The sequence below is a fragment of the Mixophyes fleayi genome, chromosome 3 (assembly GCF_038048845.1).
Source record: "Mixophyes fleayi isolate aMixFle1 chromosome 3, aMixFle1.hap1, whole genome shotgun sequence".
In the NCBI taxonomy this organism is placed as follows: domain Eukaryota; kingdom Metazoa; phylum Chordata; class Amphibia; order Anura; family Limnodynastidae; genus Mixophyes; species Mixophyes fleayi.
This window is the reverse complement of record NC_134404.1, coordinates 291470279-291614457: the sequence shown is the minus strand read 5'-3', so window position 1 is coordinate 291614457 and position 144179 is coordinate 291470279. Positions and strand designations below refer to the sequence as shown.

At 41.1% G+C, this 144179-nt stretch overlaps 1 long non-coding RNA gene across 2 annotated transcripts; it reads left to right on the top strand.

The window, feature by feature from the left end:
• The first annotated feature begins 46210 nt into the window (after positions 1-46210).
• Positions 46211-120783, top strand: LOC142142979 (uncharacterized). Of its 2 annotated transcripts, XR_012689433.1 has the most exons (7): positions 46211-46280; positions 46578-46640; positions 63213-63285; positions 108899-109014; positions 109501-109571; positions 119497-119606; positions 120269-120783. It is a non-coding gene; the product is annotated as an uncharacterized LOC142142979 (long non-coding RNA). The 2 variants fall into 2 exon arrangements; XR_012689432.1 differs by lacking the exon at positions 109501-109571.
• Positions 120784-144179: the final 23396 nt, after the last annotated feature.

Below are 144179 nucleotides of genomic sequence, written 5' to 3'. Positions count from 1 at the left end.
AAATATGAAATGTTTGTTCAAAATTCTCTTAAAATAATAATGATACATTATTTATTAAAGATACCTGGGGGTAAATGTATCAAGCTGAGAGTTTTCCGGCGGGTTTGAAAAACCAATCAGATTCTAGCTATCATTTATTTAGTACATTCTACAAAATGACAGCTAGAATCTGATTGGTTGCTATAGGCAACATCTCCACTTTTCAAACCTGCCGGAAAACTCTCAGCTTGATACATTTACCCACTGATCTGTAACACTAGTGAAATATTGAAAAGAAATTGGTGATAAAGTGATGAAATTTGCAATAGAAAATGTGGATTAAAAACAGCATATCATACTGCAATGCTGTGTGTTGCCTTTATTTCTTATTTATATATTATCTTGATTCCAAGTATGTTAATATGTTAATATCTGTTAATATTTAAATTATAAGTCTCCCTTAGATATTTTGAGCTTTGTTTCAATTATATTTTTATATGGTGCTAGTCTGTGATGTACTCTCTATTTCTACCAGTTTAACAATCCACTCTAATAGGACCAGAATTCAACCATAGTTCTAGTACTTAACTATTTCCAAGTACTAATAATTGAGAATATATCTATAGATTAATGATTCATGTCTCTGAATATCAGTAGGTCTTTTAGTTTCCACAGTTCGTTAGTTAATATGAGGGCTCACAAATCATTAGGTCTTCAGTTAATATTGTCTCTTCATTTCTGATGTGCTAACTTGTGAAGCACTTTCTGGGCAATAGTTTATGTCACCGATAATTACAGTTCACAGGGCTGAGAATTATCCAGTCATTTAACTGCTATGGATAGATTGCTTAACCTTCAGCCACATCCAACCATAATATTTCTATTTTGACCCTCCTGCAGATTAATGACCGATTCTAACATGTTACCCAGTACTATATATTGAGGGTGATATTAATAAAATACATAAAATGACATAAAACAGAAGTTAAAGATGGCCTTGCCCAAATGAGTTTATAAGAGGTGTGATACATAAAGTAGCAGAATAACATTCGTAGCTGTTCAGTGTGCAGAGTGTGTGGCACAGTTAAGCTGCATGCAGTTGGATAATGAGGGTGATCACAGAAACAAGTTTCTGCCCTCTCTAAACCAATGATTATAAATGTGTGCATGCTGCTGTGAACAGGCAAACAAACATGAAGATGATGCTGGTCCGACAGATTTAAATATTTTAAATACATGTAATACAAGGCACTGTTGGTGAATTCCTTGAAAAACCTATACTAAAAAAACCTATACTAAAAATTATACTAAGTAGAAAGCCAGAGCCGTAACTTAGAATGCTAGCGCCTGGGGCGAGAAAGACAAATGCCGCCCCCTTAGCACTCAATTTGAACCAAATGAACGTAAAATATTCCTCAATTACGCCCCCCTTCAACGTTGCGTCCTGGGCAATCGCCCGTGTCGCACAGCCCTAGTTACGGCCCCGTAGAAAGCCTTTTATTGTCTAGCAACTGACTTACAGTATTTCAGATCACTTGGAAGATTTCTAGCTCAAATATTCATGTTTCTAGCTGTACACTTTATTGTTTCTTTATTGTGTCTGTAGATCTGACTGATCCTAATGGTTTACTGTAGATGGCAGCATCATCCCACAGTTTTAAATAGCTACATTACATCAGCTACATCACATATCTATTCTTTAAATGATAAGTAATTAGGATATTATTTTTATTAGCTATGAGCATACTGTTGAATTATCTGTACCCCTTTATTATTAGTGGTATTTTTTTTTTAGTTTTTTTCAGATGCATTAGGCTCACAGGTTTTAACTTTTTGTTTCTTACTCCACCAAAGAGATTTTTTTTAATTACCCCTAATACTCCTCTGGTGGCTATACTTATACTAATATAAGGTGTCCGCATTCCATTCTTTCTTCTTCAGGTGTACTGTTCCAAAACATTGCTGGTTGTGTGAAATTATTTTATGTCAATGTACTATCCAAAGAAAACCAAACAAAAACAATATGTACTCCAAAAATTAGGGATGTAAACAAGATGGACCTGAGTCATTAAGGAAAGTAAAGAAAAAAAAAAGGAAAAACCTGGGCAAGACCATGTTGCATTGGAGGGGGGGGTAACTTTAAAACGTGGGGAGAGATTTACAGTTGGGTTAGGACAAGTCTTAGATCAACTTTGCATTTCGGTGTAAAAATAAAGCTATCAAGTATTTGTGTGCTACATGACAAAAAAAACAGTATTTAGCTTACATGCAAAATAACAAACTAATTTGCACCCCTTGCATTGTAACATGGTTTATCCAGGATAAACCTTACATTTTTTTGCTTTATTCTACTTAATGACTCAGGCTTCATGTTGGTAATTTATTTAAAACTTACTGTGAAGGAGATTCAAACTGTATAACAGTCAGGGGCGCACGGAGGATTTGTCAGGGGGGTTTCCTCCGCCCCCGTAAAAAAAATAATTCTAGAAACCTGCCGCGCATGCGCGGCAGCGCCGTTTCGACTGCACTGTAGTATACAGCAGCCGCGGCGCTGTCAAGGAAGCGTCCGTGGCGGTGCTGTATACAATACAGCACCGCCGCGGACGCTTCTTAGACAGCGCCGCGGCTGCTGTATACTACAGTAGAGCACTTGTAGGGCACTTTTTAGCGGAGGGGGGGGGGTTCTGGAGACCCAGAAACCCCCCCTGCGTGCGCCACTGACAGTGTTGCTATAAATATTATTTCTATTATTTTGCATTTATTTAGCATCAATATATTATGCAGTGCTTTACAGAGAATGTTTAATAATTCCCTGCAGTCCCTGGCCATATACACTGTTATATTGCAACTGAGATTCACCAAACAACCCAATATCCCCAAATATATCCATCATGCACTATAGTAATCAAATCAAAATGTATCTCTCTTACCATAGTTTCTATTCTATCTTTCTATCTATAGGCACTAATCAGCCACTGGTTCTCCAAGTTCTCTGCTGTGTGCATGATTTTTGCCTTCACCAGTGCTCCTCTTGTGGTAATTGGTTAATTTTATTAACTCCTTTGTTTTATTTACCCCTTGTCTATGCAACATGATAATGTGCTGTGCAAAAGTGCTTAAACATTTGTTTGTCGATTCCTGGTTTCTGACCTTGACAAATAACAACCTGCCTTGACAACAGCCTATTTGAGATAATGCTTCATTGCTTTGCTTTGTCTTGCATTTCAGCTTGTCTTGTGCTTTGGTGCTTTACTTGTTTGTTAAACAGCAGCTTCCAGGTAATGTTTATATTGGCTCCTGTGGTTCTCCTGCAGTGGAGTCCAAGTTCAATTGTTGTGTCCTCTGATGATTAGGCCATTAGACTATACCCCAGAAAAAGTCAGTGATAATTACCAGGGGTCGTACAAGGGAAAAATATTTTTTTCTGTGCCAAATACAACACTACAAATACTGTCTTAACCGTAATAAAACAATTGCAGTGTGGCATTTTGCACAAAAACTTGTATCAAAGAGATTTTTTTTTTATGAAGATGTGATTTGTAGTTTGATGTAGACTGAGTAAAAATTGGAAAATGGGTGATGGTGGTCAGTCCCTATGCAGTTTGAGATAATGATCTTCAATGTTCTTTCTGGGTTGGTGCATAGCCTTCGACTTTCCTATTGGTGCTGATGTTTATCTCTCAATTTAGAACAATCTCCTAGGCTAGCCACTCATATTAAAGTAGATAAACAGTGGCCAGATGCATTTTGGTAACTCAATAGAAAAGACTTAAATTGATACCCAAGACCTTATTTTTAGTGTAAGTTTGACCAAAGCTATGGAAAATATCCAAAACAAACTTTGGGATAAGGTATTCAACTTTGAACAGCAGTTGTTTCTGATACAAGTTTTTCTATACTCACCATGTTAATAGCTGATTTGTTTTGTGAACTACCCTTTTGTATCTTTTTTTACTAAGTTTTTGTTTTTGTACTTTCATATGTTGTCTCATTTATCTTTGTTCTGAATGCACCTTAAATATATAATGCTATCATTTGAGGAAATGATTTTACAGAGTTTTATCTTATGAAGAATAAAAATTCCAAATAAGAAAAAGAAATGGGAAAAGTGGGTACATGAGAGCTGCTATGGGGTCTAAGGAGAGTGAAATTATTAAGGAATCCCTATGTAAGCAAAAACATACTATTATAAAATGCTGAAAGGAATTATAGCAATAATTGGGATCACATAATTAATGATAATTATAAGGTAAGAATACATGAAACAAAAACATGTGAATTGCAAAAATGTGTCAGGCCGATAGCCTTTTGAGGGTAATAGCGGGACACTAACCGGTATTAACGCTACTGAACTAATAGGTGCGGAGTCTAACGTACCCCTGGTATTCACCAGGGACCCCCGCAAGAAGGTTTGGACTTCGCTGCACAGGGTACGCAGGTCGCGTTCCTACTAGCCAGTTGCCGGTGTAGTGTAGAAGGGTCAGACGGTCCGGGTCGAGCCAATCAGGAATAGCAGTACAAGGGAGAATCCAAGAGGGTAGTCAACAGGCCGAGGTCGCAGTACAAGTAGGTCACAAGAAGGAGGAGAAGTCGCCAAGCTGGGTCACAACAATATATAAGGAACACAGGAAGCACAATCAGGATAACCAGGAACACTAGGTATAACCTGTTACTCTGGCACCCTAATGGCGCCAGAGCCAGGTTTAAATAAGGCCAGAACGCTGATGATTGGAGGAGCCAGGGGCGGGGAATCAGCGTGGAAAGTAGCGCAATGGGACGAGCCAGGGCGCATGCGCCTGACAGAACAGACCACCGGAAGCCGCAGCGCGAGTGTTGCTTAGCTGAAAGAAGAGAAGGCGTCCGTCCCCGACTGACAGGGGGTCAGCGGGAACGGCGCCTGACAAAATGATTGTGATGTAAATTGTTTGCTGCAAGCAGCAATGCCTAATTAGAGATTTACTAAGTCGTGAAAATTTAAGAAATATGTCTCAAATCTCCAAAGAAAATTTATTGTTCAAAGAACAGTAAAACTGAACAGAGCAATGATTAGTTTATGAGTGGCCTGCTGATAGAAGAGAGAAGGCCAATAAAAAGAGGAAAAAATATGGGGAAGAGACGATGGGGGTTGAGAGGAAGGGGTATCTAAGGACCCAGTTACTACCACAATTTCATGCTAATTGCCTTATTAATTGTATAATGGATTACGGTTATGTGACAAACAGACAATCTTATTTGAGACCTAAACTAACGTGTAGAAGGGCAAGTCAGGCATATCCGAGGAATACAGAACATATCTATGCTTAAAGCATCAATCAGTGATAATGGAAAATGTTTATAAATCCTTTTTTTAGATATAACAAAGGTAAGCTGAATTCCAATGTACAGTTATGGCTGGCTAAAAGTTTTGAGAATGACACAAGTATCGGTTTTCACAAAGTTTGCCTTTTCAGTGTTTTTAGAACTTTTTGTCAGATGTTGCTATGGTATACTGAAGTAAAATTACAAACGTTTCATGTGTCAAGGGCTTTTATTGATAATCACATTACATTTATGCAAAGAGTCAATATTTGCAGTGTTGACCCTTCTTTTTCAATTCGCCCTGGCATGCTGTCAATCAACTTCTGGGCCACATACTGACAGATGGCCTAATCAGTGCTTGGAGTTTGTCAGAATTTGTGTGTTTTCGTTTATCCACACACCTCTTGAGGATTGACCACAAGTTCTCTAAAGTCTGGGGAGTTTCCTGGACATGGTCCTAAAATTTCAATGTTTTGATCCCCGTGCCACTTAGTTATCACTTTTGCCGTATGGCAAGGTGCTCCATCATGCTGGAAAAGGCATTGTTCATCACAAAACTGTTCTTGGATGGTTGGGAGAAGTTGCTCTTGGAGGATGTTTTGGTACCATTCTTTATTCATGGTTGTGTTCTTAGGCACAGTTGTGAATAAGACCACTCCCTTGGCTGAGAAGTAACCCCACACATGAATGGTCTCAGGATGCTTTACTGTTGGCATGACACAGGACTGATGGTAGTGCTCACCTTTCCTTCACCAGAAAAGTATTTTTCCAGATGCCCCAAACAATCTGAAAGGGGATTCATCATAAAAAATGACTTCACCTCAACAGTCCAATCCCTGTACCTTTTGCAGAATATCAGCCTGTCCCTGATGTTTTCCTGGAGAGAAGTGGCTTATTTGCTGGCCTTCTTGACATCAGGCCATCCTCTAAAAGTCTTCGCCTCACTGTGCGTGCAGATGCACTCACACCTACCTGCTGCCATTCCTGAACAAGCTCTGCACTGGTGGTGCCCCGATCCTGCAGCTGAATCAACTTTAGGAGACGGTCCTGGCGCTTGCTGGATGTGCTTGGGCGCCCTGAAGCCTTCTTCACAACTTTTGAACCTCTCTCCTTGAAGTTTTTGATGATCTGATAAATGGCTGATTTAGGTGCAATCTTACTAGCAGCAATATCCTTGCCTGTGAAGCCCTTTTTGTGCAAAGAAATTATGACTGCATGTGTTTCCTTGCAGATAACCATGGTGAACAGAGAATGGACAATGATTTGAAGCACCACCCTCCTTTTAAAACTTTGTCTGTTTTTCTAACTCAATCAGCATGACAGAGTGATCTCCAGCCTTGTCCTCGACAACACTCTCACCTGTGTTAATGAGAGAATAACTGACCTGATGTCAGCTGGTCGTTTTGTGGCAAGGTTGAAATGCAGTGGATATGTTGTTTTTGGGATAAAATTCATTGTCATGGCAAAGAGGGACTTAATTGCAATTAATCTGATCACTCTTCATGACAATGGGGTATATGCAAATTGCCATCATAAAAACTGAGGCAGCAGACTTTGTGAAAAATAATATTTGTGTCATTCTCAAAAATTTTGGCCTTGACTGTTTATAATGATAGGATGAGGTACCTGATTTATGAAAGCAGAAATAGTGGCTCCTTTGTGGAAAGATTGGCCACAATAGAAAGAGGGACTGAGGTCTAGGCAATATATGATTGATTGAAAGTATGTTATGTATGAATGTTGAAGTTTGTAATGGGTTATAATTGATGGCTAGAATCCAGTAGTTATCTGACTTGTCCTGGATGTAGGATACTAACTGGGCAATAAGTATTAAAAGGTAGGTAGCAAAAGAAAGCATCAGAGGATCTAGGCAAATATAATGTATTAAAGGCAAATTAATTTAGTTTTAGTTGAAATTTGTAAAAGTTACCCAAATGCCTTTACGTCCCCTTATCCAAGATTTTTATTCCCTCCACTGCACTACTGGTATCAATGATTCTGATCCCCTCGACTGAGGGTCAAAAATGACCAGTAGGCTATGTCAGCCACACCTTCTACATCATTATGTCAGTCACACCTAAGGGCCCAGTATAACACTTTGGCACTGAAATTTTAAATATCATCAGCCTAACAAGGAACAATGATAAGATCAAGAGGCAGAGCTGAAATAGGGCTCAGCTTATTGCTTTTATTAGACATGGACCTAACAGAGCAGTGGTGGGTGACCAGGGGGGGGGGGACTGCCATAATTAAGGTAAAAGAGTGGTGCAGAACTTTTTTTAAATAATTACTTTAATGGTGGAGTCAACCTGAATTGGTGTTACCTGTTGGGAATTGGTGGACTCTAGGTCTTTGCCAGGGAACCCTTGCAAGGAAGTATCGACTGCTAGCACCACACAGGTTGTGGCCCTCTGTACCGGTTCCAAGAGTGACTGGAAGATTAGGAAGCTCAGCAGTGGAGGAACAAACACAGGAGGGTGGAACCGTGGAAAGGTATACTGGTAGATGCTGATATTACCAGGAATACTTTGACAAATACCCAGAATACAAGAAATGATTGATACCAGGAATATGCTGGAAATTACAGATACTAGTAATGTATTGGAGATGACAGACACCAGGATTGTGACAGAGATTGCAGATACCAGGATACACTGGAGATGACTGATCCCAGGATTTTTCTGGAGGTGACTGATACCAGGATACTTCTGGAGATGACTGATACCAGGAATGTGCTGGTGATGAATATATACAAAGGGAAGCAACCACAATTATTTGAAGGAAGTATAGTGGGAAGGAAAAAAGGAAATTTCTGAGGTGGCAAGCTGGAATAGAGAAAATACGATCTACTACTATTGCTGACACCTCGATTTTGATCTGGATCTGGGTGCGGGACTACAGATATATGAGACAGGTAAGTGTACCACCTGAGTATCTTACTCACCGATGTACTGGTCCTGTCGTTATTACCTTTATCCGCCAGCTGCTGCTGTCCTCAAGGGCCTGCCGCTGCTCTTCTTCGTGGATATGTTATCTTCTTGCTTGATCTCGCTGTCTTCTCCCCAGTGTGCCCTTCAGGTCTATATCCGCTGAACCGAGATGACATGACGCTAAATATCAGCCATCGCGAGGGCGATAGGTGATGACATGTGGTGCCAAAAATTTAAATATCCAGAGGTGAGCCTCGGTTGGATCACCATCCTGGCCACCGATTGGCTGGCAGCGAATCATTTCCAGATTTGCTGTCACTAATGCCAGGGGATGCAGAAAGGGAAGAAGGCTTATCTACATCCTGACATGGTTGAGTCGGTAAGTCTCCCGCTGTGCACCTCTTCATACAGTATCTATCTCTGCATTCAGGAGTCTTCTGGTTCCTGATACCTGGCTTTGCAATTTTTAATCTACTGGTTGATAATATCTGGCTGTGTATTCATATACCACTACAATGTAGCCTCTGGTGCACACACTGCTGTAATTTTCACTGCTCACTCTGTGGGGCATTCGAAGTAAAGATTGTGTTATATTCCTGCATTGCCTCAGAACAGTGTTTTATACCTCTATTGCCAGAAAGAGTATTATATTCTTGCTTTGCCACAAATTCTGTTCTATTCCTGCATTACCACAGAACCTGTCTTCTTTTGATTACTGTCATATCCACGGTGCTTGTGCTCAGACCATTAGTATATGTGGTGAACAGTAATAAACTCCATATTCTTTTTACTACAACATCACTTTGAATTCCTAATATTTTGTTGTTGGATCTTAAACTTTTTAGGTTAATGGGGGTTAGTCACTAGATGCTAAACCCAATAAAAGAGAGTCCAACTTTTTATTCTAACGCGAATATTTCGATTTGAAAGAACAGATCAATATACACATGCCTTGGTACAGTATGAAGTCATGAGACGTTAGTAGCCAGGAAATCAAATAATGTACATCTCTTTACAAAATGAGAAGCTTTGATTTAGTAGGTTTGTCTGAGATGTACTTTGAAAGATTGAAGCCCTAGTACAGTAGCTTGCAAGGAATCTGAAAAACCATAGAGGTATCTTTGTTCAAGTGAATGCCAAAGACAGAGAAGGCAAGCTTGGATAGCAAATTATACATTTTATTGAATTTGACAGATTCGGGGGTATGTAGAGACAGAGGTGTTTTCTGTTTATTGACTGACAATGCAAGAAAGTTCTGTTTTCCAGACAGTGGCTCAGAAGGGAATCTGTCTGGAGGATGGTTCTTTGGTTAACCTCAGATATATCCAGTTTCATAGGGATAATGGGAAGAAAAGTATTGAAGTATTTTTCAATTAAATTTGAGGCTTGTCCGAATAGGATAGAGCATCCTATATCGTTGGGAAAAATGAAAACATTTATTAATATGGGATGTTATGAAAATGGGACAATTGTTATTCTATTGAGATTATCTACATGACCAATATTTTTTTAATAATAGCAGCCATGTTTTTTATAAATTATGTAATAGGATATAGAAAAGAGGTTGTGCTACTGGCCTGTGATTAGGTTTACACTCTATACTCTGAGACTGGTTTAAAAAATCCCCATAGTAAGAACGTCAGCTCTCTTCCTTCATTCTTAACGTATCGTATCTTTATTTCCCTGATGAATGTAAATTGATCTTACTTTTTACTAGTTGCCAATAGTCTTTCTGATGATTAGCAGTTGTGGCAGCAGCAAACTGAAAACCTCTTTGTGATCTCCTCCGACATTTCTGTTTGTCTATGGCCTATAATAATACAGCAGAGTGGTGTTAGTAACAATGTGTGCTCATTGATTTTACTTGACTCCTTGCAAATAGCACCAATCCCTTTAAGATTAATTTACCCCAAATATCACAAAATTTAAAATTAATTTGAGACACTTGAACAGTAAGACTTACTGTATATGGTCATGCGTAACATGTGGGTTTGAAACAAAGCCACCTGGTCTATCTAAAATTCCTAAAAACCACCAAACAACACTCATCATTGCACACAAAAATATTGCCACCACTAAGATTTAGTTCAAAAGCTGACTCACTTAAGAAGTCTTCAGTTATTCTCTGACTCATCCCAGAATAAACAACATAATTTAATCTGAGTTAGGCTGTTTACACACTACAGGAAACTCCTAATGATACAATAGTTGAAGCAATTTTGCTAACAAGAGGGAAAAAAATAATCCCGATCAGCATACCAATTCATGTGTACATACTACACACAATTTACCTACAGATCTGTGCTCTTCATCTGATCCAAATGCAGTGTAAATGGGATGTAAAATAGGGGTTTGACTGTATCTGTAACAAGTGCTGTTTTGGTCTCTCCATCTGACTATGGTCTTCTCCCTTCTCTAAGCATCTTCAAGGGTCCTGTGTGTACAGGTTGGCTTTTACACAGTGTTCCACGCCTGCATACATGCTTTACCCAACCATACCTAATATTACACCACTATTTTGTGCCTAAATAATAAGATTTAAAATTCAACTTCCCTTAGCGTTTGCAAGTACTATTTGATTTGATACTGTTATTTTATAATTCATTACTTGAAAGACAACACTCTCCATATATTATAACCAATAGAGCAAATCCTAATCAATGTCTATCTGTGATTCTTATTTCTGGCCATGCATGTTTTCAGCACATCTGCATACTTGCTAAACAACTTTCTAGACTCCCATTCCCGAGACCAGCTCTGAGAACTGTGTTGCTCTTCTTGCTCCGAGCATTGTCTTTCAAAGCATGTCTGCTGTGGGTGTTGAGAGCAGAGATTACCATTGAGCCCTGAGTATTTATGACACTTCATACCACATTCTTTACTTCCAAAGTCCTGGAGAGCGGACTGGTGGTACCTCCCCCTTTCCATTTTTCTATCCCTTCATCCCTCTGTGATCAGGGGCTCTCCTCTTCCGCTCATCTGCTTTGACTCTCCTGAATGCCACTTGACACACTCCTCATGTGTGTAAAAGTGAGAACAGCCCCTACTTCTGCCTATATTGGGGTGCCAGTCAGTCACTGGCCAGTGCTGGTCCTGCAGGCCAACTTCTTGGTCAGTTTTGTGGCTTTCCCGGTGACCAGTTTCACATTGAGAAGAGGTGAGTGCCAAAGGTTTGCCAGCGCAGTGTCAAGGAGGGAGACTTCGTGCAGAATCATTATCTTGGTTCATTCCATTGAAGATTGGAGCAACATTATTCCATTGTTGAACAAGATTTGTAGTTCAGTTTAAAAATCTTGTTCAATGATACAATGAACTTTGAAACAATAATCGTTCATCTTTTCAGTGTACACACTACTATGATATTGGGTCAACCGTTCATTTATCATCTGGTGGACCCGATAATCTGCTGAAAACACTGTAGTGTGTACCCAACCTTACTGTTAACCAACAATACTCTGTATAAATGAAGCTATGTGATAAACTAAGAGTGTTCTTAAATGGGATTTAATGTGACAAAAACAACAATACTTTTTGAATAAAATGAGTTAAAAAAAATTTTCATAGAGATATATAAATGCATAACAGTTTTTTAAAATTAAACAGAAAGAAAACTCAGAAACAGAACAACTAGACTCACAAACTCTTTTGAGTAATCTTCTGCCTGGGGGAAATTTAGAAGGTTTAAACAATACATCAGTAGTAGACTGGTCTCCAAAAATGGACAAATTGAAACATATTTCATGACTTAAATCATTTTTTTTACTTGCCCCAAATTACCCCCCCCCCCACCTCTTTGGCCTCACTGAAAAAGGTGCTGGTATGCTAGTCTGTTTTACAACCAATTTATTTCCGTCTTGTACATCAGTTTTATTAATGGGTCCCAAAATATACCTGGTCTTTATTATGGAAAATAGAATATATATGACATTAGTTCCACTAAATGTATTGTGCTTTATTCATTAAGGAATGCAAAGTGCCAGCTTTGAGAAGGTTCCGTTGATGGGACGAAACGCGTCAGCAGCAGTTATTTCTCCCGAGACTAGTGTCTTTATTTTCTTGTTGTGAAGCCTGGAACCATCTTGCAGCAGGAACTTATATTTACTCTATCTTGGACTGCTGTGTTGTCCCAACAGTAATCTTTCCATCTTTCAGAATTCTCTCTCCGCTATACAGTATATACCTTATTGCCTGGAGTTGGGCCCTCAAGACTTTTTAAGCGTAGTTGTTTGGAATGTTTAATACGGCTATATAAATAAATAGCATAAATAAGGTGCATAAACATTCGTTTGAAATTAAAACACAAATTATAATTTTTGCCATCAGAAAATTTTAACACAATAACCAGACCCATAGATTAACTCCTCAAGAGTTCATCAATACATCTCGAAATGGCTCTGTGATAGATACCGAATTTTTTTGCGGAAGACAGTGACTTATTTAAAACATACTGGTTAAGATGGCAATGTATTGTCTGAGTATTTTCATTCACCTAGGTAGGTAATGGGACCAATGGCCTATATAGAAACAAAATTTACTTTGAGCCAACAAACACCAGTTGATAGTGGAATTAGTGAATGGATTGTATATTTATACAAATAGATAGCTAATGGTAAGTATAGAAAACAATTGTATTTTGTGATAGTTGGTGTGTTGTAGTTAGGGTGTAAAAGGTGTAAGACAAAATACTGCAGTATTGTTTACACAACTATGTGGCCAATGCATTACACATACTGTAAAGTGTACAGTAGCTTGGGATATTCATCACATCACATGTTGCCTTCGTTATTAAGGTAGAAGTTAAGATTTTTATAAATATGTCAAACATTTAAACACTTCGGCATACACAAGTTACTGAAATATTACACACATATATGTATTTATTTATTTATTAATTTGAGAAGGATGACCCAATGATTTATATGTAACCGAATTTGCAGCAGAGTCAACAGACTTGGGATAATGACACGAATAGAATGTACACATATCATTTTCCCGGAATACATTCACTTTAGCAGACACATCTCCAACAAGTTATCTTAAGTTTAAATAGAAGTGTTAAATAAAAAGCTTCCTTTAAATTTGTTTCCTTACTTGAACGTTGAATTTCAACAGCTGTTTATAATGCTAAAAATATTTACATAATAAGTATAGCTATGAGGAATTAGTAACAGGAAATTCACCAGTTAGGATTGTTTGCAGAGGGAACTTAGTGACATGGCCTTGCAGGTTTGACTGTCCTTCCATCGCTTCGGCAGCCCTGTCACCTTTGGGTATCCCTTTCCCTTCCTAGCTTGATTAAGTCTAAATTGTTGCTGTAGGTTTCCAATCTTTTCAGCTTCTATTACATCTGGCAATCTTTCCAAGAGCACTTACATTTCTAGCAAATGTACTTAAAGATGCCTTTCTGCATTTAAAAAGACATAAGTAGTTGAGTCAAAGCATGCATGGATCTCACCAAATATTTAGCAGAATTTATACAACATTACTTAGCCTCTTGTAGTGTTGTGTTTATTTGATGCAGAGCAATTTTTTGCTGCATGTTTTAAATTCAAGGTATATTTCATGTAAACCAAGGTGATTGTATTTTCAGTATTTAATTCAAGAACTCTTTCAACTGTTTCAATATTATGTGTTTTATAAATTTACTGTTCAACTGCCTGAAAAGATGCCTAGGTGATCAGAGCAGAAGATGCTTCTCTGTTATAGTGCAGTGAAAGAATCAGAACTTGGAATCACAGTCTGTGTAAATAGAACATTATTTTTTATAACAAGATCTCTAAATATATAATAGACACAGGTCACTCACTAGTGGCCTGATTCATTAAGGAACTGTTTTTTCATGTAGCACACAAATACTTGATAGCTTTTTTATACACTGAAATTTAAAGTTGATATTTGTGTGCTACATGAAAAAACAGCCAGTATTTAACTTATGTGCAAAACAGAAAACTAATTTGCACCCCTTACATTGTAACATGGTTTTGTCCAGGAGACTTAAATAAGAAACTTCTTAATTTAAAGTACCTTAATGAATCAGGCCCTAGAAGAGGAAATACTAAATCTTCATACATATCTTCAAACTATAAATCAAATATACTATAACAACAGCAGTGATTGGCACTGGAGGAAAAAGCGGGTGGAAAGATAAACAATTGATTAAATGTAACCCATTTTAATTGAATGTATACTTAAAAAATATGCTAATATGAAACATTGATTCATAAGGTTAAAATGCTACAATTCATTATGACTCAGACAGCCACAAAAATGATATTGATACAGTAAATGTGCAACCCACATAAAAAGACCACTTAGACCTGAATAGTTCCAGAATCTAGGGAATATAGTCAAAAGTAAAGTTTGGGCATGCAATCTGTAAAGAAGGCAAGGTTACCAGCAGCTTGCTGGAATAAATGGACAATCCTCCTGGTTGGTAAGGAAGCCAACCATTGATGCTGGTCAGGTGCCAACACAGAAGGAGGCAGGCAGCAATTCTTGCTACCATGTCAGTTCTGTGCAGCATCCTTACTTAAGCTGTAGGGTACACAAAGGTGGCGGATTCAGTTGATCCAGTGATGCCCTTAATATTTTCGATCTCATGATCTCCTTGCCGGAGCCACAGCAGTTAGAGTAGTACAGGTGATTCATATATTAAAGGTTTAGTCCAAATTACATAAAATTAAATCAATGTAAAACAGAAACCATCAATCCAGTATTGGATAAGAAAATAGTAGTGATGGGAGAAGGAATTAAAACAAAGTGTGAAATAAGGCATATATATAACAAAACACAGATTGTAGGTAAAGAATTTGCCCTTTGCCTTAAAACCGAGCAATTGCAATCTTTTAAGAGTACATATCCATTTTCAGTTTCAGCTTTAAACATAATGGGCCTCATTTACATTTATGAGTAAATCCAGCACCATGCAGGGGGCACATATTTGACATGTGCTGATAGATTTAGAGTTAGGTATGGGTAAGTCCTAGCTCAACTCTAATTTACAGTGCAATATAAAGCTGCCCAGTGTATGTATGCAACGCGCAAAAGTAGCCAGTATTTCCCTGCATGCATTAAAACATTTTGATTTGTCCCTTGCATTGCAACTTGATTATAACAGGTGCAACTTTGCACCTTTTAAGCTGGATTTGTTGATTTGTGCCGTGCTGTAAATGAGGCCCACATGTGTGTGAACCCCACTCCAATGGATTGATAGATTAATATGATCCATAGCATAAAAACACAAATATTTAAAGATGATTGGTGATAGTTATGATTTGTGACGGTAACAAAAGAGTCAAGAAACCAGCTTCTATATTGTGTATATGTTTATAAATCCTTCCATTCAATAGCTTTTTAGTTCTGAACACATAGTTTTGGAGAAATACTCTCTACTATATACTTTACATGACTGCTATCCCAGGATAATTGCTGTCTGATGGCAAATTCTTCTTAAGTAGCTATAGATCTAAACTTAACGATATGAACAAGAGGTGATGTATTTCTACAAGCAAAATAATGATTGTCTGTGAGTAAAGTCACAGTTGAAACTATTTGTCTGAAGGGTGATGAGTTTTAATGGAAGGAGCTATAGGATGCTCAAATGAAAGACATTGTACAGCTAAAGGGCCTGACTCCTTAAAGCAATGAAGATAAATTGCGTTTTTTCAAAAACGCACATAAATCTGTCATACGCACGTCCGTAATAAACTACAAGGGGATCTGAAGATGCGTCTCTTGTTGAATACGAGTCAAGGTATGACCTGACCTTGACAGACACAATACACTACAGGATACATCCAATACATATGTGGAATTTAATGTTCCAGCAGATTGCACAGAAATAAAAAAGTATTCAACGATTGTTACCTGAGAATAATGTGGTCATTAATGACAAAATATTTTAAAAACAAGTTTTTTCCATGCAATACATCTATCATGATATTTTTAATGTCTGCAGTACATAAAATGCATTTTTACAGTTGCTCCTGATTGTAAACACATGTTCTAACTTGCATACACAACTGTCATCACTATCAATCTGCACGTACACCTGAACTTTAACTGGTGCAAGTGATACGACAGAAAAACACGTACCCTTGAGATGCCCAAAGCTTGAAATGGACATTGTTGCTTGCACGTCTTTACTGGACATTGACTATGTGCATATGCCCATTCCCTTCCCCATTCTAGTCCTGAAACATGGGACTGTGTAAAGGTCCTATGAGCTCGAGGATGAATTGGATATTGGTGCGTTCAGTGGTATATAATCCAGTTCTGGGCATGCGCAGAGCGATATTACACAAAATACGGCACATATCGGTATTTATGTTTCTTAATAAATCAGGCCCAAAGTGAGGATTATTTAATAACATAGGGCCTGATTCATTAAGGATCTTAACTGAAGAAACTTTTTATTTCAGTCTCCTGGACAAAACCATATTACACTGCAAGGGGTGCAAATTAGTATTCTGTTTTGCACATAAGTTAAATACTGACTGTTTTATCTTGTAGCACACAAATATCAACTTTACATTTCAGTGTACAAATAAACTAGCAAGTATTTGTGTGCTACATGAAAAAACAGCCAGTATTTAACTTATGTGCAACACAGAAATCTAATTTGCATCCCTTGCATTGTAACATGGTTTTGTCCAGAAGACTGAAATAAGAAGTTTCTCAAGTTAAGATCCTTAATGAATCAGGCCCATAGATTTTTGTCATGTTTAAGACGCCCCCAAAACTTTTTACAATATTTGTAGATAGTGCACTTTGAGTTGTAATTACAAATAACAGGCAATTTGAAATCTTGATTACGCAGAGTTTTCTAGCTCCTATCTATTAACACATCCCAGCATTTCTCTGTTGGACCAATATAATGTATGCAAAAGTAAGGCAGGTGTATGCAAAAAGTCTTTGTAATTATTCTACATTTATTTCAAATGTTCAGCTGAAAAATTGTATCACTTTTTTCGTATGGATTGGGTGACAGCCTAATTACAGGAGGAAAAACGAATGCAAAAATTGTTCAAACATCAGAAAGTAAAATTGACACTCTCTTAAATGTGATCAAAGATAGAATCTGAAGATGGTTCCGTAATACCATTTGGTATGAAACCTGCGTATGCGCTGATGATCCTGCTATCATTCTTTCACCTGTATGGAGAACAATATAGTCCTTGGGGTGACTCCCAAAAGTATTTTGTGTTACAGGGAAACATGTTATATGCATATATTTATATATTTAAAGAGATATATCTCTCGACATACACTTCATAATATCTCCATGACGTAAGTTGGAATTCCCTTTTTTAGGCATCGTAATATTACTTTGTATGTCTAAATTTGTTCTTTAGCATTTTCTCACTTTATCTATCATATATGATTTGCACTATGCTCTGGACTGTTATTTCGTTTTGATTTGTTAATTATGTTTTATTTTTGACATGCTTTAATGAAAAGATGAGAAACAAATATTCAGCTGTAGGAAATCAATAGTAAAATGACTTCAGTATTGCCTAAACCATTTATTAAAAAAATTCTTACATATGATAATGAAACAAACTTCTAAGGTCTCTTTTTTTCATCAGACTAGATGAAATTAATGTAATTCATCCACAAGGGCTCTAGCACCAACTTAATACAGAAAGTCAAATTTATTCCCAAAAATCCATAAAATATTAGCATTACTAATAGTGAACCATGGAGGTACCAGAAATCTGTACATAAAACTCATTATTAAACTAAAATTAATTATGGAAAAGTATGATGGAGATAAAATTAAGTTTAAACTAAATAGGTAAATGGTGTACAAACCATTGTCCATTTGAAATAGCAGAACATCAGACCTCAATGTGTCTCTTTCCACAGCGCAATGGTATGGTATCTATAATAATTTATCTAAAATGTCTAAATGTACTAATCACTTAGAAATGTTTCTGAAACTTCTATATAGGACCTATCTTACCCCATCCTGACTTCAAAAGATGTGACCCTCTTACTCAAAACTTTGTTGGCGCCTCTACGGGGCCATCGGAGATATTCTCCATGTGTTCTGGACATATCCTGTAATCCAGCCGCTCTGGATGGAAATTTTCCATCTAGCAGACTAGGTCACCATTGTGTCACTGACCCCATCCCCACTTATTTCGCTCTTTCAATTATATCCCAAACAACTGCTGAAACACCAGAGGTACATATGGGGGAATATCCATTCCTCATAGCCGCTAGGGCGGCTATCGCTCAACTCTGGAAACAACCCTCCCCTCCCACTATCCACAAAATTGTGGCTATAATACAGTTCAACTTTGAAATTAAGATGTACGAGGCTCCTTACTCTATGGCAGCATCCTCACCCATTGTTAAATGGATGACCTGGAATGAGTTTACTACAAACAGCAAAGGTTACTGTTCTTCAAAAACACATTAGAGTACCTAAATAGTTTTGGGGTCTTTGTTTTAACCCCCCAAATAATTGGCTAACCTAGTGAACACTTTGAGTGATTATACAGTTTAAGGAGTTAATAGTAACTCAGGTAGTCTTGGGAACTTTATATAGCTTTATTACAACAAGAAAAATATAACAGTATTACATTGTAAATTAGACTCACCATGTAGTAGTTTATATGTTGTAGTATCACCTACAATTTAAGTGATTTCTTATTGTATGAAATAACAATACCCCCACCTTTGTCAGCTGGCCCCAATGTGATGTCAATCAATCAATGTGGTCTCTGAGATATTGTATAGTTTTACTATGCAGGGCTAACATTGTACTTAAAGCTTTTACTATTATGGTGTCTCAAGTCTGTCTAGCAGGCATTAAAATGTAAGTATATTGTTGCTATATTTTGTAGACTTATTTACATTATTAAAATAATGAATCTCCTTATCAGCAGGTTCATCTATATAATCAGTACTAGTAGAGGCATTATCACAGCATGTTTATAAATTTATTTCTTATATATAAGGCTCAAATTAAAAAGCACATTTTCATGCTTAATACTGGTGACAATATGATCCCTTTATTAAGAAGACTAGCCCATACTTGCCAACTCCCGGATTCCGGATATGTCTCCCTGACTCTCAGGGAAGGGTGCAATTCTCCCACATCCTGCCCACTTCCTAGTGAAGTGAGCAGGATGTGAGGCTTAATGATGCGATTTATGGGGAATCGCATACTTTTAGCCCCGCCCCCTGCGACAAAATGCCAATTTTGTCATAGGGGGCAGGGCCAAAGTGATGCGATTGCCCGTGACCCACCCTCCAGCTGTGTCCCCTTTGTCCCCTTTTCCCAGAGTGAAAAAAAAAAAGAAAAGTAGGCAAGTATGGGCTAGTCTCTTACTGAGTCAATATGTAAGGATTAAGATGAAATATACCAATTACTATTATTTCTTAATATTTGGGACTTTGAAAGACAAAGTTTTCAGGGTGTCTTTTTACCCAATAATCAAGAAATGTCCACAGGCAGAAGTGGGAAAGTACAAATACTTCATGAATGTTACACAGCAAGGCTGGCTCGTTACAATGAAGCACCACACCTTGAATACTTATATTCATATAGCAAGCAGCATCCTATCTCTATCCAATCATTTTTACCGATTTACAGTTTTCCCTTTTAAGGAAAATATCCAAACATTCCTTTTTAACCTATACAGCAGCTCCATCTAGTGATATCAAATATAATGCAGCTTTAACTATTCAAAACCTCCTTATCATGTGGTGTCCCTCTTTTTATCCAGAGTATTTCTAACGGATTTATGGTACATTGACCTTTTCTTGTAAACAAGAAGGAAGTGTGCAGAATTGGGAGGAACAGTCAGAAAACAAACTGATCATATACAATGGTAAGTAGGGTGGAAGGTTTTAGAGCGGAACATTTTTAGAGTGAATTTACACCAAGTAATGGCAGACTTGAGAGACAAAAATTGTTAGAAAGAAAATAAATATTTGACCTATATTTAGTGCATCGTCCTTGTAGTTAGTGGCAGGTAAATATATTTTTTTTGTTGAGCTGAATCTCCTTTACCACCAGCTTTGAAAAGCCAGTTATCTTGAACACCTTTGGGTATCTTTTTTTCATGATTTCTTGATAAAGTCTGAATTTTCTATTACATCTGTAAATCCCTTTAATTACTAGACAAGATGCTTAAACTCCTTTTTGAATTTAAAGTTTTAAAAAGTAACACAGGACTCACTTAGTCAAACCAGGTATTATTTCCCCCAAATACTTTAACCTATTTCACTAAATGGTAATATTGGTATTACAGATATTTTTTTTTTAGTTTTTTGTCATAAATACAATATATACTTCATGTAGACCTAGGTGATTATATGTTTTTCCAATATATTTTCAAATATAGTTAATAAAGCATGGTTTAAAAAATAAATACTGACCACATGACCAAAGAGTCACAGTCTGTATAATAGAAAATACATTTTGGCAATGGGATCTTTAAATAGCCTCATTGTACTGTTAAATCAACATCACTTTTCATTTGACATCCACTTTTTTCAAAGTGATAGAAAGTATCAAGGAGATTTTTTTTGTGTACAGCATTACTGATCTTTTACAGAGTTTAATTGTCAGATGAGCTTACCCCTATATAGCTATATTATATGCATTTCATTAATGTAAAGGAGCTCACCTTGGTTTCACTGATTTCTATTTTGTTTTTGGGAGCCAAAATCCTCCCTTCATACTGCATACTTTAAAAATGGAGACTCATGAAGTCAGATCCTGTGACATCCTGAGTACACAGTTGTTACACAGGCTAGGCACTTATCTAGTAGATACTTTGATGTTGGCAGATGAGCTTATCCCAATATAGCTATGTTGTGCACAATCTCCTACTTATGTATATGTAGACCCACAGTGATTTATTTGTTGTTTGTTTTAGAAACTCAGACTTTGTTTTCACATACACAGTGGCCTTAATTGTCCTGGCAGCACTTTCTCAAATAATTTTATTCACTTGTACACATTTAATTAATAAAAAGCGCGCACATTGGTAATAGAAAAGACATATCAGACAATGATTGTAATTATGTGTCCACTAATTGGAGCTTCATGACATACATCACAGCTTCAAAACACATGTGTGTTTTAAATACCAGAATATCTGCTAGTATTCCTATTTTATGAATGATGCATTCAAACTATTCATTGCTGCCAATGGAATTGCACCAGTAGGAAAATAAAAACATATTGGCCCAAAACTCTCATCAGAAGGATACAGAAGACACAACCAAATCTGAGGCATCTGTCTAGATACATGATCCATTCTTTTCCTTGTATAAATCTAGAAAAACAAATAAATATGCAAGTGTACTATCAAAGAAAATTCATATGTGTCATTAGAAAAGCAATCTAAACTTCATGTTGGTGACAAACGAAATATAATAAGGTATTGTATAAGTTATTTTCTTTCCGTCTCTTTAAATAATAAATGAGATGAGCAGGTTTCCAAAATAGAATATTTCTATAATTTATTAAAAAGGTATTATACATAGATACAGCCATACTGGACGAAGCAGACATACGCCCAGGGTCTCAAATGCCAATTGACACCCTATATCTGATTAACTTATTCTTTTATAGAATATGAAACTCCTTCGTACTTCAAAACACACCTTCCCAGCTTACATCACAGCTGGCACTCTATCATTAAAATAGCATGTTCTATTGGATAGTCAGCTTGACCTGTAACAGTGCCAATATTTCTTTTGGACATATCCAGTGATGATTGCTAAATACAATCATATGACCATTATCTAATCTGTTTTGCTCATGAATGTGCAGTAATGGAAAATTACTAACAACGTGTCTCTTGTTATGCAATATGTGTTTTTCTCCGTTCTCTTAAAAGCACAGAAACAAATTTAAGTTTATTGGTTCATTCTATTGAACTAATTGATAATATAGGGATTTTGTTAATTATTACTTCGACAGTATTTTGGGATAAAGTGACACATAGCAAATCTGTGTACCTATAGGGGTTAACATTTAGTTATTTCCTTTTATGGTTGTCTTGTATTGTAACTAGATCAGGCCACCATTCGCTGGGAACACCTCTTTTACCTGAAACTGTAAGCCAACTTGCGCAATGGCTCATGACCCTGAGGACGCAATCTATTTATACTATGTACAATGCATACTGAAAGTTTAAATTAGATTAAAAACTCGAGCAAGGTGAACAGGTCCAGCCACGTTCAAGCTGGTAAGAACATGTCTAAGCTATTATCTATATTTTATAGTGTTTTTAACAGTTTTCCATATTACTGTCAAGCTAAAAAACAGAAGTCTTCACTGGTTACAGTTACATTTGTTTGCTGTTAAAGTCAATTTTGCAAATGACTGTTAAATAGTCATTTGCAAAATTGGAAACCGTAAGTGCGAATTCAAGATTTGATGGCAGGGTGGCCTCAGCAGTCAAACCAGATTTTGTCTTAGCATTTTTATATTAGAATCTTACTCAAATATTTAAGACACAAGAGGAGTTCCACCTTGTGAAGTCTCTCTAATAAACTGCTATAAATGGCATTGCAAATAATTTCTGCCACCGTTGGAGAAATGAGTAATGTAAACATTGGGGATATACCATCTGTGGGTATCATTTTGCAAATATTTTCATGATAAACACTAGAATTTCCTATTATAGTAAACAAAGTAAGAAAAAAAAGAAAATATACTTTACGTAAACAGTATAAAAATCTAAAAAGCTATTATAACATTTAATTCTAAGGATACTTAAATTTTACTGTAGCAGGCAATATCATCAGCATACAGCAAACAAATATAGCAGTATTCTGAATGTTCTGGCCTAGTTACCAACACTTGGCCTAACAGAGGTTTACCAGCTCTCCATAGGAACACTTTTTTCTCCTGGTAGGATCATTCAGACTGGACATTCATGTGTTAGGTAAATCAGAAGAGTAACAATGTTTTGTTGCAGTAACAAACAATATAAAGTTTATTCAAGTGTTCACAAGTGGACAGAAAATAAACACAATCTCTGAAGTTTTGCTGGTATGAAAAATAGACATAAGGTGACACAGGAATCATGCAGGTATATGACAGTTTGGGGAAATGCAGAACATGAATTAGAACACTGTAATATTTGTTTTGGTGCAAGGTATAACAGTGCAATGCAGAACATAAGCTAGAACACTGGAGATATTTCTGCTGCAAGGTAACACAGTCTTAGGCAATGAAAGGTAGAAACAAACTGAATGTAGCAACCAGGTATCAGGTTTCCAGAATGAGCAGAACCAGACTCAGCAAAACTGTATGGTGCAGTCCATAAATCAGGATATAATTACATTTTGAAACAGGAACCAATGCAGGGATAGGAACAAATCGGTCAGGATACAACAGCCAAGGACAGGAACAAACAGGTCAGAGTATAAGAGCCAAGGATAGGAACAAACAGGTCAGGATACAAGAACCAAGTGCAAGCTTGTCAAATGCTGGCCCTGAGTTCATAGCCCATCAGGGTTTTTATAGTGAGGTGTTCTAAGCAACTCACAGGGGAAGGAATACCTGCAATAGAGCTCAGGTACATTAAAACCTTTAAAAGGATTAAAGAGATTATAAGTGTATGGTGGTAAGCACAATACAAATCAAAGAATGTAAATAAGAGAAATGAAGCCACTGCAGTACTATACTCCTAAAGATTAACAAGAATAAAAACAGCTTCTGACCCACTGGTATAAACTGTTTATTTGTATCATTGGGCTCAAAACAAAATAAAAAATAAATATTGAATAAAATGTAAATAAATATATCATTGTGCACATTTCCATGTGTTTGATGTGCCAACAGAAGTTATATTTTGTAAGTCAATGAGTATAAGCTGTTTTGATTCAGTACACATGTGTACATATACAGGTGTACAATAAATGCCTTAGAATAAATAGCAATAGGTGGAAAAGTTAATTGGAAAATAGAAGTTTAACCTCCCCCCCCCCACTGCAAAAACTGTAACACTGTCTGCAGACTAAGACCCATTTTGTGGGGATTTGCATGTGTTTTATCAATCTTTGACTTCTCCAAAATGGCCACCATTATGGTACTTACTTCTGTTTTGGCTGTTTCTGTGACTTTAGGAAAAAAGGATATTCAGTAAAAGCATAATACCTGTGCTCCTCTGCAATTTCATGGCCGGTTAGAGTGATATATAGCACTGGGTAACTGCAACACTAGTTGTCATTTTCTTAACATTTAATTGAGAGAGAGATGTCAATGTACAACAGTCGAGAATTCCAAGATTTTGGTACACTTAGCCTCAACCAGTTTTATTAAGCAGAAATAAAATAAACAAAATTTCCAAATAAACACCATTCCTGTCTAGCACTAACTAAACACAAGTTGTTCCTGACTATCAAACGATAAAAGAAAACACAGTAAATTCCAGCATATATAATTATCTTACAGCAAACAACAAATATCCGACTTTTTCTTAATATCTTAATCAGCCTACTGTCAGACTGGAATATCAGAAGACCCTGACTGGGTTTTATAAATGGAGCCCACCCTTCTATCTCCATTTATACCTCAGTGACCCTTACCAGCTTTTCCTAAAGTTGAACATACTCTTGTAGAAAGTTCCCTTCAGCACAAAACAATCTCCCAGGGGTTTTTAAAACATGTATGTCAAAAACCTGGGACAACCATACCTACCCAAAAACACTATATATATATATATATATATATATATATATATATATATTAAGGATGAGCGGGCTCGGATTCCGCGAATCCGAGCCCACCCGAACAACGCGGATCCGACGGGATCCGAGCACTGTTCGGGTACTTCCGGCCGCCAAAGGAATCCGAAACAAGGCTATGACATCCAAGTCTCGCGTCGGATCTCGCGATACTCGGATGTCATAAAAACTCACCTTGCGGCCGCCATCTTCATTTCGCCTGACATCAGGGAAGAGGGAGGGTGTGTAGGGTAGCGGTGCTCCTGCGTGATCAGTGCTCTGTCCTTGCTGAGTCCAGTGGTGCTTTATGCCTGTGTCCAGTTCTCTGTCCTTGCTGAGTCCAGTGGTGCTTTTGTCCTGTGCTCTGCCCTGCTGAGTCCAGTGGTGCTTTGGCCAGTGTCTGTCCTGCTGAGTCCAGTGGCTTTAGTCCTGTGCTTTGTTGTGCTAAGTCCATACAAATTTTATAATTATTAAAATCTCTTAAAAATTAGTAAAAAAATTTATTTTAAAAATTATACAAAATTAATAAAAAAAATAATATTTAAGCAGTTCTAAAGAATAGGTACTGCAATCTATATTACATTTACTACGTTCATTCTTTAAGCAGTTCCAAAGAATAGGTACAGCAATCTATATTACATTTACTACGTTCATTCTTTAAGCAGTTCCAGAGAATAGGTACTGCAATCTATATTACATTTAATACGTTCAATTTTTAAGCAGCTCCAGAGAATAGGTACTGCAATCTATATTACATTTACTACATTGATTTTTTTAAGCAGTTCCAGAGAATAGGTACTGCAATCTATATTACATTTAATACGTTCAATTTTTAAGCAGTTCCAGATAATAGGTACTGCAATCTATATTACATTTACTACGTTCATTCTTTAAGCAGTTCCAGAGAATAGGTACTGCAATCTATATTACATTTAATACGTTAAATTTTTAAGCATTTCCAAAGTTTGTGTGGTTTAGGGGTACACTCATTAGTGCTGCATATAATGGAGTACAAAAATTTGGAGGAAAAAATAGGGAAAGAGCAAGACCTACTTCCTCCTAATGCTAAAGCTGCTGCCACTAGTCATGACATAGATGATGAAATGCCATCAACGTCGTCTGCCAAGGCCAATGCCCAATCTCCTAGTAGAGGGCATGTAAAATTCAAAAACCCAAAGTTCCCAAAAATTAGCAAAAAAAAGAAAATTAAAATCATCTGAGGAGAAACGTAAACTTGCCAATATGCCATTTACGACACGGTGTGGCAAGGAACGGCTTAGGCCCTGGCCCGTGTTCATGAATAGTGGTTCAGCTTCACCCATGGATCTAAGCACTTCTCCTCTCCCCCCCTCTAACAAATTTAAGAGACTTAAGCTGTCATCAACAACTAGTCCAAGAACAGCGAGTCCAAGGGTTTTTGTGGTTGCGAAGCCTGACCTTCCCATCACTGTACGGGAATAGGTGGCTCCTTCAACCATTTGCAGCACGCCCTCTGCATATGCTGGAATGATCGCCCACAGTCCAGTTACAGATTTGGCTAATGAAGGTGTGAATGTTGTACACCGGGAGGAGGATATTGATGTAGCTGGCGCTGAGGAGGAACTTGACGAGGAGAATGCTGATGTGGTTATCATAAATGAGCCACCAGGGGGGGAAACAGTTGTTGTCCATGGGATGAAAAAGCCCATCGTCATGCCTGGTCAGAAGACCAAAAAATCCACCTCTTCTGTCTGGAGTTATTTTTATCCGAATCCGGACAACAAATGTATGGCCATATGTAGCTTATGTAAAGCTCAAATAAGCAGGGGTAAGGATCTTGGCCACCTAGGGACATCCTCACTTATACGTCACCTGAAGAACCTTCATAATTCAGTGTTTAGTTCAGGACCTGTGGCTAGGACCGTCAGCAGTCCAGGGACACCTAAATACCTTGGTCCTGTTGGATACATACCACCAACACCCTCCTCGTCAACTTCCTCCACAATCTCCATCAAATTTAGTCCTTCAGGCCATGTCACCAGCCAGACTGAGTCCTTTTCAACACGAGATTCATCCGAGGAATCCTGCAGCGGTACGCCTACTACTGCCACTGCTGCTGTTGCTGCTGGTAGTCGGTCATCTTCCCAGAGGGGAAGTCGTAAGACCGCTACGTCTTTCACCAAACAATTGACCGTCCTACAGTCATTTGCCATGAGCACCAAGTACGACACTAGTCATCCTATGGCAAAGCGGATAACTGCGTCAATAACAGCAATGTTGGTGTTAGACGTTCGTACGTCGAGATTCCACTTCACTAGGCAGGCGATACCAAAGATGTACAGAGAATTTAGAACAAGTGTCCTCAGTGCTCTGAAAAATGCGGTTGTACCCACTGTCCACTTAACCACGGACATGTGGACAAGTGGTTCAGGGCAAACTAAGGACTATATGAATGTGACAGCCCACTGGGTAGATGCATCGCCTTCCGCAGCAACAGCAGCAGCTGCATCAGTAGCAGCATCTCCACAACGGCTGCTCGTGCCAAGGCAGGCAACGTTGTGTATCACAGGTTTTAGTAAGAGGCACAACGCTGACAACCTCTTAGAAAAACTGAGGGAAATAATCTCGGAGTGGCTTACCCCACTTAGACTCTCCTGGGGATTTCTGGTGTCAGACAACGCCAGTAACATTGTGCGGGCATTACATATGGGCAATTTCCAGCACGTGCCATGTTTTGCCCACACCGTTAATTTGGTGGTGCAGCATTACCTGAAGAGTGACAGGGGTGTGCAGGAGATGCTTGCGGTGGCCCGCAAAATTGCTGGACACTTTCGACATTCTGCCAGTGCCTACCGCAGACTCAAGCAACATCAAAAAAGGCTGAACCTGCCCTGCCATCACCTCAAACAAGAGGTTGTGACGCGCTGGAACTCCACTCTCTATATGCTGCAGAGGATGGAGGAGCAGCAAAAGGCCATTCAAGCCTACACAGTCACCTACGACATAGGAAAAGGAGTGGGGATGCGCCTTAGTCAAGCGCATTAGAGACTGATTTCCGTGTTGTACAAGGTTCTCCAGCTGTTTGAACTTGCCACACGAGAAGTCAGTTCCGACACTGCCAGCTTGAGTCAGGTCATTCCCCTGATCAGGCTGTTGCAGAAGCAGCTGGAGAAAGTGAGGGAGGAGCTGGTAAACCATTGCGATTCCACCAAGCATGTAGCTCTTGTGGATGAAGCCCTTCGTACGCTTTTCCAGGATCCGAGGGTGGTCACTCTTTTAAAGTCAGAGGAATACATTCTTCTTGTTTGTGCTGTGGCGCAACCTGGGGAAGAAAAGGAGAGAGAGAGAGAGAGAGAGGGGGGGGGGGGGGGCAGGGGATGTGTATAGAGAACACAGATACAGATATGGTACCAACAATATACTCCTGGTGCTTTTGGTAGAGCAGTAGTTTATAGCTCTATTGCTGGTGTGGGTCTATAGAGGAATACATTCTGGTCACAGTGCTCGATCCTTGGTTTAAAGCGTATGTTGTGTCTCTGTTTGCGGCAGACACAAGTCTACAGAGGTGCAAAGACCTGTTGGTCAGGAAATTGTCCTCTAAAGAGGACCGTTACATGCCAACAGCGCCACTTTCATTTTCTTCCACACCTAAGGCTGCGAGGAAAAAGCTCAGTTTTCCTAAAAGACCCACTAGCGGGGATGCAGACAACATCTGGTCCGGACTGAAGGACCTGCCAACCATTGCAGACATGTCTACTGTCGCTGCATTGGATGCTGTCACAATAGAAAAAATGGTGGAGGATTATTTTTCTGACACCATCCAAATAGACATGTCAGACAGTCCATATTGTTACTGGCAGGAAAAAAGGCAGTTTGGAAGCCTCTGTACAAACTGGCTCTATTTTACCTGAGTTGTCCCCCCTCCAGTGTGTAAAGAGTTTTTAGTGCAGCGGGGAACCTGGTCAGTGAGCGGCGAAGAAGGATGCTTCCGCAGAACGTTGAAAAAATGATGTGCATAAAAATGAATTATCAATTCCTCAATCAAATACAGCACTGGCCTCCAGATCCTACAGAGGGACCTGTGGTTGTGGAGTCCAGGGGGGACGAATTGATAATGTGCTCGAACTACACCCTCAGTCTATATGCTGCAGAGGATGTAGGAGCAGCCATATGTGCAGTGGAATTTAGACCAGTTGGAGGAGGTATTGTGGCCCCGGTAGTCCAGATAGATAGATGCGTATCAACTACATTCAGTGTTGGGGGCAAATCCAAAGTTAATGAAAATGCCCTGTCATCGTCAAAAACAAGAGGTATTGACGCGCTCGAACTACACCCTGTATATGCTGCAGAGGATGTAGGAGCAGGCAGCTGTATAGTGGAATTGAGACCATTTGAAGGCGGAGGTATTGTGGCCCTGGTACCAAATTGGGTACCGGGCCCACTCCACTATGCAGTCCAGAAAGCTACCTCGGTGCAACGTTTTGAACTAAAAACAATATTGTGAGGTGTGAGGTGTTCAGAATAGACTGGAAATTAGTGGAAATGATTGTTATTGAATGTTATTGAGGTTAATAATAGCGTAGGAGTGTAAAAAAACAAAAAAAAAATGGATTTTAGTGCTTTTTATGCTTTTTTAAATATAAATCAGAACCCAAAACCCGAAATCAGAACCAAAACTTTTCGTCAGGTGTTTTGGCAAAACAAATCAGAACCCAAAACCTCAAGCTAATCAGAACCCAAAACCCAAAACACTAAAAGTACCCGGTGCACACCCTTAATATATATATATATATATATATATATATATATATATATATGTAGACAACAAGATATAAACACTGGCGCTCAATGCAGTATTGTATAAATGAAGTGATAAAATTAAACCCACATGTACACCTCTTCCATGTGAGGAGGCAGCCTTCCTTCAAAACTCTGGCTGGTAAGGCCGAAAATAGATATGGTAGGTGCAACAGAAGGAGGGCGCAATAGGGATGTTAACAGATTATACTGAACAAGGTGGGTACAGAATAGGTTGGCATAAGGATGTGATAGAAATCTCTGGGTTGGTATCCAACAATAATGTAATTGAACCAGTTCACAAATCCAAATGCTAGACAGAATGTTCAAACGTAACAGTCACTGATGTACAGAAAGTCAATTTCTAATGCCACAGTCTGAGGTGTGCTAGCTAACCATATGGAGCTCGTTGAACAGAAGTAATACTGCTTGCGATTCAACAGATAGACAGGGATAAGTGGAAATGTGTGTAATGATACAGTTCACCAGATAACAAATCAAATAGGTGGGAGCGTACCAGAAAGTAATATAAAACCAGCTTATCTGTATCAGGGTCTCCGACAGGAAATCTCAGCTCCGTCTGGTGTGTCAGGAACAGGCAAGACAACAAATGCAGTAACAGTAGTTCTTAGCCTCGGGCAGCCGTCCCCATACAATCACCGCTCACAGTCTCCAATCAACCCTCCCAGGTATAGGGGTTTACATCTAACAAAAACTGGCATATATTTATATATTTATATATTTGGAATATAAGCAAAAGGAACAAGAGGGCGCCTAATAGTGTTGTATGTTCCTGGGAAGTGATCCCCCTAGGCCCGTAGGTGTGATATATATGCGTACCAGATAAAGAAGTATTAAGGCTCATCAATCACAGTTTGCTGGATGTGTTCATGCCACATATATTTTCCATCTCCAACCATATATGAACATAAAAACAGAAGAAAAAAAACAATGAATAGTACAATATAGTTATATAACCAGTGAATGTGCTATAAAACACTGTGTAGCAGCGTACCAGAGAGAATTCATAAAACAGCTTATCTGTATCAAATCCTCTGTAAGTTCAGCATCTATTCATCCTGGTGACTCCAGCGCTCATTTCAGGAACCAAGGAATAAAGGGGAAAATTCCCATATAGTGTAGTATTTTATAAAAACAGCAATTTATTAAACATATAAAATGCACACTCACATGTCATACAGAAATAATAGGCTTATCTGTATCTCATAATGCTGAACTCCAATGGTAGTCTGTGGAAAATTTACATCTCAGTGGGTCAAAAGGCACAGGTACACCAAATACTTATATGGAGAGCACAGTAGAGTTAGGAACTGTAGTTACATATCGTCAACGAGTTTCGCCATAGATAGACTTTATATACACCAATCAGCCACAACATTAAAAACACCTGTCTAACGTTGTGTAGGTCTCCATTGTGTTGCCAAAATAGCTCTGATCTGTCGAGGCATGGACATCACAAGACCTCTGAAGTTGTTCTGTGGTATTCTTAAAGTCCTGTAAGTTACGAGATGGGGCCTCCATGGCTCAAATTTGATTTTCCGGCACATCCCATAGATGCTTGTTTTTGAAAACATTGCTGAACAATTTTTGCAGTGTGACAGAGCACTTTATCCTGTTGAAAAAGGCCACTGCCATCAGGAAATACTGTTGCATGAAGTGGTGCACTTGGTCTGCATCAATGTTTAGGTAGGTGATTCATGTCAAGGTAACATTCACATTAGTTGCAACACCCAAGGTTTCCCAGCAAAACATTGCCCAGTGCATCACACTGCCTCCAGCTTGCCTTTTTGCATTCTGGTGTCATCTCTTCCCTAGGTAAACGACACACACACCCAGCCATCCACATGATGTAAAAGGAGACATGATTCATCAGACCAGGCCACTTTCTTCTATTTCTCCATGGTCCAGTTCTGGCAGTCACGTGCCCATTGTAGGCACTTTTGGAGGTGAACAGGGGTCAGCATGGGTTTTCTGACCGGTCAGCTACGCGCAAGCTGCGATGCACTGTGTCTTCTGACACCTTTCTATAAAAGTGAGCATTAACTTTTTCAGCAACTTGTGCTACTATAGCTCTGCTGTTGGATTGGATCAGACGGGATAGCATTCACTCTCAATGCGCATCAATGAGCCTTGGGCGTCCATGACCCTGTCTCCGGTTCACTGGTTGTCCTTCCCTCGACCACTCTTTCAGATTTTGATAGAGGGTCTTGTACTGCCTATCCACCCGATGCCTTCGAGAATTTAGTTTCTGATTGCTTGACCTATCATCTCCTGCTATCCATACCAAGCTATGGGCACTCCTCCCCATGAGTCTTGGAATAAAATGAGATCACACTGTAATCCCTGGCTATCTAAAACTCTAAGACAAGCAGGTCATCTACAATCTGCAAAATCAAGTCGAATGTTACCCTTTACCCAAATCAATACCCCCAAAATGGATAATTGAGATATCAGGGTCTGATGATTGGCTATTCTAATAAAGAGAGTAAGCCCATTATTTACTGGATTCAAACAAAGCCTTCCTATCCTGGAAAACAACATATTACCTCTGATCTATCAGAGGGGCCATTCAGCCATGGTGCCAGGCCAGCACATCCCCCTCCTACTAACTCCTTGGTTGTACACTGTGGAATTATAGGTGAATGTATCATCATCATCATCATCACCATTTATTTATATAGCGCCACTAATTCCGCAGCGCTGTACAGAGAACTTATTCACATCAGTCCCTGCCCCATTGGGGCTTACAGCCTAAATTTCCTAACACACACACAGACAGAGAGAGACACACACACAGACAGACAGACATACAGACTAGGGTCAATTTTTGTTAGCAGCCAATTAACCTACCAGTATGTTTTTTGGAGTGTGGGAGGAAACCGGAGCACCCGGAGGAAACCCACGCAAACACGGGGAGAACATACAAACTCCTCACAGATAAAGCCATGGTTGGGAATTGAACTCATGACCCCAGTGCTGTAAAGTAGATGTGCTAACCACTATGCCACCGTGCTGCCCCATAATGTATCCTGAACTGAAGGGTGTCTAGCAGCCTTGAAAGAGTGGCCTAGCACCCAAACTTGAAGTGGCTTCGGGGAATGAGCTGTAAACCAGAATACGCCCCAGGGTCAATTACACATATATAGGTAGCATAGTCACAATATCCAGGCTAAACAGTGCACTAATAACAAATAATTAATGATGTAAGATGCAGCGCTGCAAGCAAGCGGAACGTACCAGACTAAAATGCTGGGCACGGGGAAAGAGGGGGAAGAGGATGCAGATGCAACCCATATGAAAGTAAAAACCATAACAAACTAGAAGGTTCTCATGCTATGATGGAGTATTGCTCAAATTTGGCTACCCTGCGAGGTCTGGAGGCTAGCTCTCGTCAGGGTATAGAGGTGGACGTGTTCAGCATTGCACAAACCGATAAGCGGGAGTTAACACAGGCTGCAGCAATCGACAGCCAAACTATAGAACTGTCACAAACTTACCTGCTCACAAACCTGTGCTCCTGATACCCCCTGTCTCTGTGTTAGATCAGCACTCCCTGGTTTGGGCGGTTACATGATTGTGGCTGGAAAGCATAATATTCTGCAGTGTATATAAAGCTGACTCTGACACTCTAACAGTGTCAGAGCAACAGGTTTCCACACCCAGACTGACTCCCTGTTATGCTGTATTGCTGCTGACCTTGGTTTTCCTTGTGAATCCTTCTTGGAAAGTGCTTCTGCCTGTTAACCCCTCGTGCCAGTCCTTGCTTGTTTTGACCTCTCTTTCTTGGATCCTGACTTTGTACTGTACACTGCCTGTGTACCAGATTCTGGCCTGTTATTAGACTTTCCTTCTGCATACCGATTTTGTACCTCACTACCACCAGTGTACCAGTCCTCGGCTAGCTGACCTGCTTTCAGATTTTGCCTTTCTCTCCGCTGTGTTAAACCTAGTGACTGTTCAGACTGCCGTGACCTGCGTGTTCCCGGCCGCTAAAGTCCATCCTGCCTTCCGGTGGTTCTCGGTGAAGACCGGGGAATCCATTAGAACTCTGCGCCTCTGTTCGGCCAGCGCTAAACCAGGCTAGCACGTATATCCATCACCCCAGGGCTCTCTCAGTGTTAAAGAAACAAGCCCGCGCTCGCTATATCCCACATTATATATGGTACCAGCTGCTTGGCAATAAGCCCGCGCTCTGTATATGCCATACTGTATATGGTTCCAGCTGCGTGGCAATACAAATGCCCATATATGTTTACAAAGCAAAAAGACAGTTGTGAGCGCTTATCCTTTACACTGCATATCTGTGCGTGTCTAGCAAAATGAAAACATGAGGTATTAGTTCCTATTTTGATCAAAACATTTAAGCCTGCATCCCAGCGTCAAGGGCGCCTCATTATATGCAGATACGAAGAGTGTTGCTCACAACATTTATTTATCTTTGACAATCCCTGACAATCTCATCAGCATCTCCACTCGCCCCTCCCACCCCTTCTCATGTGCCCTCTGGAACTCCAGGTCCATCCGTAACAAACTGGCATCCATTCCCAACCTATTCATCTCCAACTCTCTAAATCTTCTTGCCATCACTGAAAGCTGGCTCACTTCTTCCGATACTGCCTCACCTGCCGCCCTTTCCTACGGAGGCCTCTCCTTCACCCACTCCACCAGACCGGATGAGCGTCCAGGAGGTGGTGTGGGCCTCCTCCTTTCCCCTAACTGCACTTTTCGGGTCATTCCTACTTTACCTTCCCTCTCCTTCTCTTCCTTTGAAGTACACTCCATCCGGCTCTTCTCCCCCATCCACCTCCGTGTCTCTGTCATCTACCGACCCCCTGACCCCACCTCCCTTTTCCTTGACAACTTCGCTGCATGGCTCCCCCACTACCTTTCCTCCGACCTTCCCTCCATCATACTTGGTGACTTTAATATTCCTATTGACAAATGTTCTGACCCCGCCACCATCAAATTTCTCGCCCTCTCCTCCTCCCTAGGCCTCACTCAGTGGACCTCTTCCCCCACCCACTGTCTTGGTCACTCCCTCGACCTTGTCTTCTCTCATCTCTGTGATCTCTCTGACTTCTCCAACTCTCCCTTCCCACTCTTTGACCACCATCTCCTCTCCTTCACTCTGTCCTCCTCACCTGCTCCTGCCTCGCCCAAGGTGACCCTCACCAGGCGCAACCTTGACGCTATTGACCCTACCTCTTTCTCCTCCTCTCTTGAAACTCTCCTATCACCCCTTACCTCCCTGGTCTGTCCTGACCAGGCATCCTCTCTCTACAATCTGTCCCTCACCACTGCCCTGGACGCTGTCGCCCCGGCCTCTACCGTCAGCAGACGCCACATCCTTCCCCAGCCCTGGCACTCAAAACTCACCCGCTTCCTTCAAAAGTGCTCTCGCACTGCTGAACGCCTCTGGAGGAAATCTTGTTCCCTGGCCGACTTCCTTCACTTTAAATTCATCCTCTCTTCTTTCTGTTCCGCCCTCTCCCTTGCCAAACAATCCTTCTTTAAGTCCCTCATTTCTTCTCAGTCCTCCAATCCCCGCTGCCTCTTTGCCACCTTCAGCTCCCTACTCTCCCCCCCACCCCCTTCTGTCCCGTCTTCCCTCTCCGCTTCTGACTTTGCCACCTTTTTCTCTTCCAAAATTGAGGCCATCAGACTGAATATCTGCTCTTCCCCTTCTCCCGCCTCCCTCTTTGCATCACCTCCCATTAACACCCAACTCTGGTGCTCCTTCTGCCCTACAACAGGTGAAGAAGTTCACTCTCTCATTCAGTCCTCTCCACCCTCTACCTGCCCTCTCGATCCCATCCCCTCTCACCTCCTTTGCTCTCTTTCTCCCACTGCCTGCTCCTACCTCGCACACCTTTTCAACCTATCACTCTCCTCTGGGGTAGTACCCTTCTCATTTAAACACGCTCTCATCTCTCCTATCCCCAAGAAACCCAATCTCGACCCCACATCTCTTGCCAATTATCGCCCTATCTCTCTTCTCCCCTATGCCTCTAAATTACTTGAGCGGATTGTTCTGTAGCCGCCTAACCAGGCACCTCTCGGACAATTCCCTCCTTGACCCTCTCCAATCTGGCTACCGCCCCCTCCACTCCACCGAAACGGCCCTGGCCAAGGTTAGTAATGATCTCCTATCGGCCAAATCCAAGGGTCACTTTTCCCTACTCATCCTCCTTGACCTCTCCGCAGCCTTCGACACCGTGGACCACCCCCTCCTGCTGCAAACTCTTCTCTCTCTCGGCCTCTCTGGTTCTGTCCACGCCTGGTTGACCTCTTACCTCGCTAACCGCTCCTTCTCTGTATCCACGTCTGGTTCTTCCTCCTCCCCCTACCCTCTCGCAGTAGGAGTCCCGCAGGGCTCCGTTCTTGGCCCTCTACTCTTTTCCCTCTATACTTCCTCCCTTGGTGCTCTCATCTCCTCCTTTGGCCTTCAGTATCACCTTTATGCTGATGACATTCAACTCTACATCTCTTCACCTGATCTTTCCCCCACCCTCCTCGCTCAGGTATCTGACTGCCTCTCCGCCATCTCCTCCTGGATGTCGGAGCGCTTTCTCAAAATCAACATTTCCAAAACTGAACTCATTGTCTTTCCTTCTCCCAACCACCCATCCCACCATGACCTCTCCATTGTCGTTAACAACACTACCATCTCCTCTGTCACCCAACTCCGCTGCTTGGGTGTCACCCTTGACTCCTCTCTCTCTTTTGCCCCCCACATTCATTCCCTTGCCCAAGCCTGTCGCTTCCAACTACGCAACATCGCCCGCATCCGTCCCTTTCTCTCTCAGGAGGCCACCAAAACTTTCATACACGCACTCATCATCTCCCGCCTGGATTACTGCAACCTCCTCCTCACCGGCCTCCCCCACTCTCGTCTCTCCCCCCTCTGCTCTATACTCAACGCGGCCGCAAGACTCATCTACCTCTCACGCCGCTCCTCCTCTGCCTCCCCTCTCTGCCTTGCCCTTCACTGGCTCCCCTTCCCCTACAGAATTCTTTTCAAACTCCTCACCACCACTTACAAGGCTCTCTCCCACTCTACTGCCCTTTATATCTCCAACCTCCTCTCCATTCACACTCCCGCCCGCTCCCTGCGCTCGGCCAATGACCGTCGCCTCTCCTCCACTCTGATCACCTTTTCCCATTCCAGAATCCAGGACTTTTCCCGTGCAGCCCCCCTTCACTGGAATGACCTCCCTTGCTCCATCCGCCTCTCTCCCACTCTGTGCTCCTTCAAACGTGCACTCAAAACTCACCTCTTTCTCAAAGCCTACCACCCGTTTACTTAACCCCTACCTCCTCCGCTCATTCTCCCCTCTCTCCCATTGCCTCAACCGGCTCCTTTTGTGCCTGGTCTGTCAACCCTCCCTTAGGATGTAAGCTCGAATGAGCAGGGCCCTCTTCCCTCCTGTCTCCTTACCCATTCTTCTGCTCCGTGTCTATTGCATCTGCCTGCCTGGAGTTTCTGAAGTATTGGTACTTTTTGTTTATTGTTCTGTACTGTTATGCCCTGTATAGTCTACTGTTTGTACTATGTGCGGCGCTGCGGAAACCTTGTGGCGCCTAACAAATAAATGATAATAATAATAATAATAATAATAATAATAATAATCTTTGTTCCTATTTTGAGGATTGTACGTAATACCCCAAGAATTGGAAGCTTTGAGCAGCTATGTGTTAAATGCATTGTTTTCAGAAGTAAATATATGGAAAGCCCCTTCTAGAAATTCTGCGCTGCCCCTGGCTCTTGTACCTATGGTTTCTGTGCTCAAACTCACCTGATACTGTTTCTATCTTATAACAAACTAAAGCAATCATGTTGCTAGCAAGCATATACGCATGAGTAAGGTTTGGTGAGTTCTATTGAGTGCTTATTTAAATAGTCAGTAGAACAAAAAAGGACTTTTTCCTGCTTGGAGGGAGATTCAACTAGTTGCGATGCTTCGAGAACATTAGTTAGTATTTTAAAAATATGTGCTGATTTTTGCTCGCACCTCTATGGGGCGCAAGCAAAAATCAGCGATATTTCAATTTCAAAAAATATGCGCAAGGTGTCTTCGCAGCCGTTCCGGGGACACATGGCGTGTATTTTTTTTAAAGTAGTTACACAGCCCTGGCTTATTCAATAAGAAGAATCTTACAATACATATAACATTTTATAACGCCATTATCAAATACAAAATATTCTTTCTTTGTGAACATTATTTGTTTGCTTCCTTCTTCCTCGCAGACCATGGCTGTTTGATTGTAATGATCCGCACCACAGAAACACAAGATGCAAACAGGATTAATGCTCTTGAAAACAACAATTACTAATTCAAATAACTGAAATCTGCACTGTACATTAATCTTGCTTGCAGGGCAAATGAGTCGACTGGAGAAAAAGCAATTCAGAACAATAGGATGCAAAGTCTTACATTATCTTCACGGCATATAGATATGTAAATGACAGCAATCGTTATAAGTGAGGATGTCAAATTGTGTTCTGTAATTAAAGGACCTTTTTAGGGTCATCATATCTGCTTCACCTGCACATCAGATATTTATATTACACTAATATAAAATGTACATTTATTGGCTGGAATTAATATATACTATCTGATATTGTGTTGCAATGGTGTGATATAAAAAGGGCAATAAAATTCAGAGAGATGAAGTTAGACACTGCGCACAACATTTGCATAATAATAATATTCTGACCTACAATAGCAAAAGGACATATCTGTGATAGCTAAGGAGCTTTGGGTGGCAAGAGATAATAAATGAATAGCCTTGCATAATAGACTCCTAAATAACCTTTTAACACTTTAATCAAATAGCATTCAGGTACTATAGGATGCCCGCAACGCTGCAGAGCCAATGAAATTATTTAATTGGAAAAAGAAAAAAAACACCATTTTATAAAATTTAATTGTATCCTCTGGCAAATGAAAGATTGAGAGCAGAAATTCATTCCATGTTTGTAATATTAAAGAATATTAATACCATTAAAGAAGACTCATTGTGTTTAATTATTTAGCAGGTGTCTTGCTGTTGGCTATGAAAACAGGAACACATTACTATTTTGCGTAATCTATCTGATTCTGGTAGAACTTGGAATATTTAAAGATTTAATCTTACACAATATATAGTCATGAACAACATTGTTTTTGTCATCATGACTTACTCTCATTTATTGATCTTAATAATCCTGTGAAAATGAATTCCAGCCACAAATAAGCTGAACAGTAACACTGCCCTCTACCCAACTAGCAGAACAGCAAGGATGTGGTTTTCCAATCATTAGATACATATGACATAGACATACGACCCTATATATAATACATGCTCTAACACTGGGAGCACTGTGGCTGCGATGATCAAGATACTACTTACTAAACACATATCCTTTCTTCAACACTGTTCTTGCCTGGGGTGTCATGATGTATGGGGACAGTGATCTCTATGACATCGATTTTTCCCATGTATGTAGCGATTGGCTGTCCAGGAGGGAAACTAATCATTATTTAGTTGGATGTATTCTACATTGATAGAGGTGAATGTTTTAGCATCACTTAAATATAGGTTCAGCTATACAATCATGAAATATTGACTCAGATAAGGAACAAAAATTGTGTACTTAACTTCAATCACAGGTTATAAAAATGTACAAGCATTGAGAACAAGTGCAGAAAATTCCAGATAGTCAGGTACACAGAAATGCACTCAAACATTTCAAGACCTTTTTAGTAGGAGCGCATTTGCTTCTAAAAGAAAGGGAGAGATTTCAAATAACTTCTTTTTAGACAAGTATGTATGTTATACTGATAATAAGAACAAGAGAAAGTAAAAACAATAAATGTTAGTATTACACTGCTTAAGCATTCAATATATGATCATTACTGATAAGTGATAGGCAGTATACAGCAAGTGTTTAATATCTGATGGTGGAAAAGGTGCAGAATATTTTATCTGTAAGAAGATAAATGGATAATAACATGGTACAAAATATATGAAGGTAAGATTATCTGAAAAACTAATACACAACAGTATTATATAAATACAATAAGGTACTATCTAAATGCAATTGACTTAAGCACTGTAAATACTATTTAAATGCGATGTGATTAAGTCACTTTCAATGACTTTTAAGTAGGGCAATATTCTCAGTTCAGCATAAAGAATGAAGTGTTACATAAATACATGTTATTTTAGTACTCTTTATATAAACCATGGTCTAGTTTGGTAGTAAAGAGGGGTTACACTCTTAAATTTCCCAACAGTGCACATACCTTGAATGAAGAAACTGTCAGCATCCTGGACCACATGCCCATGCTGCAGAGACTGCCTACCCTATTAACCCCAGCCCAGCCAGGGGATGGTAAAGTAACCTCCATCACCTCCATTTCCCTGCACAACTTGGACAAATTGTTCCCTAACACTCTCTCTTTACCTATCCCAACTAATCTGCACTCATTCACATCTCTCACATCACTCAACTATACATCTAATTAAGTTACCTTCTCTTTTCACCTACTTACTTTCAACACACCTCGCTTCAAACTCATCTAATGTCGCCAGCATCCCATTTCTCCCTCCCCTATGATTAGTTCCCCTCCACTACTTCTTTACTTGCTAGTCTGCACCTGTAAGGATTCCTGTATTTAGATTCAGGACTCAGTATTCAAGGTGATTGTTGAAATCACAGAGGTGGGGAGTTCAACTTCCAAATAGTATATAAACCTTCTCTGCCTGTCATTAATTGCAAGAATATCAGCTTTGCCATTCTTAACTCTTGACCATGTTATCCTGTTTACTGTTTGACTCCTGATTATTGATCCATCTTGTTCCTGACTTCATGATACTTGAATCCTGACTTTGTACTTTGCAAACAGATTGGTTTTGCTTTTCCTGACTATTTAATTGCTTGCTAATTCTGCTCAGTTTACCTGCATCCTGCTGACCTCAGCTTGCCTGACTATTTTGCCTCCAGAGTTACTTACTTGTAGTGCTCCACCCACCACATTAAGGGTCAGTTTGGTGGACCGCAAATTGGTTACTACAATCAGACAAATCTATCCTGCTTTGTGGCAGGTTCTGGTGACTAGCAGTAGTAACTTAGACTCTGCACCACCACTCTCTGGATGTGTCAATCTTAGCTAGTGTTGTGTCCAGTTTGCTAATTCCTTGACCACTTTTTTTCCTGGCTCACTTATTTTCTCTCCTTAGACCTACCTAATCTCACACTTTGTGGTTTCAACATTTCCACCCCACTGTCTCTGTTAAAATTTATTCAACTTACTTACTCCTTTATGCTCATCCTGCGGACTTTTCCTTGACCTTATCTTCTTCCATTTCTGCTCCATCTCTAGTTTCTCTATCTTGTCCTTCCTGCTCTCTGACCACAGCCTCCTTTCCTTCAGCTATCATTACCTCATGCTCCCTCCTCTGCACCAAAATCCACATGCACACAGAGATACCTAAGTATCCTCGAACTAATCCATTTCACATTATCATTAAAATTATTATTTTTTCTGTGATTATGCTATCCTTCCCTGATCAGACTTCCTCTTTGTACAAAAATCTCAAACTTCAGCTGTAGACAATACAGATCCAGCCACCACATAATATTATCTCCAATGGTCCAAACCTCAACAATGACACACCAAACGGATTTGCTATCTTCAAATGTGCTCCCACATTGCTGAGCACCACTGGAGGAAATCTTGCTATGTCGACTTCCTCCTCTATACATTCCTCTTTTTATCTTACAACGCTGCCCTCTCACTTTCCATGCAAACATACTTTACTTCTCAAATATTCACCCAGTCTTCTAACCTCTATTGCCCCCTTTCCACCTTCAACTGGCTTCATTGTATCTCCTCCTTCTTCCTCCCTCATCAGCACCATTCAGCAAAATATTTCTTCATGCCAACTGCTGCACACACCACCCATCTTCTTCAACATTCCCTAATCCACCTCTTACCTGACCACTCTGCCACCTCAAACTAATTTCCTCCAAATGTCTACGCTTCTTGTCCTCCACGGCATACTTGCCTCTACCTCACTTCTTAAACTTATCTCTCTCCTCTGGAACTATTTAAACACATGCTCCTCTCCCCAAACCAAGTACGCATCTCTCAGCTCAGCCTGTCTCTCAACCAATACTCTATTTCTGTCTTCCCTTTTGGCAGCAAATTACTTGAGCAAATTGTGTACAACCACCTTTTTCACTTACCTGTCACTCCATTCTCTGCTCTTTGCTATCAGTCAGGCTTCTGCATACAACAATCCACTGAGACTGCATTCAAAAAGTGACCAATTAGCTACTTACAGCAGCAACTAGAGCCACTTTTCCATGCTCATCCTCCTGGACCTCTCTGCTGCTTTTTGATACTATTCATCACCATCTTCTCCTATACACCATTCACTTCATTGGTCTTGGTGATGCAGTTCTTTTTTGGTTAACTTCCTACCCATCTAACTGCTCCTTAGGTAATTCTACCTTTAGTAAATAATCCGCTCCACTCCCACTATCTGTTGGGGTCCCACAGGGCTTTGTCCTCAGCCTTATTGCTCACTTTTTCTCTTGGTCTGTGAGAGCTGGGGAGTAATTTTCAGGGTAACCAAGGTACCCATCCTTGAGTATGTAGAGCAGGTTCAGGAGTGACTTAGACAGGTAATGTAGCACAGAACTATCAGCAGCAAGAATACAATAGACAGGCATGCAACCACAGAAGGAAATGTGCTAATTAAAGCATGGTAAAAGAAACTTTAGGTTTGCTGGGCGGTAACGTATACCATGGTGCAGCGGCACAGTGATATAGATTAGGCAGTGACTCTGGATAGCAAAGGCACTTGACTGAAAATGTTCCACATTAACTGAGTCAAAAAATATCTGTAATGGAAAGTGAATGACAATGACATTATGCTGCCCACCCCTGGACAGCCCGAGACAGACCCATTACCCAACTTGTTAGCTGATACTAACTTGAGAGTGAGGGGTATTGGTGGGAGAGATAGGGGAACAGTTAAGCGAGAAGCAGAGTATTGAGATGAGGGAAGTGTTGAGTGTACCAGCAAGCCTAGGTGCACTCATGTATTGACCCACCATATTGATACAGAAGAGACTCAGCCTATTTGGCAGACCATATATCACATGAGTACTGAGGTCCTCAGGATAGTTAAGAAGGAGATGAATGAGTTTTTGGTAAGGGGAGTGATTGTAATTTCACATAGTCCTTAGGCATCGTGTTAATGCCCAAGAAGGATCTGACTAAATAGACCACTGTAGGCTGAATGAGGTGACAGTGATTATTTTTATTATTACCATTTATTTATATAGTGCCACTAATTCTGCAGCACTGTACAGAGTACTCACTCACATCAGTCCCATTGGGGTTAACAGTCTAAATTCCGATACACACACACACACACAGACAGACAGATACACATAATAGGGTCAATTTGATAGCAGACAATTAACCTACCAGTATGTTTTTGGAGTGTGGGAGGAAACCGGAGCACCAAGAGGAACCCCACGCAAACACGGGGAGAACATACAAACTCCTCACAGACAAGTCCATGGTCGGGAATTGAACTCATGACCCCAGTGCTGTAAGGCAGAAATGCTAACTACTTAGCCACCGTGCTGCCCATAAAAGTGATGGATGCCTATTCAATGTCCTGGATAGATGGGCTATTGTACCGATAGGGGACAGTGCGCTATGTGTCCACCCTGGATCTAGTAAGGGGTACTGGCAGATATTGCTGACTAAGGATGCACAGGAAGTTTCTGCATTAATTTCTTCATTCGGGCCATTTGATTTCACTGCTATGTCCTTTGGAAGGAAAAATGCTCCAGCTACCTTCCAGCGGATGTGGATCACCTCGTTAAAGGACATTAGGACTTGCTCAGGCATAGCTGGATGATATAACCATATTCAACAAGACATATAAAGAGTACCACAGGTACATCACCCAAGTACTGAAGAGTATTAGCAAGGCAGGTTTGACTATCCGCCCTGAGAAATGCTAAATGGGGATGGAGACCAGGTTGGAGGAGGCAAGAATCTGCCAGAGTGGGTCAGAATCAAGGCTATCTTCTCATGGCCTCAGCCATGAAACCAAAAGCAAGTCCGAGCCTTGGGACTGATGGGTACTACCGTAAGTTTGTACTCCAGTACAATGCCATTGCCAAGCCTTTGACAGACTTGAGAGGTAAGAAGCATACCAAACAGATGACCTAGTCCCCGTAGTGAATGAGCATGCCTTCACCCAGTTGAAGGCTGAATTAGTGCAAAAAACTGTAATAGCTGCTGCTAGCTTCCAGTGATGGTTCATTGTGCAGACAGATACATTGGGTTGTAGACAGAATAGTAGATGGCTCAAGCATGGTGAGGAACTCAAGCATGGAGAGATGGTTAGGTGGATGGATGGTAGGCTTTGAGGAGCAGGTGAGTTTTCAGTGCCCGTTTTAAGGTGCACAGACTAGGGGAGATTTGGATAGAATGAGGGAGGTTGTTCCAGTGGAGGGGGGCAGCCAGGGAGAAATCTTGTATATGTGAGTGAAATGTGGTGATCAGAGTGGAAGAGAGGCAATGGTCATTGGCCGATCACAGGGAATGGGGAGGAGGTTTGAGGTGTGTTGAGCAGTGGAGTGGGAGAGGCATTCATAGTTATTGCAAACAACCACCCCTTTGGCCAATTGGCTAGTCTTGAGTGGGCATCCATCAGGGTTGATGCAGAGTTCAAGTACTTATTTGAATTTATGTTAGTGGTAGGACAGGCTGTGGAGCTAAAGAAAGAGCAGTTGTGTGCTTGCTCTTACACTTACTTGATACTGCTGACTTAGGATCTTGGCTCCTGTTGGACTGGTCCACTACTCTGCTTGTGGAAGCCTCTGTGGACCTTGTAGCTTGACACTAAAAAATTCTCACTAAAGATGTCACTAGAAAACTCTCTGTCAGGGCCATAGCTAGTGCTGTGTGGGAAGTGCAACCGCCTAGGGTGCAAAGCTGAAGGGGAGCATAGGACATTTAATATTTTAGGCTAATTTAATTATAATTGAGGCCTGGGAGTGGGGAACTTTTTCTTCTTGCCCCGGGCACTTAAATTTCTAGTTACAGCTCTGCTCTCTATTTTGTATATAGCTCACTATAATGTTTGTTGTTTTGTAAAAGCCCAGAAGATTGTTTGTAGTTGGGAAAAGCTTCCCAGAGATTGTCTTCAGTTGTAAGGAAAACTGGAAAGGGTGCTGGGGAGTTATGAATAGAGAAAGAAAAGTGGGCTCCATTTAAACGGTTCATTTTGGGTTTTCCAGAGAGCTAGCAAATTGTTGGCTAATCAGGAGTTGCACCTGATAAATTTCTGTTTAAAGCCTACTAGGCAGTTTACTCGATCTCTCACAGTCTGAGGAGTAGGTGGGTGTTTGCTGAGAGAAACTAAAAAAGCCAGTGAGTACTATTGTTTGAATGCATGTGTGGGACACTAGGTCCCTTACTTCAGAGATGGCGATCCTATGTTGTGTTTGTGCCAGACAGGCAAGCTCTTTTGTTTGTGTTTTGTATTGCTTTATTGCTGGTGAATAAAAATAGTTGTGGCTACTAAAACCAAAAACACTTGGCTGGTGTGACATCCTTGGCTGTTCCGTATAAAGTGCAGTCGTCTACCCCAGAAGACGGTAACCCTGCTCTGCTTATCTGACAATAGCTATCACTAGAATGCTGTCTGTATTAAGTAGAATGTTCTACATATTGTATAGGGATCATCAGAATATTCTCTGTGCTGTATATAAGTCAGTAGAATGTTCTATGTATTGTTTAGAGGTCATCAGAATGTTCTCTGTGCTATATAGAGGTCACTATAATGCTTTCTGTAATTTGTATTGATCATTAATATATTCTTTGTACATAGAATCTTCATTGACGACTAATCAAAGGAGGCTGTACTGTATTTGGTTATAGGTCTTTTATAAAAAAAATTGGTTTAAATTTCACTTGCTATATAAACCCATGTCAAAAGTAGATAAACCACACTGCACAATGTTTACCATATCCATGTTTCCTTTGCAGTACCCATATAGAAGGTAATGAGCACATATTAATGTGCCCCTCCAGGCCAAAAGATGACAGTCATCCCCTGCTGTCAGGGGCGGGCTGGCCCAGCGGGCAGGGGGGCAGATGGCACTCGAGCCGGACAGAATAATAGTATATTGGGCCGCCTGGTGGTCCAGTGGTAATGTGATGGAGACAGCCTTTGCGGTCTGTGCAGGGGCTGTCACATCACAGAGTACTCACAGCAGCCGCATCATTCATTCACAGAATATTGTACTTGTAGTACATACAATATTCTGTGAATGAATAATCCGGCTGCAGTGAGTACTCTGAGATGTCACAGCCCCTGCACAGACCGCAAAGGCTGTCTCCATCGCATCTCAGTAACAGATTACATCACCAGGTCATGTGACCTCCGTGGTCACATGGTAGGAAGTGTAGGCGTGGCTGATGGAACTCTATGGTATGTGCAGAGCTACAGCAGTTCTCTCTGTCCCTGGAGCCACTTGTGTACAAAAAGGTAAGAGGTAGGGGGAGTTAGTGTGTGTAGGGTGGGGGGGCGATTGAAGCTGCAGGGTATAGGGATACATGTGTGACTAAAGGTGCTGGGACAGAGTTGGACATGTGTCACTAAAGGTGCTGGGACAGAGGGGGGCATGTGTGACTAAAGGTTCTGGGCAGAGGGGGACATGTGTGGCTAAAGCATGTCGGCAGAAGGGGGGCCTAATTATAAAACTTGGGTGATATATTGATTTAATGCCAGGGATTGTTGAAGTTTTCTAAATTTCATGTACCCATTTTTTTTTTTACCAAATAGGACCTCCAAGGATCCAGAGCCAAAGTAACCAGCAGCCACAAGTGGTGACAGTGACAAGAACAGGTAGGAGAGAGCAGGACAGTCTGCCAACTGTCCTGAATCTGATGGGACAGTCCCGAATTTGGGTGACTGTTTCGCTTAGGACAGTTGGGAGGTATGTCCCACTTCACCGTGTACTGTTCGTGAAGGCAGAACTGTGGGCACCTAACAGTAGTGCACACAATATTGTCTGTGTATTTTTTCTCTAAAATGATAACCATGCAACATCATAGGGGGTTACCCTGTCTAAAGTGCCCAGGCCCACCCAGAGCCTTAAACCAGCTCTAGGCCTGGGCATAAATATATATATAGATTAAGCAACACAAATAGCCTCTTCGTATATAGATAAATATATATTGTACCAAAAACCACCCTTTAAGGATGGGCCGCTTCTTATGGGCCAGTGCTGTGTGCTTGCCCCCCAGGCTAAAGTCTGCCAGCCCTCCCCTGCCTGCTGTACATCTGTTAGCATAAATTCTCCTAATAGTGAAGAATTTCCAGTAATGACTAGGAAATTGGAACTGGATTCAAAAATATGTTTATTTAGAAATTGGCAGAGAAAAAGAACTGCACATCCAACATGTGATGAATGAGTTCTGGTGACTGTATGCATTGATCATTACTTTTAACATAATAACTTGACCTTCTTTTCCATGACACAAACAAATAAAAGAAGCTATGCCTTTAATTAGCAGATGATAGTAGAGCCATATCTAACATTCAAATGTCTTAAGAATATAAAAGAATATAGATATGCAAGGGTTATAAGTTTATGACTCCATAGATAACCAAAACTCAGGTACCCAGAGCCAGTCTGTACTAAGCAATTAGAAAGTATTATTTGGTACAGCTGTGTGATATCAAACGTTATTTGAATATCTTTTTTTAGAAACATACATAACATTTCAATAAATAAAGATGAAGAATATGTCCATTTTGTTAGAAGGCCATTAACCTACCAGTATGTTTTTGGCTTGTGGGAGGAAACCCACACGAACATGGGGGGAACATACAAATAGGCAATAGGAACATCCAGCGCAATAGGCCCCCAGTGCTGTAAGGCAGCAATGCAACCACTGTGCTATTGAATATAGAAAAATACACACACCCTGTGCACAACTCAACTTTCTGTTTATACGTTGCAAAAGTCCCAATTTCTGCAAGAATTAAAAGTCGTGGCCTATAACATTGGTGGCATAGGCAATTAGAGTGACTAGGGCAGAATCCACAACATGGTCATTTCATACGTTTCTCTTGTTTAATAAACAGCTAATGCAATGACTGGCCCTGCACAATTATCTGGTCATTCAAATGGACATGTATTCTAGATAAACCTCTGCCAACGTTCTATAATATTCTTCTGATGAGTTTCTCTGATTGAATAGTAAGAATATTTAAAAAAATCAAAAGATTATATACTGAGTTTTCAGAATGTTGACATGGAGGATGTTCTAGATCACTTGGCCAATCCAATTATATCTATATTGGATAAATTCTTGAAGGTTAACTTTTTGTGCAAAGCACAATATCAAAGAATAGTGTTATATTCAAGGAGCTAAAGTGTTTCCAGCAATATGGCAGGCATGTTCAAAGTTTTTAATACTGCTCATTTATAGGCAGTGGTTATCATATCAGTAGTAGTGTGAATGTTGACTATATTGTTGTAGTGGTATGCTAAAAAAGAGAAGCATCTTGTTACATTAGAAATATCACAGGGAGCTGACATTGCAATCTTGTATTAATGACTCATGTTGAAGTCTAAGCATAAATATATGTCTATGATGTGTCTGGATAATTTTTTTTAAAAACAAATATAAGCGCCATGTTTTAATTCTGTCAATGGAGTTTCCTTGTATCTATATATGTGATTTTAGAAGGACGCTGAGTAGGCTAGAAATGTGGATATTATAGCAATGGCATATTGGGTAGTTGTGGGTGTACCTTAGTTGTGGGCTTCTTATTGTGTTTGTATTTAATTATATTTTATTTGGAAAAGGCAACTTTCATATTTATTAGTAACAGAAAATACACTATTCTCTCTTGTGTAAGTAACATTTTATTACATTATTATAAAGTGTAAAACAGGGTAATGCAACTTTAGCCTTTGCTACTAATAATACCCATTCACATCTCTAAGCTATCAATTATACACACTTGTATGTCTGATGTATATCTGGTGCAAATACTACTGTTTTTCGGATGGATGCATCTTGAGATGCAACATATACACGTATGTATACTTTTTATGCAAGTGTATTTATTTACATGTTTGGCAAGGATATGTATTGCATACTGCATAGCAGTGAGACTTTTCCAGGCATCCTGGGACTTTGAGTGAAAGCAATAAACATCCACACAGGGCTAAAAATGTTTTTATTTGAATACGCACTAACCCTATTTTACCACTTTACATGCCAGCAAATATTTCCTTATGTAGTCCAATGGGAATCTTAAAGTTGGAAATAAAATAATATAGACATTTGACACAAATGCTATTGCTTGCTAGTTGTCCTGCTGGTTAGTGACCCTGAACTGAATGGAGCTGGACAAGCCTTCGGTACAGGATGCTTGTGATGGCTGATCAGTGAAGGCTTGTCTGACTCCTGGGGAAGAAGTTGAAGAAGATTCTTTCAAGAGCATGTCTCATGGCCTCTATACATCTCTGCAAGGCCCCATAAGGTCATCTTCCTTTTGTTGTGAGCATGACTGCTCAATATCTCCAGTACTTGTGTATGAGAAGAAGCAAAGTATTTAGTGTAACAATATATAATACATATAAAGTATTATGTTTGCATTGGGTTTTTACAGCATTCTTTCAAAAGTGTCTGTGTATTAAAATGTATAATTTGTAATTTGGTCAATCGTGTGTTATTCTTTGCATTATATGCATATATGTTCTGTCTTTCAGCATAGCTATTAATATTGCACAAATTAAACACATTCTATTGTAAAATGCAACTAGTTTGTCTGGGCCTACAGCACTCAAGGTTCTAAGGATCAGACTGCTCTTTCCTTATGTAATTAAATTATTTTTGGAAAGTTTAGTAATCTCTATCACCCCCTTTATCACATTGTAAAACAGAAATTTATTTTGTCCCACGTTTGCAGATTTTGAGGACTGTGCTTCAGTTACTAACAGTGGTGAAAACAAAGTACATCTACAAAATTGTAGCAAAGCTATCTTGTGCTGTTACCATGAAAACGCAGATTGAAGCAAAGTTCTGTCCCTGTAGTGATCCAGAGCTGGGAGGATAGAAAGAATTAAAGAAGAAAAAAAGCAGTGAGATGTGCTGGCCAGAAGCATGTGTGGCAGCAGCAGGGGAAGGAGAGGTCTAAAAGGGGAGTTTTCTGGAGAGACAGAGTGTGCAAGCAGACACAGCGATCCCAGAACTATCAAAGAAGCTGTTGGGTGTAGGGTTGCACAGGAAAGTCTTGTAGCCAGATTCCTGCATAGAATCAGCTATCTTTCAGCCTGAGGGAGATTACAGAGAAAAGTGAGCCTATGTGCTGACAGGGAGATTTCAGCTATTAGGTTCTAAGGATCAGACTGCTCTTTCCTTATGTAATTAAATTATTTTTGGAAAGTTTAGTAATCTCTATCACCCCCTTTATTAAATTGTCCCTCTCTGCTTGTGAGCAGAGAGGGACAACTAGCAAGTTCAGGCTTGCAGGTAGTCCATGAACCAAAAGTGTCTGAGACCTCCATCTTCCAGAGGGAGAGAGATAAGTAGTAACACACCAAATACTGTGACACCTTTAATGCTGCTTTAAGAAAAGAGCACTATACGTCACAAGTTAGACCTCCTAACATTAAAATATAGAGACATTTCAAGTATCAGAGATCTAATGCAAGTTACACCTAAAGATATCCAAGTTAAGTAGCCCGGGTTGCCAACATTTCTACATGTACACCAACATTAACTATTTAACATTACAAACTATTTAATATTGCCAGCACTTTTTTTATTGTGTTAAATCATTGTTGAGTTATATTTTTCACTCTGTGTGTGAGTGAGTGCAGTGTGGAGAGTTGTGGTGCCAGTAAATGCACGTGTGGCAGCTATAAAGCTGCCACACTCGTCAAGGATAAACGCTGACAACTGTCTTTTTGTTTTGTATACATATATGGTCATTTATATTGCCACGCAGCTGGTACTATATACAATATGGGATATACCGAGCGAGGGCTTATTGCCAAGCAGCTGGTACCACATACAATGTGGGATATACCGAGTGCGGGCTTGTTTTTCCTTTGGTTTTGTTTCAAAATATTGCCTTATTGTCATAGCAGCTGTCCACCAAGCCTATTTAAGGCACATTTGGGTGTGGCTCACAAGCCAGCCTTTGATAGATGTAAACCCCTATACCTAGGAGGTGAGTGCATCTGATTTTAACTGCATTTTATTGGTTTAAAGCATATAGGTCAGTGTAGGATCTGCATATAATGTGGTGCCCTTGACAATGGTATGCAGGTTTAAATGTTTTGATCAAAATATGAACTAATACCTTGGGCTAGATTTACTAAGCTGCGGGTTTGAAAAAGTGGGGATGTTGCCTATAGCAACCAATCAGATTCTAGCTGTCATTTTCTAGAAGGTACTAAATAAATGAGAGCTAGAATCTGATTGGTTGCTATAGGCAAAATCCCCACTTTTTCAAAAACGCAGCTTAGTAAATCTAGCCCCTTATGTTTTCATTTTACCTAGACACACACAGATATGCAGTGTAAAGGATAAGCGCTGACAACTGTCTTTTTATATTGCTTGTTTATCATTACTGTTCACAGAACTGTTGCCATTGATTATTATCTTCCCCAAAATAAAAACCCACTTGATTGTTTGTAGCAACAGTGTGGTTCAGAGGGTTAGTATGGTTGAGTACAAGTGGCTTCCCGAGTCAACCCCTGGTGGATCCAGCACTCTGATGCTGTCCTCAAGTGAACATCATTCCAAAGGACTTAACAATATTCCATATGGACAACTTGTACGATACAGAAAAAATTGTACGGAAAATTCTGAATTCATATCTCAAATAGAAAACTTATCAGAAGATTTCCTCTAAAAGGGTATTCTGAATCTAAAATCAAAGAGGCCAAATATAGAGCTATGAAGCTATTTAGAAATAAGTGCCTGAAAAAGAAGTTCAAAAGTGAACAATAAAATAGGAAACGATGATGGTAGACAATGGTCTTTTATCACCAGGTTTAACTGTCAGCATAAGTAAATCGAGAATATAATCAACAAACATTGGGGACTTTTAAAAAAGGACAATAATATTGGGCCTAATCTTCCTGTGCTTCCCAAATTCATTGATAGGAAAGAAAAAAACCTTAAAAAGGTTGGTTAAAGGTTCCCTGCCTGATAAAGCAGAGGGGATTCTTTCAAAAGGGTTCAATAGATATGGCTTTGCACTATGTGTAAAAACACATTTACTCAAAATACTAATAATAGAATTACAGAATTTGAAATACAAGGAAGGAAATATAATATAGATCAGTTCATCACGTGCCACTCTAAAAATGTGATATATCTTTTATAATGTCACCGTAATAAATATTATGTAGGTTAGAACTCCCGCCCTTTAAAAATCTGTATGTCTGAACATTTTTATAATATTAAAAAGGGACATTCCACTTATCCACTCTCAAATCAATTTCCTGAAAGTTCACAAAATGTTCAGAAAATGGCATTATAGAATTTATAGGAATTACCAAAATAGAATCCGACTGGAAAAATAAAGACACTGCTACAAAGTTAGCGAAAAAAGAGATGAACTGGCTTTATATACTAAATACACTTATCCACAATGAATTGAATGTGGACTGAATTGGTTCTTATAATTGATCTTACAATAAATTAGGTTCATATCCTGTTCAAATTAGATATTTAATATTATCCAGAAAGTCCCATGTGACTCATAGTTAAAAATAATTTTTAAGGAATGACATACACAATTTATATAGGGAAATTCCTTTTATTATAATGCATATTAGGTTATAATTTACCCTTTGGCAAAATATATATATACTTCAATTGAAGTGTTAATCTGATTTGGGTTTTAATAAAGAATTTTGGATGTCAGTCAAATTAAGAAAGTATATTTCATGTATAACACTATTTTTGTCTTGCAAATAATGATCTTATATAATGCACCAGTGATATTCCATGCTGATTGTTTTAAATGAATATTAAGATGTTTAGTCATCAGAAATTTACAATACACCTGTCAATTGTCCGAGTGTTGCTATAAGATATTTTCATCAAAGCCGTTAAGAAGAACATTGGCTTTTCCTAGTCACATGATTGGGTTTTACATTTTCCTAACACTGTGGAGATAATTAGTTTGTATTATAAATAATTATTTATAGAGCACATTAGGGTCATTTTATGTGACACAATGCACTTTATCATCTTTTAAAAATAGAAATTTAAATACGTGTTAGTACATCTACCAACTGGATAGCGATACTACCAGAAGATATCCTTATTAGAGCCGACTGTTAAAACATTGTTGAGTGATCGAGGATTATGTATTACTATTCCATCACGGTTTTTTTATTTTATGAATTGGTTCTTCTAATTATGTTCATTTCAGGGACTATTACAAATATGTTTATCCAATTTTATTGCATCTGCTTTGCATGGCTACAGTATGTATTTAATAAATTATTCTGATAATTTTTGTATAGCATTACAAACATTTACATTAAAAGAAGAAGCAATTGGGTGACAATAGCTATAAGATTAGATCTCAGTTGTCATGAGTCACAGAGAATTATATTATCAAATTTCCCATTCTGTTACATTAGGGTGTCAAGTTAACAATTGGTTTAAAAAGGTCACATGATTGAACTGCAGCACATTTGCATGGCTATATCAGTAAATTATGTTAACAGTGTGTATTTCACAAACTAGTCCATTTCATGGTATTATGTTTTTACAGATAGTTGTAATGAAGGAAGAGATGATTGGGTGATAATAACTACAAGATCGTGTTTTTGTTCATACTGCACCTGATGACTATTGAGAATCATGTGACCTAAATCTCCATTTTACTTGATAACCATGTTGGCTCAATAATTAGTTTAAAAAGGTCATATGAACAGACCTTATATGTATTTATTTTATTTTTAGCATGATGAATTATAATGTTTACATATGTTTTATGTTATCATTGTTTTACAAGCTAATTCACTGAAGCTATAACGATTTATAAGATTAGAGTGTTTGTATAGAAATCATGTAACACATGCCTAATTGGTTCACATCATGAACTATGATTCTATAAATAACCAGCAGGATAGATATGACATACCTTGACAAAGACCTAAAGAAGGTCAAAATGCATTGGCTGTATACCTACATCCTTGGTTTGTCCGCCATCCACCATTGAAGGTCACATTACAGCTTTTGGGTGCCCTGTGGACAACTTTATTGAGAACCTTCACCATTGGCAAACTCTGGAGGAGTCATATCAATTTAATTTTTGGTGTGGAATTATTTTTGTTATTAATAAATGTGGTACTGAAGGTAATATACTAATGCACCATCCTTCTTTTTATCCACATATACATCTGCCTTATGAATGTGAGTGTCTTTGGGTGAAAATCCATGTTTGGAAACATAAAGAGGACATACCAACTTTATCTGGACTGAACAGAAGACCTCTCATGAACTTTTTATACTATAAGAAGTTGAATTAAAGTTTATTAGAGAAGACTATACATCTGTATGAATGGGAAAGAAATCATGTGTTGAATGAGTAGTGCCTAGAGATGTTTACCAACATATTGCTATTTTTCTACAAAGTGTTTTGTTGGTGACTATCCAGATATTCATCTGAGGCTGCCCCATTAGGAGCACTCTGGCTTACACTTGTATTCACAATACCTAGTGGATCCAGTTACAGTCCCCATCCCTTCATACTGTGTAAAAGACTTGGATGGGGGTACTGAAGTGAAGAGAGACAACATGGCAGTGACTATTCAGTTTTTAAGATGTGCCTTATGAGACAGGAGTACTGCAATGTGATTGTTGATATTTGCTCTCGTCATATGCTCAAAGGTGGTCAGATGAGGATGAAAATTTACCAATGAGCAATAAGCCTAAATCTGACATGGCCAAAGAAAGTCCAAAAAAGGAAGGGGAGCAGAGAAAGTTGTAGCTCAAAGAGCAAGGGCACTCTGGGTTCCAAAATTTAAATAGTCAGTATATCATATGTAATTTAAACATGTGATAATCTCTTATTACTCTCCTTTCAGCTTGCGAATCTATACCAGACCATTATCAGGGACGCTAGGACAGGTGCTCACTATTAATCTGCACCGATTTAGAGCATCTCCATATGTATACCAAATTGGAGAATAATATATATATCTCACTTTATGATCATATAGCTTATTTATAATCTAGGCTACAGTTCATTAGCTCTATTTTTGCCCATTACCCACCACATCTTGATGTACTACTAACCTATCCAGCGGTGGTTACTGAAGGGTTAACTTATTTTAAATCTATTTTTCTATCCTTCTATGTGTTTTTATCTCTATATTTCGCCAAGTATTTACATGTGTTATAATAAAGGCATTTGCCCTGTTACATATGATATACTGACTATTTAAATTTTGGAACCCAGAGTGCCCTTGCTCTTTGAGCTACAACTTTCTCTGCTCCCCTTCCTTTTTTGGACTCATTATTTGAGTTGTTGGTGCACCCCTCCCTACTCGTGATACCATATAATTATCATTTGATATATTATGGAGGCAGGCTTCCTCCCTAGTGCGAACATTACTCTGTTTTCTCTATGGCCAAAGAAAGGGCAAGCCCAAATTTATAAGTACATTGTGCAATAAAAGTAACGTTGACGCATACTCCTCATCAATCATCTTATCTACAGTAAAATAAATGTTGTAATGGTTGGAACACATTTTTCATCTGTGCGTAATGCAAAATAATCTGTGTTTGCATATATTGGTGATATAGCCCCACAAAATGAATCAACAGTAAACAACTTCATTTTATTTTACAATAGTTTAGCAAGAAAAAGAAGATGGAAAATCAGAAAAGTTGCTGCCTCATCTTGAGCTTTTTATCTACAGTGCCCCCATGAGGCCAACTCCAACAAATATTATTTGCATGCATATCATAAAGGATATAACAGACCAAGAACTCTAAGAGGGGAAATTTACTACAGTGGAATTTTGTAGGGGGTATGCAAACTGCCATACATCGGATGTGATTTTCAGATACAGAATAATAAATCTTGCAGTTTGGAGGAAAAAAGTTCTAACAGCATTCGATGTGTGGTGGTTTTTAAGATGTTAAACCATGTGTCAAAACCGGATGTGAAACATTGGGTTTGATATCATAATTCCCTAACAGCCAGGCCTATTCTGCATCAGGCCCAATCATATCGGGGGTCCCGAAAAAAAGTTTTGGCCCTCACACCTAGAAACTACTGTACTATTGCTGAGTAGCACTGGGCCTCTACTTGTACCCTTAGCTGTTTAGTACCAAGGTTAAAATGTCAAAAGTGTTATAGCATGCTGGCACTTGTAGAACTAAGCACCAGTATGCAAATGGTAATAAGTGCATAATAGCACTGGTAGCGCCACAACGGGATTGTTCATTAATTAGTTTTAAAAGGAACATTAATTTATTAGCTAATGAGGTGGCTGATTACGGATTCACCTCTGAAGCTGATAGGTGCTTTCTGCATTGATGGAACATATATGACATCATTTTCAGAGTGTACGTTAGCACAATTTTTTTTATTTTTTATTTGTATATGAGTAGTGTTATACCTGCTCTATAGCAGAATTTTTTAAATTGTATTCTAACTGTTGGTGAATGCATATTTCTCTAAAAAAATGTTTAACAAATAGGGTGTAAGTTTATTCCTGACATAAACTTGGAGCACATGTGATGCATGCATATTGCGAGTCGTCCAACTTTGCATATTCGTCTTATTAAGACCAACAAAAGTATCAATACACAATAAGGACGATGAACATTCATTACACAGTCCAAATTTACAGTTTGTATTCATTATTTTCTATGTAGATGTGATGGAAGATAATATAGTCTAACATATTTATTCTTAGAAGCCTGAATCAAACCTTATATTATCTGAAAGTGGTTTCATACATACATTAAAGAACTTTCAAAAAAATAAAATTATAATACAGATGTTATGAAAATGAGATCTGTGATCAACTTAGCATTTAATTTGAGATGCACCAGCTGTCGCTATGTCCTTTGTGTAATGTAAAAAAGGTTTCAAACTAATAAAAAGAAAACATCAGGTGATCTTATGTTTTTTTGATTGATATTACATAAGGTTTATAATTGAAATTGTGCTTATTCTTCCATACTAATAGTTTCTAGCGAAGACAAAATGTTTAGAAAAAGTGTCCATTGTTGCATTTCCAAGTTTCCAAAGACTTCAATCTCATTTTTAAAAAAAAAAAAAAAAATCTGTTTATTTTCGACATAAACGGGAACATAAACTGAAAAAACAATTGGCATTAGATATTGGACTTCTAAATAAAAATTACATTGTTGCATATAATTTATATAGCTAGAAAATAGAGTCTATACATGTGCTACTAAATATATTTGTAGAGTAGGGAGCAGGGCCGGGGCTAGCATTCACGGCCCCCTAGGCAAAATTTCGCCGCTGCCGCCCGCGCCCCGCCCCCACCCCCCGAACACACTAAATAAAAAAATAATTACATTTTACTTACCTTTTCTTCCTCTAGCTGCTCCTCGCGATGCATGCTGAGAGGGGAGGGGAGAACTTTATTCACACTGTCTGTCAGTGACAGACAGTGTGATACCTCAGAGGCGCCGCCGGACAGACTATCACATGATCACCACTGCACTTTTCTCCCGAGCCGCTGACTAGATTAGAAAATGTAGTCAGCGGCGCCCTGCAGGTCCCGGCGCCCTAGGCAACTGCCAAAGGTTGCCTAATGGGAGCGCCGGGCCTGGTGGGGAGCATGTTCAATCTCATTTTTATGATCATATCTGGCATATTTATGAGAGTATCATGCCAAGGACAGCCACATTTTGGGTCAGTGCAAATAAGCTGACTTTTGGTTTTGGGGTGAAAATTACTAACATGCGATTTTATTAAACTGCAGGTTTTTCAGTAATTTTCTTGGCGGTTTTTTAAACTCCAAGATTTGCTACAGCCCAAACAGCTGAAAAAACGCTGTTTTACAAAACGGCACATTAGACATCTCTGTCCTGTTGGTGAAATTTATCAGCTTACCAATCTGCAGGAGAGCCCACTGGAAAAAAGAGGTTGTTGTGTGAGATGCTGTTTGCGCTATCTTGCCTGTAAGGATGGTAAAAAAAATAAAAATAAAATAATGTTAAATAAAACCCATCCCTTCACTTCTGTAACAGCCAATGCTGCTCAGTTTCATTGTGAGAAGATGCTCCTAATTGGCTGCACAATCCCCATATGGATCAAGTTGAATCTAGACCAGAAGAAGATTCCAGGTAAGTATTTAGTATATGCACTACGAAAAAAAACTAATCAACAATCATCATCAACATTTATTTATATAGCACCACTGATTCCGCAGCGCTGTACATAGAACTCATTCACAACAGTCCCTGCCCCATTGGAGCTTACAGTCTAAATTCCCTAACATTTTAATAGCAGCCAATTAACCTACTAGTATGTTTTTTTTTTTTTGGAGTGTGGAAGGAAACCGGAGCACCCGAAGGAAACCCACGCAAACACGGGGAGAACATACAAACTCCACACAGATAAGGCGATGGTTGGGAATTGAACTCATGGCCCCAGTGCTGTAAGGCAAAAGTGCTAACCACTTAGCCACCGTGCTGCCCTTAATTACATATTTCGATTACTAAAAGGGCACAATTATATATTTCTCTAACTAAAGTGGCACATTTATAGATCTTTAATAATAAGGGTATATCATTATATTTTTGATTACTAAGGGGGCACAGTTTCAGATTCAGATACACTAAAGGGCACTATAAGTCTTCTTTCCTTGTAAGGGACCAACATTCTTTATTTTTTTTTACCCTAGCTAATGTAAAATAAAACCTGGTGTTTGCCTTAAATTTCATGCGATTTAGGGTTGATCAAACTGCCATACATAGCCAGCAAGATGGTTGTTGGATGATTTTCACTCTTGAAACCACAGTATAGTAAATGGTGTGGTTTGGGGGGGAAAAACACTGGTTTTCTCAAAAGTGTTTTTTCTTAAATCTCCCCCTTAGTGTTTTTTCCTAGTTGTAGCTCATTTTACTCAGACTCATTTACAAACGGACACATCTCTGTTTGAATGACCCCTTCTCCAGTTGTAATGTCCAGGGCCACTGAAATCAATATTGGTATCTACCGCATCCGGCCCCCGCACAGCTTGATGCACTCTTCAGCAAAGTCAATGCTGTGTATGCAGTTTAAGAGGAAGTTATTGGTCCACACTGTCATTTTGCCGACACTATACAATTTTAGGGCTGGAAATGGGGGCGGGCAGGGTAGGGGCAGGCAAGTAAAAACAGTAAAGGTGTGTTCATGTAAGTGTGACATAATTTGATATAGGGATGAGCGGACTCGGATTCTGGCAATCCGAACCCCCCCGAACAGTGCGGATCCGAGCACTGTTCGGGTATTCCCGCCGATGGCCAAACTGAAAACGAGGCTGAACGTCAGGATCCTGTCGTCGGATCTTGCGAGATCTGGATTCTTTATATTCCCCGCTTGCCGCCGCCATCTTCACTCGGGCATTGATCAGGGAAGAGGGAGGATGTGTTAGGTGGTCCTCTGTCCTGCTCTTTCTCGTGCTGTGCTGTGCTGTGTCCTGCTCAGTCCAGTGGTGCTGTGTCCTGTGCTCTGTCCTGCTGAGTTCAGTGGTGCTGTGTCCTGTGCCGAGTCCTGCTCAGTCCAGTGGTGCTGTGTCCTGTGCTCTGTCCTGCTGAGTTCAGTGGTGCTGTGTCCTGTGCTCTGTCCTGCTGAGTCCAGTGGTGCTGTGTCCTGTGCAATCTATAACTACGTTCACTGTTCCTGCAGTTTTAAAAAATAGGTTCTGCTATCTCAAACTACGTTGACTGTTCCTGCAGTATTAAAAAATAGGTACTGCAATCTCAAACTACGTTCACTGTTCCTGCAGTATTAAAAAATAGGTACTGCAATCTCAAACTACGTTCACTGTTCCTGCAGTACAAAAAAATAGGTACTGCAATCTCAAACTACGTTTACTGTTCCTGCAGTATTCAAAAATAGGCACTGCAATCTCAAACTACGTTCACTGTTCCTGCAGTACAAAAAAATAGGTACTGCAATCTCAAACTACGTTCACTGCTCCTGCAGTACAAAAAAATAGGTACTGCTGTATAACTCCAGTCCAGTGGTACTCTCCTGTGCCGCATATAATTTTTAAAAGCTTTGCCGAGTGTGTGTGGTTTAGGGGTGCGCTCTCTTGTGCTGCATTTAATGGAGTACAAAAATTTGGAGGATAAAGTAGGGAAAGATCAAGAACCACTTCCTCCTAATGCTGAAGCTGCTGCCACTAGTCATGACATAGACGATGAAATGGCATCAACGTCGTCTGCCAAGGCCGATGCCCAATCTCATAGTAGAGGGCATGTAAAATCCAAAAACCCAAAATTCACAAAAATTAGCAAAAAAAGAAAATTAAAATCATCTGAGGAGAAGCGTAAACTTGCCAATATGCCATTTACGACACGGAGTGGCAAGGAACGGCTTAGGCCCTGGCCCGTGTTCTTGCACCTCTTTTTTTGCCATTATGTGCTCTTTGGGGCCTAGTTTTTCAAACTGCCATCCTGTCTGCCACTGCAGTGCCACTCCTAGATGGGCCACGTGTTTGTGCCGCCCACTTGTGTCGCTTAGCTTAGACATCCAGCTACCTCGGTGCAACCTTTTGGACTAAAAACAATATTGTGAGGTGTTCAGTGTTCAGAATAGACTGGAAATTAGTGGAAATGAATGTTATTGAGGTTAATAATAATGTAGGAGTGAAAAAAAACCAAACATATGGATTTTAGCACTTAGGCTTTTTTTAAAAAAAATCAGAACCCAAAGCCCAAACTCAGAACCAAAACCTTTAGTGGGGTGTTTTGGCAAAACCAATCCGAACCCAAAACCTCAAGCTAATCAGAACCCAAAACCCCAAACACAAAAAGTGGCCGGTGCCCACCCCTAATTTGATATGGACACATACCTGGATATGCCTTTAAGGACGCGTGTCTCTTGCAGTCACTAGACCGCTGGTCACCGGTTAGTTCCATTCTGATCCTTATGTACATTAGTTTCCCTTGGTTACTGCTATCTGCTGTACATCCTGGCATTCCTCTATCTTCGGATGCCATTTTGCCAAGTATTCTACACATGTGCAACCCCGGGAAACTTAAAAACCTCTGCTCCGCAGTGATTGGATGATCACCAGCCAGTTCCCTTTATAAAGGTCCTCCTCCTTTCCATGAGTGTCAGATCATCAGGTCTTCCTACCTGATAGGAAGCATCTCCTCTGACTCCTGTTCATGCTTTTACTTACCTTTGTTCCTGACTTCGTGCGTTAGACCATTAATTTAACTGCTGCCGCGTCACTCGTCATAGTCCTGTTCCAGAGTTATAACACCTGTGTGGATCTCAGTGCTTCTGCTCTCTGCAGTTCATTGCTTCACAGCATTACCTGTTCAGCTTATTCCACAGTCAAGACCTGTGGCCTCACTTCAGTGCATTGCTCATCATCACCATTTAATTATATAGCGCCACTAATTCTGCAGCGCTGTACAGAGAACTCACTCACATCAGTCCCTGCCCCATTAGAGCTTACAATCTAAATTCCCTAATACACACGCAGACAGAGAGAGACTAGGGTCAATTTGTTAGCAGCCAATTAACCTACCAGTATGTTTTTGGAGTGTGGGAGGAAACCGAAGCACCCGGAGGAAACCCACGCAAACACGGGGAGAACATACAAACTCCACACAGCTAAGGCCATGGTCAGGCATTGAACTCATGACCCCAGTGTTGTAAGACAGAAGTGCTAACCACTACGCCACCGTGCTGCCCGTCATCAGTGGTCCTGTTCCGGAGTAAAAACACCTGTGTGGATCTCAGCACGTCTGCTCTTTTCAGCTCAGCACTTCAAAGCTACGCCTGTTCAGCCTGACAGCCTAATCTGCTACTAGACCTGCGACTATAGTGCTTCACTCAGCATCCGTCCTGTTCCTGAATTGCTGCACTAGCGTATACCTCATCGCTTCACAGTACTACCTGTTCAGCCTATTCCGCTATCAAGAATCGTGGCTATACTGCTGATCATCACAGAGCATCCGTTCAGTTCATGAATTTCCATATACCTGGGACTACATTCCATTCTGCCTTACAGCTACTTGGTGGTTCTCCGAATTATCTGCTCTGCGCCCCCTAGAGGACCGCGACCTGCGGTTGAGAGCAGCTAAGACCATATTCCCTTGCGGGAATCCCTGGTGAATACCTCTCTTCCGTTAGACTCTGCACCTCTCTGGGAGTATGCTGTCACTCAAGCAGAGATCAAGACCATTGCCACTATCCGCGTGACACATTTATTTGTATTGAATTGAATTTAAATTTGTATTTTGTATTTGTATTCAATTACATTGTATATGAACATGCTCTTGCTTTTGTGCACCTTTTCTGATGTACGTTTGGTGCGCAAATTAGGCCCATGATATTTAGTTGTCTGCATCTATAAGAACGTAATTTAAGGCTGTCCTGCCCTATCCCAGATAAGTTGGTGGCACATTTGTCATAAATGATGTGCTGATTATGTGTATTGGCGCAGGGCTTTATAACTGAGCAAATGGACCTGCAACAAACGGCTTATCAGAAGTGTAGAAAATCAGCATTTTTCCTATGTTTTCAACCAGAGGTCGAAGTAAAAAAATTTAGAAGTGGTTGTATGGAAATTTAAAAATGGCGGTATGAAAAACATAACGGGAATGTAAGGGAAGGGAATGGAATGTAATAGCTTTAAAGTGGAGTCAGTAGGAGAAGTGCTTGTATGGCATACCACCGTATACACGTCCTTTGTACCTCTAGAAGCAAATAATGCACCATCCATATCCACGTAAATATATGCACAGAAATTAACAGATTTAAAGAAAGTCAAAATACAATATATGGTTCTTGAAATTAACTTAGCTCTGATATCCTCTTGCTTCTAGAGGTTCTATATAATATAAATGAGGGTCAAACTGTATTAGTAAAAATGGAAAGCTATATATTAATAGGACTCAGTCCAAGTGTAATAATAGGAGAAGCTATCATTTGTACAAGTCGTGCTTTTCAGACCAAACTTCAATACCCTTATGATTGTGCAAACCATATGTATAAATGGAACTTGATTATAGTCAGTGGAGGCATGCACTTATGTATGCTTAGGCCTATATAAAAAATACACCATTGTGAATATATAGAGGTGGTGTTCCATGCAAGTATAGTTCTTTATAAGCAACTCTCTTTGTCTAATTAATTTTGTTTTTATTAATTCTAATTTTAGATTGTGGATAAATCATTGATCTTTTTTTTTTTTTTTTTTTTTTACAGAGAAATTATAGTCGACCATGTCTGATACATTCTGACATCCAACATGTTCACAGCCAGCGAGATCAAGAAAAATGTAAATATCCAGGCAGTATTATAGAACAAGTTAATTGTTTTTCTGTCTAACAAATTCTGGATTATGTATGAGTTTCTGCATGACGATACTGCTAATTTTATGTTAATAAATCTTCTTTATAAGAAAGTTTTTCTCTGGCAAGAATGTGTCCCATTATAGAGACACTTAAATATTCTGAAATAAGTCAGTTAAATGAGAAGCTTTCATGGCTTAATTTTATTGATTAACGGCTTTACTTGTAAATTAACTATTTTGGGGTTTTCAAATAAGGAAATATTGTGATCCTTAGCTTTTAAGAAAAATCTCACCACTTTAGAACAGAACTAAGACTCAAATATTTGCAGGATGAATTAAATAAGTAATCTTCCATATAACACCCCCATTAACCATAGTAATGGATTTTAATTTCCTTCTCCCCAGGAGAAATTATTCCATGGAGACGATTAACACATATGTAAAAAATAATCTCCATTTTTGAGCTATGGGGTCGGCAAAGATAACAAAGCAGTAATGTCACTAGAGTCAGAGCAGTAGATTTTCATCCAATTTTTTAATTAGCTGAAACAATATAGAACAGTTTTGTGGAATATAATCAAACAATAGATTATGCAAATATATTAACACATTGCAGTCATGTCAGGAAAACGCCATTTACTTATGCAAACCATTTCCTTTTTTATGGATAATACTAATTGTTTGTATCTTTATTACACTTGCGCACAAAAGCACAAGACACTAAAGCTGGGTACACACTACAGAAATTTCGACCAACTTTTTATGCCGAGCAATTTTACATGCGACTGATGGTCCGATCGCTCGGTCCATGGACTGCATACACACTAGCCCTTGTTTAGGACGATTAAGGGAAGAGCGATTTTTTACAGCCATATTGTCGTGAGCAATGACTTTATTTTTCGTACTCACTGTTGTGGATCGGTCGGAAGTTTATACACACTACACAGCGGAAACGAGATTGGAACGAAAATATTAAACGGTATGACCAACCAAAGGAGGCGATAATCGTCCATTTGGGCAGACTTTCGACCATAGTGTCACTGTACACACTGACCCGACTTTTGAACGAGCGGTCGTATGTCGGCTGTTTGAGCCGATTATTGGACGTAAACAGTGTAGTGTGTACCCAGCTTTAGACATTAAGATTGTGATAATGGAAATAAATTGATTTATTAACTATAAAAAGACTGCCATGTAAGATAAGGGGTAATGAGGCCTACACTGACAGCTGTAGGTAACAATCCTAAATACTGATACTGCTATTCACAGATTGTCTCAATCTTTTAGAATATTTGGATACACAATTATCGGTATTTGAATGCAATTTACAAAAATTGTGTAACAATTGTTCAAATACAACTGCAGTACATTTAGGGAATAATTTAAATTGATGTGAGATATCTGGTTCTTGTCACCAAGCTGTATTTGTTTATGCAGAGATGTCTGTGTCCAGATGACCTGCCTACTTTGGTGTATGGCACGCCCCCACCCCCCCCTCATGCTTTAAGATTTCAGAAATTCCTTTAACAAGAAGGACCAATTGTGGTGGGGAGGGCAATATGTATTTATATAGGGAGATCACATAAATCTAAACAGTTCCTTTTTATAATCCATATTTGAAAGGACCATTGTAATCAAGGTACATAAAAAATTTAATTGATAAATACTAATCTCAAAACGTTTTACAGATATCATATCTTCCCAAGGAATTCACCTAATGTAATCTTGTTTCCTATGTATCTGTGTGGAAAATCACACTCGGCTTAATTGACTTATCCTCATATCTCTAGTATATGCTAGAAGAGATTTAAAGTACGTATAGAACTTATTATTTTAAACAAAGGTCCATAAACCCGGTAATAACATGGATCAGCATACCAGCACATTTCTTTCATTGAGGTCACAATTAAAGGGGTTAAGGTGGAAAATAGTGTTTTTTTAAAGGCAGTGGAAACTGTGAGAAATTGTTAATTCTTGTTGCCTACTCTTTTGTACTGAAGAATTGTCCAGAACTCCTAGTCTTCACCAGGCAATACAGTATGTAAGTTTGATATGACATTTTAAGAAAACTGTTGCATTTGTACTTATGTGTGTCTATTTGTATAACTAAATGCATTCAATAAGCATTGTGACTTTCTTTGTCACTTTAAACTCAATTTAATAATGTTCTGTCTTTGTGTACTTAAAAATTTCATGTGTCAGACAGGTTTGGTTTATAGTGCTACTTTTAGATAGAGTACTGTATGGCTTACAGTGATTCTGATTAATAAAGTTGGGATTGTATTTTGGAGTAGGTTAGGAAGTAACTGAAGAATTCCTAAAGTGTGTCAATTATTGAACCAAATCTTAGTGGAGCCAGCATTGTGTGTCTAATAGTGAGTGAGATATAATTTGGGGGGATTTTAGTCATTTTATACAGACCAGGCGGTTTTGGTTTGTTTAACCCATTCATACCTACGTCATACATGCCCAGGTGAGGCTTGTTCTGAATTCTCCCTCTTGCCTGAGCCTTACCATGATTTTTAGTTCATGGGTTGAGCCCACTCTAATATAGTTTGAACCTTTCCAAAGAAATGGAAGTTTGGCGCTTTCAAAGCGACATTTTCCCAATTTAGTATCACAGAATACACAGGATTGGTTACATTCTTTGGGCTTCACTGCTTACACCCTGCAGGTCGCGGTTCTACAGATGAGTACCAGTATGACAGGAGAAGATATTATTAGCTGACAAGGAGAAACCAGAAAAGGAATGGATACAGGATACCAGGATTATCTGAGAAGCATATAGCGCTGGATTACAGATTATGCTGAATAGGAAGAGATACAGGATATCAATATACACAAGGAATACACTGGAGCCAAGCAAACTAGCAACTTAGCAGGCTAACAGGACATGAAGATCTGGCACCATATTGCCAGAACAGGTGCCTTAAAAAGTCTGGAGGATTAGGGGGGGTGACAGGTAATCAGACAATGGCTGAATAGGAAAAATTATAAAAAATGGGTCTGCGCACGGCAGACCCCAAATTCAAGATGGCGGCTGCCATTGGACCACAGAACTTCGGAGCTACTGCAGGGGGAGCCCAATCGATGAGGCCAGGCCTGCGCACTGGAGACCGGTAAGTCAGCCGGAAGGTCCAGAGCATGAATATTAAGCAGACAAAGATTTTCCTCTGACTTTGGTCAACACTAAACATATGGCTTTATGATCTTCCTACTACAAATCACCCTACAAATTATCTGAAAATGTAATTGACAAAACCTGAAAAGAGCCAGAGCATTACCTAATGGAATTGCTCAATATATACTGTATATGAAATTAAATGCACCCCTTATAGATTATATAGCTTTGTAAACAAAAAAGAAAAAAATATGTATTGGGCAGCCCTTTAGGGAACTCAGGGGCTACATGTGTCCTCAAAAATCTGAGGACACAAAATATGATCATTTATATGCTGATTTATCTTATGTTTGTTTTTCAAATAGATAAAGAAAATATAAAATATATAACTTGTGTAGTACAGTATTTGATAAATGTAGAAGGAAAATAAAATGCCTTACAAGCATCTACTAATACTAACTTTACTATTATTTATTCAGTACACGTTGCATATGATGTCTACTGTAGTATGTATTGTTATTAACAGAAAGAGATTGATTGTTTTATACAAACAGCGTCTTTGATTACAGCACTTGTCTAATCAATGTAAATATTCGATAGGACACTGAATGAGAATCAGCCCTCTCACATAACCAGTTAGTGCAGCTAGAAGAACCTGGGTACCTGATTGTTCCATTCATCTATAACAATTGAGCTACTCTGTATATTTTACTGTCATCACTGTATTACAGTAAATTTAGAGTTGTTATTGTTTCTCTTCTATACATAAGAGTTTATTACAATTCCCAAATTGAAATATACAATTACATAAAAATACAGCATATTTATTTATAGACAAATTAGCTTGGGACAACTGTTGATTTGCATATAATTTGCTGCCTATATACTCACTTTGGGACTGGGCATTGAAGTTCCCAGGGGATCAGAGCATAATTGCCTACTCATGGAACGTCCAGGAGACTCTCGATTTTAGGAATCTTCCCGGACTCCTGGGAGAGAAGCCCCCTTCCCCCCCGATCCTGACTCTCCTTTTTATAAAGAAGGAGAGAGCATGTAATTGTGCTGTAGTGTCTAGGCCCATGATCACATTCCATACACTTGCCCTTTGGACCTCCCCTACAGTAAGGCCAAGTAAGGATTTGAGAGATGAGAAAAGACTTGGCCAATTTTGAGATTTAGGGCTGATGAATAAGTATGTGAATGTTGCAGCGAAAGCTAAAAATATTTGGAAAGAATACAAAAGTAACAGAATACAGCGATTGGATTCAGAAAATGGCCTCAGATTTCAAGACCTCATCCATACCCTTGGTGCATCTTGCCATGCTAGTGCACACTAGTGAGAGGGACACACACACATTATATATATATATATATATATATATATATATATATATATATATATATATATATATTGTAACAAAGGGAGGCATTTTTCTGACAAGAGGCAGAGAAAGTATACAAGCAGAATAAAACATTGGCACAGTTATGCACCTAGGTGGAGATTAAACCAGGTAAAAACGTATGTGTAGTTTAAAGTTTGTTAACTTAAATGATTTCCTCTCAGCAAACAGACAGGGTGTGTCTGTGCAAACAGAGCCACTGATGAGTGTTTTCTTTTAAAGAGAAGGTGGGTGTGTCACCTGTCCATCAAGCTAAGGCTGGGGGAGGAGTAACATGTATAAAAGCTTGTTTGTGCCATTTGTTCAGGGAGATCAACGCTGGGGAAGCTGGCTGGTCTTGAGAGAGCTGAGCTATGTCTACGTAGCGTTTAGGGTCTCCAAGAAATGCTGTGAAAACTGTACAGTGTCAAAACATTTACCATCCTGACAATAAAACTACGTAAAAAGGAAGAAGTTGTTCGCGTGTGCTTCTGCAGTAGCGGGCTTTTGCCACAATATATATATATATACACACACACAGAGGTCATGTAAGGAGGTAAGTTTGTTATAAACAGAGCGTGCATTCCAAAGGGCACATATAAAGGACTGTGGAAGAGATGGGAAACAGCTGATGCATTTGAAGTTTGCTGGATTTCAGTAGCGTTCAGATATATGCGTGTGGGAGAAGTGTGGGGAACCTGGATATATTACCAGCTAATAGAAGCAGGGAGTAAGAAAGATAAGAAATGGGATTGTAAATCATGTTACATACATCCAAAGAACATTTCCAGAATACGCACATATCTCACACAAGACACTACAAAAACCTTAATTCATGCGCTCATCATCTCCAGCATAGACTATTGCAATTTCCTCCTTACTGGTCTTCCCAAAATCAGACTTGAACTCCAACAATCTATTTTGCATGCAGCGGCTAGATTGATTTTCCTTGCAAACTGCTCTTCCTCTGCTGTACCACCATTGGTTGCCTGTTTTTCAACGAATCCAAAATAATATTCTCCTGCTAACATTCAAAGCCGTCAACAAAATTGCACCAACACATCTCCTCACTTGTCTCAAAATATCCTCCCAACTCGACGACACCTCCGTTCTGCACAAGATCTGTGTCTCTCTTCCACTCTCATCGCATCCTCCAATTCCCGGTTATAGGACTTTTTTCAGGCTGCACCCACTTTGAGAAATTCCCTCCCACATACATTAAGATATTCCTCTAGTCTTCAAACCTACAAAAGTTCTCTGAAAATCCACCTTTCCAGAAAAGCTTATAGTATTCCTCTACCAGCCTCTTAATCTCCCTAGGTTACCCTATTACCACCCTCTACACAGCTAACACAAGACAACAACCCCCTAATCAACTTAGTTGTGTGACTAAGCATAGAGCCCACTAAATACTCTGTAACCTTTGCTGGACAAATATTCAATATGATGTAGCACTTACCCTTGTGTATCAAACCATTGTCCCATAGATTGTAAGCTTGCGAGCAGGGCCTTCTTACCTTTACGTATGTATGTATTACCCAGTATTGTTTTAATACTGTTTGTTCCCAATTGTAAAGCGCTACGGAATCTGCTGGCGCTATATAAATAAATGTTGATGATGATATATATATAATTTATTTATTTTAAGCCATCTTGCCACTCTGTTTCAGATAATAGGAGTATTCACCATTGAGTTAAAATTGGACAATTATTATTAAGGGGAAAAAATTAATTTATAATTAACCTATGGGGCAAATTATATTTTTGTTTATATCAAATATTGTTAATTTTATTAAGGGGGCAATATTGTTGTATTAATATATTGTGGGTGCAATATGAATATATCATTATATTTAGGGGGCAATACTATCTGAGTGCTAACGGGCCAATAGTTATTTATGGGTGGGTAACACTTCTTATTTTATAATATGGACACAATTTATACTGCACACGTCACACTACGAGTACCAGCATACACATAGGCACTTATTTGAGCAATCTCTCAACTCTTTTTTTCAGGCTGTTTGTCAAACTGTAGTATAGTAAATCTGTTTGTATTCTTGTCATGTTAAAAATCTGAATGTTGTTGCATTTTTTATGTGGAGCTTTGTTAAACTGTGATTTTCAAGCATTTTTATAGTGGTTTGGCCTTTAGTAAATCAAAACCACAAAAACCATGCAATTTTAGCAAACCTCCGTTTAGTAAATCTAGCCCTTAGTGCCAGCTTTCAGGAAAAGGGAGTAAATGAGGAATATAACTTATTTCTTTTACTATTAAACCATTAAACAACAAGTGGCAGTATAAGTCCAGAACCATAGTGCTTAAATTGAAACCCAATTCACGGAAACAGTACTCTGACAGTGCTTTGTGGTTTTTTTTGTATGTCTCCTCACTTCTCTGTATTTGCTTCATATAGTGTCTTTCTTCTCCCCTTCCTGTCTCCTTCTCCTCCTCCTGTACTCTTATAAAAACAAATTTCGATTTTGGCAGGAGTATCCCAATTTTTGTATGCTTCATGAGATTGTGTGCGTGATTGCTTGGATATGGACATGGTTTGTGCAGACAGATCAGAGTGTGATTTGGGTGGCACCTACAGCCATTCTTAAATCTACCTCTAGGATTCTAGATACCGAGTACTAACTGCCCATTAAAACAGCAACCACTAAGCCACTATTGACAAAGTTTTCAATCAGCCAGTCAGATCAAGAGCTGCATACAAGATCATCTGTTTAGCCGAGCAGTTCGCAAAGTGTGCGCCGCGGCTCCCTGGAGTGCCGTGGGGCTGTCACAGGGGTGCCGCGATCGCCCTCGAAAAAAAGGGGGAAAAACCCAAAAAAAACAACTTACCAGTCCAGTGCCGGATGTCAGTGAGGAGCGACAGCAGAGAGGACATCAGGACAGAAAACAGCAGAAAATGAGGAAAGAAGGTAAGTAAAGGAACGGAGAGTGAAGGGGGACAGAGAGAGATGCTGAATGCGGGGGACAGAGAGACGCTGAAGGAGGGGGACAGAGAGAGACGCTGAAGGAGGGGGACAGAGAGAGACGCTGAAGGTGGAGGACAGAGAGAGACGCTGAAAGAGGAGGACAGAGAGAGACGCTGAAGGAGGAGGACAGAGAGAGACGCTGAAGGAGGAGGACAGAGAGAGGCGCTGAAGGAGGAGGACAGAGAGAGACGCTGAAGGAGGAGGACAGAGAGAGGCGCTGAAGGAGGAGGACAGAGTGACGCTGAAGGAGGAGGCAGAGACACTGAAGGAGGTGGACAGAGAGAGACGCTGAAGGAGGGGGACAGAGAGAGCTGCTTAAGGGGGTGACAGAGAGAGATGCTTAAGGGGGGGGACAGAGAGAGATGCTGAAGAGCTGAAGGGGGACAGAGAGATGCTGAAAGGGAAGACAGAGAGAGACGCTGAAGGAGGAGGACAGAGAGAGACGCTGAAGGGGAAGACAGAGAGAGGCGCTGAAGGAGGGGGACAGAGAGAGGCGCTGAAGGAGGGGGACAGAGAGAGGCGCTGAAGGAGGGGGACAGAGAGAGATGCTGAAGGGCTGAAGGGGGACAGAGAGATACTGAAGGAGGAGGACAGAGAGAGACACTGAAGGGGAAGACAGAGAGATGCTGAAGGAGGAGGACAGAGAGAGACGCTGAAGGGGGGGCACAGAGAGACGCTGAAGAGGGGGGGCAGAGAGATGTTGAAGGGGGGGCAGAGAGATGCTGAAGGGGGGCAGAGTGAAAACTGATGAAGAGGGGGACACAGGGTGTGAGATAGCGAAGGGGATAAAGAGTGTGAGATGGCGAAGAGGGGGACACAGAGTGTGAGATGGCGAAGGTGATACAGAGTTATATGGTGAAGGGGCGCAGTGATATGATGAGGGGGCACAATGTGATGGTGAAGGGGTCTAAATACATCTAACGTCTTTTTGACTAAACTACTTAAAAAACGTGACTACCTGGTAATTATTTTTGCTTAGGGATGCCTTGGAAAAATTATGGTGACTCTAAGGATGCCTCGAACTGAGAAAGTTTGGGAACCACTGCACTACAGTCATTTTCTTAGCATGAATTGAAGATTGCAGTAGTCGTATGGTGGTGCAGCATGGTGCTAAGTGGTTAGCACTTCTGCCTCACAGCACTGGGGTCATGAGTTCAATTCCCGACCATGACCTTATCTGTGAGGAGTTTGTATGTTCTCCCCGTGTGTGCGTGGGTTTCCTCTGGGTGCTCCGGTTACCTCTCACACTCCAAAAACATACTAGTAGGTTAATTGGCTGCTAACAAATTGACCCTAGTCTGTGTGTCTGTCTGTGTGTGTGTGTGTGTGTGTGTTAGGGAATTTAGACCGTAAGCTCCAATGGGGCAGGGACTGATGTGAGTGAGTACAGCGCTGCGGAATTAGTGGCGCTATATAAATAAATAATGATGATGATAATAGTACACTTGTATCCCACTAGCCAAAAGTTGCCAGTCGTCCACTGTCTCTCTATCTGTTTACATGGCTATTACTATTATGCAATATTCCATTTCACAAAATGTTTTTGTTCTCTAATACAGTATATAATATTACAGAGATTCTCTAATACAGTGTATGCATATTTTTTAGCTCATTATCTATTGTGCAACGATTTTATATAGCATTTCCCATAGAATGAAACATTTTTGGATGCTGGATTACAGACAAAGCTGGGAAATATGTTGTAAGTGGAACAAACACTTATTTAATTTTGTTTCTTTCTGTAAAATATATGCCATTCCTTTAAATTTGCGTTGAGATGATCTTTTAAATCTAAACTGGAAAATCATGAATGAGTTTTCATTACATTTGACATTTTGCAATGGGAAAAAAGTAGCAGGGGGCATAATAACAAAATCTAGTCCAATTAAGTGAATTGTAACACATATTTAAAATTCATTCAATTTGTCTCAATTAACTAGATTTTCTACAGCCTGCAGGAGTGAGCCACAGTGCTGAGAAGATAAATTAGTTCCCAGATTAATAAATATGCAATTTATTTAGTAACTCTGCATTTAGTGGTCTTCTGCATCATCATTTCTAAATAAAATTCTACCTTTAGCTTATGAGCACATATTTAAGTCAGGTAATACTAATATTATCGACACAATAACTTCAACAGAGACTTTCACATTGAGTGTTCATGGAACATTTTATTGCGTATAAGAAATTAGACTTATATCTGCATTAGTACGAATATACTAAAGTTTTATTTAGGTGCAAAAATGACAGCAACCAAATAGCAATGAACTTTCATCTGTTATGTTGTAATCATTGCTGTCTTACAGCACTGGGGTCATGGGTTCGATTTCAACCAGGACCCTAACTCTGTAGAGTTTGTTTGGGTTTCCTTCCACAATCCAAAGCCACAGTATTACAGTAGGTTAATTGGCTTCTGACAAAATGAACCCTAGCGTGTTTTTGTGTGAGGTAGGGAGTATAGCTTGTAAGCAGGGGCGCACGCAGGGGGGGGTTTCCCTCCGCGAAGAACAGGGGCTAAACGGTGCCCCTACATAGCGGCACTTTACTGTACAGCAGCCGCGGCGCTGTCAAAGAAGCGTCTGCGGCGGTGCTATATACAATACAGCACCACTGCGGACACTTCTTTGACAGCGCCGCGGCTGTTGTACAATACAGTGCTGCCGAAGTAGAGCTGCTGCGCATGCGCGGCCACCCCCCTTAAAAATCCTGCGTGCGCCCCTGGTAAGCTCCACCGGGGTAGAGATTAATGTGATTGATTAAATATTGTTTGCAAAGCCCTCCGTGGCATTAAAACATTTACTAATTAAAAATAATTTATGATATATCACTTTGGGTGAGGGTATATCCAGATCTAGACATCTTTTTAAGGAACCTTTACATACCACACTTCTCTGCTCTTTACTTCTCATAAAGTTAATGCCAAATGTTACTTTTTTATTTGCAAATGTAATTTAGTCTTCCTGTGTTCAATTTTGTTCTATAAATGTAACTAACAGAAAGATGGCATATCTATATCTTCCCTGCAGTTAGCCTACAGGAGTCAGGGGCATTAGGGAGGGACTCTCAATAGAAAAACGAGGAGGCAGATTACAAAATGAAAACTATAACAATCATGCTTTATAGTTAGTTTGTTGTATCTTTGTGAATAAGGAAATTCATGGTAACAGCAGCAGGCTAATCGTTTCAAACAAATGAATGTGGCTGCTTTGGGAGAAATACAACAGGTTGCATGCACCATGCATAGAAAACATACCTACTGCTTTAAATAGTAAATATTTAGTTTAAGCTGGAGGAGCTCTTCAGATGCCAAAAACTAAAGTTCTACTGCTTCATAGGAAAATCTGGGACATGTTCCAAAAGAGCAACAGGCTGAAAAATATATCCAAATTATTGTCTATAGCAATCCTCTGCCATAACAGTAAATCCCTGTTGTGTCGGCAGTGTCTTATCACTTAGTAAACAACAGTGATGACAACAAAGTCCCAGTATCAAAACAAAACAAACCCATCCACTGTTTACCATATTGGTTAAGCCCAAAATTAGAAAAAACAAGAACTTGAATGTATGTTACTTTGGATGAAGTGAACATGAACCTGGATAGATAATGGTGAATACAACTTGGCCAAGATAGATATAAGTCTACTTTTACAGGGTTAATCCAAGGTTCACAGTTAATGTTGTTTCTACATTGCATTGCACAGTAAAATACCTGGGCCTTCAGTAACGTTGGGAATGATAATATTTTCCCTAATGTCCATAGTAGAATATCAAGTAACTACATAACATTGGTGTAAATTCAACTTTTTAATATTTACTATAAAATCATATATTGACCGTAACAGTCCTGTTACACTTGTAAACGGAGTTATTGTAGATCTATGTATTGATACGGATACAAACAATTAACAGAGGAAGTCAGGAGGACTTTAATGTTGTAGTAGAAAGCAAAATCAATAAATATAAACTGTCCTCCTAAGCAATTTCTATATATTGTTTACTTTTCTTTAAAGAATATAGTATGTTTTTAATTTACATATCCTGTATAATGTTTGCTTTCTTTAAAGGATATAGTAGGGATTTAGTTAATATATATTCACACAATAGAGAATTGGATTCTAGCTACTTACTGGAATTGCCACTGCTAAGTCTGGCGGCATGAAGTCTAACGCGACCCTGGTCTTCGGCAGGGACCACTGGAAGGAGATTTGGATTTTGCGCAAGGGACATGCAGGTCTTGGTTCTTCATAACATCTACAAGCAAAGTAGTGGTGAAAGTGTGGTCAGCCGGTCGTGGTCAAACCCAAGCTGGTTGTGAGATACTAAATCAGAAACCACAGGGAGGTCAACAAGCCAAAGGTCAATTACCATGTGAAGATGAAGAGCTATCGAGAATCCGAAAAGTAATTAAGGGGAAGCCAAAGGTCGAATCAGGTAGAGCGTCAGCCAGGGCCAGATTAAGGCAAAGGGGGCCCATGGGCTAAGGGGGCCCCCATTCCCCCATGAGGACCCCCCGTGAGCCCCTCCCCGCTGTTAGCCACCCGACATCCCCCGCCAAGAGCTTACCTCCTTCTCCTGTCACTGTTGTCCTTCCGCGGTGCGCTGTAAGCTCCTTATTAAGGAGATCTCGTGACACTCTCACGAGATCTCCTTAGTATGGAGATTACTGAGCGCTGTGAAAGGACAACAGTGACAGGCTCAGCAGTATTGATGGGGCCGGGGGCGCCCCGGCCCAATCAATAATGCTGCTGAGCTCTGCCAAGGGCCCCCTGGATGCCCGAGGCCCCTGGGCTGTAGCCCAGTTATACCTCGGGTTAATCCATCCCTGGTGTCAGCACACAGAGAGACAAACGTTGGAGCACAGAAAGGTCTAAGATTATGGCACCCTAATGGTGCTAGAGGCTTCCTTATATAGGTGGTGGACAGATAGGTTAAGTACCGGCGGCAGTAACGTTAGCAGCCACCACTGGGTTCGCATGAGCATTGGAGCTGGCCACCTGGCCGGATAAAGCGCTTCTGGTTGCCAGGCAACCAGTCACAGGGCCCATACAGAAAGCAGGCAGGTGTCCCAAGGAGAGAGGGTTGGCACCTGACACATGTTTAAATACAGATTTTTTTCAGGAATACTATTTTAATCAATAGAAAATTGACAGCACCACTAATATTTATGTTTGTGTGAGTTAGTATGAACTTTGTAATTTGTTAGCTGTAGCACAGTGGCTTAGTGGTTAGCACTTCTGCCTCACAGCATTGGGTCATGAGTTCAATTCCCGACCATAGCCTTATCTGTGTGGAGTTTGTATGTTCTCCCCGCGTGGGTTTCCTCCGGGTACTCTGGTTTCTTCCCCCACTCTAAAAAAGCATACTAGTAGGTTAATTGGCTGCTAATAAATTGACCTTAGTCTTATGCAATTTTTGTATGTTAGAGAATTTAGACTGTAAGCTCCTATGGGGGCAGGGACTGATGTGAACGAGCACAGCGCTGGTGAACTAGTGGCGCTTTATAAATAGCTGATGATGATGATATAAATACATATAGCAGAATATGTAATAAACACTGGCGGTCACAACAGTATTGTACGGAATTAATATGTAAAAAGTCCACAAAAACACCTCTTCCACATGTGGAGGCAGCCTTCCTTAGAATTGGTAGGTAAGTCCAGAGTAATAGAATAAGTAAAGCAAGGATACGGCGCACAATGGTGTGTTGCTAGGATAATATCCCAAGTTCAGTGGAAAACAACAATAAAGTTCAAAAAGTTCAATGATTCAAGCTTGCTGGACGGTCCTCTAGGACCAAGGGTATATGTCCAGTGTTATAAATATAAAAAGACAGAATAACAAAGCATAGGATTAGTAAAAGCAGTGTGTTAGTGATAGCCCATCACCATGGTATTACACACCCAGAAGAAATATATCGCTTATCTGTATAAATATATCTTGTCCATATACTGGAATACAGCTTAAAACCACTGTTCTCTCAATGATATGTGGTCAGCATTCTCAGCAACTGCAAGTCTGGTCTCCAGTCATATATCATCAGCATACTGTAAACACCATGTCTCTCCTCCACTCAGTGGATAGGAAAAAGAAGATAAAAGCACCACTGGACTCAGCAAGGACAGAGCACTGATCACGCAGGAGCACCACTACCCTACACACCCTCCCTCTTCCCTGATGTCAGGCGAAATGAAGATGGCGGCCACAAGGTGAGTATTTATGACATCCGAGTATCGCGAGATCCGACGTGAGAATTGGATGTCATAGCCTCGTTTCAGATTCCTTTGGCGGCCGGATGTACCTGAACAGTGCTCGGATCCCGTCGGATCCGCACTGTTCGGGTGGGCTCGGATTAGCGGAATCCGAGTCCGCTCATCCTTAACAGTAATATGACCAAACATTTGACTACATCTCAAATATTACACAATGTCAACTCACTCACTAAGGTAAAGCATCTACATACACCACTAATAGTGCTACACACGGTTATATCAAAGAAAAACAGATAAAACAGTACATCTCCATCCAGTTTTTAACACCCTCAAACACTGCTATTCATCCACAAATCCATCTATATCAGACATACTGTATACCCTGGAGGGAGGGCTCGTAACTTTTGGCCAGGGGGTAAACAGAAGCAGTGGGCTAGTCTCTTTTAGTGTACCTCAATGTAAGAAAGGGCATGATGAAAATGTGCAGGCATTGTTTCCTTAATGTGGATATGGGTTTCTATAACCAGTGAAACACGTCAAAAAATGTTATGTCAAAAATCTATAATCAAATACAACACCTACCAGTCCCAACTGACTACAGTTCAGTGCAACAACATACAATACACAAGAATTTAAGCAACAGCTATACAATACAGACAGCATTCTAGTGACCAATATGCAATACACAAAGCATTCTAGTGATATCTATACAATATCAGGAACATTCTGGTGACAGATGTACAATACACAGAGTACTGTATTGACTCCTATACAATACAGAGTGCATTCTAGTAACCTCTATATAATACATTCAGCACCTTAGCTAAAAAAAATCAAATAAAGAGAGCTTTCTAGTTACCTCTGCAAAATACAGCATGCTAGTGATCTCATTATAATACAGTTTTTTTCTAAAATGGTATGTGGTTGGACTTTTGATGTGACACCTAATCAGATATTTCCATCTCTCCACATACCTAGAAAGACTTTTAGATTATAGAGGCATAGGCATGAAATTTTATGTGCCCTTTTGGGGCAGAGGTGTGAAGCTGAAGCGTTTTGTGATGTGAATTGAAAACATTTCATAAATGACCTCCACAGTTATTGTTTACAAATATTGCCACAACTATATTTTTTCTGTTAACATAAAATCTGCTTCGACAACCAGAAAATACCAGCGCAAAGAGGATACCAGAGTATAATATAGAAATTGAGAGAAACCAATCAGTACAAAATATAACAGAGTTTAATGACTGTTCTAAAACCAATATGCCCTAAAACATATATAACGCAAAAAATAATGCGATAGTGATAGGTATATAATAATAGAAATTATAATATAAAACCAATGGAGTAGATAAAAACAGCATGTCATGAATCGGGGTCTTAGTCCTGTTTACACCACTCGGCGGTACCATATTACCGTACATCTCCCTTTTTAGTTGAAGGCAGCATTCTATCCTGGGACAAGTGTGACTTCTGTCTGCAGTATTGGAGGCTGCCATCTTGGTTGAGACATTTGCTAAACATCCTGCTGAGTCTGAACACCTGGGGGTAAATGTATCAAGCTGAGAGTTTGCCTGCGGGTTTGAAAAGTGGAGATGTTGCCTATAGCAACCAATCAGATTCTAGCTATCATTTTGTAGAATGTACTAAATAAATGATAGCTAGAATCTGAATGGTTTCTCAAACCCGCCGGAAAACTCTCAGCTTGATACATTTACCCCCTGATCTCTTCCTCCAATTAGTGTCACGATAATGACTTTTGAGGATGCCGCTGACTGATATTGACACAACTGGACAGGGAGGTGCAGAGTCTAATGCATCCCCGGTATTCACCAGGGACCCCCGCAAGGAGGTATGGGCTTGGCTGCATGAGGTGTGCAGGTCCTGGTTCTCCAAGCTAGTTACCAGTGCAGCGGGAAAGAACAGGAATGGTCGTACAGTCCGGGTCAGATAACAAACGTTAGCTCAGTACACGAAGGTGATCCAGAGGGAAGGTCAGGAGCAAGCCAGAGGTCGGAATCTGGATAACAACAGAGCCAAATCGCAGGACAGAGAGTGGTCAGGAACAAGCCAAGAGTCAGGAACTGATATAACAATAACAAGAGCAAGGGAACAGGAAAAAGCACACTGGAGTAGGTGGCACAGACAGATGGGAGGAGGTGCCTAATATACCCTAACATGGCCCCTGATAGGTAGGGAATGATTTTGGCGGTCAGATGCACCTGACCACCGACATGCTGAGTAAAGAAGCAACCGGATGCAGGTCTTCTGCACATGTGTGCACGGCGAAACCGGAAGTGCATCCCATTGCTAGGCACCGGGACGCAATTTGTCACAAGAAACAGGCGTCCATTCGCAGCACCTATCCTGGTTCCAGACTACCACAGTTGCTGTTTGTTTGCTGCTTCATCCTGTCTGCTGTATATAGATCTCAACCATCAACCCTTCGTGTGAATTCAGCTTCATCCTGTTTGCTGCTTCATTCTACCTGCTGTATACAGATTTCAGCCATTTACCCTGAGTGAATTCAGCTTCATCCTTTTGCTAATACATGGACTTCAACCATTTACTCTCTGAGTGAGTTCAGCCTCATCCTGTTTGCTGTTGTATGGATTTCAAACCATTAAACCTTTGTTTGAATTCAGCTTCACTCTGCTTGCTGAAATAAAGACTTTGGCTATTTATTCCTAGTGTGGATTCATCTTAATTCTATCTGCTCATGTACAGTTTCCAGTTGTTACCTTCTGTGTGGATCCTCCTTTCAATCAATCTATTCCTGACTCTCCTACTGGCTATCTGGTGTAGTAGATTTTTGTTCCGAGTCATCCACTTTCTGGAGCCATCTCTGTGTCTCGCGGGTACTGACTCTCAGTTCCAGGTCTACCTCAGGTTCTGAGTTTTGAGTTGTCTATGGCCAGCTTCAGGTTTATTCTGTTCAGGAGGTTGCCACCCCATGTATAGTCTCTGCCTGAGTTCTGACTCTTTCCAGTCCCAGTTATGGTACTATATTCCTCTGAGTTTCTGAGTTCTTGGCGGTATTGAGTCTCTGGTCGTGCGGTCAGGTCCTCCCTGTTACCACGTCCAGGTTCCAGTCAATCAGGTCCAGATTCAACTTGTTTATTCCAGTACGGAGCCAAGTCTAGCATTCCTCCTTCTCACGTCTGGTATACAGGAATAGAGGTACCCCTATGAGCAAGATACTCATCTGGCCTCCCAGTTTCCACTACATCCCTGCCACAGCTTGCCCCAAGGGACTCGAGACGGATCCCAGAAACTCTATTGCCATGACACAAATGTTAAATGCAATTAGCAAAATCAAAAAAATACATATAATAGACTGTTGGTAAAGTAATGATCCAGAGCTATCTGAAACACGTGAATCATATATTTATTCCATTAGGGATAACGTCCCATACACAATAAAGTGCCAAAATAAGTCTCAATAGTAGTTGAGGAGGCTAAACATGAAAGTCCCCGGAAATAATGGCCGCTGAATAATCCGGCTACAGAGTGAAGCAAAAGAAATACATAATACCTCTCCCGAACTCCACTCGTACTTGCCGAACGCAGGCTCTCCGGCACACAAAAGTTTACATTTATATCTATATGTATGTCTGCACCAGAATTCTGAACATGTTTTTGTCAGTATACATTACAACATCCTAAACTTTGGACATGTATCACACGTGGCAGAAGTTTATGAACATGTTTAAAGGGAATGCTTCTAATGTTGGGACTGGTTGAGGCAGGAACTGACTAGCAAATTTTAAAGTGGGTGACGAGACTGCTCAGCCGCCAATTAGGGACATTTTAAAGGGAAAAAAAAGCAGGTAGTCCAGTGATCCAAGTATAATGTTAAGTATAAACTGCAGGACCACCACAGTCATTCCATGGTGACTGGTGGTGGCCCCATGGAGTCCTTAGACCTCAGCCCTCTGCAATGCACAGCTTTGGTCAGCATTGATGAGCAGCTGTGGGCATTATATACTAGCGGGAGCCAACCCCCAACTTCACAACAATCCCCTCCAGGCAAATTTCATATCAAAATACATGCATTAGCTATTCAAATGACTGTAATATTGTGACTAAATAAATGTTACCACCCTCACCAACAGTATATATATTCCTTGGTTTTCTAAATTAATCTCTCGTTTTACAAATCAGTTTGTCAAATTATCAACACCAACCCCACCAAAGCCTAGCACCCTAGACTGCAACCTAGTCAGCCTATTGGATAATCTGGCCATGTGGTCAAGTTTACTATGTATTTTCTGTGGTGATCCTTTGGAGAATTACTAAGCTCAATGAATACATATGCAAAATTGCCATCAAGCCAAATATATGAAGTTTGCACGTTATGCATATTGTCAATTCATTTGGTGTATTAATTTTCTCTAAATGACCCCACTTATACACACATGACAAAAAATATACATTTCATGTGTGAAATTACTAATGTGTATTATGAAATCTACTTCTATGATCTTATATAATGCTAAAATAGGATTTTATGGGGAAAAACATATATGATTGTAATGTTAGATTTTTCTTATATTTCTATTCAAAAATATAGTTGGGAGGGTTTTGTTGACTATTCTTGCACCTAATCTATAAAAAATATAGTGGGTGGGGATTTGGGATTATTTTTGGTACTCAATCTATAAAGGAAAGGTGGGATGGGGGTTAACATGACTTTTATGGTGCCTGAACTATAAAAAAATATGAAAATATTAGTTTTGTTGTAAGACTTAGTTCTTTTTTTTATTAAATGGGAGTAATCAATATTAATTTAATAACAGGGCTGGTGAGGGGGTGTGAAATACATGAAAATTTTTAAAGGGAATGCTTCTAATGTTGGGGCTGGTTGAGGCAGGAACTGACTGGCAAATTTTAAGCAGGTAGCCCAGTGATCCAGCCCAAATTGCCCATATGAGAATGGCCAGGGAGCATATGCCCACAGCCCCTGTGTTAAGGTGATGGAGGCTTATTAAAGGTAAACACTATTAATTTAATATTGGGCTGGTTGGGCGGAAGAAGGGCTAATTATTAAACATAGGGGCTATTAATTTAATATCTGGCTTGTTGGGGTTAGGATAGCATAGTGTTTAGTCAATGCTCTGCTTTCCAGGAGGTGAATATTAACTATCTGTTTTCCAAAGAGGATCCCAACATTCCAGGATCCAGCCAAGCAGCAACTGACTTCATGATACCATCAGCACCACAGGTAATCAAAGCTACAAGAACAAGTCGGAGAATGCAGCACTGGGTTGGAGAAAGGTTTAGCGCTTGTAAAGGGACAATCGTTGCTTCAAGGAGGCAACATCTACTCACACCAAGATATGGGAGGAGTCGAGGCACTGCTGGTTTGATCTGTACTTGGTCACACAATTTCTAATGGTGACCCTGCACACAGAGCAATGATGGAGCAAATAATATCTGGCACTTACATAAAGGCTCCACCAGACCATTCACGACCATGGAATCTGACTTTTAAAAGCCCAAAAGTCCATGTTATAACCAATCTGGTTGAGGTATGGTGGAATTGTATGTGACCTCTTGCTTTGTGTGTGGATGTAAAATTGGAGTGAGGAGCCAAGGATGCAAAATTGGAATCAGTCACATCTGTGCTGGAATGTCTTTACTGTACCTAGGATATATTAGTCCTCCCCTCCCCACCCCTGTTCCACCATTTAAGTAGTAGGCAGCCAGAAGTGTCATATGCACTTGGACATGAATTGCCTTCAATTACATTCATTGGTATAAGTGCCTTTCATGTGCAGATCTTTTTTACACAAGATATGGCACAAAAACAGACTTACGTCTGAAGATGAATCAGGCTCAAAATGTTTACATCAGGATCATTTGGCCTATCTAATCCAATCATTTTTCTCATTATTGGTTTGTGTTTAGAATTAATCTGTATATATTTTATATTGCATCAAATGAAAGTTTTCTCATATTATCTATCACTCTTACACTAGATTTCATAATATAATTATGCTTCCATCCCCAACCCTTAGTGTAAATGAATTTCTCTTATTTTGGAAAATATTCTCCTGCTGTTTATCATTAAAAGACACTTCCACTTACAAGCACGTTTTTCCCCCAAAGTCTTTTAGACCACAATATATATATTTGTCAGTATTACATGGTACCTCTGTGATTAGTTTACAAGATAGAGCACTGCTTTGTTCCCCATGGAATAATATTGTTTTAATTACCTTTTTCTGGGCAAGAGACGCTGTTATGCAGTCTTTTAATGTCTGGTCCAGCCCGCTTTTAATTCAAATTTTGTCATGTGCTACTTTCTCTGCAAGAAAGTTTTTCTAGCCTTCAGCAAGATTGGATTGCTGTACAAGCTGGACAATTAAACCACATGCAGCTTGTCACTGACAAGGAGACACAGATGCTGCAATGCATGATGGTACATGTAGCGTTCTGTCATTGCACACAGAGCTGTGAAGTCAGCAGGTTGCCTCTCCTCACCTAAACTGAATTTTGAAAAGATTCAAAGCTAGAAAACAATTACTGGAATTCACAGAAGTGCTTACAAAAAGTATTTATACGGTCACAATAATACAAAATCACAGACACATTTTGTTGGGAAAATGTTAACTTAATTACACATAATATTTACAGTTTATTTCACAATATACACTGGAAATAAAAATACCATATAGTTACATTAGTTGCACAGCCAGATATTATAAAATAATGTAGTGTCATTCAGGGCCGGATTAAGGGAATGGAGGCCCCTGGGCTAAGGGGCCCTCCATTCCCCGCGAGGTCCCCAATGTGAGCCGTCCGACGCCCCCCGCCCCCCGCGAGGACCCCCCCCAAGCACTTACCTGTCAGTGCAGTCCTCCGTCCCGGCGCGCTGTAAGCTCCTTACTGAGGAGATCTCGCGAGAGTTCATGAACTCTCGCAAGATATCCTCAGTAAGCAGACTACAGCGCGCCGGGACGGTTGACTGCACTGACAGTGCTCAGCAGCATTTATCGGGCTGGGGGCGCCCCCGCCCCCGGGCCGATAAATAATGCTGCTAAGGACTTTGAAGGGCCCCCTGGATCCCTGAGGCCCCTGGGCTATAACCCAGTTACACCTCGGGTTAATCCGGCCCTGGCCGCGGGCGAGGTGGCCGGAACTTCCGCATCTGGTTGCCATTCAACCAGACGCGCCGGGCAATGACGCAGGCGGCCTTTCCGAGGAGACAGCGGGATGGCGCCTGACAGCTCCTCTTTCCAAGTGCCTTTTTAATAGGTATATCCGCTTTGCCTTGTTGTACCTTGCCAAACTTTGAATTGCTAGTAATGGTCAGAACTACTATTTGGATACTCCTGCCAGTGCTAGGGGGTTTTCAAACACCTGAATATTCCAGATGACGTGTCATTTAGGTCACCCAACTAATTCTGCTTATCTGTAGAGCAGTTTTGATGCTACTTTGTTTGTGTTCTGTTGTAACTTTCATCAGGATTCTGCTGTCAAATGGCAGATTCATGATCATTAATCTGGAGGAAAATTAGAAAAAGGAGGAGTTTGGAAGCAGGATTGATTTGGTCCAACAATTTTATATGTTTTTTACACTTTGTATTTTAACATTGTTAGTTTCTTATGCGTTGTTTCTTCCTTTTCTTATTATTACACAAGTTCTGCTACCCAGGTGCGGTCATACCGTTTTCTACATTTCTACATCCTGCTCATTGGAAATGGGTGTTACCCTTAGGTTTCTTGTCACTTCTGTAAACTCACCTAGGATGAGCATTGGTTGATGTTTACGTCACCTTGTCATCCCTAGGTTCACACTGTGTCTTTACCAGATTCCCTGTGACATCCTGAAATGTGGGAAATCTTAATACAAAAAATATAGAAAAAAGTTGTGTCCCACTTGAAGACCTTGTCACTAAACATTGTTTTCCTCCAGGCGACACACTGAAATTGTGCTCAGGGAATGACCCTTATGGTGCCCTGGATTCAGGACTGTATTTCTGCCCCTTATTTGACGACAAAATACAATGTTGCAATCCTCCTCAATAAGAAATATTCCATTGAGGATTCACTTATTGAAACTTTTAAATATTTATGTTCCCCACATGCCCAATTGCAGGGTTTTTTTTCAACAAATTATCATGTTCATAACTCCAAAGGGAGAGTCCCAACCTTAACACAGTTGATACCCCCAGATGGACAAATCTAACATTACAGAGAGTGTTACCCAGGAAGAGATAACCTGTCCATAGGAAGTCCAGATCTGTTCCAGGTGTCTGCAGGGAGTCCTCACCTGTTCCAGTTGTTGAAGGGTAGTACAGGGCCTGCTTTTGCTAAAATTTCTACAGTTGGACTAGTGAGGATGTCAGGATTCCCAATACAAGCCACAGAGAGAACTTAGTGAAATAAAGTATTTTTTATTGGCATCAGTTACACAGGTTTCCGGATGCAGTATGGTTGGGTATGGCTGAAATAGCTAAAGAACACAGTGGATAACAGATGCAGAATGCGGTGGTCCACAGGACTTTACCACGAAGTAGTGGTGATAGCACACACGGTGCGACGATCTGCGGAGCAAGACACTGAATATTCAGAGAATAGGTAGCAATAATGTGCAGAGCGCTACCACAGAATAGTGGAGTAGACACAGTAGCTGTGATGATCTGCAGATAGATGTGCTGGTAACTTCAGACAACAGGTAGTAATAATCTGCAGAGCGTTACCACAGGATACTGGAGTAGACACAGTGGCTGTGATGATCTGTGGATAGATGTGCTGGAAACTCAGAGAACAGGCAGCAAACAGGAGCCAGGGAACAGGCACAGGAGCCAGGAAACAGGCACAGGAGCCAGGAAACAGGCACAGGAGCCAGTGAAAAGGCACAGCAACACAGGTAATTGCAATAGATGATCTGGCAAAGGTTGCTTGGGACAGGTAGGCTTATATAGGCCAGAAGCAGGTGTTTAAGCTTCCAACAGTAACGAGGCAGGTAAGAGCAGTCTAAGTACCTCAGTGGCCCCTTTGGTGAACAGTGGTACTACAGGCAGGATACAGATATATACAAAATTCCAAAAAAAGTACCTGCAAACAGGAGCTGCAGGATGCAGGTCGTGACAGAGGATAGCTATTGAGGACAAGCGGTCTGGGCTTGAACTGCTTGCCCAAAATTATTTTAATCAACCATGTTAAGGGAGATATTTAGTGTAACTCATTATCTTTATGCAACAATTGTTATAGTGATATTTGATGCTACCTGTTGCTACCTCATTTGTATGACATAGATTACAGACTCATAACTTTTGTATCCTTTCATAAGTACATAATTGTTCTCTTCTTCAAGTTGTCATTATTATGTGTATGTATATACATGTTGTTAGCTAGTGTAGGTTGTGTGTCTATAGGTCTAAACCCCAGGTTCGAGTGACTGCATGCTAAAAGTGGGGTTTTATTACTGTATTGATGCCAATCATATGCCAACTTCTCATTATCATTCTGAGCTGTGGCATTGTACAATATCATTGCTGATTGTAATGCAACTGTATTCATTTTCATGGTATGTTTTTGTACCAAATCCTTCTTATTTATATTTAGGGATTTTGCCAATACCAGCTTCTTTCATGCTCCCTCCATTCCCCCCCCCTTTTTCCCAATTTATTTTTAATGGTGGTGCAGGATCCGCACTAATTATTTTCATTGTCAGCGTGTATTTTGCACCTGGAGAGAAACAGCCCTCCTTCATCCTTTTCAACTGGTCTGCTCCTTCCTGACTATATAACAGCATATATTTTTATTTTTTTGAGTCACCTGGACACAGCATACTAAGCAAGAGTATTGTAATCAGTAAAGTAAACTGCCATGCTGGCTATTCATTAGGGATGCAGAGAATGATAATAGAAAGTTTCATAAAAAAAACATTGAAAAGACAAAACAGCACATACATTGTAATCTCATATACTGTACACTGAAATGTAGTGTATGACTACATGGAATCATGAAAAAATTAAAACATCAAGATATCAATAATAACGGCGTACCTTGCTTTGAAAGTGAATGCTAGAAAAATCCTATTATTTATGTGTACCTTTATTTTGCTTTGAACAAATACATCAGAAATTCTCTTTCATAGAGTGTAGTGTATTGATTATATTATAGATTATAATGCATTTGTTTTCAGTTGCTACAAAAATTCATGTTACTTTTTTTAATGTTACTTTCATAATATACTTTGAACAAACTTTTGTTATTAATATACATTGTATTCCTGTCTGGTACACTGAGTGAATGTGCAAAAATATAAATAATGCCGTATTATCACCCAGAATATTTTAAGCAGTTTGCCTAATTGCTAGCATACATTTTTTGCTATATTTTTGCAAAATATTTATCAATGGTTTAAACACACTACTTGATATTTTCAGAATGTGAATCTAAAAGGGTGCTAGAGAAACATACTGAAGGGAGGCAGGGCCAGGTGTGAGATCGATAATTAGTAGGATAGAAATCATATCAGTGAGTTTGAATTGCACAACAAAAAAAGCTAATTATGATGCTGCTTTTCATCACATTCTTGTTGATGGCACTTGTTAGATACATTCAATTAGTTCCGCTGTAAATGTCTAACCAACAGCTGAAGCTAGGTAGGACTTTGGAAAATAGACTCTATGGGCATAAGTTATTAAGGAGAGCAGCGCAAAGCAAAAAAAAAGGAATAACATTGCACTTGGGCAAAACCATGTTGCATTGGAGGGGAGGTAAATTTAAAATGTGGGGACAGATTTATAGTTGGGGTACGGCATGTCTTAGATCAACTTTACATTTCAATGTAAAAATAAAGCTATCAAGTATTTGTGTGTTACATGAAAAAGCAGCCAATATTTTCCTTACATGCAAAATAATAAACTATTTTGCACCCCCTGCATTGAAACATGGTTCGTCCAGGATCAAATGTAATCTTTTTTTTTTTCTTTGCCTTGCTTTCCTTAATAAATCAGACCCTATGGGGCATATTCAATTGTTTGAATTCCCTGCGGCGTTAAAACTATTACCGTTATTACGGTAATAGTAAGCTGGATTTCATTTCGCAGCTCCCTGAGCCGCGAGCTGAAATTCAGTGAGAAAACTACCATAATAACGGTATTTACGCGCATTATTTACGGCAATAGTGCGCGCGCCGTGAGAATTTTGGCTATAACGCCAAGAATTAAATATATGTCCCAAAGCGTGTGATTAAAAGTTGAACTTAAAATGTTTTTGACTAATTATAAATACAGTAACATGTATATGTATACACAGCAATTAAGTTTGCTGCATAGTTAAAGCTGTGTAGATGTTGCATTTTTCCCACCCATCTGTCAGTATAATAATGTTATGTTATGCATATACCATACTTTCGGTGATAGGAATACAATTATCCTGTAATTATTATTGTAGTTGATTTGTAAGACACTCCAGTGTGCTGCAACACCAGACGGTGGTGAAAACAGGTCATACATTAAACAGGAACATACAAGGTAGACTAAATAAATGCAGACATGAAAACAAAGGTTAGGGAGCGCTCTGCTCAGAGAGCTTAAAGGGCAAGGCAAACACAATGTCACACACCAGGCTCTAAGGTTCTGTCACTTACCTCTTCGCTGCCCTTCCAACCAGTCCCTGCGGTCCTCAGGCTCTGCTGGTTTCAGACCTCTCTGTAAGATGCTGTCCAGTCTGTCTCTACTCCAGAGATCCCTCCAGAATCCGAGTATGGGCGTGGCCATCTTGGATTCGGTCACGATTCCTCTCAGCCAATCAGGTGATAACAGCTTCCATTTCCGATTCCCTCCAAAACCAGTCCATGGGAGCTGCCATCTTGGATATAGTCACCTGATCCATCTCAGCAACTCAGAGTGCTGCTCTTGCCCAGATGATTGCAGTCTCCAATCAGGAATCAACAACTATTATAAAAGGACTTCCTGGAGCCCTTACCTGTTGCCAGTGCAATGTTGCATTTCAGACGCCAACCTGGTTCCAAGCAGTTTGCAGTCTTGCTATCTATCCAGCTCTGACAGTGCAGTCTGCTTTCTGGCTCCGGTCCGATTCCAGCAATCTGGTTCCATCCACTCTGGTTCCATTCCGGTTACAGCAATTCTCTTTCAGAAATCTGGTTACAGCAATCCTCTTTCAGCATTCCGGTTACAGCATTCCGGTTACAGCATTCAGGTCCCATTCCGGTTACAGCAACCCTGTTTCAGCACTCCGGTTACAGCATTCTAGTTACAGCAATCCTCTTTCAGCATTCCGGTTCCAGTCTGGTCCAGCAATCCAGTTTCTGTTTGCTCTCCCCTGCTAGTGTAGTCACCATCTGCCCCAGTCCTTTCACTACATGCAGAGGAGCATTATCAGGCCACCCAGCTTTGTCCACTTAGTCACCAGTCCAGCTCCAGAGACACAACACAGATTCTTAGGCATGACACACAAGTGGTACGAGTGATAGTGATTGAAATAGTTATTTATTTATACCAAGGTGGTTGAACCTCTTTGCTTGTCAAAGATGGGGCTTGTAAGAATGTTTTCTGAGATTTTCATCCAATGTTAAAAAAAACATATTACTTTGTAATATGTCTATGGCTATGTTACTTGAGCTACTTAAACTGTATTAGCTCAATTTCCCAATTTATGCCATTGTATTTCCTCAAGGATGAGGACAGAATAATTGTCCTAAACAGGATCCTTGTTACAGGGGAAATTTAAACCTCATTTACATGTATAACTTTATAGCTGATAAACACCAGGGTATACTTGCAGCAATAAGTTCAAAACTGTTAATGTTCCCCTTTTCCATGTTATAGCAGTAAAAGTAATTGCAACCTATTATGGCGCTAGAGAATTTTGTGGGGCCCTACAAATAAATGTTAATAATAATATAATATAATTTACAATCTGTCAAGACAGTAAAGGGCCACTACTCTGTGACATATTGCCTGGCTAGGCTCTGGAATCCTAGCCCTTTGAAAGTACAAAACTGGATAATATTGTTTTATATTGAATGAATCTGGCTAATTTGCACAGTGGACTGCAACAATCATCTGCACTACAACAAGGTTAAGGGGGACCCTTGTCACATATAGATTTGTGCTTGTTACCTGTAAAAACACTTTAAATACATTTTCGGGAAACAGCTTTGTAGCTGGCAATTGCATTCATTTATCTCACACACAGCAAATTCTAGACAGAAATACAGTAGACTTACAGTAATACACTTATTTGGCCTTACATTAACTTGCATTTAACCAGGAAATAATACGTAAAAATGTTGATTTTGTTTCAGAAGTACACATGATAAGTGATTTAGATAAGTAAAAGTAGATACAGAGATAGTACTATACTGTGCTTCATATATTATGCTACAGCAAACCTGCAGAGAGGGTTTGTTGGCAGAAGCAGGTTGTAGACAGTCCCTTCAACCTAACAACGCATAACCCAAGTGCAACACAATCCACCTCTACAGCGGCGCACGCAAGATTGTTAGGCGCACTCCCCCATGGAAAAAAAACCCAAAAAACAAACAAAGCGAGAGCTGCTGCGCATGTGCCCGCGCATGCGCAGCAGCTCCGTTTCGACAGCACTGTACTATACAGCAGCCGCAGCGCTGTAAAAGAAGTGTCAGCGGCGGTGCTGTGCTTCTTTGACAGCGCCGTGGCTGCTGTATAGTGCAGTGCCGCTATGTGGGGCACTTTGTTAGCGGAGGGGAGGGGTTTCTGGAGACCCAGAAGCCTCCACTGCGTGCGCCACTGCTCTAACCAGTCCCTTACTTCAGACTCACACCACAAATATATGAAATCTGTTAATGTGCAACATACAGTTTAGTATTAAGTTCTGCAAAATCTGAATAGAGCCCACAAGGCTGGCATCCCAATGACTTCTCCCCTCCACATCCCTTCGCAGCCACCCTACCTCCCTCTATTAATATTATTATCATTATTATTATCCTTATTTTTGAGGCGCCACAAGATTTAAGCAGCTCCGTACACAGTACAAACAGCAGACTATACAGGGTGAAACAGTACTGAACAATAAACAAATAATACAGAGACTTCAGAAGCTCCAGGCATGGCTATTGCAATAAAGATGGAGCAGAAGAACATGTATAGAGACAGGAGGGAAGAGGGCCCTGCTCATAAGAGCTTACATCCTAAGGGATGTTAGCTCTTATGAACCTCTAGGGGTATATTTACTAAACTGCGGGTTTGAAAAAGTGGAGATGTTGCCTGTAGCAACCAATCAGATTCTAGCTGTCATTTTTTAGAATGTGCTAAATAAATGATAACTAGAATCTGTTTGGTTGCTATAGGCAACATCTCCACTTTTTTAAGCCCACAGTTTAGGAAATATACCCCCTAGTGTTCCAATCACTGATTTACATCAGTACAATTCTCCTGTCACATTCCGATTTCAGCCTAGGTCCTACATTTAGGTGACCTATTTCTACTTTATTTAATTTTATAGTCTAAAGTGTTCACCTGTGCATTTTGCTCATGTAGACATAGCATCCTCCACCTAGGCAGACTTCAAGAAGCTATAATTAGCCATTCATTGCCTGGAGCACTGGGTAGACTTTGTGTGTTTTATCACAAGGCTTTTGATATTCTAGATCTGGATGTCTAGAGGGATGCAGCAAAAGACTTGTTCCAAAGATGTTACAGGAGTCAGTGGTGGTTGGTGAATATAGGATTGATAGTAAAGTATTTATTGGTACATATGAATTATTAACATTTGCTTTACTAAATTATAAATGAAAATCATTTTGAAGAATTTACAGATTGTAATTGGATAGTAGGAAGTAGGAGAAGTAGGAGAACATATTAATATCATAGTGTAATGGAAATAGTACAAAAGTAAATAAGATGGTAGAATAATAAATAGAATAATAATTAGAATAATATATAGTGTAAAAGGTTGCTTTAGACAATGAATGCAGTGAATTTCAATTAGTGTAGTAGGGTATACTCGTGCAGAGATTGTAAGCTATAAGTCTTTAAATTACAGAATGTATGGGAGTAGTAAACTGAATAGGTTATATGAATGAATACAATGAAATGAGTGATTGAGAAATAACTAATGAAAGGAATAATAGAATCAAAGATTAGAAAGAAGTAATGAAATAGATACAGTTGAATTAATAGGAATTGATGACAACAGTAAAGAAGTTGTGAAAACAAACATATATATAAAAATGTATGGATTTATGAGAATAATGATGAGGGAATTGGTGAGTTTTTCTTTCTAATAAAGTATCACTGCACTGTATGTGTGTCTATTTACTTTTATTTACATGTCTAGAACTAAAGGTTCTAGCATGACCTGGTTACTGGCACTTGTTGTTCTACAAACACCAACATGCTCTGACAACATACTGGCACTTGCAATTTTGCCAGCACAAGCATGACCAAGCAGCTAAGGGATTTCAGGCTTGCTAGGACTTGTAATTCTACACACTTAAATAATACTTCACTTATTTTAACACATCACCCTGAAACATTCACCACAGGGCTGGTTTTTCCTACGTGGGACTGCACATTTTTTTCTGGCCCTGATCAGTGGTCGAAGTGGGGGTGTATAAGGTGGTATGCCATACAGTCACTTCTCCTGTTGCCTTCATTGTAAAAATATAAAATTCCATTCATTTACATTTCCATTATATTTTTCATAACGCCATTACTAAATTTCTACTTCAACCACTGGCCCTGATTCCTAGGGCCAGGCTTGAGCCTGACATAGTCTGGTGTTGGATTCCCTATTTCTGCCTGTATTAGCTGTAATCACATCAGGCTATAAGTGCTGTTTATGTTTAGAGGGACGGGGGGGGTTTTGTGATCTTATTTTCCAGTAGTAAAGATACATACTGATGGTCATCATCAGTCTTTCAGTCTTTTTCTTTACACCTCCACTTCAGAAGTCACAAATTTAACACTTAATAAGAGGCATATCTGGAGATGCAACCTATTCTGTATGGACCACATCTCCAGAGGACATGCGCTTACCTGTGCACATACTGTAGATCAGTTGTGCATGAACATCCCTGATCTGCCTCTAAAGATACAGGGGACCGCAAATGCAACTTACATTAAACTTACATTAAACTTGACATTCCATGTATCAGGCGCTGTGCTTGCACCGGAGAAGGGATGCAAGGATGTCACCTCTTCACTGCCAGGCGGGCGCGCCTGTTGTCTAACAATGGGAAGCGATCACCCAGTTTCCAGCCCTGAACTTGCACACTGCGCTTGCATGGCTTGCTGTCTAGTAACATTGTCGGCGGTCAGTGATTTCAATCACTGCTGGCTATATAAGACAGACTCTGACACCCATGAAGTGCCAGAGTATTGGGTCTCTTAATCCAGCTCCAGTGTTTTTTCTGCTTACTGATTCCAATTTTGACCTCTGTCGTTCCTGATTACCCTCTTGGATTATGATTTGGCTCTCCTGATGATCTGGTTTTCACCCTTACTATTAGTATTCCTGCTGGTATCCGATTTGACTCCATTGAGTTCCTGGCTCTAACCTCCGCTGTTCCTGACTACCCTCTTCTGATTCGCCTCCAGCATCATATTACGGTTTGATCTCGGCTTGTCTGACCATTCTATTTCACCTTCTGCTTCTCCAGTGACTGGCAATGAGGACCGCGACCTGCACGTCCCACGCAGCTAACCCGATATCTCCTTGCTGGGGTCCCTGTTGAACACAGGGTTCACGTTAGACTCTGTGCCTCTTTGCTCAGTTGCGCTGAGATGAAGCAAGAAGGCTGCTGCAGCTGATGACATCATTGAGCATGCCGACGGCATTAACGCTGTTAAGGGGGTCAGGTAAGTATGTACCCATGTACAATGTATTTTAGAAAGGATTATACATTGTACATGGGTGCATACTTACCTCACCCCCTTAACAACAGCGATAATGCCGTCGGCATGCTCAATGACGTCATCAGCTGCAGCTGCCTTCTTGCTTCATCGTCATTGGCTGCTGTCGGGGTGAAGAGGAGTCGTCATCGGGCAGGGTCAGGAACCAGCTCCTTCGGAATAGTCACTTTGGGGTGAGTCTTGTCGCTCTTCTCGGCATCAATATGCCGTACCACACCCCTTCATGCAAGGTACACTTATGTCTGAAGATGAATCGGGCCCAAAATGTTTGAAATACTTTCCATTTTCTGTTAAATAAATTAATTTCAGATGTTTTTATATTTAACTATGTGCAAAATATTACAAAAACTCTTACCTCAAATATGCTTTTATGCCTAAAGTAATTATTTTCATAAGATATCATTTATCTAGAATAACATTCAAGCAAGGTTGTCTTGTTTAATCACATCATTAATTTTGTGATCAAAATTTAATGCTGGAAAATCAAAATAAAAAGCAGCATTTCTTATGTTTTAGATCTAATAAATATTTTTGTTTTCATCAAAGTGCTCTTGGCAAATTATCATTTTCAGTAGTGTAAGATATGAAAACTTGTAACTTTATTACCAGAATTAGTCTAGCTGCATTCTTAAAATACACCCAAAGGTATATTTTCCACTGTGGTTTCTGTAGCAACCTCATTCTCTCACATAAAGCTGTTTAAATGTACAACCTTCCCTCTGTACCTAGTACTGAAGAACCAGTATTTGTTTATGCTGAGACATGACCATTATCTTGAAATTATTTCCTCCTTTGATCTGTGACTTTATAATTTAGGTATTATCTATAGCAATAACCTGAACTTCAAATAGAGTTACAAAGGTTTTTTGTTACCTATGTTTGCAAGAATATTTTGCTGATAAGAAGGGTTCTCACAAGTAAGATAGATGTGTGTGTCTTAGTCTGTACAGTTACAGTAAGTATCAAGCAATTCAATTTGAAATTGAGGTGTAAATTTTTGCCACTTGGATATAGAAAAATGAATTGTTGATATAAGGTTGGGGAAGATTAGATGTTAGACTAATACTTATCAGTGTGATCTGTCAGATTTATAACTATTATTTTGAGGAGAAAGAACTAATTTTTAAACAAACTAAAACAAATGGCTCGCTTGCAGAGATTATATTTAGAGATTAAAGGAGAATTATCTGATCTGGAAACATACATACCTTTACCAATACATTTTCATAGTCAACATAAAATTAGAAAGATTATTGAGAAATACCTACGTGAAGGGACGTGATGGAGTTTTTGACACAGGTTCACCCTATCACTCAGCTCTTTTATGCATTACCAAAAATACATAAAAACCCCTTTCAGACTGCCGAATAATACCAATGTTACCTAACCTGAGTCAATATTGTCTCAATTATCTACAGTATTCTCCTTGAAAAGACTTTCACATATTTTGTTAAAAATACAAACCCATTCATACTTGAGGGCAGCATGGTGGTTAAGTGGTTAGCACTTGTGGAGTTTGTATGTTCTCCCTGTGTTTGAGTGGGTTTCCTGTGTGTGCTCCGGATCCTCCCACACTTCAGAAACACACTGGTAGGTTTATTGGCTGCTATTAAATTGACCTTAGTCTCTTTCAGTCTGTGTGTATGTTGAAGAATTTAGACTGTAAGCCCCAATGGGGCAGGGACTGATGTAAGTCAGTTCTCTCTGCAGCGTTACAGAATTAGTGGTGGTATATAAATAGCTGCTGCTGATGATGGTACTTGATGCTTAGGCTGGATACACACTACATTGTTTTCAGCCAAACTACAAAGCTCATTCAATGATGGAAGGATGTGGTTTCAATTCTGCAGTTCTATGCGGTTTGCAGATTCAGGATTTTTTCAGCCAATGGTTAGGACACAGATCTAACGGTAAATCGTGTACAACGTCAATAGTGTTCGCACAGGAATCAGCATGCTGAATAGGATTTTTTTTCAGTTGCTGGTAAAATTGATAAAAATACTGCATTGTTTGAATTTTCCTGTAGTGTGTACCCAGCCTTACCTGGAGAAATATTCAGTGCATTACTAAACAGTGATTACATGTAAATAATGTGTACATCAATTTTAAATATGGCCAGGTTAGATCAGTAGCAAACTTGATATGGAAAGCAATTATATTATTATATCAGCATTGTTCAGAGAGACAATACATTTTACGGACCACAACATAGGACAGAATTGGGGGCGATCGTCACCCCTCTATATGCTAACATGTACCCTTTTGAGGATATGTATATTCCAAATGCAGTTTTTCTAAATATATGATGTATTTGTCATTTTTTCTACTTTGATACGGTTTTTTACATATTGAGATATGACAAACACTCTCTTGTCCAGTTCCGATTATACTTGTAATTCTGTTACTTGAGTTACAATTTACTGATTGTAACTGACTGACTGCATTCTGACAGTAGTTTCATCAACTTTCTGAACACAATGGTAAATTTATATATTGGGTCCTTCCAGAATGACATTTACACAAAACCCAGGGATATAAACAATTTGTTATACTGTCAAAATTGTTGATGCAAGATACCTTACAGTAGTTGGCTTCTTTAATCAAACGATGATCACTCTTGGGTTGGTATACGCTTCCAATGCCTCCCAAACTAGATTATATACTAACTCTTAGAACTGGAGACTGCATACATAAGTATTGAGATAAGTAAGTTGACATAAAAAATGAAAGTGAATATTAATATTTTTGCATACAATCTTTCTATATGAATTGATTTTACATTCAACACTCTTCATTGTAGCAAACACATGCCTTTCATTTCAAGGCATTATATATCAATTTAAAGTTTGGTTATTCGTTATCTCACATCTTAAAGAGCTTAAAAATTAATTAAGCAGCTTCCTAGATTTTGTAGGGATATAGGGTTAAAAATCTTAATAAACTGGAAGATTTCTGAAGGTAAACCTTAGCACCAAGTTTTACATAGAAAGTATGATCACTTCTCTCTCTTGTGATCCTGTACATATTTACACTTTTATGCTTATTTTCACATGCTATAAATACAACTGTATATGGTTTATGATTTTTAGAAACACCACTAATAGTGAAAATACCATAGATATCAATACTACTGTCACCACTACATTACAGCACTACCCTTTCCCACATTACAGAATACCACCACCACTGCCACATTACAGCAATACTGTCCCCACTACCACCACACTAAATTAATACCACTGCCACCCACACACTACATCTATTCTGCCCCGACACTACAACTACAACAATACCACTTCCACCCCTATAGTATAGCAATACCACCAACACACCTACACTAAAGCAATACCACCACCACCCTCACACTACAGCAATTCCAATGCCATCCCTACATTACAACAATACCCTCGCCCACAGTACAGAATACAACCACCATCACTTCTTATGCTATGTCTATTGGTTATCTGCACAGCATTCTGTACAACCTGCTCAGAGAGAACAGGGTAATCAGAATCACCTTCCCATATGAGCAGGTTCCATGCAGTGATGGTGGTTACACAGCAGGTAGCGAAAGCCCCATGCCACTGACACCACATGGTGGCAGGGAGCAAGGAGGAAGAGAGAAGTGAGGAGCGGGAAAGGGGGTGAACCAGCCATTGACATATGTAATAAGACTGCTGGAAGCAAACTAATGTAGGGGCCTATTAGTGGTGATTTGCTAGTGTAGCATATTTGTGTATGTTTGAGGGATAGTGAATTTCAAAATCAAGTTCCAGTGGGGCAGGGACTAATGTGAATGATTGAATATACTCTGTAAAGCATTGCATAAAATACAAGTGCTATAGACCTGAGGATAAAAATAAGGAATAAATGTAAATGAAATTAATAGGTTTCAAATGAAATAAGAAATGATTCTAGAATAAGGCGTTCTGTTTGGGAAGAAATAGATTGCATGCAGGGGCATGATATTGCTGATTGGTTTGGGTGTTCATTGTATAACATCACTGTGAAGATACCGGGTGTATCTGGCCCAATGCTACCCACTTCACACTGGCTGGCCACCCACGGGTGCCTTCCTATGCCAGGGAAGTCTACCCAGCACCTTCTAGGATTCGCATAGTCACTCAGGCAAAATGCAGTTATAAACATACAACAGTATATTTATTGTCATACAAACAACACTTGAATCTTATGTACAAACAGTAAATAAATGCCAGGCAGGTTTACCACATTATCTGTCCCTTACTCCAATAACTTAAGAAGATATAGTCACCTGCTGTTCAGACTTCACGACCCATGGATCCCTCTCAGCTGCATTTATAGAGACTAGTTAGAAAACGATAATTCAAAACTAGATGCACCTTCATGAATGAAATCCCAGCATGACCACCCCTCCCCCTTGGAGTTGTTCCTTATATCCCAGGTCTAATTTCCACAGTCTTCCCTCCCCTGTGAGATGGCCTGTCTGGGCTAGCCTGGTGAGAACAATGGACACTAATTAGTTTTCCTACTCCAGCACATGGCAACCTGATCCCTACCCACAATCCCCCTGGCTTCACTTTAAAGACAATGAATAGCAACTTTACTGCAAGTCATCAATATACAATACACAATATACATATGTACACTGAACTACAATGTCCCCTTAGCCACATGTTATTGGACAATGCAGTTGTAGTCTGGTGAGCTAGGGAACAAAGCATGGGCTATAAAAAGTACTATAATCCACATTATGTGAGAAATGAGACACCGAATGCTCACAAGGTTATCCCACTCATTTCGTCACATATACCTCCCCTACTTTTTTAGCCCTTGTTCCCCAGTGGCTCCCTTGCCCCAAGTAAACCTTTCTCCCAAGTCCAAAGTTTCTGGCCTGTTGTGGTTTCTCCTGGGTCTGATGGCAAGGTAGACAGCAGTACACAGTTCCTCAATCTCCCACCCGGTTTCCATGGCTGCAGGCATATTTTCCCACCCGGCTGGAATGGGGGTTTATGCTGCCCTGTGTCATAAGATGAGACAACAATAAAACTGGGCCACTCCTGTGCACACCTCCATGGTAGGAGAGTTGTAGTCCAACATCCCTTGTGTGCCTTATACACCCTTAATTGCCCAACTGCAAATAGTCCCTGGGCCTGTCCTCTGTTTCTTGAGACCATGCTCCCCTTCCCCACATATTTGAGTGAAAACTGCCAAGTGGCAGGCAAACTTTCTGTCTCCTTGTCCGTTTGTTTCTGGCAAAGATCCAATACCCCCTCCCCCAAACACTCAAGGGACAACTGCCCAGTGGCAGGCAAGCGTGGGGACTCCATTAATTCTTTGCTTATGATGAATCCTCTGTCCCCCTCCCAAATCACATGTGGGTGCCCCTGTAAGTATGTTAGTGTGCATCTCCCCTCCCCTGCTACCACATCCAACTGTTGCACTACTTCCCTCGCCTCTGGCGCATCGGGGTAGTGTGAATCCTCATTGGATACAGACTTGTCCTCCTGGCAGCAAAACAAAGTGGATGGTCCAGTGCAGGCCTCTTGTATTGGGTCCTGGATTCCCAGATTTGGAGCTTGAGTGCGATGCATCAAAGCTTGTGGGGCTGGTGAATCTTGCTGTACTGGTGCCCCCTCAGACACCCACTCAGTCAACATCTCCTCATCTGCCAATTCTGGGTAGGGAAAGGTATAAGAGTAGTTTTCCCAGGGCCACATGGTAGTGGTCTCTGACATGACAATTCCTGTATCCTCTCCCATTAAGTCGGCCATACAGTCTGTAATCATGATTTCTGCTGAGATCATATGTTGAGCAACTTTATGACTCTCTTCTGCCACAATTGGGTACAGCTGTACATCACTTGCACCGGGCAGCACACATACAGTATCCTGCGTTACTTCATTAAACAAAACATTTTCAGGCACAACAGAGGTGGATAACTGGTCTTTTCTGTAATTCTGTTCTAACTCAAACACCGTCTCAGGTGCCAATAACACTGGCAAATAATCAGAAGATGCTACTACATGGTACTTGCTTGGTAGCTCTTTTTCATCCAAGTCATCAAATGGGAGGATTTTTCCTAATCCTTTCTGAGTAGTCAGAGGTACAACATCCTCACCAAGCAGTTCTTCTCCAGCCTCCCCCAAGATAGTAGCTTGGGCAACTGTGTATAATTCACTGGGATGGACCTCCCCCTGATTAACAGACTGAGCAGCCATCTTTTTAGAGTGTGACAAAAGATATTCCAATTGGCATTTTTCAGTATTTACTCGATAACACTGATCCTGCGACATTTCAGTGTCCGTAAATCCTTGCCGCCATACCTCATCCTCTGCTTCTTCAAAACTCTGTTGCAGACATTGCATTTGTTCCCAGAGAGGTATGTGGGGACCTAAAGTGAGCATCCATTTCCTATAAACACTAAAGGCATTGATGGGATTCTCCTGATCTTTTAACAAACGTTTGAGGATATCCATGTGTGTGCAGTACAGGCAGGGCCGCCATCAGGGAGGTATGGGGGGTACTGTTGTACCGGGCCCGGGCTCACCAGGGGGCCCGGTACAACAGCTTAGCACAGACTTACCTGGGGCCCGCCGCTGGTCTCCGCTATTCTGTCTTCAGCCTGGCTGTCACCGTGACAGCCAGGCACCAGGATCCGATCGCAGGGGTGGAGGTTTCATTCCCCCTGCGATCATGTGCTTTGCCTGTGACAGATCACATGATCGCAGGGGGAATGATTCCTCCACCCCTGCGATCGGATCCTGGTGCCTGGCTGTCACAGTGACAGCCAGGCTGAAGACAGAATAGCGGAGACCAGCGGCGGGCCCCAGGTAAGTATGTGTTGCTCATGGGGGGGCCGCTCATTGGGGGGGCCCCGCTCATGGGGAAGGGGCCCGGGTGGCACAGGGGCCTGTACTGGGCCCGATTTTTAACACCGGGCTGTGATCTGCTCTTTTGTTCCTAGAGCTCACATCCATTTTACTTTCAGGGATCACCTCACTGTGATTTCCTCTCTTTGAGACACGGTTCCATCTTCCGCTCTCCTCTGGCGGGGTGCGCTTCCCCTTATCAAATCGGCACTTAGGCGGCATCTTCCCTCACCTAAAGCCCACAACGCTTTTCGTGACACTTTCTGCCTTAAAGCCTTTAGGAGTAAGTTCAGGATAATGTGGTAACTGGTTTCTAGTGCTAACTGCTTTACAGAGCCCTGGAATGTATCACAATACAGTTCCCCTGCAGCTCTACCCAGAGAGGACCTGGGACTGAGTGATCCCACTGCTGCCACCAATAATGTGAAGATACCGGGTGTATCTGGCCCAATGCTACCCACTTCACGCTGGTTGGCTATCCACGGGTGCCTTCCTATGCCAGGGAAGTCTACCCAGCACCTTCATTTCGTCACAATCACCCTTTCACATGTTTACAATAATATAAAGAAAAATATCACATATTTGTATTAGTTTTATTAGGCTCGAGGCAACACTTCAGAGAGAGCAAAGATGCATGTTTTTCTGCCACACAACTGCGTCTATACATATGTAAGCTCCTAAAGATTAGTGGGAGATCTCCTTTGTTGCTGTTAGTATGAACCCCATAAATAGCAACATAGGTGTTGTGTACAGTGACAGGAAGTCCCAATTGCACGACTAGCTGAGCCCCACCCATTTCCTAATGTCTGTCATCATCTGAACAAACAATTTCTACAGTGACATTAATCTTGACCCTAGACAAACAAACCTCACTCTAAAAGGGACTGATTTCATACTAACCTACAATTACCTGTGGTTTGACAGAATTATTTCTCCAGGTGAGGGGCACAGCCATGGGAACACATTTTGATCTGAGTTCTGTCAACCTTTTTATGAACAAATGGGAGAAAGATAACATCTAATCCAACAACAACTTTGGAGCAAACCTGTCCCTGTGGGGACTCTATATAGATGATATATTCTTCCTCTGGCAGGGGAGTGATGAATTAAAGGCAATCAGAAATGACTTCACCTTTGTTTTAACAAATGGGAGCAATCCGTACTCTGCGCACTTGTGACTTAGTGACACAAGTGTTTACTGTATGGGATTACTCACGATTCCAGGACTCAATTTTTCTCTCACCTATCGCACAGGTTACAGATTTGCTGAATTGCCCCCGAACAGCGCTCACACAACCGCTCCCCCTTGAGTTTATCACCACCTATTGAATAAGGGCAAAAGGAGCTCAATATTCTGTCTCACACTGGCACACAATGAGCACTTCTTATTACACACAGTTAGCAAGGAACATACCAGCAAGCAAAGGGTTACAACTTAACCCCTCAAGGCTCTATGACACAAATGTACATGCAGGCACACACTTGGCTTGGTATACAGATGTATTCACAATCCACCCCTCAGCATTTAAAGGTTTAGCATGGTCAAGCAATCTATCTCTTTTAGACAGGCAGTGAATTTGTTTAGAGCAATAAGGACATAGCTACTTCATTTTTAGATTTAATATACAAAAAGTACAATGCTTACAGTTTCTAAGAAATAATTAATAAACAATTGATATACATGCACAAGCAAAACAGTTTAAAATAAAGGGAATAAATTCGGAGTATAACTTAAAGATAAGTGGTTTATTCTGCGCCAAGGGAAATTGTCTTGAAGATGGACAGCTTATCAATGTTGATTGATTTCCCAAAAGACTGACGCTACAGAGTTTACTGGCGCTATATAAATAAATGTTGATGATGATGATGATGATATACATAAAAGCATTTCATGCAGCGTATTCATCTACTAAACAATCAGTGCAGCCTTTGATGTTAATCACAATGTTGAGTGTATCAAGGTCACAATACAAAAAACACCACATTATTAGTGAACACACTAGCCAAATGCTCACTCATCCCTGGATCTGCCAATTGGAATAACATACTCTGGACATGCCCCGAAAAAAAGTGTCAGACACCTATCAAGTAATGATTCAACACAACCCTGAAGAAGGCAGACATACCGCTGAAACGCGACTCAATAACTAAACCACTCATTACTCTGCCACTTCCAGGTCTGTGCTTTCCACAGTGGAACACATCGTTATCTTGAGCACTCTGATTAGCGTGAACACCGCGGATTAGAATTGAACCTATAATCTTTGTAATCACCAGTATTCCTTATCATTAGAGTTATTAATAAATTCTTTACATTTCAAATTTAACCAAGTGCTTTTGAGTGTACCATCATATAAGCCCATTTATATCCACACGCACCAGATAAGGTCAAATAAGGTCTAAGGTTAAATCGAGCTGAATGAGACAGACAGCCACAATCACAGTGTAAGTGCTCACCTTCTTTCTATTGTATTTATACACATGAGTTTCGGGTATATATTGATATCTTAAAAATTGTTTTTTTCAAGGTATATACTACTTTGCTGTAGAATGGACCCCTTAAATATCTGAATGTTTGGTGCAACGTTCTCTGGGTCACAAGTAAACATCAGAATAATTGTTTCTGTTTATCAAAGGGCAGACTGGTTTTGGACTTACCATGGGACACATGTTTTTTTCTGGAATAGACTGATATAGACAATTATCTAGGACTACATCAATATCTGAAATCATAGACTACCATTTTTTATTTTCTGTTCAGTTTTTTGTTTTTATTTGTATTTTATTTTTTCTGCTCCTCATCTTTTTTCTGATTTGAAATTCACCAACACACATTGAATTGAGTTAAATACACTATAATGTGAATATGTCAACCCCTCTGACATTACCTCTCTCACTTACATAAGGTGTAGCGCTGAGTAGTTGTCATTAATGTATAGTTCCCAAGATACTGGACACCTCTTTACTCAAGTGGCTCCCACCTCTCTCTTTCTCTCTCTTTCTCTATATGAAAATTAGAATTTATAGCTGTCTTTTTCTAATCCTTGAATGTGAAAATACATCTTTAAAGCGTATCTATCAGATTCTCATACCTTTACTCCTTTCTGTAGGTTAGTATAAATTGAGGTCAGTGACTTAATTACTGTAGGTACAAGATCATGATTGAATATCTTCAGGCCTCAATTTAGCATTTCTACATAACTGCAAAAAACAAATAATAAAAGTAAAGATGTGCCAAGATCATCCAAGGGCGGCGACACATATATCACCAATTACAATGCAATGCCTAGAAGTCACATATAATACTACCGGTGATTAATTGTTTTGTCTAATGGGATTTCAAAGACAAGAAGTTATTCTGTAGCTGAACCAAGTGTAGTGGAAAAAGAGTTGAAACAAATTTCTCCTGGCAAGATGCATATCACTCACAGGACAAATATAATTTAATTTTGTTTTAGGAAATGACTTGTGTCAATATATTTTATTGCTTTGGACTGGCTTCTGTAGATAGAGGATGCATTGAAGTGAACATATCAGCGTTTTACAATTTATCTCTATTTATACATTTAAAATTCATATACAAGTGTTGATAAGTAAGAACATAGCTGTTGTTTGATTTTTAATGTGTCCTGCTGCTTATTTACATGAAAACACAATAGATAGAATGCATTGCATCTATAGAAAACTGATTATTGTACTTTAAAAGTGAATTCAATATCAAGTTGGTTGCCATTTACTATAAATAAATTAAAGCAACGCAGCAGTGATATGCAAACAAATTTAAATTCATACATTATGTACACGGTATATCCTGTTCTTATACCACCAGCTTAAACATACAGAACAAAAATATCACTACAGTGAGGCTGGCATGATGAACAGGGTGGCATATAGGGAAATTAACACATTTTTATACACTTTTGGCCAATGAATATGATGGTAAGTGACCGTAGATTAGAGGGATCACTATATATCAAATAATCGAGAGCATCCAAAAATGTTAATTGTTCCAGCTTTCATACAAGACTGTGAGATATAACTCTTAGAAAAGCTAAATACATAACCAATGCAGTAGTACACTAGAGACTACTGTGAGGAAGGAATGAATCTCTGCTTAGGTGTGCAGTGCTATCCTACCCAAAGTGCTTTGTGGGTGTGTTACTTGTCAATACCAGTCCTCAGGGGCGGACTGGCAAGTTTCAGGCGGCCGCATCACATGACACGCGATGCGGCCCCTGCCAGTCCTGTGTGCAAGAGTTCTGGTTCAGACGGTCTTCTCTGTCTCTCTGAAATGACAGAAGAAGCACAATTGAAGAGGACTCACAGACCAAATTGTTGTTTACTTCACTGAAGCCCCATGTGTGTTTTTGGACGTGTCCCGTACCGTACCTTGTTGCAATTTGTTCTCTCCAAATTTACTGCTTAGTATCCAGTAACTCAGTACACACATGTACAGGAAGGATTCTGGTATCCTATTGTCATGTATTTCTCTAGAAGGTACAGTGCTGGGATAACTGCACAGAATACCTCATTCTGGTGATGTTCACCGTCCAAGGATATAGATAAACTTGCTTACACATTATTTCTCATTGAGGATAGACTGAATTCACATTGTTCCACAACTGTGGGTATGTGAAAGAGCTAAAAAAAAGTGAAGATAAAACTAAGAGACCAGAATTCATGAATGAAACGCACTCCCTAATAACTGAGAGTTGTATTTATACCAACAGAAAAAAAATCACAGGGAAATTGCACAGATAATTTGGAAGGAATATATCTTAAGATTGAATATAATGTGAGAGATTTAAACAAATCTAATGCAGACAGAAAAAGGTGTCAATATCAGAAAATAATCAGGTGCAAAAGTGATGTCAGTATACATTGATGCCACAGTACTGATAACAACCTAACCTATGTAAATAAATATACAAATAATGAAAATCATCTAACACTGATAATAAAATATGTACTTGCTCCCCCATCAGGACGTAAATGTTTGTTTTAGTTCACTGTACCTTAGCACATCAGGATATAAATTTACCCCCTGTTTAAGTTAGCATGCAAAAGCATATGAATTTCATTTTTATATGGAGATGCATTTGTAGTTCCGACCATATTTAAATGAAAGAGGATCTCAAGATGCATCTCGACTTTATATCTGGGTGTAAGCACACTCTGCCTAAATAGTACTTGCTGTACATAGGCATACAGAACATACTCCAGTATGTGCAAAATTAAAGGACACATCAGAACGCATACAAAAATATTATACTGTAAAAAAAAATGAACAAGTATTGACAGTATAATCATGAATATAAGTATGCATTTTCAAAGAAAAAAATATTATTATTTTTTTTACATTCAATACATAAATGAAGATGTTTTCAATGCGTACTGCACTTACAATGTGTTATGATAAGTCTGTCTTACTTACATACACATGTGTTGCCAGTGATAAAGAAAGAATGGACCATTCCTTCACTATGTAACTTTACATGGTGCTATAGTACATCCTATAAATAAAATATAAAAAAAATAGGTACTATACATTGTTACGTTTTCTCACTGGTTTAGCCTTTAGCACCTCTGCTGTCTTTTTGATTCACACCCTATGTATAATACCTTGTTATAAATTCCACTGTACTCACTAGACCCAGCAGTGGGTTTAAAAGAAATAAATGTCTAGGGCTGACACTTTACCACTGCACCCCTTCCCTCTTACCCTCAAGCTGTCTAAGCTAAAATCAGAATCCTAAAAAATCATGGCCTCATTTCCAAAAGTGATGAGCGGACGAATCCTGGGTTGCCAACGAAAATGAAGATATTACAAGTTGGTGGGTATAATATACTTCTTGTAAGCGGAGGATTTTCAACCACCCAGGCTTTTGATGCTCTCCACGGAGGAGAAAAAGAAAGGGAATGCAAAAAACTCAAATAAAAATAAAAGTAATAACAACCATAAGTGGGCATTCATTTCTAGACACAATAAATCTTTCATTAACATCAAATGGATTCTTTGTTGTAATTATTCTATCCTTAGACAGGATCCTCTATTGAAATCACTTCTACCAAATAAGCCGAAAGTTATTTTTAAAAAAGCTAATAATCTTAAAAACATCTTGGCATCTAGTTTTCTTAAGCCCCAAGTAAGCCAGATATCCAAAATAGATCTTAATTGGCTTTCCCCCTATTCCTGAAGGCTGTTTTAGGTGTGGTGGTCCACGTTTATTATATATCTGCTAAAATGTAGTTGCAATCTGTATTATATAGGTAGATCAATAAGATCACTAAAGGTCCGTTTTAATGAGCACAGGCGGAACATTCTGAATAGCCTGAAAACTCACAGTGTTTCGGCAATATAATAGTAATCCTGACTGTCTTACAATAATAGGTTTGGAACATATTAAAATCACACCTAGAGGTGGAGATAGATTCAGGAGTCTTGATAAACAGGAAGTGTACTGGATTTATCTTCTCAACACATTATCTCCACATGGTCTTAACAAATCTTTAGACCTAAATGAAATTATTTAGTTATTCAAGTTTCAAATATTTTTTGAAACATCATTAGTCTCTCCCTATTAGTGGATGTCTGTGACTGGATCACTTATAAATAGCTTATGGTATAAACTTATTTAAAGGAAATAGCGCAGGGCACTTGTTTATATAATTGCACAAGCACTTATTTTTGACATTGCTTATATTTTGGTAAGGGAAATCTTTAATTTCTGAGGCCAGGGGGAGACAATTTCTTTTTTCTGTCTTAACCTTTCTAGAGGAAATGCCTTATTTCTGATGTATATATCTGATACAATAAGCCTTTGTTTAGAAAGCTTGGTGTAAGGAAATGTCTTGTTTGGGGTTTGCAACTTTTCTTGGGGAATTCTTTTCTTTGGAAGGAAATGTGTATTCTGCAACTGTTGGAAGCAAGGACTCATGCTAATCTCATGCTAATTAGACCTTTTGATGTGTGAGGATCATAGGAAGATGTAATGAGACTTGCTGTCAGATGTCCACTGTGTCCAAATTAAGATGCAGGATATCACAGCAAGGTTTTAAGATATCACATATAAGCGTAAATGTTGCTAGCTTTGCAGTGCATGTAAATCTATGTTTTGGTAAACAGGTTACATCTTGATTCTAAAAATAACCTGTAAGGCTGTGTCGAAAATAGTATAGAAAGGGAGCCCTTGTAAACTCAAATGTATCATTCTGATGTTGCATTTGATCTGATCACTGATACCTTTAATCAGTGGAACAGTTGTGTGTCTGGGATGGAGCGTGATGTAGGAGTGTAAGAAGAAAGGAGTAGGAGGAAAGGGTATGAAGGAGGAGAATAGAATGAGAAAGTAGGGTTCAGGTAGGTTGGTTATGTGGGATGTGAAATGGGGTAAAAATAAAGGCTGCAGGAAAAAGAATGGGTGCAATTGAGCAAAAGGAAAAGAAAGTAAAGGTATAAGGCAGAAAACGAAAGAAGAACAGGACAGGTAAAGTGTTCCCAGTTGAAAACTGTGGTTTCGGGGTGCAAAGGATTAATAAGACATGACACTCAGACTGTCTAACAGGTATCTTGTTCATTTGATGTAAATAATTAATACAAAAGAGTAAATATAATACAAAAAGTGAAATTAGTACAAAGAGGAAATAAAGAAATAATTAGCTGCTGAGAAATAGATTATCCCAGTAGAAATATGTTTAGTCACAAAATATCCTAGGACCCCGTCTTTCTCCATGCTATTGATGGCACGTAAACTTGAAAGCTAGGAAAAACTAACTGGAAACAACAGGTGCTTGGCATCCCTCAAAGTAAACCAAGATGAGGCAACATTATGTCGCAATGCAATCACTTGCTTTTATTAGCAAGGACCCTAAAATCATTTGCATATAAGATATAAACATAATTTTCAGACATTCTATTGGTTTAATTAGATAAAAGCATACTTGAGCATGTGCAGTAGGCCCAAAGACACCTCCCTAAAAAAAATGTGAAGAACTTTCTACAAAGGCCTTGATTATATAAGCATTGCGAAATCACTTGTTATATAAGCCTTAAAGTAATACACACATAAAAGTATAAACAACAAAATGCAGTTTCAGCAGTTATTTTTTTTAGATATGCCACATAAAAGTAATACAATTTGTGCTTATCTGTTGCATGTGCTGCTCCAAGGAAATCCTGAAGAGAGGGAAATACTCCTATCGCTATGCTTATAAAGACTGCTTACCCCACCCCATGCCATGATATTGGCTACTTCAAACTCCTGCGGAAAAGCTTAACCCTTAAAGGTAAGTGCTGTGGTGCTCTGCTTCTTGCTATACATATGGCAGTTCTTTAGCATTTCCTGGTAAGTTTTGTGATGTAGACCATGCACCAGTTTAGTAGCCCTTCTTTGCACATTCTCTAATAGGATTTAAAGTATCCTGGGTGTGATCTCACCAATGATCTACATAGTGGCATCAACACCTCACCTTTAGCTCAACAGAAAAGGTGATGTCCTCAGTAGCTGCTCTTTTTGTGCCGTTAATACTATATTTAACTGTTTTTTTAGACTGAAGTTCATAATTTAGCATGTTTGCCATTAAACTGTAGTTTCTACCTTTTGACCACTGCTTTAGTTAATCTGGATATGAAACACAGGGCCCACTGGGGAATAGCTATATGATATTCACAAAAATTGTTAACTGGACTGTTACTATTCTTTATAGGCCTTGTGTTATTTAGCAGTTTTATCTATAATGAAGCTTCTTTGGTGAGCCTCTCCTGAATTTCAGGCTGGTTTTTGGAATCTTTAAATCTTTGAAGGCATCAAGTATATAATTTGTTACTGGACATCAGCTGAAAGGTAAATCTCCGATTATAATATATACAAATTTCAGCTAGTTAGTTCAAGGGTTAAGGGCACTGTAAATATGATTCAAATAAACCATTTTAATTTTTGTATTAAACAATGTTCATAAAACAGGGGCATATCACAGGTGCAAATCAATGGGATGCAAAAAGATTAGGATTTCTAAAGTATGAACCTTGTTAATGGTCCCAGTATAATGGACAGGGTTCCCTTACCTATCATACCAAACTAGTAAAAAGCAAAGCTATACGTAATTTTCAAGTAAACTTTGAATTAAAGAGTTATTGAAAACCTTGTTCACCAATTTTTAAAGAGTCAAATCTTCTTTTGTTATTAATCCATCACAGTCCAAATGGGAAAAATAAAAATTCTGAAAAATCCCTATAAAAGATCACACTACAGCTGACACGAAATGATCAAAGTTATCATTTTCTGAGACTCACCACAATTAATTACAAGTATTCTAGTAATCTTGCATCTCTCATTCATATTGAGGGGGTGGGGTATTTTAATGAAGTTCTTTTTTGACAACAGATCAAGAAAGCATAAAATAAAATTAGATTTTTTTATTTCATAAAATAATGAATAAGAGTTTTGGGTTTGATAATTCATTTAAAGTTTATTTGAAAATTGTGTATGCATTATTTTTTCCTCTTTTGGTATAAGGGGCATGGGTTTATTGAGGTCTATAAAACGGCCATTGCAGAGCTCTAAATTCTTTTATTTACATCCGCTTCCACACCCCAAGGTCATTGTGAAGAGCCCCAGTACGTTTTGAAACATGTTTGGTAGCCTTTGGCTGAAGTGACTAGCTTGGCACTGGTTTTAACTATAGCAAGAGGACCCTGTGCTTGTGGTTTCCCTAGGCACTCGGGTTGGTTGAGGATTTTGGGTGGAAATGCTGTGCTTTTTTATACATTGTGCACTATACGCGAGGAGCTGTATTGCAAGAGGCAAATGTATGTGTCTTATTTAAAGTGTCGGCCTATGGTGGAGAAGTGGATTTCTAGCTGTACTGTGGCCAATACAATAAAAAGCTTCACATCTATAAAATGACATATAACAAAAACAGTCCTGATGTCTCCCAACTCTCATGTCTTATTTAAGTCATAAATAGGTTTAAATCAAATAGGCATAAAACTGAAACTTGCATTTAATTGAAAAGGGTGGTTCTAAACTGGTAAGGAGCTTGGACTTTGATTTTAACAGTATATATACTTTTCAGTTTATCTGCACATTGAGGAGCACTCAATGTTCAGTTTGCATAGACTATTCCTGCCTACATATTGATGAAGCCTGGGTGGATTATAAAGGCGCACTGGTGCAAAACCAAGGTGTTTTGTCTTTTATATATTTTCATTGATATTGCATAAAGTAATATAATATTACAGAAATATACTTATTTTGTATTTTTATTTGACTAAATATGTATTTCAAATGTATTAATAAAACATATTTTTCAAGATTTTTTTCCATCCATGACAACTTCAAAGGCATTTTCACCATTGCCAGTGATTTATTTTATTCCAGAAGCTTAGATATTGTTAAAGATTATTGCATATATATATCACCCATGATTTTCAATGTTTGTCATGACTTTTATTTTCACTGGGCTTGAACTGCAGATGACGACAATGTGCTGTGACATGAGATGATGTTCTCTTGGTTTGAAAATGGGAAGGTCACCATAGTGAAAGGTTAATAAGCATGAAATGCTGTCTTGTTTGTCACAAGATGCATATCCTACTTTCCTTTACTATAATTCCCCTAAGCAGCAGTTTCAGGATTTTTACCTTTTTTTTTTCTTTTTTTTAACCTTTCTTATTTTATTTTAACATTTTATTTGGCTGGTTTGGCTTAAATAAAGGTATGTTAAGTTAAGTTGTTTTTAGTGTATGATTAACTGCATAAAATATTCATATTAATCTGAGTCTTTAATATATTAGTATGTTTAACAATAAATTATAACTTCATATTGTATTTACCACTTTTAAATTTAAAATAATGCTCATACGTTTAATTTTTGTATTTAAAGGAATGATATTTTAAGAGAAAAAGACTTGACTTTTCTGTAACACGTGATCCTAGTAGAACATTTTTGTTATCATACTTCACTTTATTTTTGTCTGTGTGTCTTGAATTTTGAACTGGGCTGGGATAGAACAACTTCTATCCAATCAAAATGCTTGCAGCAGCACATAGACTTTAAATATATGAGTGTGCTGGTCTTGTAGGATGCAATGACCTGTTCACTCGTGTGATTATGTTAGTGAAACAGGGATGCACGTGACCGGTGCATTGTCATGATGTGAAGAGTAGAATGGAGGCATGTAGGAAGCCAGTGGCTGAGATTTAGATGGTGGAAGGAACAGGATGCCTAACAGCACAGAATAGTTATCTGGGGCTTTTGAGAAACTAATTCTGGAAGATCGTGGTGTCAAACGCTCCCCTATTTGAAACGATCTTCATACATCTAACTTTTTTCCAGCCACATAGTTGCAATAGTAGTAGAAAGTGGAAGTCATGGTCAAACATAATGAATACCCTATCACACACATATCTATATTATAGGGGTGTGTTGTATTCTTTATAGAGATGCTCAGGCTCGGTTCCTCGGGAACCAAACACACCCGAACTTAGGAGATCCGAGTACCAAGCCGAGTTGGCTCAGTACTATTGCGCTTTTTCATAATCAAAAACGAGGCAAAACGTCATCGTTACGTCGTCGGATCTCGGGAGCATTGGAATCTATAAATACCGCCCTCCACCGCGCTCTAGCACCATCATAGAGCAGTTGGGAAGGCAAAGTTATACAAGAAGAGGGTGGTAGCAGTGTTCAACAAAGTAATCAGTGACATTCAGGAGAGCTCCATTACTTCCTTGCTAATTCTCATTGCAGAAAAATACAAATAGTAATGCTTACAGGGTTGATGTAATTCTGCAGTCCAATTCTACTGTGTTATATAGGTAACACACAAAAAGGAGAACTGCATTGGTAATTCTCATTGCAGAAAAATACAAATACCAGTGCTGGCAGGGTTGGTGTAATTCTGCAGTCAAATTCTACAGTGTTATATAGGTACCACAAAAAGGAGAACTGCATTTGCTATTTGTCATTGCTGAAATGCAAATACTATTCCTTGCAGGCTTTTCTTCTGAATTTGCACCAAAAAGTGTACTGGGTTATATACACCCAAAGACAACTTGTCCGTTGCTCCATTGCTAATTGTCATTGCTGAAAACAAATACTAGTCCTTGCAGACTTTTCTTCTGAATTTGCGCCAAAAAGTGTATGGTGTTATATATACCCAAAGAAAAGAGCTCCATTGCTCCATTGCTAATTGTAATTGCTGAAATACAAATACTTGTCCTTGCAGGCTTTTCTTCTGAATTTGCACCAAAACGTGTACGGTGTTATCAAAATGGATTCACAGCAGTACACAGAAGAGCAGGGGCACCAAGCAGCTGCTGCCACCAGTCATGATGATAGTAATCCCTGTACTTAATCTGGTAAAGCCTATGTAAAAGTACATATTGTATTTAAGTCAGGCAAACAAAAATGTAAAATAACACCTTTTACCTTGGTCAAGAAAAAAAGAACTGTAATCCAGGCAAAGTTATCTGCAGAAAAAAATAAAATTGCCAACATGCCATTTGCCAACATGCCATTTTACAAACACAGTGGCAAAGAAAGAATGAGGCCTTGGCCTTTCTCAATGAGTGCAAGATCTGAAACTGTTACTGAGCCATCTTCATGTAAGGTCAGTTGTGACCAAGCAAGACCTTGTCGTTCGGACTGCAAAAGTGGTGCACAAATACTTTTACGTGTAAAAGCCGAGCTGTAAGAAAACAGTAAGGCATTAGAGGAAGTGTATGTTCAGATTCAGAAATGACACCAGTCCCTGAGGAGAGTCCATCGACGAGTGCTATGTGTATTCGTGACCATTCTGATAGTGTACCCATAAAGAAGGCCCCTTTCAGTATTTCTGCAGATGTGTGCCTGAACAGCCCAAGTGTAGCTGGTGATACACCAATTGAGGATGCCACTTTGGAATTGCAACGGGATGAGGGGGATATTACTCCTTATGTGTGGAATTATTTTTACCCAAATCCGGCCAACAGTTGTCTAGCCATTTGTAGAGTTCATGGCAAGGTGTTGGGAAAATCAGAAAGTTATGCTAAAAAAATAACAACAAGCAGTCCATCATCAACTAGGACCCTTCTCTCACCTACATCCCGTTTCCTGCAATCTACACCCACAACACCGTCCTCATCAATATCCTCAGTAGCGATTGGAGTTAGTCCTGCATCCAAGTTGCTAAGGCTAGATGACTCCTCCATGGATTCCTCAGAAGAATTCTTGAGCGTTAGTCCCACTGCTGCTGCTGCTGCTGCTGGGGGTGAATCTTCATCCCAGAAGCAGACCAAGAAGAAGACTACTAGTAGTTTACAAGAATTGACTGTTAAACAATGCAAGAGGAAGCAAGTATAAAAGCAGTCACACAGTCGCAAATCAGATCACAGACGCCATGGCGAATATTAGATCTGCATCCAATTTCCACTATTAATGCAGCTGGTTTTAGAGAGCTACTTGAGTTCTTGTGTCGCCGTTACCAAATTCCATCACGACACCATTTCAGTAGAAAAGCTATTCCTCACCTCTACCAGAAGGTTCATAAAAATGTTATTATTGGGCTGCAAAATGCCATTCCAGCCACTGTACACTTAACCACAGATATGTGGACAAGCTGAACTTGGCAAACTAAAGATTATATGACTGCGACAGCCCACTGGGTTGGTGATTCGCCTTCACCAGCAGGAACAGCAACTGAATGTACCCAAGTATGTCACATTTGTCAGAGGCTGGCTACTCTGTGTATCACCGGCTTCACTAAGAGGCATACAGCTGACAATCTGTTACAAAAACTAAGGGATGTCATTGCAACATGGCTTATCCCATTTGGACTCTCCTCAGGATATGTCATTTCTGATAACACCACCAATATTGTGAGAGCATTACAGCTGGGTGAATTCCATCATATTACCTGTTTTGCTCACACAATAAACTTGGTGGTGGAGAGCTTTTTAAAAAATGACAGGGATGTGCAGGAGATGCTGTCTGTGGCCCGTAAAATATCTGGACATTTCCGGCATTACGCAACAGCATGTAGGAGATTGCAGCAGCTGCAAGAACAATTTAATTTGCCCTACCACCAACTGAAACAAGATGTGGTGACAAGGTGGAAATCCACCCTGTATATGCTTCTGCGGATGGAGGAACAGCGATAAGCCATCCACGCTTACTCCACAAGCCATGACATTGGGAAAAGAGGAGGGATGTATTTTAGGCAAGCGCAGTGCAGAATACTTTTCGTGTTGTGCAAGGTGCTGAAACCATTCGAAGTAGTCACCTGAGTTCAGACACTGCGAGCTTGAGTCAAGTGATTTCCTTAATTAGACTTTTGGAAAAGCAGCTTGAGAAACTGAAGGAGGAGATTAAACAAAGCAATTACGCTAAGTATGTCGGACTTGCATACAAAGTACTTTATTCGCTTCACCAGGATCCAAGACTTATCAAAATCTTAAAATCGGATCACTACATTTTGGTGACTGTGCTTGATCCAAGTTTAAGAGCTATGTCTTCTCTTTTTTCCAACTGACCCAGATCTGAAGAGATGCAAGGAGCTCCTGGTGAGCAAGATGACAGCTCAAGTGCTACGTGACAGGACGGCATCTCCTCCTTCAGTTTCTCACTCAACTGCTGCTAGTAAAAAAACCTAGCTTTCCCAAGAAACCCAGGGATGATGCAGATGACTCTGCACCAAATTTTGACATCTGGTCTGGTCTAAAAGAATGGACCAAAAAAACGTGAAACCTCTGCCACAACTCCACCTGATCCAAAGGATGGTGGAGGATTATTTTCACGACAGCATAAAAATAGACACATCAGACAGTCCCTTTACATACTGAGAGGAAAAAAAAGGGAATTTGGAGACCCGTGTACCAACTCGCTTTGCACTGTCTAAGCTGCCCACCCTCCAGTCTGTACTCGGAAAGAGCTTTTAGCACAGCCGGGAACCTTGTCACCGATTGGCTTAGGAGGCTACTTCCTCAAAATGTGGAAAAGAAGATGTTCATAAAAATGAACTTCAAGTTCCACGAGGAAGGCCTTTCCCGCCAATTACATCGAAATACTGAGACTTCTGTAACGGTGGATTCCAGCGGGGATGAATTAATAATGTGGGAGGATGAAGTACACACTGATGAGTGTGAGGATGAGGCTGAGGATGATGACAACAACATCTTGCCACCATAGAGTTCATTAACAGCACTAGGTGGCTTAAGGCCATTGTTACCTTGTTTTGTGGGCGCCCAAAGAAACCAAGCACTTCAGCCACAAGGAGTGGCAATTTTGTGAAAGTGATCTGATTGTTTTTGGTCTCTAGGTGCTTTCACAGACCTAAACCATTGAGAAGCACGTCCTTCGTGTTATATGAAGGTTCCAGATTTTATTGAATTCGATATAGAGAACTGTTTCCACCACATCTACGCTTTATATGGGAATATAGATATTTTGGGACTTTTTTGGTTCTATATTCATTTTATGATTATGGTAACACTGGTTTCTCTATGCTTCAGCGTTGTATTGAGGTCAAGCTGTTGATTAAAGTCTTGTATCAGCGCTGATACATATATGTTCTTATTTGTGATATTTGACAGCTGGCCACATTCCTACAACAAATTGTTGAAGATTTGCGATGGTGCTCAAACCATTGTTTTTCTCTGGTGGACCCTTCATGTCCAAGTCAGACACTCTATGTGGGTGGCTAAATTGGATGATATTTTGCCTTCTGGGACTCAGGCAGAGTACACGGATCACTGCTAAGTACACCGAGGGTTGTTCAGAAGGTGACCGCAAAGACAGACCAATGTCATCTTCTGGCCACATTTTCCAACATGCCTGATAATGGTCTATTCAGTTTTGATCCGATTATTATCAGGGATCAGGCACATATTAGGCTGAGGGATACTGAGTCATTTGTCTGATATCGCTTAAAATATTGAAGTGTGTGTCTGGTTAGCTTTATTCTCACTTCTCCTTTGTAGTGAAAAAAGGCAGTGACGGGACTTTGTTGTTATTCAGTGTAAAAGGATGGAAATATTGCTTGTAGTACACATTTAGGTAACTGGCTTTAAACTGATTCTGGTTATAGTGTCCATATGCTGCAGTAACTACTAGAACTGTCTCGGCATGGCATTCTATGTGTCACAAAGGAAGGGTGACATCATAAGATTCTGATGTCTCTGGATTGTTGTGACCCCACATCATTCTGTATCCTGGAGATATCGAGGTAAGACATAGATTTGTAGTTATCCATAATGTAAGTAGTGTACCATTCTTAGGACTTTAGATTGCTGCTGTGATTTCACCTGTTGGGAGTGTAATACCCCGTGTGGTGTTATTTAGAGTAATACGTTGCAATTGCACCTTACCGGTATTAGATAGTTCTCTTTCTGGCTTTAACACTTCAGATTTTCTATGCACCAGAGAGTTAAGGAGATTTATCCAGAGATTTAAAATGACACAAGTGTATTCTTAACTAACTTCCTTTTATTATTATTAATTATTAATTATTTTTTAACAATATCTTATCACTTTAAAACTATTTACAATTGACAAACCTTTAAATTCACCATACTAATAACACTGACATCTCTAATCTAATATATAAATGTCTAGTGGCGTGTGTTAGTCTGTCTGTGTGTGTGTGTGTGTGTGTGTGTGTGTGTGTGTCCAGTCCAGCGCCACCTGCTGGGCAGAATTATACACTGACCTACTAAATTCTTAGTGTGTGGGAAAAAAAAATTCAGAAAGGGCTGAAATTTGGTATACGAAGATGTTTTTAATTTGTTAATTGTTAAAAGTGTTTATAAAGATTTTAAAAAAATATATATATATTTCTTGAAGGAGAAGTGACAGTTGGGAGTGGTTGGTGGTTGCCGGGGGTGACAGTGGGGAGTGGTTGGTGGTTGAGGCCTGGGCTATGGCCCAAATGCATGACAAGAACCTTTTTAACACCTTAAGTAGCTTGATTTGACTAGAATGCATGATTATCATGCACGGGTTAACTTGTATATATATATCACTTAATTTCTCAATACAACTTTAAGATCTACATCGAATATTTCAATAACTATTTGAAGAAGTGGGGCATGTGGTTGGGCCCATAATTTTTTTTTTTTTTTAGTAAGCAGTTCAAGTATATATAACATGTATCTAAGTAACTGCTGATGTTTTCAGTTGCAGTGATGTAATGATGGGAGTTATGCTGCACTGTGTCTGCTTAACTGTTATTATACAACTCCAACTTGTCTCTCTCCTCTCACACTGTCCTCAGTACATAGCTCAGTCTCTGTTGTGTACTCACAGATCTCCCTACTGCATAGTAATTTCCAGCACTTTCCTTTTTCCTCACGTCTCTCTTTTGCTCACTTCTTCTCTTTTTACACTTTCTTCACTTTTAATCTCCTTATATATCACTTTGTCCAATTTTCATTCTGTTCCTATCTTTTCACTCTTCGTTTATCAGACACAGGGATCTCTCTCAGCGGTCCTGAGTATCACACTCCTCTCTCCCTGTCACCCCCAGCAACCACCAACCACCCCCAACTGTCACTTCTCCTTCCAGAAATTCTTTTTTTTTTTAAATCTTTATAAACACTTATAACAATTAACAAATTAAATTAACAAATTAAAAACATATAGATACACCCCAAGATACTCAGGATTTGAGGTATCACATGAGTTCTAGGCAGGGCCATCTTTTCCTTTGGACACGATGAGCAGGTTCCCGGGGGCCCCACGGGCAAGGGGGCCCGATAGGCAAGACTCCTAATTAGAATAAAAAATCCTGCAAAAGAAAAACTTCAAGGGTCACTGAGCGAGTACATTTAAAAAGAGCAGTGCATCGGGGCCCCTGTATATATATATATATATATATATATATATATATATATATATATATATAATATATATATATATATATTTATTTATTTATATCTAGATATCTATATCTATATATAGGGGCCCCGATGCACTGCTTTGCCCAGGGGCCCGTAATGTTGTTAAGATGGCCCTGTTTCTAGGACCTAGTTGTTTGAGAATCATGTGATGTAGATTATCTACCTAATAGCTAATTATTTACAATCTGTGAAAACATTTATAAAGCACACAAAAAATAAAATATGTATTTATGTCAAATATACATACAAACTCTCTCAGACACATTGTGTTATGTAATGGCTAAATTGGTATAGAAAGATTGAATATTTAAGGCAGTACAGACTCATTTGACCTATCTAGTCTAATCATTTTCCTCATCCCTGGTTTCTGTTTTGAACTAATCTCTGCATGTTGTCTATCACATCATATAGTTATTCTTCAAAACATCCACTATACTTTCAGTAGAAAATTACAGTATATCATTATTGCTGTGCCCCCTCTCCCCCCCTCCAGGGTCAAAGAAGTGTGGCCTACATAAAAGTGGGCATACTTTTGCCTAAAATGGGCGTTTATGACTGGATCACGTTGTGTTTGGGCAGATCGGTGGAGGGGCTTATTTTGTCCTGATTTTGCATGTCTAAATGTTGGATGTATGTCTGAGCCTTGTGTAGGACTGTATTGTATCACTAGCTCAGCAGGCAGCTTATTATCGATATCACAGGGGGAGATACAGAAACAGCAAACAATAGCTATCAGATACATGCTCAATGTGTTCTTAATTTGCTATTAAGAGACAAAATAATTTTTGTATTGCTGCTTTGAGCTCATCCTACATTGTATCATTATGAACATTTGGAAATATGTATGTCTGTATACTTTTCAACAAGCTTTTAATCAAATGCTCTCTCATTTCAGTTAAAGTCTTCAAAAGAAACAGTTGTCTAAAATATGGGAAGTTATCTCAGCACAAACAAGAACCTCGGGACAATCAATTCAAAAATGATTTCAGCCCTAACTTGCACTTGGTAAGAATTTGATTTAGAAGTAAAGGGAATCTCCTCCGGGAGATAAATTGTAGGTCCTTACCGAAATCTGCTGAAATCTCCATGTTTCTCCATTTTGAATATAGAGTGTAATAGAATGATATCAGCAAAAGGAACTCTCTGAGGGATGATCTGATTCAGTTCTAGCACATGTTCATACTGGGTTATGTATGATGAACCACTCTCCTCAAAATGTTACATTGGTGCGGGCATTGTAAAATAATTAGCTATAAGATATGAAGCTTTTCTGCAGTACATCATACTGACACAACAGAACTTCACATGATGCAGCTCATCAGTGACTTGAGATTGTTATTGCTTGTACCCCATATGTGTTATAACTGTGTGGCCATGTATGTAATGTGCTGAACGAGCATCTGATACATTTGTACATAGTATGAAAGTCATTTCTACCTCTAAGTATTAATTTAGAAGATTACAGCCCTTCCTGATATTGAGGCTTTGCCAGATCATTGACACCTACGATTATATTGAAGTCTTACAGTAGTACATAAAAAATTTGCATTCTCATAGCTCACGGTTACATTCTTCCCCTGTCTGTAACTACATCTGTACTGTAACTTACCTGATTGAACCCTGGCAGCAAGTTATAATATCTTCCTGTTCTTTCTGTTCTTTTTCAGCTGCCAGAATACTTGTGATGATGATGAAGATACTTATGTTAGTATTAACCACAAGAATACAAGCTCCCAAGAGGACAGTATATCCCAATGTACCAACATATTGGAGAATAACTATACAGCCGGTGCACTAATTCAAACTGCACCAAAGTCTCCAGTGTACAACGGAATTTATTTAGAATTTTACATGGACTTGAACCAATTGAACCCTTGGCTTCTGCAGTCTGATCCTGCTGTAAAATATCCCAAGTCAAAATCGTCTCTTTTGGATACTAAAGAGAACTCTCTTGGCATCCAGCAATCAGACACTGGATGTACTGGTGCATCATCTACCCATGAAGAAGTCTGGGAAGAAATCAGTTTGGAATGAATTGAAAAAAAGTGATGGCGCAAACTTGGTTAAAAGTAGTCGAAATTGCGAGTCTTGTGTTTGTATATTTGACACACTACTAATTTAATCAGTAACATAATGTAGATAATACTTAGATGAACAATGAATAAATCTCAATAAAAAACAACTAAGGGAATGCCTTTCTTCTTTTGTCTTGTTGTCTGATGATTACTCTTGTGAGCAGGGACACCAAGAGGGGGATTGGAGCAGGTGCAAAGTACGTGGCCTGGAGACTCCTGGGGACTCTGGCCTGTCTGTGTAGTTGGAGGAGCCAACAACCTGGTGTGGCCCTGCCCCCTTTAGAGGCTATGGAAGGGACCCCAAGAAGTTGCTGTACTAGGTAGTGCTGCTCCTGTGCACCCTCCACATTACTGTCATACTTGCCAACTCTCCCTGAATGTCAGGGAGACTCCCTGAAATAGGGGGGATCGCCCTCATTCCCTGAAGAGTTCTGGCATTCTCCCTGATGCTGAGCCAGTACAAGACGTGGTTGGCTTCGCCATCTGTGGCATGATGACACAGTTCAGAAATTGTGTCCTATGTCCATGTATTGATGCCTATGGAGGTGGCCATTTTCATGGAGACCAAGATTTAATCAAAGACTGACAGGTAAGACAACATGACTTCAGTAATGGAGACAGAAATGTAAAATACACTTCAGTCTCTAGAGATTCATTAGCTGCTTTTGTTTAATGCATAGTTGCCTACTCTCCTGGAATGTCCGGGAGACTCCCGCATTTCTGGGAGACCTCCCGGGAGTGCAGGGCAACCTCCCAGGTCTCACCCAGCAATAGATAAGTGGTGGGGCGGGGCTTAATGACGCAAATATCACCTCATCTTAGCTCCGCCCCCTGTTGTAATTGGCCAAAATTGTGACAACCATTAATGGGGCAGGGATAAAATGATGCGATTTGTCAATCCCCAGCCCCGCACTCCCACCTCCCCCAGGATCTCCCTGAAGCTAACGAGGAAAAGTTGGCAAGCATGATTAATGTATAAATATAAGATTCAAAATTAAACTTATATATATATATATATATATATATATATATATATATATATATACACATATATATATATATATATATATATATATATATATTTATATATATATATATATGTATATATGTATATCTATATAACTATATGTATATATTTATATATAAATATACAAGTATATATATATATATATATATATATATATATATGTGTGTATATATATATATATATATATATATATATATATATATTGTAACAAATGGAGGCATTTAGCTGCCAATATGCAGAGAAAGCAGGGACGTAGAGTAAAACATTTGTGCAGTAATGCACCTAGATTGAATGTAAAGACTTATGTATGAAAAGCAATAGTTTAAGTTTGGTTAAACTTACATGATTTGAAATCCTTCCTCTCAGAAAACAGACAGGGTGTGTCTGTTAGTGGAAACAGAGCCAGGGATGGGCGTTTCCTCTTAAAGAGAAGGTGGCTGTGTCACCTGTCCATCAAGCTAAGGCTGGTGGAGGAGTATCAAGTATAAAAGCTTGTTTGTATCAGCAGCAAGCTTAGATGCTACGAGTTGCCGAGGCACAGGTGGAAAACACAAGGCTCTTAAGGGAAGAGTTAAGCCAGGCGAGGCATGACAGAAATGAACCACCTGGTCTGGTTCTCCTGAAAATGTCGCCAGGTGATGACATAGAACCATATCTGGTGTCCTTTGAGAGACTTACAAAAAGGGCAAAATGGCCCTTTGCAAAGGTGGGTGCTGCAATCAGACCCACAAACTTATGAAGAGCTTGCCACCGTGCTAGAAAGGTTTTGTGCGCTACAGCAAATGACTAAAGAACCTGCTGTCACTCACCGGACCGTGAGTGCCTCTTCCCGGACATTTAGGAACCGTGGCCGTCCTCCATCCTGAGGGTCTGCGCATGCGCAGCCCTTTCCTATACTTCTGTGTATGTCCCTTTAACTCAATTGGCAGATCAGGCAACACTCCCTATATTAAGCACCTGTGGTCAACACCACGTTGCCTGATCTTGGAGTCTCATTCCCTATGAGTCTCTGAAGGTGTTCCTGTATTCCTCGTGTTTTCAGCGCTGCTGATTCCTGTGGTTTCCAAACCACTTCTACCCTTGTGGTTTCCAAACCACTCCTACTACTGTGGTTCCCATACCACTTCTACCATCAACTGTATCATCGTGACTGTTAGCTGATTCCTATCCGCTGCCTCCGTGCACTACAGTCTTCCAAACCACTTCAACGCTATTACTTATCATTGTGACTGTTTGCTGATTCCTATCCGCTGCCTCCGTGCACTTCAGTCCTCTAATCCACATCATCGCTATTATATTTCACTGTGACTGTTTGCTGGTTCCTACCCGCTGTCTCTGTGCACTCCAACCGTTACTTTACATCCACTCACCTGTTCCTCATCAAGTCCGTGAGCTGATTCCTATCCGCTGCCTCCGTGCACTACAAGCATTCAGCCTGCAACTCGCCTGTGTTCATTATCGTGACTGTTAGCTGTTGTCTATCCGCTGCTTCCGTGCACTACAGCCTCCAGCCTACAACTCGCCTGTGTTCATCATCGGGATTGTTAGCTGATGTCTACCCGCTGCTTCCGTGCACTACAGCCTCCAGCCTACAACTCGCCTGTGTTCATCATCGTGACAAGTTAGCTGATTCCTATTCGCTGCTCCTGTGCACTGCAGTCTCTTCTCAGCTCTCCTGTGTTTCCTCGAGACTGCTGCTCTCATTGCCATTTGCTACTCTCCGTGATCAACAGCTCCTGGTCTACTCTGCTCTCCCGTGTTCCATCGCTACTGACAAACTATTGGTTGCTACTGGTTACCTCCGTGTACCGCAGAGCCCTGCTGCTGCTGACCGCGCTATCATCCATCTACTGCTGATCCGCTCTCCACGCCTTCACGTGTCCCGCAGGTCTACCCTCCTGTCTGCATTGGATTTATATCTCATCTACTACTCCTCTGCTGGATCATCTCCACTCTCCTGGGTCCTGCGTGAGTCCAGTTCCACGTGTTATTGATTCCTGTGGATTCGTGTCCCTGTTGGGCTACTTATCTGTGCGCTGCACCTACTGACCGCTGCCTCAGGTATCCTGGGACTTCTCATCCAGCCGGCCTCCTGCCGCTCAGGTATCCCTGCACTCCTATCTGACTGCCTGCTTCTGAACCACGGTATGCATACTTCTCATTGACTGTGCTGGTGTATTGCATATCTTGCTGGACTGTGTTGGTTCTCCTCTGGAGTCTGCTATCCGCTGAGTCTATTGCCATCATTGACTGTGTTAACTTGTGCTGGACTACTTCAAGAGACTTCCTATATTTGCAGACCTGTTCAGTCATTTATATATATATTGTGCATGTTACTGTGGATCGTATATAAGGTGCCTGTGTATATCCTGTGTTGCAGTCTCTCCCCGTGCACCTCCTCACATATATATTCAGTGGTACAACTTGCTAGTAGCAGACCACTGATCCCTGTTTCCAGTATCACCTGTTTCAGTATCCTCTCACATAGCAGTGGTACAACTTGCTATCGCAGACCACTGACTCCCCGGATACCTCCACTTGGATTCCATTCCTTCACTCAGACAGCGGTACAACTTGCTATCCGCAGACCGCTGACTCTCATCACCTCCTCGTTTCTGTTGGACATTCCTCCTCACTATAGCAGTGGTACAACTTGCTATCGCAGACCACTGACTACCTTCACGTGTCCTTGTCCTACAGTTCCTCGTGTACTATTATCTCCATATTACCAGTGCTGCTAGTCATAGACTTTCCTGAGCATCTCATCGTCTGCTGTTTCCTGTTCCGTGATCACCCAGCTACCAGAGTACCCTATTACCATCTACATTGCTCTGGTAAGCCTACCACCTGGTGATCCCTGGGTAAAGACTCCTAGTGCCCGTGACAGTAAGATCAGGCCATGACAGACCCAGATACGGAACCTACAGCCAAAGAGATGCTGCAGCATCTGGTCAGCCGTGTAGAGCAACAGGATGCCCGCCAACAGCTGTTACTTCAGTGTTATCAATCGTTAACCTCCCAAGGAACATCTGGACAGACAGTGACAGCTACTACTGAGGCTCCTGTGCTTTCCTCCATTTCCCCAGTGCCATCCCAGGTGTCTACAGCTTCTACGCTTCACCTGCCTACTCCGTCAAAGTACGATGGGGACCCCAAAACTTGTAGGGGTTTCCTTAACCAATGTTCAGTCCATTTTGAGCTCCAACCTCAAAATTTTTCTACCCATCGTTCCAGAGTGGCCTATCTTATCTCTTTGTTTTCTGGACAAGCCCTGGCTTGGGCCTCCCCTCTGTGGGAAAGAAACGACCCAATATTGCAAGATAGTGCCAAATTCATTGCTACATTTCGAAGTGTGTTCGATGAACCAGGTCGTGTGACCTCCGCTGCTTCCAGCATCCTCCGTCTGCGACAAGGATCTCATACTGTAGGACAGTACGTCATTCAATTTAGGATCTTAGCCTCTGAACTTCAGTGGAACACTGAAGCTCTAGTTGCCGCCTTCTGGCAGGGGCTCTCCGATAAAATTAAAGATGCACTGACTACCCAGGAGCTTCCTTCGTCACTTGAAGATCTGATCTCTCTTTGCCATCGTGTTGATATGAGATTTCGTGAAAGAGAGGCTGAGAAAACAACTTCTGCTAAAGCACCTCTTCGTTCTAACCCTCAATTTCGTCCAGTTTCACCCTCTGTGATTCCCATGGAGATAGGACGTTCCAAATTATCTTCAGAGGAGAGGAAACGAAGAGTAAAGAATAGACTCTGTATCTATTGTGCTGATTCCACTCATATGCTCAGCTCTTGCCCTAAGAGATCGGGAAATGCCAGGCCCTAACTAGTTCTGGAGAGGTGAAGTTAGGGTCCCTGGAGTCCTCTCCATCTTCCATGAAATCTAAAGTCTGCGCCTTTGACGTTACGATTTCCTGTGCTACCAAAACCTTTGAGTCACAGGCATTGATTGATTCCGGAGCAGCAGGAAATTTTATTTCCAAATCATTAGTAAATCAATGGTCTTTACCTGTGATTACCTTAAAAACACCCATTACTGTGACGGCTATAGATGGATCACGTCTCATCAACGGTCTCATCACTCAGAGTACGTCTTCAGTAACCCTTCAGATTGGTGCCCTGCATCATGAAGAAATATCGTTTTTAATCCTTCCTGTTACGACAAGTCCAATTGTCTTAGGCCTTCCATGGCTTCAGTGTCACTCTCCCCAGATTGACTGGCGCACCCCTCAAGTCACGTCTTGGGGGTCTGAATGTCACCATCGTTGCCTTTCCCAAGTCATTCCTCTCAAAGTACAGCAATCTTCCATCTCATCTACCTCACCGGGACTCCCTCCTCAATATGCTTCATTTACTGATGTTTTTGATAAAACTCAGTCTGAACGTCTTCCTCCTCATCGTTCTTGGGATTGTCCGATCGACCTTCTACCTGGCAAGACTCCCCCCAGGGGCCGGGTCTATCCACTCTCGTTACCTGAAACTCAAGCTACATCTGAGTATATACAGGAGAACCTCCAGCGTGGGTTTATTCGACCTTCCACCTCTCCCGCTGGAGCTGGGTTCTTCTTCGTTAAAAAGAAGGATGGATCTTTACGCCCTTGCATAGATTTTCGTGGACTCAATGCCATTACTATCAAGAATCGGTACCCCATTCCGCTGATCACTGAGCTATTCGATCGCATCAAGGGAGCCCGTATCTTTACTAAGTTGGATCTTCGTGGTGCCTACAATTTAATCAGAATCCGTTCCGGTGACGAATGGAAGACAGCGTTTAACACCAGAGACGGGCATTACGAATATCTGGTAATGCCTTTCGGGCTGTGTAATGCCCCCGCTGTTTTTCAAGGTTTCATTAATGAGATCTTCCGGGACTTATTATATGTATGTGTCGTCGTCTACCTGGACGACATATTGATCTTTTCACAGGACCTGCCTTCTCACCACCAACATGTGGCAGAAGTCCTTTCCAGGCTACGGAAAAATTCATTGTTCTGTAAATTAGAAAAATGTTCATTTGAATTACCCCAGATTCCATTCTTGGGGTATATAGTTTCCGGAGTTGGCCTGAAGATGGATCCCGACAAGGTGAATGCTGTACTACATTGGCCCCAGCCAACTACTCTTCGTGCCATCCAGCGTTTTTTAGGTTTTGCCAATTACTATAGACGCTTCATTCAAGACTTTTCTTCCATTGCATCTCCTATTGTGGCCTTGACTAGGAAGGGGGCTAATCCTAAGCAATGGTTACCTGAGGCTCTTCAAGCCTTTCAAATACTAAAAGAGTCCTTCTCTTCGGCTCCAATCCTTCGACAGCCTGATGTGACACTCCCCTTCTTCCTGGAAGTAGATGCCTCTAATGTGGGCTTAGGAGCTATTCTCTCCCAACGCTCTGAACAGCAAAAATTTCATCCTTGTGCCTTCTATTCTCGGGGTCTCCTGCCCGCAGAGAAGAATTATACTATCGGGGACAAGGAGTTACTGGCTATCAAAGCTGCATTAGAGGAATGGAGATACTTATTGGAAGGAGCTCGCCATCCGGTGACGATCTTCACAGATCATAAGAACTTGTCATATCTCCAGTCTGCCCAATGCTTGAACCCTCGTCAAGCAAGATGGTCTCTTTTCTTTTCCCGTTTTGAATTAATAATAACCTTCAAACCAGCTGCCAAGAACAAAAAAGCTGACGCTTTATCTAGAGCTTTTATGACGTCCTCTGATATAGAAGAGGTTTCCAACCATACCATTCTAGACCCCAAATGTATCTCACTGGCTGCTTCATCCACCAAAACGCTACCATTTGGGAAGACCCTCGTGCCTCCTACTCTAAGGAGGAAAATCCTTTCGTGGTTCCATGCCTCTCGTTTTTCTGGGCACGCCGGTGAACACAAGACCTTTGAGATTCTCTCTCGAAGTTACTGGTGGCCTTCAATGAGGAGAGACGTCAAAGAGTTCATTGCTTCCTGTGAGCTATGTTCCCAGTTTAAATCCTCCCGCAGAACTCCAGCAGGGTTGCTGCGACCACTACCCATTCCGTCCAAACCGTGGACCCATATTAGTATGGATTTCGTTACTGACTTACCACCTAGTAAGAATCATAACACTATTTGGGTGGTGGTGGACAGATTTTCGAAGATGGCTCATTTCATTCCTCTGGCTGGTTTGCCTTCCTCGTCCATTCTGGCTGAACATTTCATTAAAGAGATCTTCCGTATCCATGGATGTCCGTCTGAGATTGTGTCGGATAGAGGAGTACAATTCGTTTCCAGATTCTGGCGAGCCCTTTGTAAAACCTTGGGCATACGATTAGCACTCTCATCTTCTTACCATCCGCAATCTAACGGACAAACTGAACGGGTCAATCAAGATCTTGAGACTTTTATAAGGATGTTCTCATCAGCCAATCAAGACAACTGGGTAGAGTTGCTCCCTTGGGCTGAATTCGCCCATAACAACATGTATCACGAGTCATCATCCAAAACTCCATTTTTTGTGGTCTACGGTCACCATCCGTCTTTTCCGGAATTTCCTGCCCTCCCGCCCACCCAAGTTCCTGCGGTGGAGATTGCTTGTCAGACCTTTAAAAATATCTGGTCTCAGGTCAAAACTTGTTTAAAAAAGACATCTATCAAATATAAATCTTTCGCAGATAAGAAGAGGCGGGCTATTCCACCACTAAAAATTGGAGATCGTGTCTGGTTATCTACTAAAAACATTCGTTTGAAGGTTCCATCTATGAAATTCGCCCCTCGTTTTATTGGTCCATATAGGATCATTCAAGTAATCAATCCAGTATGTGTGAAACGTCTTCTTCCTAAGAATCTTCGGATTTCCAATGCCTTCCATGTGTCTTTACTCAAACCTCTTATCATCAACCGTTTCTCAACTCCTCTCTCAGCTCCGCAGCCAGTTCAAGTTCATCAGGAGGAGGATTTCGAGATTACTGAGGTATTGGATGCAAAAATTTCGCGAGGAGTCCTCCGTTTCCTCGTTCATTGGAAGGGCTTTGGTCCTGAGGAGCGCTCTTGGATCAAAGCTGAAGATCTTAATGCTCCTGCCCTTTTGAAGAAGTTCTACTCCAAAAATCCGGACAAGCCCGGTTCCAGGCGTTCTGTGCCCACCTTTAAAAGGGGGGGTACTGTCACTCACCGGACCGTGAGTGCCTCTTCCCGGACATTTAGGAACCGTGGCCGTCCTCCATCCTGAGGGTCTGCGCATGCGCAGCCCTTTCCTATACTTCTGTGTATGTCCCTTTAACTCAATTGGCAGATCAGGCAACACTCCCTATATTAAGCACCTGTGGTCAACACCACGTTGCCTGATCTTGGAGTCTCATTCCCTATGAGTCTCTGAAGGTGTTCCTGTATTCCTCGTGTTTTCAGCGCTGCTGATTCCTGTGGTTTCCAAACCACTTCTACCCCTGTGGTTTCCAAACCACTCCTACTACTGTGGTTCCCATACCACTTCTACCATCAACTGTATCATCGTGACTGTTAGCTGATTCCTATCCGCTGCCTCCGTGCACTACAGTCTTCCAAACCACTTCAACGCTATTACTTATCATTGTGACTGTTTGCTGATTCCTATCCGCTGCCTCCGTGCACTTCAGTCCTCTAATCCACATCATCGCTATTATATTTCACTGTGACTGTTTGCTGGTTCCTACCCGCTGTCTCTGTGCACTCCAACCGTTACTTTACATCCACTCACCTGTTCCTCATCAAGTCCGTGAGCTGATTCCTATCCGCTGCCTCCGTGCACTACAAGCCTTCAGCCTGCAACTCGCCTGTGTTCATTATCGTGACTGTTAGCTGTTGTCTATCCGCTGCTTCCGTGCACTACAGCCTCCAGCCTACAACTCGCCTGTGTTCATCATCGGGATTGTTAGCTGATGTCTACCCGCTGCTTCCGTGCACTACAGTCTCCAGCCTACAACTCGCCTGTGTTCATCATCGTGACAAGTTAGCTGATTCCTATTCGCTGCTCCTGTGCACTGCAGTCTCTTCTCAGCTCTCCTGTGTTTCCTCGAGACTGCTGCTCTCATTGCCATTTGCTACTCTCCGTGATCAACAGCTCCTGGTCTACTCTGCTCTCCCGTGTTCCATCGCTACTGACAAACTATTGGTTGCTACTGGTTACCTCCGTGTACCGCAGAGCCCTGCTGCTGCTGACCGCGCTATCATCCATCTACTGCTGATCCGCTCTCCACGCCTTCACGTGTCCCGCAGGTCTACCCTCCTGTCTGCATTGGATTTATATCTCATCTACTACTCCTCTGCTGGATCATCTCCACTCTCCTGGGTCCTGCGTGAGTCCAGTTCCACGTGTTATTGATTCCTGTGGATTCGTGTCCCTGTTGGGCTACTTATCTGTGCGCTGCACCTACTGACCGCTGCCTCAGGTATCCTGGGACTTCTCATCCAGCCGGCCTCCTGCCGCTCAGGTATCCCTGCACTCCTATCTGACTGCCTGCTTCTGAACCACGGTATGCATACTTCTCATTGACTGTGCTGGTGTATTGCATATCTTGCTGGACTGTGTTGGTTCTCCTCTGGAGTCTGCTATCCGCTGAGTCTATTGCCATCATTGACTGTGTTAACTTGTGCTGGACTACTTCAAGAGACTTCCTATATTTGCAGACCTGTTCAGTCATTTATATATATATTGTGCATGTTACTGTGGATCGTATATAAGGTGCCTGTGTATATCCTGTGTTGCAGTCTCTCCCCGTGCACCTCCTCACATATATATTCAGTGGTACAACTTGCTAGTAGCAGACCACTGATCCCTGTTTCCAGTATCACCTGTTTCAGTATCCTCTCACATAGCAGTGGTACAACTTGCTATCGCAGACCACTGACTCCCCGGATACCTCCACTTGGATTCCATTCCTTCACTCAGACAGCGGTACAACTTGCTATCCGCAGACCGCTGACTCTCATCACCTCCTCGTTTCTGTTGGACATTCCTCCTCACTATAGCAGTGGTACAACTTGCTATCGCAGACCACTGACTACCTTCACGTGTCCTTGTCCTACAGTTCCTCGTGTACTATTATCTCCATATTACCAGTGCTGCTAGTCATAGACTTTCCTGAGCATCTCATCGTCTGCTGTTTCCTGTTCCGTGATCACCCAGCTACCAGAGTACCCTATTACCATCTACATTGCTCTGGTAAGCCTACCACCTGGTGATCCCTGGGTAAAGACTCCTAGTGCCCGTGACACCTGCATTTGTGCCAAAGCCGCTGCCACGCCAAAAGCCAGGTTTGACAATCCTTGCTACAGGGCCCAATGGCAAAACTGCTATGGACAGAGGGCCAGGTGCAAAGCTGTCTAATCTGAAGTGTTTTGAATGTGCTGATTCAGGCCACTTTAAGGCAAAGTGTCCTAAACTACAGGAACCCATGGACTTTTCCGTGGCACATATTGGGCCTGCATTTCCAAGCTGTTTTACCATTCGTTCCACATCAGGAAGTCCTTGTTTGTTCCGGGTGACTGTGCTAATTCACCAAAACCTTGTTCTGGCCTTGGTTGACTCGGGGAGTGAACTCTCATTGGTTTCCAGCTATGCCTTACCCGAAACCATAACTTCTCTGTTGCCCAAAGTGAAGGTTCGTTGCGTACATGGCATGACAGAAGAGTATGAAAGAACAATACTACCAGTCACACTCAAAGACAAAACTGTTATGGTGGTAGCTGTAATAGCACCTAAACTCCCATATCCACTCATTTTGGGGCAAGACTTCCCACTGTTTAATGATGTCCTCGGTGAGCGGATCCGGCCGGACATTCCGGCAACTGATGCAACGGTCGGAAGCCCGGTCTTAAAGGAACCACCTAAGAATCCACAACATCTGGACATCGATCTTTGGGAACCGCCAAACTGGAATGCCATCCTGGGAGTCACAGTAGGAGTGTCACGATCTGCCTGCTACATCTTCCTTTTGAATGCTGCTTTGCATGGCAGCTCCTGCCTTTTTGTCTTTATCATTGTATTTGTATTGGCAGTACCTCCATTCACCAGAGGTGCTGCTATTGTGCCTTATTGTGTGCATTAGGGGTTAACCTTCATGTTCCAATTATCCCATGCACCTGGGTGTGGTTTTCCCTTTATATACCCTGTCACTCCCAGCACACATGGCTGGTTATTGTTGTCATCCTGATGTCATTTCCTGTTGTTCCATCCTGTTAAGTCATATCCTTGTTGCAGCCTGTGGACTCTTCCTCCTGCCTTGCTCCTCTGGTTCATGCTGCTTGGAAATCTGTTCATACATTCTGCTTCCCTGCATTAACTGTTTACCTGCTGGTTTCTGAACAATCATATCGTTTCCTGCATCAGCTCGCGCCTGGTATTTATTTCTACAGACTTGATTACCTGCTTTGTACATTTCTGCAAATAAACACAGAGTGTTTTCACCATATTCGTGGCACCCAGCTGTACTTCTGTTTGTAACCGTGACAGTATAACCAGCCCACAAAACAACTTTGGAGTCAGGTGAAAGTTTTGTTTTATTCTGGGACCTTTTTGCTGCAATCAAGTTTTCATTTGTTTTTTTGCAACATGTCTGTTTCACCAATCATGGAATTGCCACTGCTACAAACTTTACAGATGGACATTATATTGTTACATTCTCAGCTTGCTAGATTTTCCACTTTGCTTTTGGACCCGCTCAGGAGACTGTCAAATTCTGTCTCTCCTAATTCAGAAGCTGCTGATCTGTCTAAATCCACCTTCTCTGCTGATGAACCTGTGCAAACAGCACCTCTTAAAAATACTTCTACAAATTTGCTGTTTTCTATGAACTATGGGGTAACAAATTCCCAGTACACAGGTGGTCCACGCCCCCATCTGACCGAAGAGGAACGGTGGTGCAGGATAACATACAAGTTGTGTCTCTACTGTGCCAGCAATGCACATTTCTTGCAGGACTGTCCCATCCGTAGACCACGTCAGCTTATTGAACCATCTCCTGTTGTTTCCTCTCCGCATTCTAAAATTGTTTATGCTCCACCATTTCTGTTCTCTGGGAAGAGACCCAATCTGCCAGCTTCAGCCGCCTGTCCGGAGGCCCCAGCCTCTGTCTCCTGTGCCAAGGTGCCAGCCTCTGTCTCCTGTGCCGAGGTGCCAGCCTCTGTCTCCTGTGCCGAGGTGCCAGCCTCTGTCTCTTGTGCCGAGGTGCCAGCCTCTGTCTCTTGTGCCGAGGTGCCAGCCACTGTCTCCTGTGCCGAGGTGCCAGCCTCTGTCTCCTGTGCCGAGGTGTCATCATCTGCCTCCAGCTTGGAGCCTGCTGCCACTGTGTCCGGTCCTGAGCCTGCTGCCACTGTGTCCGGTCCTGAGCCTGCTGCCACTGTGTCCAGTTCCGAGTCTCCTGCCACTGTGTCCAGTTCCGAGTCTCCTGCCACTGTGTCCAGTTCCGAGTCTCCTGCCACTGTGTCCAGTTCAGAGTCTTCAGCCGCTGTCTCTGTTCCTGAGCTACAGTTTACTCCAGAGGGGGCGCTGCCCTTAAAGACTTCTCCAGAGGGGGCGCTGCCCTTCCAGTCTGCTCCAGAGGGAGCGCTGCCCTTCCAGTCTGCTCCAGAGGGGGCGCTGCCCTTCCAGTCTGCTCCAGAGGGGGCGCTGCCCTTCCAGTCTGCTCCAGAGGGGGCGCTGCCCTTCCAGTCTGCTCCAGAGGGGGTCCTGTCCCTCCAGTCTGCTCCAGAAGAGTTGCCAGTCCATGCGGTCCAGCCCGAGTTGCCAGTCCATGCGGTCCAGCCCGAGTTGCCAGTCCATGCGGTCCAGCCCGAGTTGCCAGTCCATGCGGTCCAGCCCGAGTTGCCAGTCCATGCGGTCCAGCCCGAGTTGCCAGTCCATGCGGTCCAGCCCGAGTTGCCAGTCCATGCGGTTCAGCCCGAGTTACCACTTGGTGCTGTCTGCCCTCAGGCTTCTTAAAGTGCTGTCTGCCCTCAGGCTTCTCAAAGTGCTGTCTGCCCTCAGGCTTCTCAAAGTGCTGTCTGCCCTCAGGCTTCTCAAAGTGCTGCCCCTTCCGAGGCTTCTCACAGCGCTGCCCCTTCCGAGGCTTCTCACAGCACTATCCCCTCCAAGTCTTCTGCCCAGTCCGGGCCTGCTGCCATGTCTGCCGCCCAATTCTGGACTATGATTCAGATGAACCCAGACATTCTTGATATTTTGGTGTCTGGAATCCGCCCTTAAGGGAGGGGGTACTGTCACGATCTGCCTGCTACATCTTCCTTTTGAATGCTGCTTTGCATGGCAGCTCCTGCCTTTTTGTCTTTATCATTGTATTTGTATTGGCAGTACCTCCATTCACCAGAGGTGCTGCTATTGTGCCTTATTGTGTGCATTAGGGGTTAACCTTCATGTTCCAATTATCCCATGCACCTGGGTGTGGTTTTCCCTTTATATACCCTGTCACTCCCAGCACACATGGCTGGTTATTGTTGTCACCCTGATGTCATTTCCTGTTGTTCCATCCTGTTAAGTCATATCCTTGTTGCAGCCTGTGGACTCTTCCTCCTGCCTTGCTCCTCTGGTTCATGCTGCTTGGAAATCTGTTCATACATTCTGCTTCCCTGCATTAACTGTTTACCTGCTGGTTTCTGAACAATCATATCGTTTCCTGCATCAGCTCGCGCCTGGTATTTATTTCTACAGACTTGATTACCTGCTTTGTACATTTCTGCAAATAAACACAGAGTGTTTTCACCATATTCGTGGCACCCAGCTGTACTTCTGTTTGTAACCGTGACAGTATAACCAGCCCACAAAACAACTTTGGAGTCAGGTGAAAGTTTTGTTTTATTCTGGGACCTTTTTGCTGCAATCAAGTTTTCATTTGTTTTTTTGCAACATGTCTGTTTCACCAATCATGGAATTGCCACTGCTACAAACTTTACAGATGGACATTATATTGTTACATTCTCAGCTTGCTAGATTTTCCACTTTGCTTTTGGACCCGCTCAGGAGACTGTCAGATTCTGTCTCTCCTAATTCAGAAGCTGCTGATCTGTCTAAATCCACCTTCTCTGCTGATGAACCTGTGCAAACAGCACCTCTTAAAAATACTTCTACAAATTTGCTGTTTTCTATGAACTATGGGGTAACAAATTCCCAGTACACAGGTGGTCCACGCCCCCATCTGACCGAAGAGGAACGGTGGTGCAGGATAACATACAAGTTGTGTCTCTACTGTGCCAGCAATGCACATTTCTTGCAGGACTGTCCCATCCGTAGACCACGTCAGCTTATTGAACCATCTCCTGTTGTTTCCTCTCCGCATTCTAAAATTGTTTATGCTCCACCATTTCTGTTCTCTGGGAAGAGACCCAATCTGCCAGCTTCAGCCGCCTGTCCGGAGGCCCCAGCCTCTGTCTCCTGTGCCAAGGTGCCAGCCTCTGTCTCCTGTGCTGAGGTGCCAGCCTCTGTCTCCTGTGCCGAGGTGCCAGCCTCTGTCTCCTGTGCCGAGGTGCCAGCCTCTGTCTCCTGTGCCGAGGTGCCAGCCTCTGTCTCTTGTGCCGAGGTGCCAGCCTCTGTCTCTTGTGCCGAGGTGCCAGCCACTGTCTCCTGTGCCGAGGTGCCAGCCTCTGTCTCCTGTGCCGAGGTGTCATCATCTGCCTCCAGCTTGGAGCCTGCTGCCACTGTGTCCGGTCCTGAGCCTGCTGCCACTGTGTCCGGTCCTGAGCCTGCTGCCACTGTGTCCAGTTCCGAGTCTCCTGCCACTGTGTCCAGTTCCGAGTCTCCTGCCACTGTGTCCAGTTCCGAGTCTCCTGCCACTGTGTCCAGTTCAGAGTCTTCAGCCGCTGTCTCTGTTCCTGAGCTACAGTTTACTCCAGAGGGGGCGCTGCCCTTAAAGACTTCTCCAGAGGGGGCGCTGCCCTTCCAGTCTGCTCCAGAGGGAGCGCTGCCCTTCCAGTCTGCTCCAGAGGGGGCGCTGCCCTTCCAGTCTGCTCCAGAGGGGGCGCTGCCCTTCCAGTCTGCTCCAGAGGGAGCGCTGCCCTTCCAGTCTGCTCCAGAGGGGGCGCTGCCCTTCCAGTCTGCTCCAGAGGGGGCGCTGCCCTTCCAGTCTGCTCCAGAGGGGGCGCTGCCCTTCCAGTCTTCTCCAGAGGGGGTCCTGTCCCTCCAGTCTGCTCCAGAAGAGTTGCCAGTCCATGCGGTCCAGCCCGAGTTGCCAGTCCATGCGGTCCAGCCCGAGTTGCCAGTCCATGCGGTCCAGCCCGAGTTGCCAGTCCATGCGGTCCAGCCCGAGTTGCCAGTCCATGCGGTCCAGCCCGAGTTGCCAGTCCATGCGGTTCAGCCCGAGTTACCACTTGGTGCTGTCTGCCCTCAGGCTTCTTAAAGTGCTGTCTGCCCTCAGGCTTCTCAAAGTGCTGTCTGCCCTCAGGCTTCTCAAAGTGCTGTCTGCCCTCGGGCTTCTCAAAGTGCTGCCCCTTCCGAGGCTTCTCACAGCGCTGCCCCTTCCGAGGCTTCTCACAGCACTATCCCCTCCAAGTCTTCTGCCCAGTCCGGGCCTGCTGCCATGTCTGCCGCCCAATTCTGGACTATGATTCAGATGAACCCAGACATTCTTGATATTTTGGTGTCTGGAATCCGCCCTTAAGGGAGGGGGTACTGTCACGATCTGCCTGCTACATCTTCCTTTTGAATGCTGCTTTGCATGGCAGCTCCTGCCTTTTTGTCTTTATCATTGTATTTGTATTGGCAGTACCTCCATTCACCAGAGGTGCTGCTATTGTGCCTTATTGTGTGCATTAGGGGTTAACCTTCATGTTCCAATTATCCCATGCACCTGGGTGTGGTTTTCCCTTTATATACCCTGTCACTCCCAGCACACATGGCTGGTTATTGTTGTCACCCTGATGTCATTTCCTGTTGTTCCATCCTGTTAAGTCATATCCTTGTTGCAGCCTGTGGACTCTTCCTCCTGCCTTGCTCCTCTGGTTCATGCTGCTTGGAAATCTGTTCATACATTCTGCTTCCCTGCATTAACTGTTTACCTGCTGGTTTCTGAACAATCATATCGTTTCCTGCATCAGCTCGCGCCTGGTATTTATTTCTACAGACTTGATTACCTGCTTTGTACATTTCTGCAAATAAACACAGAGTGTTTTCACCATATTCGTGGCACCCAGCTGTACTTCTGTTTGTAACCGTGACAGTATAACCAGCCCACAAAACAACTTTGGAGTCAGGTGAAAGTTTTGTTTTATTCTGGGACCTTTTTGCTGCAATCAAGTTTTCATTTGTTTTTTTGCAACATGTCTGTTTCACCAATCATGGAATTGCCACTGCTACAAACTTTACAGATGGACATTATATTGTTACATTCTCAGCTTGCTAGATTTTCCACTTTGCTTTTGGACCCGCTCAGGAGACTGTCAGATTCTGTCTCTCCTAATTCAGAAGCTGCTGATCTGTCTAAATCCACCTTCTCTGCTGATGAACCTGTGCAAACAGCACCTCTTAAAAATACTTCTACAAATTTGCTGTTTTCTATGAACTATGGGGTAACAAATTCCCAGTACACAGGTGGTCCACGCCCCCATCTGACCGAAGAGGAACGGTGGTGCAGGATAACATACAAGTTGTGTCTCTACTGTGCCAGCAATGCACATTTCTTGCAGGACTGTCCCATCCGTAGACCACGTCAGCTTATTGAACCATCTCCTGTTGTTTCCTCTCCGCATTCTAAAATTGTTTATGCTCCACCATTTCTGTTCTCTGGGAAGAGACCCAATCTGCCAGCTTCAGCCGCCTGTCCGGAGGCCCCAGCCTCTGTCTCCTGTGCCAAGGTGCCAGCCTCTGTCTCCTGTGCCGAGGTGCCAGCCTCTGTCTCCTGTGCCGAGGTGCCAGCCTCTGTCTCTTGTGCCGAGGTGCCAGCCTCTGTCTCTTGTGCCGAGGTGCCAGCCACTGTCTCCTGTGCCGAGGTGCCAGCCTCTGTCTCCTGTGCCGAGGTGTCATCATCTGCCTCCAGCTTGGAGCCTGCTGCCACTGTGTCCGGTCCTGAGCCTGCTGCCACTGTGTCCGGTCCTGAGCCTGCTGCCACTGTGTCCAGTTCCGAGTCTCCTGCCACTGTGTCCAGTTCCGAGTCTCCTGCCACTGTGTCCAGTTCCGAGTCTCCTGCCACTGTGTCCAGTTCAGAGTCTTCAGCCGCTGTCTCTGTTCCTGAGCTACAGTTTACTCCAGAGGGGGCGCTGCCCTTAAAGACTTCTCCAGAGGGGGCGCTGCCCTTCCAGTCTGCTCCAGAGGGAGCGCTGCCCTTCCAGTCTGCTCCAGAGGGGGCGCTGCCCTTCCAGTCTGCTCCAGAGGGGGCGCTGCCCTTCCAGTCTGCTCCAGAGGGTGCGCTGCCCTTCCAGTCTTCTCCAGAGGGGGTCCTGTCCCTCCAGTCTGCTCCAGAAGAGTTGCCAGTCCATGCGGTCCAGCCCGAGTTGCCAGTCCATGCGGTCCAGCCCGAGTTGCCAGTCCATGCGGTCCAGCCCGAGTTGCCAGTCCATGCGGTCCAGCCCGAGTTGCCAGTCCATGCGGTCCAGCCCGAGTTGCCAGTCCATGCGGTTCAGCCCGAGTTACCACTTGGTGCTGTCTGCCCTCAGGCTTCTTAAAGTGCTGTCTGCCCTCAGGCTTCTCAAAGTGCTGTCTGCCCTCAGGCTTCTCAAAGTGCTGTCTGCCCTCAGGCTTCTCAAAGTGCTGCCCCTTCCGAGGCTTCTCACAGCGCTGCCCCTTCCGAGGCTTCTCACAGCACTATCCCCTCCAAGTCTTCTGCCCAGTCCGGGCCTGCTGCCATGTCTGCCGCCCAATTCTGGACTATGATTCAGATGAACCCAGACATTCTTGATATTTTGGTGTCTGGAATCCGCCCTTAAGGGAGGGGGTACTGTCACGATCTGCCTGCTACATCTTCCTTTTGAATGCTGCTTTGCATGGCAGCTCCTGCCTTTTTGTCTTTATCATTGTATTTGTATTGGCAGTACCTCCATTCACCAGAGGTGCTGCTATTGTGCCTTATTGTGTGCATTAGGGGTTAACCTTCATGTTCCAATTATCCCATGCACCTGGGTGTGGTTTTCCCTTTATATACCCTGTCACTCCCAGCACACATGGCTGGTTATTGTTGTCACCCTGATGTCATTTCCTGTTGTTCCATCCTGTTAAGTCATATCCTTGTTGCAGCCTGTGGACTCTTCCTCCTGCCTTGCTCCTCTGGTTCATGCTGCTTGGAAATCTGTTCATACATTCTGCTTCCCTGCATTAACTGTTTACCTGCTGGTTTCTGAACAATCATATCGTTTCCTGCATCAGCTCGCGCCTGGTATTTATTTCTACAGACTTGATTACCTGCTTTGTACATTTCTGCAAATAAACACAGAGTGTTTTCACCATATTCGTGGCACCCAGCTGTACTTCTGTTTGTAACCGTGACAGTATAACCAGCCCACAAAACAACTTTGGAGTCAGGTGAAAGTTTTGTTTTATTCTGGGACCTTTTTGCTGCAATCAAGTTTTCATTTGTTTTTTTGCAACATGTCTGTTTCACCAATCATGGAATTGCCACTGCTACAAACTTTACAGATGGACATTATATTGTTACATTCTCAGCTTGCTAGATTTTCCACTTTGCTTTTGGACCCGCTCAGGAGACTGTCAGATTCTGTCTCTCCTAATTCAGAAGCTGCTGATCTGTCTAAATCCACCTTCTCTGCTGATGAACCTGTGCAAACAGCACCTCTTAAAAATACTTCTACAAATTTGCTGTTTTCTATGAACTATGGGGTAACAAATTCCCAGTACACAGGTGGTCCACGCCCCCATCTGACCGAAGAGGAACGGTGGTGCAGGATAACATACAAGTTGTGTCTCTACTGTGCCAGCAATGCACATTTCTTGCAGGACTGTCCCATCCGTAGACCACGTCAGCTTATTGAACCATCTCCTGTTGTTTCCTCTCCGCATTCTAAAATTGTTTATGCTCCACCATTTCTGTTCTCTGGGAAGAGACCCAATCTGCCAGCTTCAGCCGCCTGTCCGGAGGCCCCAGCCTCTGTCTCCTGTGCCAAGGTGCCAGCCTCTGTCTCCTGTGCCGAGGTGCCAGCCTCTGTCTCCTGTGCCGAGGTGCCAGCCTCTGTCTCCTGTGCCGAGGTGCCAGCCTCTGTCTCTTGTGCCGAGGTGCCAGCCTCTGTCTCTTGTGCCGAGGTGCCAGCCACTGTCTCCTGTGCCGAGGTGCCAGCCTCTGTCTCCTGTGCCGAGGTGTCATCATCTGCCTCCAGCTTGGAGCCTGCTGCCACTGTGTCCGGTCCTGAGCCTGCTGCCACTGTGTCCGGTCCTGAGCCTGCTGCCACTGTGTCCAGTTCCGAGTCTCCTGCCACTGTGTCCAGTTCCGAGTCTCCTGCCACTGTGTCCAGTTCCGAGTCTCCTGCCACTGTGTCCAGTTCCGAGTCTCCTGCCACTGTGTCCAGTTCAGAGTCTTCAGCCGCTGTCTCTGTTCCTGAGCTACAGTTTACTCCAGAGGGGGTGCTGCCCTTAAAGACTTCTCCAGAGGGGGCGCTGCCCTTCCAGTCTGCTCCAGAGGGAGCGCTGCCCTTCCAGTCTGCTCCAGAGGGGGCGCTGCCCTTCCAGTCTGCTCCAGAGGGGGCGCTGCCCTTCCAGTCTGCTCCAGAGGGGGCGCTGCCCTTCCAGTCTTCTCCAGAGGGGGTCCTGTCCCTCCAGTCTGCTCCAGAAGAGTTGCCAGTCCATGCGGTCCAGCCCGAGTTGCCAGTCCATGCGGTCCAGCCCGAGTTGCCAGTCCATGCGGTCCAGCCCGAGTTGCCAGTCCATGCGGTCCAGCCCGAGTTGCCAGTCCATGCGGTTCAGCCCGAGTTACCACTTGGTGCTGTCTGCCCTCAGGCTTCTTAAAGTGCTGTCTGCCCTCAGGCTTCTCAAAGTGCTGTCTGCCCTCAGGCTTCTCAAAGTGCTGTCTGCCCTCAGGCTTCTCAAAGTGCTGCCCCTTCCGAGGCTTCTCACAGCGCTGCCCCTTCCGAGGCTTCTCACAGCACTATCCCCTCCAAGTCTTCTGCCCAGTCCGGGCCTGCTGCCATGTCTGCCGCCCAATTCTGGACTATGATTCAGATGAACCCAGACATTCTTGATATTTTGGTGTCTGGAATCCGCCCTTAAGGGAGGGGGTACTGTCACGATCTGCCTGCTACATCTTCCTTTTGAATGCTGCTTTGCATGGCAGCTCCTGCCTTTTTGTCTTTATCATTGTATTTGTATTGGCAGTACCTCCATTCACCAGAGGTGCTGCTATTGTGCCTTATTGTGTGCATTAGGGGTTAACCTTCATGTTCCAATTATCCCATGCACCTGGGTGTGGTTTTCCCTTTATATACCCTGTCACTCCCAGCACACATGGCTGGTTATTGTTGTCACCCTGATGTCATTTCCTGTTGTTCCATCCTGTTAAGTCATATCCTTGTTGCAGCCTGTGGACTCTTCCTCCTGCCTTGCTCCTCTGGTTCATGCTGCTTGGAAATCTGTTCATACATTCTGCTTCCCTGCATTAACTGTTTACCTGCTGGTTTCTGAACAATCATATCGTTTCCTGCATCAGCTCGCGCCTGGTATTTATTTCTACAGACTTGATTACCTGCTTTGTACATTTCTGCAAATAAACACAGAGTGTTTTCACCATATTCGTGGCTCCCAGCTGTATTCCTGTATACACCATCACAAGGAGTTCCACAAAAGCATCCACCTGCGGTGAAACATGGACAGTCCAAACTAGCATTGGTCGGTGATGTCGCAGATGAGCCCACCCCGCCTGTCAGTGAGGATACGGACTGGTCCGCAATACCAATTTTGTTTCCTCTGCAGGACTTTGCTCGAGACCAACTTAATGATGCCACTTTGGAACATGCCTTTAAAAGTGTGACTGAGGTAAATGGGGTAGCGAAAGCCGCCCAGCCCACAGAAGGTATACCATATTTTATTGTTAAAAATAATTTCCTGTATAGAGTTGCTACTGTACAGGGGAAAAAAGTAGAACAATTAATGGTTCCTCAGGTCCATGTACCCCTAGTGTTAAAAGCAGCACACACACATGTCTGTGGGGGACACCTAGGGGAGGATAAAACACGGGAACGAGTTCTGCTTAGGTTTTACTGGCCCGGTGTACACATGGCAGTGAAAAAGTATTGCCGGTCCTGTCCCATTTGTCAGAGAACCTGTCCCAAACCCATGTACAGGGCACCTCTCATTCCAATACCAATATTACAAGTTCCCTTTGAATGGATAGCTATGGACCGCTTTAACCGCACATTAAAGCACATGCTCAAGAAAGCAGTGGCTCAAGAGAAGAAAGATTGGGAAACTCTTATTCCCTATTTGATGTTTGCCATCCGTGAGGTACCTCAAACTTCAACAGGGTTTAGTCCCTTTGAGTTATTGTTTGGGGGGACAGCCCAGGGGTATCTTGGATATGTTAAAAGAAGGGTGGGAGCAGCAAGGTCCCAGGGAGCCAAATCTGGTACAATTTGTGTCCCAAATGTATGAGAGGCTAGGAAAGATAGGGCCCATTGTGCAGCAACATGTAAAAGAGGCTCAGGAACGACAGAGAAAAAGTTATGATAAAAGTGCTGTTGTTCAATCTTTCAAGCCTGGGGACAAGGTCCTAGTCCTGGTTTCCACCCAGGAAAGCATATGAAGTTCTAGAGGCTGTCGGTGCTGTCAATTACAGAGCCCCCCAGTTAGGTAGGAGAAGGGAGGAGCAAATATATCATGTTAACCTCCTTAAACCTTGGCATGATGAGGAAACCTCTCCTCAGGTAGTGAGCAGTAGCGGGCTCTTGCCACAATATATATATATATATATATATATATATATATATATATATATATATATATATATATACGTATATGTATATGTATATGTGTGTGTATATATATATATATACATACATACATACATACATACATACATACATACATACATGTATGTATATACATGTATGTATATATAAAACAAAATAAGTAGGAGGGGGCGCCACATAGTATAATACTGTATTCAACAATACAGATAGGTGTACCACAAGCCAGAATTTTAGATCACCAAGTGGATATAGGCACTCAGGTGTTAGGAGTGAATCAGTAAGGAAAAAAACACACACACAGGAGGAAATATTTCCAAGACCACCAGCACCATACCAATATGCGTACCAGATAAAAGAACTTTAAAGCTTATCTGTAGGTATAGCTGGTCCCTTCATAGATTAGAATAACTTTGATTCCCCTTCAGGCTGGTGGAGTGTTGTTGCTCAACATTTACAGGATCACAGACAGGCACTTCATATATCCTCGGTAATAACCATGTTTATATGAAGAAAAAAGGTTCTCATAGTGTAATACCATATGATTACATATTTATTGCAGAGTAAAATACAGATGTACACTTACATTAAAGATTAAGATATATGCTTATCTGGGTATCTTTAAGCTGGAACAGGACAGCAGGATCCAATAACTATCACGCTACCTCGTTGCCAGAGATACAGGTCACTGAGTCTTTTGGAAGATAATCCTCAGCAAGGTTCAACAAAGAACACGCTACCACGCTGTTAGATATAAACCAGCAGGCTCTTAGGAAGCAATCCTCAACGCGTTTCGTCTCACTAAGCAGAGACTTCATCAGGAGGAATCATACTGTGTGACTCTCCAAGTCACGAATATAAATAGTATGTGCCGCGCCATCTTGCGCATGCGCACAAGTGGCGTCATCTGGCGTTACACGTGAGGACGTCTATCAGACGTCAGATGTCAATTGGTTTTTTCTCAACCAACTTTATTCAAACCTTATTTTAAAACATAAAACAAGCCTTAGATGTTAAAACAGCAGTTCAGCTATCAGAGAGTGCTTGCGTGTATACACTAAATCCAATTAATCTGTTCAATAGGATAATTCTAATCAAAGTACAGACATATAGTGTATATACATAAAGATATTAATTGAAAAAACCTGAGCCAAGATATCACCAGTATTACATTTTTACATATATATATATATATATATAAAATACAATTATCATATTAAATAAAACTATTAATAGAAATGTTGTGTATATTACAACATAATGAACCCAGAGCTCTAATATAAAACATGTAATTGACATATAAAATATAGAATATAAAAAACATTACATTATAAAACCCAAATATATAACAATATAGACAATATAGCAATATAAAACCCAACAATAAGATTTTATATTAAATATATTAAGAAGGTGTAATAACAGACCTATTAACATAAACACTCAAGATAAACCGAAATATATGGCTATAAGAATACCTAACTATAAGAAAGGGGCTATGTCGTAATTGTCGTTAAACCCTTGTGGCACAAGTGTACCCAGTGTGTAAATCCAGAACATTTCTCTCTGGGAGAGAAGTTTTTACATGTATGTATATATATATACATGTATGTGTATATATATATATATATATATATAT